General features: G+C 44.5%; 2 protein-coding genes across 2 annotated transcripts; one reads left to right on the forward strand and one right to left on the reverse strand.

Moving 5' to 3' along the window:
• Positions 1-1,085: 1,085 nt before the first annotated feature.
• On the forward strand, positions 1,086-11,097 carry SCO2 (synthesis of cytochrome C oxidase 2). Its single transcript, XM_073619258.1, has 2 exons — positions 1,086-1,200; positions 8,786-11,097. Exon 2 carries the CDS (start codon positions 8,787-8,789, stop codon positions 9,606-9,608), a length of 822 nt encoding a protein of 273 aa, XP_073475359.1. The 5' UTR covers positions 1,086-1,200; position 8,786; the 3' UTR covers positions 9,609-11,097.
• Positions 11,098-36,876: 25,779 nt separating this feature from the next.
• NCAPH2 (non-SMC condensin II complex subunit H2) lies at positions 36,877-110,482 on the reverse strand. The gene is made up of 21 exons (XM_073619259.1): positions 110,328-110,482; positions 107,531-107,647; positions 104,985-105,086; positions 97,768-97,823; positions 96,065-96,143; positions 94,549-94,620; positions 94,299-94,378; positions 93,540-93,694; positions 93,149-93,241; positions 91,265-91,365; positions 87,845-87,910; positions 85,097-85,166; positions 84,891-84,998; positions 75,120-75,173; positions 74,530-74,600; positions 70,119-70,221; positions 68,379-68,453; positions 57,192-57,247; positions 56,786-56,887; positions 43,297-43,446; positions 36,877-40,051 (listed from the first exon to the last, which is right to left on the reverse strand). The coding sequence occupies exons 2-21, from the start codon at positions 107,636-107,638 to the stop codon at positions 39,911-39,913; spliced, it is 1,842 nt and encodes a 613-aa protein (XP_073475360.1). The 5' UTR covers positions 107,639-107,647; positions 110,328-110,482; the 3' UTR covers positions 36,877-39,910.
• Positions 110,483-110,754: the final 272 nt, after the last annotated feature.

Genomic DNA, 110,754 nt, shown 5'->3' on the forward strand with positions numbered 1-110,754 from the left:
CAGCTATGCTTCCAATGATCAGACTTGTCCCGACACACCCCGCCCCCCCCCGCACAGCCTTTCATTGGGAAGCTCAGTGCACTGTTGCTTCTCCTATCCCAGCTCTTATGCAGCTGAGAACAGAGGAAGTGTGATCACTTATACATATTTATGTTTTTTTTTTTAATCCATACACAAATGTTTTACCTTTTATTGCTATTTTTACCTCTTGGAGTCGGCGCCTCGCGGCCCAAGTTGTTTAGGATGCTGGGAGGCGATCAGGGTTTATGATCACATGACCGCCGTGATTGGCCGTCACATGATCGGAAAGCTACCAATCACAAGTAGCGTTTGGTAGCTTTCCATTATCCGCCGATAACTGTGCCAGGAGCACGCAGGGTGCACACTCTCAGCACAGCTGGATTCATACTAATGCCCGCAAATATGCAGCCGCTCGACGTCAAGGCCCACCCACCGAGAGGACGCATATCTGCGCGCGGCCCGTGCCAAGGGGTTAAATGGAATTCGTTTTTTTTTACAAGGTGAGTATTTACAATCACGTTAACTATTTTGTTTTTTTCATTTTTTTTTTTTAACTATATAGAGATGTATAGAGCAGATTAAAAAAATACAACCAATAAAGAGGAAAAAGGGACAGAGAGATTTGATTTCAAAGTAGGACAGTTCTTTCATTTTATGGACAGGTGGCAGTTCTGTATAACTGGTCAACGTGATTGATTTCTTAAAACCATACACTGCCCCTTTAAAGCACAATCAACTACGCTCCTCCCCTCTTGCTTGTACGCTCAGGAATCGGCACATGCGCAGAAGGCACTGGGGAATGCAACTTCTCATGATGCATAATTCTTCTCTATTTACAAACATCGCGCGCTTCACCATTCTCAGTCCTCAGCTATCACCTCTACAGGGACAGCCAACCCTGACAATAACGAGCCGGAAGTGACCTCACTAGCCAAGCCTCGACAGCCAAACGTCCCCAAGAGGGCGAAACCTGTCCACTATGGACTCGAAGCGGAAGCCATTTTTATGTAGACATTCCTATTGCAGAATGATACTTTGATCTTCTAGAAAATGGCGACATTTCGTAGATTTAACTACACATTATCAGGACACTTTCATATGTATTTCCTTGTTACATAAACGCGATAATTCGCCTTTTAACCTTCTCAGGAAGACACAGAAGAGTGGAGGGGGCATCAGGTCTGTACATGGATGGGGACACGTGGTTGTTATTATGTCTATGGGGAATACAAGCACAGTCTAGTGTTCTGATCTGTTTTACTACAATGGAAATGATAGGCAGGAAAGTGACTGCACATGTACTTTATACGTTGTTGCGTTTTTTTTTCTTTTCTTTTAGGAGTATCATTTATTAAAGCTCAACCCCGGGCAAAAAAAAAAAAATTGTTCTCAAATTGCAAGGTTTAAGTGCTTGTTTTGTCCATGGGGAGGAAGGAAACCTTATACTCACCTGATCCCCCAGAAAAACGTGCTCCCCCACCACCCAGCAGTGGGCTGTTCCTGGTGTCCTCATGTCCAGAGTAGGTCTATGTGGCCTGCTCAGGGCTTGATGACATCAGGAACAGTCCACCACTAGAGTGTAGGGGTGCAGGAGCTGCATGGACCAGCCTTGTGCATGGTCCATATACTTACCAATCAGGTAAGTATATCTCCTTTCATCTTTCCCCTAGACAAAAATTAGCAAAGCCTTTTCTCTTGCCCCAGAGTTCAGTTTTACATTTAGGACTTAAAGTGGTTGTAAACCTCAGACGTGAAATATGAACAAAGTATATCCCTCTATAGTGTGTACTTGTCTCAATTAACTGCTTTGTTCCTCTGCTATCAGTGTGAATCACTTATGGCAATTTTTCCTGACACCAAGAGACAAATGGAGACAAATGGTGACAGGGAAGGGAGCTCCAGCAGATTGACAGCCTCAGATCTGTTTCTGTGAGGTAGGTGTGTGTGTGTGTGTGTGTGTGTGTGTGTGTGTGTGTGGGGGGGGGGGGGTCTTTTCCCTCCAATGAGCTCTCAGAACTCTCATCACTGAGCTCTGCAGAGGGTGACTTCATCTCTCCACCCCCTTTTTTCCTCAACTCTCACACAAGCTTTATAAATTCAGTAGTTTGAATGGATGAAGAGAAGACTGCAGATAGACAGGTACAACTTCTGTAGGGGGATTTGTTTCATCTCTGTGTATCATCCTTACTGGATATATTTTAGGGTTTACCACCATGTACACTAAAGGTACATTTTTTTTTTTTTTTTTTAATAACAAGCATATCATACTTAACTCCACTGTGCAGCTCGTTGTGCACAGAGTGGCCCCGAACCTGCTGTTCTGGGGTCCCTTGGCGACTCTCTCGGCTCCTCTCCGCATCAGATAACCCCCTGGGAGAAGCGCTCTTCCGGGGGGTTACCTTGTGGGCGCGCTCCCGAGTCCAGCATCCATAGACACCAAATGCAGGACTCTGCCCCGCCCCCCGCCGGCTGCGTCATTGGAATTGATTGACAACAGCGGGAGCCAATGGCTGCGCTGCTATCAATCTATCCAATCAACAGCCAAGAACCCCCTAGCAGAGAGACGGCGTGTGGGGGGGGGGGGGTGGCCTGGGGGCCAGTCACTGACAGGTGTTTTTTCACCTTAATGCATAGGATGCATTAGGAATGCCTGTGTAAACTTGAGATCTATGGACCTCAACTCGCATCAAAGTCGAACCAAAGTAGTACAGGGACTACTTTGAAGTCGCACAGATATGATTGGTACTCATTGGAAATTATGGGGTACGACTTGTCATGAAACCTTGCAGTCGTAGGACAAGTCACACAAGTGTGAAAGGGGCCCTAGTAAGTATAGGTGTTGCTACTGCAGTGTTCCTCACTGTCTTCTGGGTACTGAGCAGTTGCCTGTAGCTTACTCTTTTTTTTCAGCCAGCAGGCTGAATGAAACCCCCCCCCCAAAAAAAAAAAAAATGATTCCCCATCAAAGTTAATATAAATACCATCAGTGCAATCTTGAAATAATAAAAAAAGCAAAGTTTTTTGCTCACTTAAACACTGCGCAGATGATCCCACATTGAGGTGAGAATGAATTACATGCTCACCTCAATGTTTGACCTTGCATCCTGTGATTGAACTTCATCAGTAGGTCTACTGGATCTACTTTTGGAGCAACTGGAGGTTAATAGAACTAGGGGGCTATGACAGCCTCTCCAGAGTGCTCAACTTTGCCCACCCTTTCTGCCCAGCTTCTCTATTCATACAAGCTGTTACTACAGCTCCTGTGAATGAAACACAATATGAATGGAGGGGGTAGACTGATCAACCAGACCTCCATTCATAGATTGTGTTCCATTGAAGGAAGACGATTTCAGTGAAAGGACACAGAAGCACAAAAGACACTTGTAGTCAGTTTTCACTTGGAAAAGTAATACCCTAACTACCAAGACCTAAGGTGTGCCTTGGCCTTAGCTGGTCAGTACGCCTGAAAGAGGGTATACCCTAAATGTATGAATATGAAAAATGTATGATGTGTATGAGTAAAGGTTTGGGGGAAAAGGGTGGGTGGGAACCCTGAATGTGAGAGATGCAGGATCAGACAGAGGAGGAGGGATATATACCCCTGAGACTCCTCCTACAAATACAGGCTGGCCTCTGGCCAGCCTTCTTACCTGTAGTCAGAGTTTTCACTTGGAAAAGCGATACCCTAACTACCAAGGCCTGAGGGTGTGCCTTGGCCTTAGCTGGTCAGTACGCCTGAAAGAGGGAAAAAGACCTGAAAGTAGGTGTGATAAGAAAGCTTGATGAAGGGTAGATAACAATTCATCTAGTAGAGTAGCGCATGCCCGGATGGCTTCAGTATACGGATCTGGTATGTATCAGCTATAACAGAAGGAAAACCGATGTCCCATGAATTGATGATGAGAAGGGGCCCCCTGTTTGGAACCTACGAAACTGCCCAGAACCCAAATGAATGTCCCGTAAATTATTTGGATTAAGCCTAATTCCAGAGAAACTCAGACATAAGAATGAACTGCTTGTAGTGAGAGGATACCTGGGGTAAAGGGAGCAAGGGCTGACCCAAGGAGCCCCTACAAAATGATTGCAGAGAAGATCAACTCTTCAAAACGGACACCAGTTAAGTAGCTCTGTGAAATTCCCATGAACCCCTGGCCTGTCTGTCTATGCTTGATATGGGGAAGTTTGAGAGGGTGAGCCAAAAAATGAACGAACTGAAAGGAGTTTGCAGGGGTCTGAAGTGCTGGATACCTGATAGATATGTTTGATAGTGTCGGCGGAGGCCAACACGTTGTGGCAATATGCATCTTTAAACATGGAGAAACCATACCAGACACACAGAAAACTGGTCCCATATGATTTAAATCGGGTCGTGCTTCTGCTAGTAACCTGACAATCGAGTCGAAATCCTGAACAGGGGAAGGAGGGCCAGACTTCATCCTGAGGAATAAGTCTTATAGAATGCTTCAGCACACCCAAAGTGACTGTAAGCCCCCCTTTTGAACAGGCTGGGGATCGGGCAAAAGATGAATGGTCTGATGTACCTGACCAGTCCTCCCAGGCAACCTCGCAATCAAGAGATTAAAGCCGAGAGTGGTACCCAGAATTATGATGATATTTGGCCCGGACCTACCAGCTTTGTGGGCCGTCAAGGGGACGTTTGCTCAGCAAATACCCTGACAGAGACTGCAGATCGCTGCGTGGAAACCAGGGTCTCCACGCAACAGGTAATCAACTAAATTAATTAACCCCTGACCCCCTGCAGGTTCCCAAGATCCAATGGAGAGCTTAGCAAAGGTGTCAAAGCAAGGACTGCTATTGACCCAAGGGTAAGCCCAGAGGTGAAACGACATCTGCGCCCTTTATCTTGCCCTACCAACGGGCAGGAATGATGAAAGTAGCTTCAAGCATTGGTGATATCAGCTTGGATAGCCAATACCGCCCCCAACTGTAGAAAAGTGCTGAACCGTCAAATCCACATACTTCAATGAAAACATTTCCACAGGAAAGAGGGCAGCCAAAATATAACAAATGATACCGGACACTTGCCACTGGACACCCCCGGTGAGAAGATACACTGCCTCAGGAACGAAGATGAAGAACCGGACCAAGCACCCCTTGGAAATTACTGCCTCCAGTAACCTAATTGACAATGAAAGCATGACTGTCTGCACTTGGGCTTTCACACTGGAGTGACAGGAGAGGTGCTTTGCAGGCACTATTTTTAGCGCTTTAGCGTCTCAGTGTGAAAGTAGCCTAATACAGTGATCAGTGCTAAAAAATATGCACTATCACTGTACTAATGACACTGACTGGGAAGGAGTTAACATCAGAGGCGATCAAAGGGTTAATTGTGTTTAGCCAGTCATTCTATGTACTATGGGAAGTGCATTTGCTAGGTGAAGACATGGATCCTTTTCCTCGCTTTGCAGGAACACAGGTTCACTGCCTTCCCTACTGACAGAATGGCGATCTGCCTTGTTTACATAGGCAGAACGCCGTTCTCCCTCAGTACCGAAGGATTGGTGGGTGGGTGACATAGAGTCCACGGTACCAGGCGATCAGCTCCTGCTGTGTATAATTGCAACAGGAGTGGGCCACCGGCGGCGCACATGCATGCTCCAGACCCAGAAGTTTAAGTAGTAGGTACATGATCCTACGCAGCAGTGTCACTTTACCACCGTATATGTAAGTTATATGGTCGGCAAGTGGTTAAAACTTGGACTGTCCCCGTTGAATCATCCGAATTTCAATCCATCTGTACCCAGCCCTAGACTTTAAGCAAGAGAAGAAGGAGAACTTTAATGAGAACACCAGTAAAAAAAAAGCGCTCAGTGGAGTTAGTGTTACTAAACCCACAACAGTAAAATCAGTCTGTTTATGCAGTAAAGCATGATTGATATACTCACTGTGGAACCTCCGCATTGTGTAATCCTGTTTGATCCTGTCTTCTCTGATCCTCCCCTTCCACTGTCCTCAATCCATCTCCTGATAGAACAGAGCCTTGGGAGCACTCTGCATATGCTCAGTTTGGTGTGTATTGCTAGAGGGTTTTTTTTTTTTAAGGGAGAGTGCATGTGAGCAGCACAGGGCCAATCAGCACTGTCCAGACAGAGGGTCAGGGGTCCTGGATCCTGATAGGACAGCTCAGTGCAGAATGACTGCTAGTGAGAAAAGGTATTTAGCAGTTTATATTTACTAAAACGACTGCATTTCCATGTTCTGTGTACTGTGGGAGACCAGATATAGTGAATGCAGGGTCCTGGGTTTAGTAACACTTTAAGGCCAGTGAGTGTAACCAAGTGACAGAAAGAAAGGCCTGTGTTTTCTGGCTTTTGTCCATGGTCCCCCCCCCCTTATAGAGGTTTAAGAGAAACGCAAAAGCAGCTTGAAGCATCTCAGAAGAAGATCAACTGCACATCAAATGCCTGACAATACATTTTAAAGGATCTCAGACATGCTTCAAACTGATGTCAAAAGCATGCGTTTGCTCATTAATACAAACCCTAATATAGAGGAAGAATGGGCAGGAAAAAAGGAGGATCGGGTAAGTAAATCTTCCTTTCAGTGTTCTCTAGAACTAAAGAGAAGATTAACCCTTGCAGTGTGGGCTGCAGGGGAAAATGTTCACGTTTACCAGAGTCAGGCTTTAAAGAGGAAGTAAACTCTCCCACTCTGATGCTTTTCATTTAGTCCATTATATTTGGTAATTATCATAGTTACATAGTAGGTGAGGTTGAAAAAAGACACAAGTCCATCAATTCCAACCTGTGTGTGTGCTTTTATGTCATTCTTACATTGTATATCCCTGTATGTTGCGGTTGTTCAGGTGCTTATCTAATAGTTTCTTGAAACTATCGATGCTCCCCGCTGAGACCACCGCCTGTGGAAGGGAATTCCACATCCTTGCCGATCTTACAGTAAAGAACCCTCTACGTAGTTTAAGGTTAAACCTCTTTTCTTCTCATTTTAATGAGTGTCTACGTGTCTTGTTAAACTCCCTTCTGCGAAAAAGTTTTATCCCTACTGTGGGGTCACCAGTATGGTATTTGTATATTGAAATCATATCCCCTTTCAAGCGTTTCTTCTCCAGAGAGAATAAGTTCAGTGCTTGCAACCTTTCCTCATAACTAATATCCTCCAGACCCTTTATTAGCTTTGTTGCCCTTCTTTGTACTCGCTCCATTTCCAGTACATCCTTCCTGAGGACTGGTGCCCAGAACTGGACAGCATACTCCAGGTGCGGCCGGACCAGTCTTGAACTCAAACTGTATCAAACTATAGCCACTGTAATCCAGCTCAAATCGCACATTACTTACTTTTTAAAGAAACTTTAAATAATCTAGGTTCCAGGGGTAAAGCAGCGCCATCTTAGCTATTGTTTTCTGAGTCCACAGTAGAGTGTATTACCGCCCTTACATGGAGCACTTCCTGTACTGTTAACCAAGCCTCTGTCTCGATCCAACGTTTCTATGGCAACCCTGCTTCCCTGCTCATAGCCGACTTGTTTTATTTCACAGCATTAACTTGTGCCATTTATCTAGGGTTTGCCTATGTCAGCCTTAGCTTCAGCTGATAAGACTGCAGTATACAGTCTGATGCCCAGGTTTACACTCCATGTGATGTCACATGGGGTGTAGCAGGAAGCTCTGAATGATTCTGCAGTCTCGTGGGATTTCAGTGTTGTGCCGCAGGGAGTCCTGATAATAGACAGACAAGCACACAGAGCATGCCATGAATCAGGGGAAATATGAGCATGCGTGACGTCATTCTAAGGAACAAAATGGATTACAACAATACTAAGCAAGTAAGGAGATATCTACAGGCAGTGTTCATTAAGGTTTTTTTATGCTTATTTACATGGGATAAAGTTGTGGGGGAGAGTTTACAGCCACTTTAATGCCTTTAGTAGAGATCAAAATTTCAAGTCTTGAGCTACTAGCCAGGCCTTAAGGGTTACTCGCCACCAGTTGCCCCACCCAACCCCTACCCTGCCCCTAATTCCGCCTCTAAACACGCCCTCATAAATTATCTCATGAAATGACACTTAAATGTTTTATGCAAAATTAAGTTACAAAAATAAATATTAACAACTTTATCTGCACCCAACAGTGCAGCGTGACCTGTGCCCAACAGTGCAGCCTCACCTGTGCCCAACAATACCGCTTTACCTGTGCAGGAGAAGGGAGAGGAAGAGGATTGCCGGCCGGATCATCACAGAGCGGGGAACATCGCTGTAACAGCTTTCATTTGAATTGCCGAGTGTTCCCCTCGCTCGCTGTCACATACAGACCCTCCTCCTGGCCCAGGTACTTTGATAGACAGAACACCCGTCCAATGCCAGGATCTGCGACATATATCAAAGTACCTGGGCTATGAGGCAGGGCTGTATGTAATGGCGAGCGTGGAGAACACTGAGCAATTCAAATGAAAGCTGTTACAGTGATGATCCAGCCAGCTCTCTCTTCCCCTGGGCGATCGCTGGGAGAAGGGCTCCCATTCAACTCCGCCTGCCAGTGGTGCTTGCCCCCACCCCTCTCTGAGGCAACCCCACACTCTCCAGCAATAATTTTCCACTCACAAAATGCGGGTAGGCGAGTGGAGATTTTGAGGGCTGCCTTTAGTATTTAGAAATCAGCGGATCCATAAAATCTGGTAACACACCTCTTTGTGCTTTTTTTTTTTTTTTTTCCTGCAATCTGATTTAAAACACTAGTGTATTGGAGTTTTCCTAATTCTTTAATTTTTCTTTCTGTTTTTTTTTTAGGATGTTAAGCTGCATCCAGCGTTTCTGCAGATGGCCACCATGCCACTTCATAAAGCAAAGAAGCACAACCTTAGTCACATTTTTTTCTGAGGGAAAATATATAAAAGGTTCTGCTCCTGCAAGATCATTATTTACATCTCCTTGTTTACAGAAACCTCAGCAATCAGGATCTACAAAGGTTCCTCTTACCTTGCGCACAAGGTTGCTTATAAGCATTGCTATTGGCGGAGCTGCTGTGGGAGCATGGCGCTATTTGCAGTGGGAAAAAGAAGAGAGAAAGAAGCTGGATCGAATAAAGCAACTTCAAAACATAGCTGTTGGACAAGGAGACTTCAATCTTCTAGACCACAATGGGCGACCATGCTCCAAAAAAGACTTACGAGGGAGCTGGGTATTGATGTACTTTGGTTTTACACATTGTCCTGATATTTGTCCAGATGAACTGCAGAAACTGTGCTCTGTTGTGTCTCTGCTTGAAAAAGAGCCCACAGTGCCCCCGGTTTTGCCAGTTTTTGTAACTGTTGATCCAGAACGTGACAATGTGGAAGCACTGGCAAAGTATGTTAGTGAATTTCACCCACGACTCAAGGGATTGACTGGCAGCCCAGATCAAGTGAAAGCAACAGCACAGGCCTATCGCGTTTACTACAGCGCTGGACCTGCTGATGAGGATAATGACTACATTGTTGATCACACAATTATCATATATTTGCTAAACCCAGATGGATTGTTTACAGACTATTATACCCGTACTAAAAATGAACAGGAAATAGCAGAGAGTGTGAAAAAGCACATAAAGACCTACAAGTCAATATTCAGCTGAAACAAAATGTACCACTGTATATGACAAATCGGGGGGAGAATTACTAAAACTGGAGCACTCAGAATCTGGTCTAGCTGTGCATTGTAGCTAATCAGCTTCTAACGTCAGCTTGTTCAATTAACCTTTTAACAATAAAACTTGGAAGCTGATTGGTTTCTCTGCACAGCTGCACCAGATTTTGCACGCTCCACTTTTAGTAAATCTCCCCCATTGTGCTTCTGGCTATGTACAAATAAACAGAAGCACAAAAAAAAAAAAAATCTGAGAGAAATATGATGCCTGCCATTACTGATCTCCTTTTGAAAATGCTAGCTGCCTGGATTTTAGGATCAGGAGCTTGCACAGTATTGCTAGTCAAGTCAGTGTCATGCTGCGTACACACGAGCGGACTTTACGGCAGACTTGGTCCGGAGGACCGGAGTCCGTCGGATAATTAGATCGTGTGTGGGCTCCAGCGGACTTTTTTTTGCCAAAAGTTCGACAGACCTAGAAATGAAACCTATTTCAAATCTTTCCGACGGACTGGAGTCCGGTCGAAAAGTCCGCTCGTCTGTATGCTTGACCGAAGGACAAAAACCGCCGCAAGGGCAGCTATTGGCTACTGGCTATCAACTTCCTTGTTTTATTCCGATCGTACGTCATCACGTACGAATCCGTCGGACTTTGGTTGATCGTGTGTAGGCAAGTCCGTTCATTCAGAAAGTCCGTCGTAAAGTCCGCCAGACCCAGTCCGTCGAAAAGTCCGCCCGTGTGTACGCGGCATCAGACTACCAGTCTCTTAACATTTTCAGAAAGTGGTCAGCAGTAGCATCCCTTGTAATTCTCTCAGTAGGTGTTTCCTATAAAGCATACCTTTTACTCTTCCTACATTTTCTAAAGTATTCTTCTTCCTAGATATTAGGCAGCATCAGCTGTTAAATGGACATATTCATGTCTATTTCCCTTTTCAGCACAGTCATGATTGCTAAGCAGAGGGACACAGTTGAAGCTGAACTCCAGGCGATCTACACCATTAACATACACATATTGGACCTATTTTAACTGCCAAGCAATTTATATTTCTCTCTGTCTATTCTGAGATTTGCATTCCAGTTGATACAGCCAGACTGTCGCCCTTCCCTTTTTTCTTTAACTACTTCAGTTAAGCAACAAATGAAGGTCACCTCCCCGCCTGCGATTGGACAGTGAATGAACGGCAGCAGACTAGGGAGGTCATCTATATACCCTCTCCCCTTGTCAACAGATGTAAAACTCCTATTGCACTGTGAATGCTGCTGTACAAAAGGCTGATACCTGATCAAATCCAGGTATTTCCATCAGTTGTATTTAAAATAGTATTTGTCTATCTGCAGTTCAGTTTTAACTAAATGTACCACACGGAAGCTAATGTTACCTGGTGTCCAGGAGGGAGTTTACTTTAGCAGCATAACAGAGATGACAAGCTTGTTCTTTAAAAAACAGATGCCATTAAATTAAATCCTGTGAAAAATTTTGCATTATTTGATTTATATACATTATACATAAAAAGGTGCATTTAAATAGTCATTACAATTTTTGTAACCTGTGGTTAATTGTATTTATTTCTCTCCACACTGAGCTGATGTGTTCTGGCTCATTTATTAATTAGGAAAACCACATTGTGGAAAAGTCTGATCTTACTGTAATTTAGATTTAATGAGCCTTTACATTTCATGCACAAATTGTGTAGGTGCCAATTTACAGAAAAGAAAGCCTTTCACAAATGTGGAGAACTTTTATATTTCTATAGTAACCAGATGATTTGTTTCACTTACCTAGCCACTTCAGCTCTGGAAGGTTTACCCCTCCCCCTTAATGACTAGGCCATTTTTTTGCGATACATTACTGTATTGCTTTAACTGACAATTGTGCGATCGTGCGACACTATACCCAAATGAAAGTTATGTTCCTTATGTAAAAAAAATCAAATTCCTTCATAAATTTAGGCAAATATGTATTCTGCTACATATTTTTGGTAAAAAAAATCCCAATAAATGTATATTGATTGGTTTACGCAAAAGCTACAGCATCTACAAGCTATGGAATATTTTTATTTATTTATTGTTACCTTATCGCGGACTACGATATTGCGGCAGACAAATTGGACACCTAACTGACATTTTTTTGGGGACGGGTGACACTAAGGCTACTTTCACACTGAGGCGCTTTACAGGCGCTATAGCGCTAAAAATTGCACCTGCAAAGCGCCTCTCCTCTCACTCCAGTGTGAAAGCCCTCGGGCTGGCAGGACGCTCAAAAAAGTCCTGCAAGCAGCATTTTTGAGGTGCTGTAGGAGTGGTGTATACACCGCTCCTAAAGTGCCCCTGCCTATTGAAATCAATGCGGGGGCTTTTAGCCCCTTTTTGGCCATTAGGGGGGTTAAAAGCTAGCTAGCGGCCGACAAGCAATGCAAAAGCGACGCTAAAAATAGTGGCGCTTTACCACTGACGCCCGCCCCAGTATCAAAGTGCCCTAACACAATGATCAGTGCTCAAAATATGCACTTCCTGTACCAATGACACTGGCAGGAAAGGGGTTAATGGGCGATTGAAGGGTTAAATGTGTGCCTAGGGAGTGCTTACTAACTGTGGGGGAGGAAATTTTACTACTGGAAGACATGGATCGGTGTTTCTGCTTCAGAAAGGATCCATGTCTTCTGTACTCGCTGAATGACAATCTGCCTTGTCTACATAGGCAGACTGTCATTCTGTCAGAGTACCGAACGATCGTCGGGACCCACTGATCAGCTCCCGCTGTGTATCACAGCGGGAGTGAGCCCACCCAAAACCCGGAAGTGCAGAATTGCGTATACAGTATCTCGCAAAAGTGAGTACACCCCTCACATTTTTGTAAATATTTTATTCTATCTTTTCATGTGACAACACTGAAGAAATTATAATTTGCTACAAGTAGTGAGTGTACAGCTTGTATAACAGTGTAAATTTGTTCTCCCCTCAAAATAGCTCAACACACAGCCATTAATGTATAAACCGCTGGCAACAAAAGTGAGTACACCCCTAAGTGAAAATGTCCATATTGGGCTCAATTAGGCATTTTCCCTCAACGGTGTCATGTGACTCATTAGTGTTACAAGGTCTCAGGTGTGAATGGGGAGCAGGTGTGTTATCACTCTCACTCTCGCATTCTGGTCACTGGAGGTCCAACATGGCACCTCATGGCAAAGAACTCTGAGGATCTGAAAAAAAGAATTGTTGCTCTACATAAAGATGGCCTAGGCTATAAGAAGATTGCCAAGACCCTTAAACTGAGCTGCAGAAAGGTGGACAAAACCATACGGCGGTTTAACGTGACAGGTTCCACTCAGAACAGGCCTCGCCATGGTCGACCAAAGAAGTTGAGTGCACGTGCTCTGCATCATATCCAGAGGTTGTCTTTGGGAAATAGATGTATGAGTGCTGCCAGCATTGCTGCAGAGGTTGAAGGGGTGGGGGGGGGTTAGCCTGTCAGTGCTCAGATCATACGCTACACGCTGCACCAAATTGGTCTGCATGGCTGTTGTCCCGGAAGGAAGCCTCTTCTAAAGATGATGCACAAGAAAGCCCGCAAACAGTTTGCTGAAGACTATTGATATGGAGTACTGGAATCATGACCTGTGGTCTGATGAGACCAAGATAAACTTATTTGGTTCAGATGGTGTCAAGCGTGTGTGGCGGCAAAAAGGTGAGGATTACAAAGACAAGTGTCTTTCCTACAGTCAAGCATGGTGGTGGGAGTGTCATGGACTGGGGCTGCATGAGTGCTGCTGGCACTGGGGAGCTACAGTTCATTGAGGGAACCATGAATGCCAACATGTACTGTGACTTACTGAAGCAGAGCATAATCCCTTCCCTTCAGAAACTGGGCCGCAGGGCAGAATTCCAACATGATAACGACCCTAAACACACCTCCAAGACGACCACTGCCTTGCTAAATAAGCTGAGGGTAAAGGCGATGGACTGGTCAAGCATATCTCCAGACCTAAATCCTATTGAGCATCTGTGGGGCATCCTCAAAATGGAAGGTGGAGGAGCGCAAGGTCTCTAACATCCACCAGTTCTGTGATGTCATCATGGAGAAGTGGAAAAGGACTCCAGTGGCAACCTATGAAGCTCTGTTAAACTCCATGCCTAAGAGGGTTAAGGCAGTGCTGGAAAATAATGGTGGCCACACAAAATATTGACACTTTGGACGTTTTCATTAAGGGATGAAAAGATATAATAAAATATTTACAAAAATGTGAGGGGTGCACTCACATTTGTGAGATACACTCAGATATATGTGATTCTGCACAGAGTGGCCGCTCTGTAGCAGGAAATCTGCTATGGGGCGGTCATGAACTGGCTAGGGACAAAACCGTAAACTGATTGGTCTCTGTACTGGTTTTTCTTTTGTTTTTTTTTTACATAAAGAGCAGGCCGTTTTTGGAAAAACTGTTAGGTTTTCAAAGTTTTTAATAATGTGTCTTCATTACTCCTTTCCTGCCCAGGCCAATTTTCAGCTTTATTTCATCACCACTGGATTTTTTTTTTTTTTGCTATAAAAGTGATAAAATACCAAAAAAAAGTTTCTGTTATAAAATTTTCCAAATAAACAATCTTTCTTCAAAAATATAGGCCAAACATTTCTTTGGTAAAAAATAACCCAGATCAGTGTATATTATTTAGTATGTATGAAAGTTAGCGCCTACAAACTATGGTGTGTATATATACAGCAGGTAAAAAAGTATTAAACCATTCACCATTTTTCTAGGTAAATATATTTTTAAAGGTGCCATTGACATGAAATTTTCACCACGTCAGTAACAACCCATGCAATCTATACATACAAAGAAACCAAAACAAATAAGTTCAGAAATTAAGTTATGTGCAACAAAATGGAATGACACAGGGAAAAAGTATTGAACACATGAAGAAAGGGAGGTATAAAAAGGCATGGAAAGCCAAGACACCAGCTGAAATCTATGAGTAATTATAAAGCAACCCTGCCCCTTATCAGTACAAATTAATATCAGCTGGTTCAGCCTCAACTGACGGCCTATAAAAAGGGGTCTCATTACCAAGATGTCACACAAGAAACATCTCATGATGGGTAAAAGCAAAGAGCTCTCTCAAGATCTTTGCAACCTTATTGTTGCAAAGCATACGGATGGCATTGGTAGAGAAGGGTTTCTAAACTTCAGAATGTTACAGTGAGCACTGTTGGGGCCAGAATCCAGAAGAGGAAAGAACATCATTTCACAATAAACCGGCCACGACCAGGTGCCCCTCGCAAGATTTCTGACAGAGGAGTGAAAAGAATTATCATAAGAGTTGTCCAAGAGCCAAGGACCACTTGAGGTGAGCTTCAGAAAGACCTGGAATTAGGAGGTACAATTGTTTCAAAGAAAACAATAAATAATGCACTCAACCATCATGGCCTGTATGCACGCTCACCACGCAAGACTCCATTGCTGAAGAAAAAGCAAGTTGAAGCTCGTTTAAAGTTTGCTGCACAACATTTAGACAAGCCCATGAAATACTGGGATAATATAGTCTGGTCAGATTAGACTAAAATTGGTTGCCATAATACACACCGTGTTTGGAGGTCAAATGGCACTGCACATCACCCCAAAACCAACAGTGAAGTTTGGAGGTGGGAACATCATGGTGTTTTTCAGCATACAGTACTGGCAAACTTCATATCATTAAAGAATGGATGAATGGAAAAATGTACCAAGATATTCTTGATAAAAATCTGCTGCCATATACCAGGATGATGAAGATGAAACGAGGGTGGACATTTCAGCAAGACAATGATCCCGAACACACAGCCAAGGAAACTCCCAATTTGGTTTCAGAAACAGGAAAATAATGCTGCTAGAATGGCCCTGCCAATCACCTGACTTGGATCCAATAGAAAATCTATGGAAAGAACTAAATATCAGAGTTCATAAAAGAGGCCCACGGAACCTTCAAAATTTGAAGACTGTGTGGAAGAATGAGCCAAAATCACACCTGAGCAATGCATGCGACTAATTTCTCCATACAAGAGGCGTTTGAGCTGTCATTACCAACAAAGGAGTTTGTACGAAGTATTACATTTGTTAGCGTGTTCAATACTTTTTCCCTGTTTCATTGCATGTTATTACACATACAAATAACTTCATTTGTGAACTTATTTGTTTTGGTTTCTTGGGTATGGATTGCATGGGTTGTTACCGATGTGGTGAAAATTTCATGTCAATAGCACCTTTAGAAATGTATTTACCAACAAAAATGGTGACGTGTTCAATACCTATTTTACCCGCTGTATATCTGCCTTTACATGCACATCACCTTTAATGGCATCCCAGTCTTAGTCCATAGGGTTCAAACCCAGTCTTAGTCCATAGGGTTCAATATTGAGTTGGCCCACCCTTTGCAGCTTAAACTCTTCTGAGAAGGCTGTCCACAAGGTTTAGGAGCGTGTATATGGGAATGTTTGACCATTCTTCCAGAAGAGCATTTGTGAGGACAGTCACTGATGTTGAATGAGAAGGCCTGGCTCACAGTCTTCGCTCTAATTCATCCTAAAAGTGTTCTACTGGGTTGAGGTCAGGATTCTGTGTAGGCCAGCCAAGTTCCCCCACCCCAAACTCCCTCATCCATGTCTTTATGGACCTTTGTGCACTGAAGGGAACTCTTAAGGCGTCAGCATACCTAGACATTTTGGACAATTTTATGCTCCCAACTTGGTGAGAACAGTTTGGGGTTGGCCTCTTCCTGTTCCAAAATGACTGCGTACCAGTGCACAAAGCAAGGTCCATAAAGACATGGATGAGCAACTTTCTGAAGTTCAAACCGAGCATTAGAACAGGGAAGAAAGGAGATTTAAGCGACTTTGAAAGTGGCATGGTTGTTGGTGTCAGACAGGCTGGTCTGAGTATTTTAAAAACTGCTGATGTACTGGAATCACACACACACCCATCTCTAGGGTTCACAGAGAATGGTTTGAAAAAGAGAAAATATCCAGCGAGCAGCAGTTGTGTGGACAAAAATTCCTTGTTGATATTAGAGGAGAATGGACAGACTGGTTCGAGATGATAGAAAAGAAAGAATAACTGAAATAACCACTCGTTACAACCAAGGTATGCAGAATACCATCTCTGAACGCACAACACATCAAACCTTTAAGATGGGCTACAGCAGCAGAAGACCACAAGGGTTGTTACTCCTATCAGCTAAGAACAGGAAACGGAGGCTACTATTTGCACAGGCTCACCAAAATAGGACAATAGAAGATTGGAAAAACATTGCCTGGTCTGAAGAGTCTTGATTTTAGCTGCGACATTCAGATGGTAGGGTCAGAATTTGGCGTAAACAACGTAAAAGCATGGATCCATCCTGCCTTGTATCAACAGTTCATTTTGGTGGTGGTATGGTGTGGGGGATATTTTCTCTGCACACTTTGGGCCCCTTAGTACCAACTGAGCATCATTTAAACACCACAGCCTACCTGATTATTGTTGCTGACCATGTAAATCTCTTTATGACTACAGTGATGGCTACTTCCAGCAGGATAATGCACCATGTCACAAAATTCAAATCATCTCAAACTGGTTTCTTGAACGTGACAATGAGTTCTCTGTACTCCAATGGCCTCCACAGTCATCAGATCTCATTACAATAGAGCACCTTTGGGATGTAGTTGAACGGGAGATTTGCATCATGGATGTGCAGCTGAGAAATTTGCAGCAACTGCATGATGCTATCATGTCAATTTGAACCATTCTGAGGAATGTTTCCAACACCTTGTTGAATCTATGCCATGAAAAATTAAGGCAGTTCTGAAGGCAAAAGCGGGTCCAACTCTGTACTAGCAAGGTGTACCTAGTAAAGTTGCCCATATGTATATATATATATACACACACACGAGGGGTCTTTAAAGTTTCCGCACTTTTATATTTTTGTCCGACGGAAGCTTTTCATCTTATATTCCGATCGTGTGTGTGCCTCATCAGACTTTTTTTTTAGAAAATCCTGACAGACCTAGAAACAGAACACGTTCTAAATATTTCCGACAGAACCAATTCCTATCGGGAAAACCACTCGCCTGTATGCTGTTCCGATGGACCAAAAAGGACGCATGCTCTGAAGCAAGTAAGAGACGGAAGCTATTGGCTACTGGCTATTGAACTTCCTTTTTCTAGTCCCATTGTACATGTCGTACGTCACCGCGTTCTTGACGGTCGGACTTTGGTGTGATCGTGTGTATGCAAGACAGTTTCAGCAGGATTCCATCGGAAAAACCTTCAGAGTTTATACCGACGGAAAAAACGGTCATGTGTACGCGGCGTTAGGGAATGTGAGGTCAGGCACTGATCTGGACGAGAAGACCTGGCTCGCAGTCTCAGCTCTAATTCATCCCATGTTTTATCAGGTTGAGGTCAGGCCTCTGTGCAGGCCAGTCAAGTTCTTCCACCCCAAACTCACTCATCCATGTCTGTAAAGGTAGGCTTCCCAATACTTTTGGTAATATAGTGTATACACAGTTTATATCTGAAAATGTACCAGTCCTGATGTACTGACTACTTATCTAAATTTCTTGATGCCCTAAACTACCAGGACAGTACAAATATCCCCCAAATGACATTTTTGGAAAGTAGACAGTCCAAGATGTAGATAAAGGGCCCTCGCGCTACTCAGATATGTTCAGAATGATCCAATATTTAATATAAAGAGGATAACCACTATGAACTAAAAAATGAACAAAGTGCGTACCATGCAATAAAGTGCAATCAAATACAGTGAAAAGCCGTCTGCAGCAGGATCTAGCAGTGTTCACATTGCACTAATAAATACATAAAATCATATAATGATCCTGCGCTACTCTCACTTCCCCCCCCCATAAGTATGAGACTATATGAGGACATGGATTTAATACTAATTGGTACGGAGGACCCCCTGGTGGCAGATGTTGGGATAGCGTTGAAATAGCGGAACAGATCCTTTATACTATCTTATGCTGTTATTTCAAGATATTAAGGTGAGAGTTCTGTGAGCTCGTTTATGGGATTTATACCTTTCGCCTCTTTGCTGTGTGGTTTATCTAAACGCATTTTGAAGAAACTTCCCTTTTTTTTGGACATTTATTGAAAAATGCCTGATTAAGAGACAAGCATCACATTGAATTTAATGCCCCTGGATTGTTACACCAGTTCATGGACTAATCATCTATACATTATATAATTACCCCATCCACTGGGCAATATTTGCACACTGTTTGTTTACTCTATTTTTTGGGCACCTTTTGCACTTTATATATTGCTGTAGCGCGGGATCATTATATGATTTTATTTAGACAGTCCAAGATATTTAGTAAGAGGCATGGCATATTTTTTGAAGTTGCATTTTTTTTTGTCACATCATTTTTTGGAAAATTAAGAATTCAAATAACTTTTTTTTTCTTTTACATACTGTCACCAGTGTAGTACAGCATCGTCATATGACTGGTGTGGTGGTGATCGGGGACACTGGTGACAGTATGAAAACAAAAAAGTGTTCTTTTTTTTACATACTTTGACCAGAGCAGTGCAGTGAATGTACTACTCTAGGGAGGTGGTGAGGCTTTTTTCTTTTCTTTTTTAAACCGATTGGTTATAACTGTATACCACTTTTTAAAGGTCCACTTTAACTTCAGCCCTGGAAGGATTTACCCCCTTCCTGACAAGAGCACTTTTTGAGATACGGCACTGCGTTGCTTTTACTGACAATTGCGCGGTCGTGCGACTATGCACCCAAACAAAATCGACGTCCTTTTTTTTCCCCCACAAATGGTGCTTTCTTTTGGTGGTTTTTGATCACCTCTGCGTTTTTTTTTTCGCTATAAACCGCTTTATAAAAAAGCGATATTTTTTACTTTTTTGCTATAATAAATATCCCAGAATAAATATTAAAAAAAAACAAATTTCTTCCTCAGTTTAGGCCGATATCTATTCTACATATTTTTGGTAAAAGAAAAAAAAAAAAAAAAAATCGCAATAAGCGTATATTGATTGGTTTGCGCAAAAGTTATAGGATCTGCAAAATAGGGGATAGATTTATGGCATTTTTATTATTTTTTTTTTATTAGTAATGGCGGCAATCTGCGATTTTTATCGTGACTGGGACATTGCAGCGGACACTTTTGACACTATTTTGGGACAAGTGACATTTATACAGCGATCAGTGCTATAAAAATGCACTGATTACTGTGTAAATGACACTGGCAGGGAAGGGGTTAAACACTAGAGGGCGATCAAGGGCTTAAATGTGTTCTAACTGTAGGGGGGATGGGCTCACTAGAACATGACAGAGATCACTGCTCCCGATCACTGGGAGCAGTAGATCCCTGTCATGTTGCTGGGCAGAACAGGGAAATGCCTTGTTTACATCTCCCCGTTCTGCCTCTCTGTGTCACGACTGCGGACAACCGGTGGACATCGAGCCCACGGGCATGTTCACATGGCGGCGCACGCCCACTAGCCTGCGATTTAAAGGGGACATATAGGTACGCCCATTTGTGCAGCCATGCCATTGTGCCGACGTACATCATCGGCAAACGGTTAATTTCTTTATTTTTCTGATTTTAAAGAAACTGTTGCTAGACCACTCCTTTTGATTTCAACAACACTTTTTCCATATGATTATATGTGCATTTACCATATTTTATATTTACATGTAGGCATCACATTAGGCATGCAAAGGCCCTGAGGCAATTCCTGGGCCCCAATATCTTCGATGTGATGTCAGAAGCCCCAGCGGACGCAGAACTTTCCCTCAAGTGACACTCTACAGCAGGGATCTTCAAACTATGGGCCGCCGGCTGCTGCAGAACTACACATCCCATGATGCATTGTAAAACTCTGACATTCACAGACATGACTAAGCATGGTGGTAAGTGTAGTTCCTGGACAACCGGAGGGCCATAGTTTGGAGACCCCTGCTCTACAGTATACATAAGCAATTAATGTCTTGCAACCATTTAGCTAATTCCTTAAACTATCACTATTTTAAAAAGGAAAATATGCTGTCCCTGCAAAGCAAGTGGTCTGTCTTGCTAGCAAATGATTTAAACATATAAGCTCGCTGAAAGATTTTTTAACACTTCTGGAAGTCTCTCAAGCCGGTGACCTCCTAATGCACTGTGCCTCAAGCTGCACCCCCTGTGCCACCACAGGACACAGTTTTGACATAGAGGCCGGTGGAAGGAACGAGAGAATAAAGCAGGACGGTAGGTATTCTACACACTTGGAAGTGTGCTGGACACATAAGAACTTTTAGTAAGATTACAAGAGTTTAGTACTGCAGTACACATGAGTATTAAATAGGACATGATCTCATAAAGTAATAATTTGCTACACTATAAGGAAACTCTAGAAATGGTAATTGTGCCCAAGTATTACCTTGGAAAATGAAAAATGGCTTGAATTCCTCCTGAAAAAACTTTCTGGTATGTGAGGTTCCTTTGGCCTCACAGCTGTAAATGTGCAGTGTGAGATCATCTGAGAAGCCGCTGCCACTGACTGCTGGTTTAATGAGATTTGGCCACGCCCTGAATGTGCCTATGGATTTGATCTGTGCTTCCTTCTTCCCTGCTGCCACTTATTTCTCCATCAATAATTGGGGGCAGCTCTGATATAAGGAAGCGATGCTCAGTCTTCATAAAAATGACCTCCTTAATACAGAACAATATATAGAAAAGCCTCACGTTAATCTTTTTTTTTTTTTCATTCCCCCAGCCACACATTCAAGGTGGATGGGAGAATCACTTCTGCTGTGCTATTGTGTTCTGACAGGGGGGAGCCTTCTCCCCATCAGAACACTCTGATTATTATATAGGGTTTATATCAGTATTGCCAGCTATAGCCTTGCACCAAGAAAACAAAAGGCACTAAAAAGTGCCAATTCATGATCCAGTGAACATGTCACACTCCAGGCAGAAGGCACTGGAAAGGGCCAATTCAGGATCCAGTGAACATGTCACACTCCAGCCATTCTTCAACCCTCTGATGGGCATAATCCCAAGGGAGTTTTCAGGGTCAAGATTAAGCAAGTGGGTGTATCATAGCCCCAGACCAAAGATGATCTGTGGATAGTAAGGCCCCTTTCACACAGACATTGCAATCGAGTCCACCTGTCCGTTTCTCAGGTGGACCCGATTGGAACCTCCATTCTTCTCTATGGAGCGGCGGTGTAAATGTACATGTTTCCGTTTACAGCTGCCTACATCCAATCTACCAAAAAGAGATAGATGGGGATCAGTTCCCCTTCCATCCATCGGATGGCAGTTGGGTGTAAACAGATAGGCAGTCCTGTGAGAGTGGGCTGTGTCCACTTTGCAGAAGCAGAGCAGTCCCCTGCTGAGCAAGTGGATCACAGCCACAGTCCCACCATGTATGAAAGGGGCCTAAATCAGGTGGCTATGGAGGGCCAGAAACACAGTCCAGTGAACAAACTGGCAAGCATACATCTTCATCATAGCAGGATTAGGGTACAGCCACCAAGCTCTCTTGGCTCTGAAGATAAGAAGGAATCCCGATTGAAGAAAAAATAAATCCCGTTGACTGCTTGCCGACCTTGCCATAGCCAAAAAACAGCTACAGCACGGACCTCCCAGCATCAAATGCAGCAATGTCCATGACCGTCGGGGCTCCCAGACCTGGTGCGTCACCAATTGGGGAAAAGGTCCAATGACAGCGGCCCTTTACGTGATCACTCCGTTCAATGACGGAGTGATCACTTGTAAACAAACCAGAGCATGTCCGGTTCGGTTCCTCCCCTCTCCTCACGCTTAATGGTACAACGTGTGAGGAGAGGAGGGAGCCCATGCAGCAGCACTCTGGGCTGGATCTAAAGTGCCCACAGCGCTGATCTGTGCCCATCCCTGGCTCATCCATCCACAACCATGCTCCATCCCTTGCTCATCTGTGCCACATCAGTTATCGTCAGTACCTCACAAAAGTGTAATAGGTAGTTAAATTAGATTTGAAGTGTATGTCTCTAGAACACCTGATGGTGCTCCCTGCATGTTGAGCCTCTGTGTGTGGCCAGGCCCTGGAAGTCCCACACATGTGGTACTGCCATACTCAGGAGTAGTAGTAGAATGTATTTCAGGGTGTAATTTGTGGTATGCATACGCTGTGTGCGAGATATAACTTATGACAATTTTGTGAAAAAAAAATCTTAATTTTGCAAAGAATTGTGGGAAAAAATTACAACTTCAAAGAAACTCACCATGCCTCTTACTAAATACCTTGGACTATCTACTTTCTAAAAAGGTGTCATTTGGGGGGGTATTTGTACTGTCCTAGCTTGTTAGGGTCTCAAAAAATGAGATAGGCCATCAGTAAATTACGTGTGTTTAACCACTTGACGACCCCCTCACGCCGATTTACGTCGGCAAGGTGGCACGGACAGGCAAAATCACGTACATATATGTGATTTGCCTTCCGCGGGTGGGGGGTCCCGAGGCGGTCGTCTTTTGTCCAGCGGCGATCAGAGGTGAGGGGGAGGCCATCCGTTCGTGGCCTCCCCCTCGCGATCGCCGCCGGCCAATCAGATCACTTCCTTTGCTGCTGTATGCTAAACAGCAGCAAAGGAAATGATGTCATCTCTCCTCGGCTCGGTATTCCGTTGCAGCGCCGAGGAGAGAAGACTTCACTGTGAGTGCACCAACACTACACAACACAGTAGAACATGCCAGGCACACAAAACACCCCGATCCCCCCCCCCCCCCTGTCACAAACTGACACCAGCAGTTTTTTTTTCTGATTACTGCATTGGTGTCAGTTTGTGACAGTTACAGTGTTAGGACAGTTAGTATTAGCCCCCTGTAGGTCTAGGATACCCCCCTAACCCCCCCTAATAAAGTTTTAACCCCTTGATCACCCCCCATCACCAGTGTCGCTAAGCGATCATTTTTCTGATCGCTGTATTAGTGTCGCTGGTGACACTAGTTAGGGACCTAAATATTTAGGTTCGCCGTCAGCGTTTTATAGCAACAGGCAACAGCAACATACTACCTAATAAATGTTTTAACCCCTTGATGGCCCCCTAGTTAACCCTTTCACCACTGATCACCGTATAAGTGTTACGGGTGACGCTGGTTAGTTTGTTTATTTTTTTTAGTGTCAGGGCACCCGCCGTTTATTACCGAATAAAGGTTTAGCCCCCTGATCGCCCGGCGGTGATATGCGTCGCCCCAGGCAGCGTCAGATTAGCGCCAGTACCGCTAACACCCACGCACGCAGCATACGCCTCCCTTAGTGGTATAGTATCTGATCGGATCAATATCTGATCCGATCAGATCTATACTAGCGTCCCCAGCAGTTTAGGGTTCCCAAAAACACAGTGTTAGCGGGTACAGCCCAGATACCTGCTAGCACCTGCGTTTTGCCCCTCCGCCCGGCCCACCCAAGTGCAGTATCGATCGATCACTGTCACTTACAAAACACTAAACGCATAACTGCAGCGTTCGCAGAGTCAGGCCTGATCCCTGCGATCGCTAACATTTTTTTGGTAGCATTTTGGTGAACTGGCAAGCACCATCCCCAGGCAGCGTCAGGTTAGCGCCAGTAGCGCTAACACCCACGCACGCACCATACACCTCCCTTAGTGGTATAGTATCTGATCGGTTCAATATCTGATCCGATCAGATCTATACTGGCGTCCCCAGCAGTTTAGGGTTCCCAAAAACGCAGTGTTAGCAGGATCAGCCCAGATACCTGCTAGCACCTGCGTTTTGCCCCTCCGCCCGGCCCAGCCCACCCAAGTGCAGTATCGATCGATCACTGTCACTTACAAAACACTAAACGCATAACTGCAGTGTTCGCAGAGTCAGGCCTGATCCCTGCGATCGCTAAGTTTTTTTGGTAGCTTTTTATTGAACTGGCAAGCACCAGCGGCCTAGTACACCCCGGTCGTAGTCAAACCAGCACTGCAGTAACACTTGGTGACGTGGCGAGTCCCATAAGTGCAGTTCAAGCTGGTGAGGTGGCAAGCACAAGTAGTGTCCCGCTGCCACCAAAAAGACAAACACAGGCCCGTCGTGCCCTTCCTGCTGCATTCGCCAATCCTAATTGGGAACCCACCACTTCTGCAGCGCCCGTACTTCCCCCATTCACATCCCCAACCAAATGCAGTCGGCTGCATGAGAGGCATTTTCTTTATGTCCTCCCGCGTACCCCTACCCAACGAACCCCCCCAAAAAAGATGTCGTGTCTTCAGCAAGCGCGGATATAGGCGTGACACCCGCTATTATTGTCCCTCCTGTCCTGACAATCCTGGTCTTTGCATTGGTGAATGTTTTGAACGCTACCATTCATTAGTTGAGTATTAGCGTAGGGTACAGCATTGCACAGACTAGGCACACTTTCACAGGGTCTCCCAAGATGCCATCGCATTTTGAGAGACCCGAACCTGGAACCGGTTACCGTTATAAAAGTTAGTTACAAAAAAAGTGTAAAAAAAAAAAATATATAAAATAAAAAAAATAGTTGTCGTTTTATTGTTCTCTCTCTCTATTCTCTCTCTCTATTTTCTCTTTCTTTTGTTCTGCTCTTTTTTACTGTATTCTATTCTGCAATGTTTTATTGTTATTATGTTTTATCATGTTTGCTTTTCAGGTATGCAATTTTTTATACTTTACCGTTTACTGTGCTTTATTGTTAACCATTTTTTTGTCTTCAGGTACGCCATTCACAACTTTGAATGGTTATACCAGAATGATGCCTGCAGGTTTAGGTATCATCTTGGTATCATTCTTTTCAGCCAGCGGTCGGCTTTCATGTAAAAGCAATCCTAGCGGCTAATTAGCCTCTAGACTGCTTTTACAAGCCGTGGGAGGGAATGCCCCCCCCCCCCCGTCTTCCGTGTTTTTCTCTGGCTCTCCTGTCTCAACAGGGAACCTGAGAATGCAGCCGGTGATTCAGCCAGCTGACCATAGAGCTGATCAGAGACCAGAGTGGCTCCAAACATCTCTATGGCCTAAGAAACCTGAAGCTACGAGCATTTTATGACTTAGATTTCGCCAGATGTAAATAGCGCCATTGGGAAATTGGGGAAGCATTTTATCACACCGATCTTGGTGTCATCAGATGCTTTGAGGGCAGAGGAGAGATCTAGGGTCTAAAAGACCCCAATTTTTTCAAAAAAAGAGTACCTGTCACTACCTATTGCTATCATAGGGGATATTTACATTCCCCGAGATAACAATAAAAATGATTAAAAAAAAAAAAAAAAAAAAGCACCCCTGTCGCCCCCTGCTCTCGCGCTAAGGCGAACGCAAGCGGCGGTCTGTCGTCAAACGTAAACAGCAATTGCACCATGCATGTGAGGTATCGCCGCGAAGGTCAGATCGAGGGCAGTAATTTTTGCAGTAGACCTCCTCTGTAAATCTAAAGTGGTAACCTGTAAAGGCTTTTAAAGGCTTTTAAAAATGTATTTATTTTGTTGCCACTGCACGTTTGTGCGCAATTTTAAAGCATGTCATGTTTGGTATCCATGTACTCGGCCTAAGATCATCTTTTTTATTTCATCAAACATTTGGGCAATATAGTGTGTTTTAGTGCATTAAAATTTAAAAAAGTGTGTTTTTTCCCCAAAAAATGCGTTTGAAAAATCGCTGCGCAAATACTGTGTGAAAAAAAAAAAAATGAAACACCCACCATTTTAATCTGTAGGGCATTTGCTTTAAAAAAATATATAATGTTTGGGGTTCAAAGTAATTTTTTTGCAAAAAAAAATAACTTTTTCATGTAAACAAAAAGTGTCAGAAAGGGCTTTGTCTTCAAGTGGTTAGAAGAGTTGGTGATGTGTGACATAAGCTTCTAAATGTTGTGCATAAAATGCCAGGACAGTTCAACCCCCCCCCCCCCCCCCCCCAAATTACCCCATTTTGGAAAGTAGACACCCCAAGCTATTTGCTGAGAGGCATGTCGAGTCCATGGAATATTTTATATTGCGACACAAGTTGCGGGAAAGAGACACATTTTTTTTTTTTTTTTGCACAAAGTTGTCACTAAATGATATATTGCTCAAACATGCCATGGGAATATGTGAAATTACACCCCAAAATACATTCTGCTGCTTCTCCTGAGTACGGGGATACCACATGTGTGAGACTTTTTGGGAGCCTAGCCGCGTATGGGACCCCGAAAACCAAGCACCGCCTTCAGGCTTTCTAAGGGCATAAATTTTTGATTTCACTCTTCACTGCCTATCACAGTTTCGGAGGCCATGGAAAGCCCAGGTGGCACAAAACCCCCCCAAATGACCCCATTTTGGAAAGTAGACACCCCAAGCTATTTGCTGAGAGGTATAGTGAGTATTTTGCAGACCTCACTTTTTGTCACAAAGTTTTGAAAATTGAAAAAAGAAAAAAAAAAAAAGTTTTTTCTTGTCTTTCTTCATTTTCAAAAACAAATGAGAGCTGCAAAATACTCACCATGCCTCTCAGCAAATAGCTTGGGGTGTCTACTTTCCAAAATGGGGTCATTTGGGGGGGTTTTGTGCCACCTGGGCATTCCATGGCCTCCGAAACTGCGATAGGCAGTGAAGAGTGAAATCAAAAATTTACACCCTTAGAAATCCTGAAGGCGGTGCTTGGTTTTCGGGGCCCCGTACGCGGATAAGCTCCCAAAAAGTCCCACACATGTGGTATCCCCATACTCAGGAGAAGCAGCTGAATGTATTTTGGGGTGCAATTCCACATAGGCCCATGGCCTGTGTGAGCAATATATCATTTAGTGACAACTTTTTGTAAATATATTTTTTTTTTTGTCATTATTCAATCACTTGGGACAAAAAAAATATTCAATGGGTTCAACATGCCTCTCAGCAATTTCCTTGGGGTGTCTACTTTCCAAAATGGGGTCATTTGGGGGGGGTTTGTACTGCCCTGCCATTTTAGCACCTCAAGAAATGACATAGGCAGTCATAAACTAAAAGCTGTGTAAATTACAGAAAATGTACCCTAGTTTGTAGACGCTATAACTTTTGCGCAAACCAATATATGCTTATTGACATTTTTTTTACCAAAGACATGTGGCCGAATACATTTTGGCCTAAATGTATGACTAAAATTTAGTTTATTGGATTTTTTTTATAACAAAAAGTAGAAAATATTTTTTTTCAAAATTTTCGGTCTTTTTCCGTTTATAGCGCAAAAAATAAAAACTGCAGAGGTGATCAAATACCATCAAAAGAAAGCTCTATTTGTGGGAAGAAAAGGACGCAAATTTCGTTTGGGTACAGCATTGCATGACCGCACAATTAGCAGTTAAAGCGACGCAGTGCCAAATTGGAAAAAGACCTCTGGTCCTTAGGCAGCATAATGGTCCGAGGCTCAAGTGGTTAATTTTCAATGATTGGCACCATAGCTTGTAGACTATAACTTTCACAAAGACCAAATAATATGTACTTATTTGGGTTATTTTTTAGCAGTATAAATTTTGGCCAAAATTTATGAAAAAAAATTACTAATTTAAAAAATTTTATAAACAGGAATATCACATAAAATGGGTTTTATACCTGGCTAACAGCTTGCCACTGTTCAGATCTCTGGTAGGCAGCACTATAACATAATTTATTTTAGAATTCCTGCAAGCATGGCTGTTATTGTTCGTGATCTAAGCCATCCTCAAACATCTCCATTCAAAGGCGCTGTGTTCAGAGCCAATTCAAAACTCTGCACCATCACAATCGCTGGGATTGGTCATAGCAGAGACCAATCACAGATTTACACAGATGTGTTTTTGCATCTGAGTGCCTGACACAACACAACCCCAACAGAGGAAGGGAAAGGAAAAAAAAAACCTAATGTAAACACAGCAGATTATTATAATTCTTTCATTACCCCTTCTCTCGTACACATCTAAAACTTCTCCACCTGTATCTTGAGCCTTATCCTGCATCAGTAACCCCTTCATTACCCAGTACACTATATGAACCTGTATTTGGAATTAAACCCGCCTATCCTTCAGGCTACTTTCACACTGGGGCGGTGCTGGTGTTAGCGGTAAAGCGCCACTAGTTTTAGCGGCACTTTATCGCTGTTTTAGTGACGCTTTTAACCCCCTCTAGCGGCCAAAGAAAGGGTCAAAAGATTCCATGTTGCAGCACTGCCCATTCATTTCAATGGGCAGGGCATTTTGGGAGCGGTGTATACAAAGATGCTGATGCTGCTTGCAGGACTTTTTTTTTTCCATCCTGCAAGCGCACCGGCATGAGAGGCGCTTTTCAGGCGCTATTTTTAGCGCTAAAACACCTGAAAAGCGCCCCAGTGTGAAAGGGGTCTTACAGCCAAGGAAGCTGCTTCTGATTGCTTTGCAACTGGCATTGTGCTGGACATGTGATCAGTTAGGACACCAGCCATTTGGTGGTGTGACAGTGTGGTTAAAGAAGCAAGCAATTTTGATAGTTACATTCCTAAAACTCCGGGATTGCTAACTGTTTTTTTTAAACTGTTAAATGGATGTTTAGTTCTGCTTTATGATTTACTGCTGCTCAGGGGCTCTGGGCTTCAGCAAAATGGCAGCCTCCAGCAAGAAGAAACAGGAGCAATGCTGGAGGCAATTTACAACACACACTAATTTTGGTAGCATAATTATTGAGGTATGTATGTTCCTTGCGAGAGTCTATCTATTTTTGTTTATCAAGTTGTTATGGGTAAAGTTCAACTTTAACAGAAATGAAGGAAAACAGGTTTGTCTTCAATATTTCTTCCTATATATACACACACACCACCAAAATAAAGCAGTCACAAAAAAAATGTTTTTTGCGATGGGTTTGGAGACACCACCTACAGGAGCAGAACATCAAGTACATAAATAGGAAGAAAGGGAGGTCAGATCATTTTGGTCCTATAAAGAATGATGAAGGGAATATGGTTTTAAGATGGAGAAGGTATTGAATTTTTTCTTATCCTCAGTCTTCACAAGGGAATCGGGGGCTTCAGTAAACAAAACTGCAATGTTTATCTTCATGACATGTCACAGGAAGCACCCTGGTGAACAGAATTAGACTTAAAAAAAAAAAACTTAACATTAATAAGTCACCGAGACCAGATAGCTTGCACTCCAGGGTGCATAAGGAACTGTCAAGTAATTGACAGAGCATTGTTCCTAAATTTTACAAACAGTCTACTGATTGGAGAGAAGCCAATGTAGCACCAATATTTAAAAAAAGGGCTAAGTTACATACCTGGGAATTACAGACCAGTTAGCCTAACATCAATAGTATGCAAGCTCTTGAAGGGGATAAGGGACTATATACAAGATTTTAGTAATGACAACGGTATCATTAGCAGTAATCGGCATGGATTCATAAAGAATCGTTCTTGCCCAACCAATCTATTAACCTTCTATGAGGAGGTGAGCTGCCATCTAGAAAAAGGAAGGCCCGTAGACGTGGTGTATCTAGATTTTGCAAAAGCATTTGATACACTTCCCCATAAACGCTTACTGTATAAAGTAAGGTCTGCCAGCATAGAGTGAGTACATGGATTGAAAACTGGCTACTGAGAGGCGAGTTCAGAGGGTAGTGATAAATTGGGAAAACTCAGAATGGTCCAGGGTGGAAAGTGAGGTCCCCCAGGGTTCTGTCCTGGGACCAATCCTATTTAATTTATTTATAAACGACCTGGAGGATGGGATAAACAGCGCAATCTCTGTATTTTCAGACGATGCTTAGCAGGGCAATAACTTCTACGCAGGATGTGGAAACCTTCCAAGAAGATCTGAACAAATTAATGGGGTGGGCAACTACATGGCAAATGAGGTTTAATATAGAAAAATGTCAAATAAAGCATTTGGGTGGCAAAAATATGAATGCAATCTAATCACTAGGGGGAGAACCTCTGGGGGTCCTAGTAGATGACAGGCTCAGCAATGGCATGCAAGCAAAGCAGATTATTGGCATAATTCTCCCACTCTACAAGACTCTGGTCTGGCCGCACCTGGGAGTATGCGGTCTAGTTCTGGGCACCAGTCCTCAGGAAGTATGTGCTGGAACTGGAGAGTGTCCAGAGAAGGGCAACAAAACTAATAAAAGGGACTGGAGGATCTTAGTTATGAGGAAAGGTTACAAGCACTGAACTTTATCGCTTTGGAGAGGAGACGCTTGAGAGAAGATATGATATCAATGTACAAATACCATACTGGTGACCCCACAATAGGAATAAAACTTTTCAGAGAAAGGGAATTTAATAAGACACGCAGCCATTCACTAAAACTAGAAGAAAAGAGGTTTAACCTTAAACTGCGTAGAGGGTTCTTTACTGCAAGAGCGGTTAGGATGTGGAATTCTCTTCCACAGGCAGTGGGGGGTCAGCGGGGAGCATCAATAATTTCAAAAAACAATTAGACATGCACCTGAACGACCACAACATACATGGAGAAGAAAAAGACCGCTTAAGAGGTGGCCCTCTGGTGCTGGTCAAACCACCCCCCGTTGCAGCACAAGAATCAGTAAAAGCAGGACAATAACACTAAAAGTGGGTACTGTATCCTTCAATGTACAGCAAGTACAAAAATCTAAGTTTCTTTATTATTCATTAAAGGGCACAGCTTAATTCATCACAGATTAGACATCCCAAAGCAGTGACAGAAAGTCATAAAATAAGGGGGTAAGCCCAGAAATTTGTGATAGAGGAATATCTCAGAGTTTCAAAAGGGGCTGCTAAGACACAGGTCCCAAGGCGATCAGGGCCTACAGGAAATAACCACCCAAGTGACCCCCTGGAAAAAGGTATGAACCGGGGGTAAGGAGCTCAAGGTACTGAATTATAACCACAGACTGCGAGCCAGGCCCTCTCTCCAACATAAGTGCCTGATCTCACAAATTCGCTTCTGGAAGAATGGTCAAACATTACCATAGACACACTCCTAAACCTTGTGGACAGACTTCCCAGAAGAGTTGAAGCTGGTTGGGCCAACTCGATATTGAATCTTGCAGACTAAGATGCCATTAAAATTCATGTGTGTAAAGGCAGATATTCCAATACTTCTGGTAATGTAGTGCATTTATGCAATCCCTCACATCACAGGCCCTATCCACCTGCCGTTTTCACATCACACACAGTGGAGTCCTCTGGGGCCCCTTTTAAACACACACGCCCCCTTTTTACAGCCAGAAGAGACCATCTGGCCAAAGTGCAAGGTCACATCACACAGGTATTGAAGACCTTGAACCGGAGGATCCCCCAACTCCCCAAAACCTTGAATAGCAACTTAGCCCATTCAGACAGCTCTGGGGCATCAGAGCTGAAGCCAGAAAGACAAAATTCAAGCCCAAACTGCTTAAGTTGAAATACCATCTTTCAGTCACATAGGTCCCAAGAAAAGGGAGATCTCCCAGATAAGAAAAACATTGGCCTTATTAAGCCAATTTCCAACAAGAAGCTAGCCACCTGGAGCACCCCACAGGAAAATGCTTCAGTAACAGAAGGATCCAACTGTGCATGCCTTGCTCTGGGTCTAGATGCTTCCCATAAACCGCCCCTTGTAAAGCCGCAAATCAACCACATAACCACAATCTAAAAACAAAAAACGAACCCAGAAGCTGCAAGAAGTGTATTATAGCAGCCTGTATTGAGAAACAGTATACACACAATGGCAGTGCTGGGGGACTACCCAGATCTATGATACCTGACACCAAGAACTGCAGATGAGATAGATTATATATACACACATACACACCTCCCCCCCCCACCCACAAAAAAAAAAAAAAAAAAAAGAAAAAAGGGAAGGGAGAAAAAGTCACATTCCACACCTGAGACGCTAAAATAAAAACTGATACTTGTGCTGTAGCGTTTGGCAACCGCATGCTTTTACATTTTTCCTAGCATCCTGCTACTGTAGGTGGAAGCCTCAAACCCATTTATAATGGATTAAACTGTATCCTTCAATGATAAATGGTCCTCTCGATCACAAAAAAATAAAAAATTATTTTCATAGTGTTGCATCACCAAATAAATTGAGTGTCACAGCACTGGGAAATGGCCAGGTAATACAGATTGGTACTCCAGTGTTTAAAGTTTGTTTTGGCTGTACATGCTTAGAATCTCCCATCTCTTGAGGGAGGGAGGCAGACACAGCTGATGACCTGGTGAAGCCCGCAAAACCTTCTCCGACATGAGCATGTGAGGAAGGGATTTCCTCCCCCATCACACTCCCGGCTGTTCCAGCGTGTGCACAGGGGAAAGAACTTCGGAGCGCCGGTCAGCGTGTCTGAGAGCCCGCAGCAGTCCCTGCGACTATACATGGAAGGGCTGCAAACCCAGGAGCTGACCAGGCATTTGGCTTTCGTTTGTATTAAAGTCAGACTGAATAGAACACTGTAAAAGGGAGATATACCCGCTGCTCATTTATGGGCATCCCCCTTAAAGCCTGTTGGATTTAACAGAACACAGTGAAAAAGGGAGATATCCCGGCTGTTTACTTATTGGCATCCCTCTTAAAAGCCTAAAGCCTCTTAAAGCCTGTGGGCCTGAACAGACCATTGTGAAATAGGGAGATAGCCCTGCGGTGCATTTTCTGGCATGCCTTTTAAAGCCTCGTAGCCTCCCTGACGATATTCCCGAGTGTGGCTCGGGGTTAAATTTCAGTCCCATTAGTGGTAACCGCGAGCCACACTCAGGACTACATTGCAGGATCCTGGTGCGGCGTTACTTACCTTGTCCCCAGGATCCTGCGATGTCCCCCCGCTGTGTCTGTGGGCTCTGTCTCCTCCGAAGCCTCTCCGTGCCAGGCTCCGTTCCCTGCGAGCGTTGTGACGCACAGGGGCGGAGCCTGGCAACAAATTCAAAAAAATGTACAAACCATAACACATACAGTACTGTAATCTTACATATTACAGTACTGTAAGAAATCATTTCACATCCCTTTTGTCCCCAATGCTTTGGCCCATGCCCTGCATGCAGTTTTATATGATATATACTGTTCTTTCTGCCTGGAAACTGGAGATTGTCCATAGCAACCAAAAAGTGCCCCTTTATGTCAAAAGTGGCTTTAGACCAGCTAGAAAACAGCGATAATAAATTAGAACACTTGCAGAATTGAGCGATAGTGAATCGTGGGGAAATTTATTTTATTATTTTTTTTTAACTATTTATATATTATTATAAAATTTATGTTTTTGTGTTTCAAACTTCATCATACCCGGGATATCTACTAGACTCTTGTTTGGACAGATTTAAGTGTGTTATTGCTAAGAATTACAGGCCTACAATATAAAACGCCAAATTTCCATGCAAAATAATTGTACCGCTTTCAGCACCTAAAATCCAAAATAATCATACCGCCAGGGAGGTTAAAGCTGGAAGAACGACGCTGGTTTGACCTTAACCCTGACTGAAATACAGGGGTGCTCTGCAGAATTGTGTGTAACAGAATACCGAGGTAACAATGATGAAATACAAACAAAATGCTGACGCAAAGTTTAAACTGAGAGGCTGTACAGTTAAAGAGAAGGGATGGTGAGACCCGACCCCCCACCCCCAAAGAAAGATTCTCAGAATGATATTTCTTTTAAATCGACTGCAAGATTAACACACAGAGCCCCTGTAAAACGAGAAACACTGAGAGAAAGAAGGGACGGCAGATTAGCGCGTTTATTTTTACGGTATAATACAGAACCATTAGACTGAGAACATGGAATAACCAGGCGGGGAATCCCAGTTGGTAGATAAAGGTCACACAACAGTCAAATTAGCCATGCACCCCCAACGTCACTGGGCTTATTCATGCCCAGTAGTACTGAATGGAAATAACGGATACGCCAGAGAACTGTTACACCAGGATCTGTATTAAATTAAAGAAAACAGGATGAGAGGGAAACCCATAAGGGGGCAAGTGCAAACCCCCTAAAGTGAGTGCGAGCCCAGGCTCCATAAAGAAATACATGACACAGGATAGCGGGACAGATAGCCTGGGGAAACAGTCAGGGGCCAAGAGTAAGCTTTCTGAGGGAACACAAAAAAAATGGTCAGAGAAAACAACCTAAAGACTTAGATACAACAGACATATCAACAAACATAAGTGCTGATACAGAGGAAAATTTGGTAGTGGAACGGATTCAGGGGTACTGCTCTGGAAGGGAACGAGATAAGGAGAAGATGCGTGGTGGTCTCTGCTCACGGTGCTCCTGGAGATGGAAGGGAGACAGGAAGAGATGACCCGGAGCACGGTGCGCAGAGATGACTACCCTTAACATTATGACATACAACGTACGTGGCTTAAATACTCCTATAAAAAGATACAATATAATGAGAGATCAAACTCTATAAAGCAGATGCAGTCCTATTACAGGACACACATATATCACAGGACTCCAACCTGAAAATAATTGCAAAAGATTATCCAGTCTGGTACTATGAGGATTCCCCAACAAAAAGAGTTTAGTTATAGGATTTGCCAGAGGGGTAAGGTTCACCTTAGATGAAAGAATTACGGACCCAGAAGGGCGGTGTAAGTCACCAGGGTTCAATAGTATGTCAAGTGTACAGAGGACTGGGAACGTACAGAGGAAGGCTTTAAAAAAAGCTTCTGCAACAGAACCAGCTGATAGATGTATGGTGAATACAGAACGCGAAACGCCGGGAATATTCGTTCCACTGCTCTGTACACGGGACGTACTCAAGAATTGATTTTTTTTTCTGATTGATCACAGATCGCTCGAGACTGTTATTAATACGAACATTGAAATCGGCACGTTTTCAGATCATGCCCCTGTAATCATGAGCATTAAGATCCAGGAGAATTTAAATAGGCCACCTACCTGGAGACCAAATGAAGAGTTACTACAAGATAAAGAGGCGGAAGAAAGGATCAGGCAGGAATTAGAGCTTTATTTTAAAATGAATGATAGAAGAAATAACAGAAGCCACACTATAGGAAGCCCATAAGGCCTACGTCAGAGGTATAGTGATACAATCAAATTTGGAAGATTGTTGAATTTTAAAATAAATCCAGATAAATCAGAGATTTTAAATATCAATGTGCCATCATAGGAGGTATATAGCCATCAAGTTTCCATTTATCTGGAGAGAAAAAGAATCAACATTTTTAGGGGTTAAGATCACTACGTCCCTGGATACACTTTATCGTTCAAACTTCCTACCAATGCTGAACGAAATCAAATGTGACATGAGTAAAATAGCATAAAGACACGTGTCATGGCTGGGGAGAATTAATATATTTAAAATGAGCCTCCTACCGAAGATTATGTATAAATACCAGGATGCTGCCGATCCCCCTAACACAAGTATATTTTAAAATCACTGAATGCGATACTCCTTAGGTTCACCTGGAAAGGGAAATAGCCACGAATAAGTCTACAAGTATTAAACTAGAGACAGAAAACAGGGGGGCCTGGGGGTACCAGATTTAAAGAACTATCATAAAGTGGTTCTTCTTTCACGGGTTATAGATTGGGCACAAAATAACAAAGTTAAAAGATGGGTGGAATTGGAAAACACAATAAATAAGATAGCTTTGGAGAAAATTTGGGTTCCCGCACATTTAAGGAATATAGGGGAGAAAACACATAAGATGACACAAAAAGCATTAAAGATTTGGGATATGATACACAAAAAAGAAAAATAGGGATACAATTCCCCATGCATCCCACTTAAAAGACACTGATTATTTTCCACTGGGGAAAAGTAGTCTGTTTGGTAACTGGATTAAGAAGCAGAATGCACAATTAAAGGATGTAATGGTGAAGGGTAGGTTTTGCACATTTCAAGAGTTTAAACAAAAAAAAAAAACGACCTGATGGTAATAGATGAATGGCGGTATTTCCATCTGAAACATTTCTTTGAATTTCTCCCCCAACCAGTGCAGTCAGCAGACAACTTGCTACCAATGGAGAAACTCTGTATGGCCACAGCTAAAGGAAGGGGATATCTATAATATATAAAATTCTAATGGAAAGAGATGGGATGGGGAAACCGCCATACATCGGCAAATGGGAGGAAGAATTGGGGACACAGATGAATGAGATGGAGATGAGGAAAATGTTGAGACTGGTTTTCGCAATGTCACAGGACAGCAAAATGATATAAATGAGTTTTAAATGCTTAGCACAGTGGTACATAACCCCAGACAAGGCCCATAAGTATCAAAAGGAGACCCCGCAGTGTTGTTGGAGGGGGTGCGGAGGACTGAGAACCATGTCCCATATTTGGTGGACCTGTCCAAAAATTAGACTATACTGGAGAGAAATAATACAAATAATAAAAGACATAACAAAAGTGGTGGTACAAGAAGATCCATGGGAGTGTTTATTCCACCTGACGAAAATTCAAGTCAACCAATATAAGAGAACTTTGGTTCCCTCACTACTGAATGCAGCTAAAAGCCTAATCCCTAGGCATTGGCAGGACCCAGAGAGCCCTACTCTGAGGAGCTGGTGTAATAGCGTAGATAATATTTTTTACGTGGAGTATTTGAGATTTAATGGGGAGGAGGGATGGGCAGGATTTGAGGAAAAATGGAAGGAATGGCTCAAATTTAAGCACACAAGGTTTGCAGAAATAATGGGAGCTTGACCAGGAGTGAGAGCGGAAAGGGTAGAAATACAGTGGTAGATACTTATCTAGGACCCAGATCTAGAGCAGTGGGGAGGGGGGGTCTAGGGGTTATTGGTAACAAATATTCTAAGATGAGAATGAATTTTTTGATTAAATGTATGTTATCAATTTTTTTATATGATAAAGAAAATTTAAGATATTGAAAAAAATTAAAATAAAAGTTTGTTTTGACTGTGTCCCCATTTGAAAGAAGTTCCATCACTTCTAGTCCTGACAGGTTGTAAGGAAAATCTCAATAAAAGGGAAACAGACTATAATGCAAGTTTGACAGACTCTAAACAAGGAGGTAACCAATGCCTACAGTTGTTACATAACTGTAGGGAAATAATCACTGTCTTTTTCACTGCAAAATGTCTTGTGTAAAAGCTTTCATAAAAAGAATATATTGCAATCAATAGCACAATATTAAAATATTACAAGGATTAAATACAAAAAAAAGCTTGTGTGCCATCAGCTGTGTTGGCCCTTGATGATCCAGTATAGATTTTAAAAACACATTCTGGTAAATCAACAGAATATTTAACAGGACATGGCATGTGCAGTGTGCATGAATTGCAGTAGCAATTGTACATTATACTTAGGGAAAAAATGTGCAAAAATAGTAGTCAATTTATTATTTGAGGATTTAAAAAAATAAAATAAAAAAGCAAAGAAATACTGTGGAAAAAGAAAAACAAATCTGCAGCCACACAGCACTTTTTTTCTGAGATCAATGACCACTATGTGACAAATTGAAGGAGCACCTAAAGTGTACTTTTAGGGTGCACATACTGTACAGTGTCCTGTAGTGGAGATATGTGCACCAGACAAAATCAGTAAAAGTAGTCATGCGTGGCTCCATTTCTCTTGTTCAGCCCCACAGGCCGAACAGGAAAAATGAATTGCTTCCTCCGTCCACACTAAACATTGTGGATAGAGAAATCTCCACTGACAGCTAATACCCGAACAGTGACTGCATCTGTTTTTAAATAGATTTTTTTTTTTTTTTTTTTTTTTTTTTTTTTGAGTCAGGTGGTGCTTGCAGGGTAACCAAGGGCTTGAATTGCTGCTTTATCAGACACATTTTAAGACATCTATTGGCCAGCTTAAACACCTCTGATAAAAGCTATGAAAATCTAAATCAGAGAGTGCACTGTTTTAACCAGACAGACTTGCAAACATGCAGATATGGAGCATTCAGATGTTTGCATTACAAAATAAAAAAATATGCATTACAAATATGCATTTTTAAACTGATTTGGGCATGCAGAACTATTGATGTAAATAAGCCAATGCGTATTTACTTACAACATTCAGAAAAATGAATTTATGCGGACTATACCACTTAATAAAATGGCAGTTTTCATGTAAATGTATAATAAGGTGGCTTAAAGGCATATCCACTGTACAGGAGGTGCTAAGCAGGAATCAATGCTTGCATATGTGGTCAGCAAATATGGCTGCCCCTATGCAGATATTTAAAAAAATATATATATTAAAACAAAATATATTTTCAATTTTAAGGCAAACTATCAGAGAACATGGTCCTCTCAATCACAAAAAAAATAAACAAACCAAAAAAACACTTGACTTGCATGGTCAGAACTCTTTCATTGACCTCCATACCTAGATGAACAATTCCGCAACTGTGATCTTAAATAATTAAAATGGAATATTTCTAGGTAATCTTGTCCTAAATGCCATTCAAAATACTGTTAGTCCAGCAGTGCCAATCCCCTATGTCAGTGATGGCGAACCTTGGCACCCCAGATGTTTCGGAACTACATTTCCCATGGTGCTTATGCATTCTGCAGTGTAGTTGAGCGTCAAGGGAAATGTAGTTTCAAAACATCTGGGGTGCCAAGGTTTGCCATCACTGCCCTATGTCATTAGAATTTAGAGTGTGTTTTATCTTTCAAAAACGGCCACAGAGAAACCCTTAGAATTCAGAAAAATTCACAACCTACAACAAATGCACAAACAGTGTACAGATACATTTTATACATATAAAAATTCAGACTATACAAAAGTTTAAAATATATATATATGTACAGAATATTGATAGAATAAAACCATTAAAAAGGCACTATCCATGACACTACCTCCCCTTCATCCCACTTTGATCCTGTTTGCATTAGACTTTACGTAGCTGAAACACTACTTTCTGAGATCTTGGCTGCATGGGCCTACACAGTATAGTGTTACACTCTTCCCGCTTGTATATGTGCAGCCCAAACTCAACAGCCAATGGTTTTCCAAGATAAAGGTAGATGTAAGTGTGAGAACACAAAACTAGAAGATTTCAAAGCAAAGTAGCTTTAGACAGGTAGCACATTGAAGATCATGAAGCAGCAGCATTTCTTGTAAGCATAATCTATTGAAAACCTGATCACGACGGTAAAGAGTGGGCTGAGGTGGATAGTGCACTTATTCAAAGGAGATGTTTTCCGAATAAAGTAAAATTCCCAAAGCTTGCATTTTAGCAAGTCGAAGAGTTGTCCATTTTGCAACAGTTGTAGGCATGCATTTTGCTCTGTATACAAGCCCTCATGTCAACACCACTTAACAATCCAGTTGGCATTTATGTTTTTTTTTTTTTTTCCTGGCAGCCAAGTGATTAAAGGTATAACTGGACTTCATCTTGGTAAAATGTGTTCTATTGTCAAAAGGATGAACTTGTCACTGCTGAATTTGAAACACAGGGAAGAGACTGGTGGTCAATTCTGTGATATAGATGGAGCGGTGTACGTCTTGAATCTTTCATGAGCCTTTTGTTGACTTAGGAGTCGCAAGGCCATCGTATCTACACCTTCATAGAGCCCTGGCTTTTGAGACACCTCTACTGTGTAATCATTGGCCTGGTAGGGGGGGGAACAAAAAAAAGTAAAGGTTTTCACTTTTGCAATACCTGAGAGAAACAGAGATCCACAATATGACAAACATTCTACAAAATAAAAATGTCAACGATCAATACCACCGCAGAACAGAAACATCCATTTTGTGTGTGCCCCACTAGTTTGGGGGGGGGGGGGGGGAACGGCACATGCACACACTGGTTTGTTGCATTGTAAAATCCATTGGCAAAATACTGTATTCTCACAGCAGTTTGTACCTCTGTTACTTTACACATTTAAACAGACTTTTTCTCAGCTGGATTGAATAAAATATTTTACTTTATGGATAATCTGTCATTAGAGGGGAACAGTATTATTTTGGTTTGTAAATAGCAAATGTTAAACCAGCGCTAAACTGTGGATCGTGCAAGGATGTGAATGAAATCAGTTAGTTCAGTGGGAACTATAGCCAGTGCAGCTGGACAATCCCCATTAAGATTTGGATTACAGCAATACAAAACAAGGAATGACAGCGCTTAATGGGTTAAAATGAAAATAAGTCTCTCAGTAGCAGCAATGAAAAACTGACAAGTTTATTCACTGGTGTTCATAGGAAAACAAAAATCCACATGCCAGTGCACTGATCTGGATAATAGGCGGGATATTGAATGAATTAAAAGAGCTTACGGTATCGCTGGGGGTCCACAGATGGATAAGAACCTGGCGCCAATACCCCTGCTACACTGAGCCGGACAAAGGACCCACTCTCCGGCGTTCTCTGGCCAGCTTAGCATGCTGGTGACAAAAGAGGGGGAGGCTGCGGTCCGCGGGAAGGTGGAACGCTGTTCTCCACGAGTCAGCTCGCCGAGCCAGCTGGTGTGCCGACTGGGAATGAGGTGAAGTCGCGGTCCACGAACAGGTGTCAAGCCACTCTCCCCTGGCGATCTATGGACAGGTGTGTGGCTGCTCCTGGATTTCTGGTGCAAATGCCCTGATCCAGATCTGGAAGCAGGGAGGGGGGACCAGAGCCAGGTGAGGCTCGTACGAATGACGTGTGGCTGACCTACAGCGCCGGTCGAGGCTGTGATGTTCGAATGGACTCGGAAACCAGCGTGACTCGCAAGCTGCTTTGTTGTCGTGAGGGCGCATGCTTTTTTTCAAAAGTCGACCACAGCCTCCCCCTCCTTTGTCACCAGCACGCTAAGCAGCCCAGAGAACACCGGTGAGTGGGTCCTTTGGCGGGGTATTGGCGCCTCCCTTACTGCCAGGTTTTATCCATCTGTGGTCCCCCAGCAATACCATAAGATCTTTTAATTCATTCAATATCCCTCCTATTATCCAGATCACTGCACTGGCATGTGGATTTTTGTTTTCCTATTAACACCATTGAATAAACTTGTCAGTTTTTCATAGCTGCTACTGAGACTTATTTTCATTGCAACCCATTGAGCGCTGACATTCCTTGTTTTGTATCATTTTGGTTTGTGACGGTTGTGGTGCCTAGGCAAAATAGAAATGATTATTTTGCCAAATTAAATCATCAAAATCTCAAGAGGTCTACAAATCTAGAATGTGTTCAAACAATAACACATGTATAGTCACATGAAAGAAATTGCCAAAGCTGTTCACAGTTTTAGCCCAGGACCAGACTGGACTTTCCTCCTGGAGGGTGTCGCCTACTGGCTACTGCTACAGGGGCAGCAGGTTGTAAGTGTTCTCCAGCAACTTGAGTTCTATCTTTTCCAAACTCTGTTTCTGGTACTTCTGCTTCACTCGTGATCAGCAGCTTCTCCACATTCTTCCTCATTACAGGTTTTGTGTGCATCTTCTGTGTTTGGTTTGGTGGTATAATGTATCAAAGTAACAGCGCCACAGATGTGTGTACATAAAAAAAAAATTACTAATGGACAGCTGCTGCTCTAATTATTGCAAATATTAATAAATATAATGTAGTGGTGCAGTGAAATTTCGGCCGCTGAAAATTGTCGGTCAAAAACTGTTATTGGCATGCAGCCAAAAGAAAAATGCCAATAATGTAGCCGAAAAGGAGACTGGGTCTGCCTGGGTGCCGCCCATTGCGGGGGTGTCATCCTGGCGCGCCCCAGTTCTCCCCTCCCTCTTTCAGAGCTGCGATCTCCGTGTGTCACGGAGCTGAAATTGTCCAGGCGGCCGCAGTAACAATGTCCCGCCTCCTGTGATAGACGGCACACTGATCCAATGGCAGGACATTGAATCAGTGTGACGTGATCACAGGAGGTGGGACATTGTTACTGCGGCTGGGAAATTCAAATCCAGCTCAGTGACACAGCAGGAGATCGCCGCTCTGATCCGGGCACTGGTGAGCCTGCATCCGACAGGCCCAGGTAGGCTGCATCCAACAGGCACTGGCGAGGCTGCATTTGATGGACACTGGTGAGGCTGCATTGATCTCTTGTATCATGTCTGCAGTCTCTGACCATCTCCTGTATCGCGTCTGCTAGAGGTGCACCGAATGGAATTTTTGCGATTACTATTAGCAGTTTGTGTAAGTAAGAGAATGACGACATGATACAAGAGATGGTCAGAGAACTGAAGACATGATACAAGAGATGGTCATAGAACTGAAGACATGATACAAGAGAGATGGTTAGAGACTGAGGACATGATACAAGAGATGGTTAGAGACAGCAGACTGTATTTTTCTTGACCTTTCTTGCACTAAAGGTGCCAATAATGGCCAACAATAAATTCATATTAATTTAAACTGAGGATATTTTAGACTTGTGTGTCTCAAAGAAAACCTGTCACATTTGTTAAGCTCTCATATAACAGGAATCCTGAATGAAGAGACTTCATTGACAAATAAAAAAATAAAATAAAATAAATAAAAAAAAGGCAGCTGGCAAAACAGGCTAGACTTTTTGCTGTAGAAGACACTAGCAAAAGACCAAGGCATGCCAAGAGTAGGAGGAAGTATACAGGGCGGGCCACAATTTTATTTCCTTGTATACAAACCCCCCCCTATAGGCAGCACCCAACGTTCTAAGTATTCTTGTGTCTTTTGATGAAAATAAAGGTTTAAAATACACAGAGCGTTATGCAAAGCTCTTATGCACTTTAGATGCATATGTTTCTGATTTTTTGGCATCTATACATTTTCTACACCACTGTATATACCATTTTTGTTGTTTATTACTACATATTAGCATGCAAGCTTATAGAGAACACATGTGAAGTGCAAATTAAACAAACTCAAATTATTAGAGATTAAAAAGTATTAGGACACTCACCAGCTGCAAAGATGCAAGCATGTACCTGCACACCTCATAGGGCTCTCGATGTGCCATTAGACTTGCAAAAGTGCGCCATTCTCCTACTTGGTTGTATTGTGAAACTAGACGATCGCCATAATCATGAATATCAAAAGCGCCTCGTTCTTCCTATGTAGAGGGACAAAAGAAATGCTCAGAAAACCATTGTAATATGTGGCTTGTATAACCAACTCCTCAGCGTTTATGGCACAGAGGAGCCCTTAAAATAATTTTCAGGCTTCAAGGAATCCCTACTTAAAATGATTGCATATACATCTTACTGTAAAATTTGCGTGATCAGTAAGCTGTAATATTAGATAAAGACACCCAGAGCAAATTATTTAACCCTCAACCCTCAATTATTTTCTCTAATAACCATTAAATGGTTTGAAAAGACGTGCAAACTAGAGGTCGACCGATATGGGTTTTTCTCTGGCCGATGCCGATGCCGATATTTACAAATCGCGGTGGCCGATGGCCGATATGTGATGCCGATTTTTTTGGGCCGATATATTAGGCCGATTTTTTTTTTTTTTTACCTTCATCTCATAAAATCTAACAGTTAGACCCCTTTCACAATGGGGCGTTTTTCAGGCGCTTTTGGGCTAAAAATAGCACCTGTAAAGTGCCTGTCAAACGGCTCCCCTGCAGTCTCAGTGTGAAAGCCCGAGTGCTTTCACACTGAGGCGATGTGCTGGCAGGATATTAAAAAAAGTCCTGCAAGCAGCATCTTTGGAGCAGTGTATACCACCACTCCTGCCCATTGAAATGAATGCGCACCACTGTCGAATCGCCTGCAAAGCGTTTCGGCAGCAGCGCTTCAGGGGTGCATTTAACCCCTTCCTCGGCCGCTAGCTGGGTTATAAGCGACCTGCTAGCAGCCGAATAGCGCCGCTAAAATGACGGTAAAGAGCTGCTAAAACTAGCAGTCTTTTACCGTCAATGCATGCCCGCTCCAGTGTGAAAGCAACCTTCAGTGATACGGAAATTTTTTTACATTTAAACATTTATTAAACAAAACAAACCTCCAATCAGTTCACTTGTATGTAGAATTTAGATTAAAAAAATATAAAAAAAACCTCTCTTAAATATTAAATACACAAAAACAGGTAATCAAAACTTCTGGATGGAAAAAAAATGGGCTAACTTTACTGCTTAGTTTTTTTTTTAAAATTTATTAGTGTATTTTTTTTTTTTAATTACATTTGAAAGACCGCTGCGCAAATACCGTGTGACATAAAATATTGCAACAACCGCTATTTTATTCCCTAGGGTCTCTGCTAAAAAAAATATATATAATGTTTGGGGGTTCCAAGTGATTTTCTAGCAGAAAATACTGGATTTTTACTTGTAAGCAACAAATGTCAGAAAAGATTAAGGCCTCTTTCACACAGGGGATCCGTATGTCCGTTTTTCATCCTTCCGTTTTCGGATGAAAAACGGACATACATTCATCCCTATGGAGCGTCGGATGTCAGCGGTGACATGTCCGCTGACATCCGACCCCGCTCCGATCCGTAAAGTGTAACGGAGGAAAAACCTACTTTTCCCTCCGTTTTCGGATCGGATCGGATGACGACGGACACTACGGACCGTCATCATCCGATCCCCCCATAGGGGAGAGCGGCGCTCTGACAGGTCCGTCGCTGCACACTGTGCAGCGATGCACCTGTCATCTTCCTGCTCAGCGGGGATCGGCGGAGCTATCCCCGCTGAGCAAGCGGATATTCACGGGGCGGATCATCACTGATCCGCCCCGTGTGAAAGAGGCCTTAGTCTTTAAATGGTTAAACTGAGAACTTCTACACACGGAATTTAGTTCATTCAGAAGTGTAAACATTGTATCCTTCAGGTTCTTTTTATCAGATTTGGCAGGCTGCCCAGAGAGGGGGAGAAGTCGCTTCACACAGGCAACTAAACACTGACTTCTATTGCAAGTCGCGCTGAAGCTATATCGACTTTTTTATCAGCACAATCGGCCGATGCCGATTAAGTAAAAAACACCAAATATCGGCCGATATATCGGCTGGCCGATATATCGGTCGACCTCTAGTGCAAACCACGAAAGACAGTATTTTCACTTGTATAAAATCTTTCTTGGGATTTCATCATAGGATACTGCCTCACTTTTGTCAGCAATATCGGAGCAAAACAAGAAGGGAAGGGACCTGCGTCCTGTGATTTTCTCCAAGAAATTAACTTTACGGGTTAGAAAAAAAAAAAGTTTTCTTTAAAGGCATTGTACACTTTAAAATTTTTAGTTGTTTTAGTCTAGATCAGGGGTCTCAAAGTACCGGCCTGCGGACCGGTTCCAAATGGCCCACAGGCAGGGCCGATCCAGGCACCGCTGAGGAGGGGGGGGGGGGCCTGAAGTGCCTGTGATGTCAGGTAAAGTGGCGTCTCTTTGGGTGGGGGGAGACGACAATCGCCCGCCCCCCCAGTTTATTCCTTGCCCCCGCTTGTGTCACGTGTGGCCGCGCGCAGTGGCTGGGAGCTCTCTCCGTCTCCTCTCCCCTGCATGCTGCTGCTGCAGCCCAGCGCGTACAGCACAGGAGAGCAGAGAGAGAACAGAGCGGAAGGAGGATTGCCCGCACACCTAGGTACTGATGATCGACCTAGGAGGCTGTGCCCGGCCCCGGATCCTGCTGCCACCGCAGGGCGGAAGATTGTGGCACTCTCGGGGTGCCCTGCCACAAGGCCTGTAATGAAGCCAGGACCTGACAGGAGGAGAAGACTCGGGAGGCAGAAGATCAGGCCACCAGCTGACTGCCAGGAGAAGAGGCAAGTGAGCCATCACAGAGGCTAAGCAAAGTCTTTAGTTGTGTGACAGGGGTTTAAATTTGTGTAGAGGGGGTATTTGTGGAGTGTGTGCATGTGTGTGAGAGTGTAGGGGGGGGCATTTGTGGAGTGTGTGCGAGAATGTAGGGGGTAGTGCTGGGGGGGGCATTTGTGGAGTGTGTGCGAGAATGTAGGGGGTAGTGCTGGGGGGGGCATTTGTGGAGTGTGTGTGAGAGTGTAGGGGGTAGTGCTGGGGGGGGGGGGGGGGTGTTAAATGGTGCGGCCGCCGACACCAGTGCTGGGGGGGTTAATGGTGCGGCCGAGGACACCAGTGCTGGGGGGGGGGGGGGGGGGGGGGTTTAATGGTGCGGCCGAGGACACCAGTGCTTGGGGGGGGTGGGGTGGTTAATGGTGCGTCCGACGACACCAGTGCTGGGGGGGGGGGGGGGTTAATGGTGCGTCCGACGACACCAGTGCTGGGGGGGGGGGGGGTTAATGGTGCGTCCGACGACACCAGTGCTGGGGGGGGGGGGGGGGGGTTAATGGTGCGTCCGACGACACCAGTGCTGGGGGGGGGGGGGGGGGTTAATGGTGCGTCCGACGACACCAGTGCTGGGGGGGGGGGGGGGTTAATGGTGCGTCCGACGACACCAGTGCTGGGGGGGGGGGGTTAATGGTGCGTCCGACGACACCAGTGCTGCGGGGGGGGGGTTAATGGTGCGCCCGACGACACCAGTGCTGGGGGGGGGGTTAATGGTGCGCCCGACGACACCAGTGCTGGGAGGGGGGTTAATGGTGCGCCCGACGACACCAGTGCTGGGAGGGGGGTTAATGGTGCGCCCGACGACACCAGTGCTGGGAGGGGGGTTAATGGTGCGCCCGACGACACCAGTGCTGGGGGGGGGGGGGGTTAATGGTGCGCCCGACGACACCAGTGCTGGGGGGGGGGGGGTTAATGGTGCGCCCGACGACACCAGTGCTGGGGGGGGGGGGGGTTAATGGTGCGCCCGACGACACCAGTGCTGGGGGGGGGGGGGGTTTAATGGTGCGCCCGACGACACCAGTGCTGGGGGGGGGGGGGGTTAATGGTGCGCCCGACGACACCAGTGCTGGGGGGGGGGGGGTTTAATGGTGCGCCCGACGACACCAGTGCTGGGGGGGGGGTTAATGGTGCGCCCGACGACAACAGTGCTGGGGGGGGGGGTTAATGGTGCGCCCGACGACACCAGTGCTGGGGGGGGTTAATGGTGCGTCCGACGACACCAGTGCTGGGGGGGGGGGTTAATGGTGCGTCCGACGACACCAGTGCTGGGGGGGGGGGTTAATGGTGCGTCCGACGACACCAGTGCTGGGGGGGGGTTAATGGTGCGTCCGACGACACCAGTGCTGGGGGGGGGTTAATGGTGCGTCCGACGACACCAGTGCTGGGGGGGGGGGTTAATGGTGCGTCCGACGACACCAGTGCTTGGGGGGGGGGGGTTAATGGTGCGTCCGACGACACCAGTCCTGGGGGGGGGGTTAATGGTGCGTCCGACGACACCAGTGCTGGGGGGGGGTTAATGGTGCGTCCGACGACACCAGTGCTGGGGGGGGGGGGTTAATGGTGCGTCCGACACCAGTGCTAGGGGGGTTAATGGTGCGTCCGACGACACCAATGCTGGGGGGGGGGGGGTTAATGGTGCGTCCGACGACACCAGTGCTGGGGGGGGGGGGGGGTTAATGGTGCGTCCGACGACACCAGTGCTGGGGGGGGGGTTAATGGTGCGTCCGACGACACCAGTGCTGGGGGGGGGGAAATAATGGTGCGTCCGACGACACCAGTGCTGGGGGGGGGGGGGGTTAATGGTGCGTCCGACGACACCAGTGCTGGGGGGGGTTAATGGTGCGTCCGACGACACCAGTGCTGGGGGGGGGGGTTTAATGGTGCGGCCGAGGACACCAGTGCTGGGGGGGGGGGGGGTTAATGGTGCGTCCGACGACACCAGTGCTGGGGGGGGGGGGTTAATGGTGCGTCCGACGACACCAGTGCTGGGGGGGGGGGTTAATGGTGCGTCCGACGACACCAGTGCTGGGGGGGGGGGTTAATGGTGCGTCCGACGACACCAGTGCTGGGGGGGGGGTTAATGGTGCGTCCGACGACACCAGTGCTGGGGGGGGGGGTTTAATGGTGCGCCCGACGACACCAGTGCTGGGGGGGGGGTTAATGGTGCGCCCGACGACACCAGTGCTGGGGGGGGGGGGGTGCGCCTGACGACACCAGTGCTGGGGGGGGGGGGTTTAATGGTGCGCCCGACGACACCAGTGCTGGGGGGGGGGGGGGTTAATGGTGCGCCCGACGACACCAGTGCTGGGGGGGGGGGGGGGGGGGTTAATGGTGCGCCCGACGACACCAGTGCTGGGGGGGGGGGGTAATGGTGCGTCCGACGACACCAGTGCTGGGGGGGGTTAATGGTGCGTCCGACGACACCAGTGCTGGGGGGGGGTTAATGGTGCGTCCGACGACACCAGTGCTGGGGGGGGGTTAATGGTGCGTCCGACGACACCAGTGCTGGGGGGGGGGAAATAATGGTGCGTCCGACGACACCAGTGCTGGGGGGGGGGGGTTAATGGTGCGTCCGACGACACCAGTGCTGGGGGGGGGGGGGGGTTAATGGTGCGTCCGACGACACCAGTGCTGGGGGGGGGGGGTTAATGGTGCGTCCGACGACACCAGTGCTGGGGGGGGTTAATGGTGCGTCCGACGACACCAGTGCTGGGGGGGGGGGGGGGTTAATGGTGCCTCCGACGACACCAGTGCTGGGGGGGTTAATGGTGCGTCCGACGACACCAATGCTGGGGGGGGGGGGGGTTAATGGTGCGTCCGACGACACCAGTGCTGGGGGGGGGGGGTTAATGGTGCGTCCGACGACACCAGTGCTGGGGGGGGGTTAATGGTGCGTCCGACGACACCAGTGCTGGGGGGGGGGGGAAATAATGGTGCGTCCGACGACACCAGTGCTGGGGGGGGGGGGGGGTTAATGGTGCGTCCGACGACACCAGTGCTGGGGGGGGGTTAATGGTGCGTCCGACGACACCAGTGCTGGGGGGGGGGTTTAATGGTGCGTCCGACGACACCAGTGCTGGGGGGGGGGGGTTAATGGTGCGTCCGACGACACCAGTGCTGGGGGGGGGGTTAATGGTGCGTCCGACGACACCAGTGCTGGGGGGGGGGGGTTAATGGTGCGTCCGACGACACCAGTGCTGGGGGGGGGGGGTTAATGGTGCGTCCGACGACACCAGTGCTGGGGGGGGGGGGTTAATGGTGCGCCCGACGACACCAGTGCTGGGGGGGTTAATGGTGCGCCCGACGACACCAGTGCTGGGGGGGTTAATGGTGCGCCCGACGACACCAGTGCTGGGGGGGTTAATGGTGCGCCCGACGACACCAGTGCTGGGGGGGGTTAATGGTGCGCCCGACGACACCAGTGCTGGGGGGGGGGGGGGTTTAATGGTGCGCCCGACGACACCAGTGCTGGGGGGGGGGGGGGGTTAATGGTGCGCCCGACGACACCAGTGCTGGGGGGGGGGGGGGGGTTAATGGTGCGCCCGACGACACCAGTGCTGGGGGGGGGGGGGGTTAATGGTGCGCCCGACGACACCAGTGCTGGGGGGGGGTTAATGGTGCGCCCGACGACACCAGTGCTGGGGGGGGGGGGGGGTGCGCCTGACGACACCAGTGCTGGGGGGGTGTTAATGGTGCGCCCGACGACACCAGTGCTGGGGGGGGGGGGGGTTAATGGTGCGCCCGACGACACCAGTGCTGGGGGGGGGGGGGGGTTAATGGTGCGCCCGACGACACCAGTGCTGGGGGGGGGGGTTAATGGTGCGCCCGACGACACCAGTGCTGGGGGGGGGGGTTAATGGTGCGCCCGACGACACCAGTGCTGGGGGGGGGGGGGGGTTAATGGTGCGTCCGACGACACCAGTGCTGGGGGGGGGGGTTAATGGTGCGTCCGACGACACCAGTGCTGGGGGGGGGGGTTAATGGTGCGCCCGACGACACCAGTGCTGGGGGGGTTAATGGTGCGCCCGACGACACCAGTGCTGGGGGGGGGGGTTAATGGTGCGCCCGACGACACCAGTGCTGGGGGGGGGGGGGGGTTTAATGGTGCGCCCGACGACACCAGTGCTGGGGGGGGTTAATGGTGCGCCCGACGACACCAGTGCTGGGGGGGGGGGGTTAATGGTGCGCCCGACGACACCAGTGCTGGGGGGGGGGGTTAATGGTGCGCCCGACGACACCAGTGCTGGGGGGGGGGGGGGTAATGGTGCGCCCGACGACACCAGTGCTGGGGGGGGGGGTTAATGGTGCGCCCGACGACACCAGTGCTGGGGGGGGGGGGTTAATGGTGCGCCCGACGACACCAGTGCTGGGGGGGGGGTTAATGGTGCGTCCGACGACACCAGTGCTGGGGGGGGGTTAATGGTGCGTCCGACGACACCAGTGCTGGGGGGGTTAATGGTGCGTCCGACGACACCAGTGCTGGGGGGGGGTTAATGGTGCGTCTGACGACACCAGTGCTGGGGGGGGGTTAATGGTGCGTCCGACGACACCAGTGCTGGTGGGGGGGGGGTTAATGGTGCGTCCGACGACACCAGTGCTGGGGGGGGGTTAATGGTGCGTCCGACGACACCAGTGCTGGGGGGGGTTAATGGTGCGTCCGACGACACCAGTGCTGGGGGGGGTTAATGGTGCGTCCGACGACACCAGTGCTGGGGGGGGGGGGGGGGTTAATGGTGCGTCCGACGACACCAGTGCTGGGGGGGGGGGGGGGGGGGTTAATGGTGCGTCCGACGACACCAGTGCTGGGGGGGTTAATGGTGCGTCCGACGACACCAGTGCTGGGGGGGTTAATGGTGCGTCCGACGACACTAGTGCTGGGGGGGGGTTAATGGTGCGTCCGACGACACCAGTGCTGGGGGGTTAATAGTGCGTCTGCCGACACCAGTGCTGGGGGTTAATAGTGCGTCTGCCGACACCAGTGCTGGGGGTTAATAGTGCGTCTGCCGACACCAGTGCTGGGGGTTAATAGTGCGTCTGCCGACACCAGTGCTGGGGGTTAATAGTGTGTTCGCCGACACCAGTGCTGGGGGGGTTAATAGTGCGTCCGCCGACACCAGTGCTGGGGGTTAATAGTGCGTTCGCTGACACCAGTGCTGGGGGTTAATAGTGCGTCCGCTGACACCAGTGATGGGGGGGAAAAAAAAAAAAGTTTGCATGCAACCCCCATGGGATATGAAAACTTGTCCTGTGGCCCTCAGGTGATTTAATTTGGCCCTAGATATATTCCTTGTGCAATTTGTTTGCCATACCTTGTAATGTTGCGGCTGTAATTGTAGGGCTGTGGCTGATCGATTGCCTTATGTCCATGCATTAACACACCTACCTTGTCCTTTTATACTAAAGGAACAAGTGCATTCCCAGCCATTTCTTTGTGTTGCGTCAAAAATGTATGGAAAAAAAAAAAAAAAAAACACATCTTTCAGCACGGTAAGCTTTGTTAATTGCTTTCACTTGCACTATACTGGGACCACCAGGGATTGTGGGATATATAGTTTCTTCAAAGGAAGTGTTGGTTCTTAGATTACAGACAGAAGTCATATCATGCCATATGTATCGAATAAACCGAAAATTTCTACACAGGTATAGGACGACATGCTTTACTATAGACGGTCAATACAAACCAACGAATGACACTATGAAACTACATGATCAATGCACATCTTATGCAGGTGAAAAACTCAAGGTTCAGAGGTAGGAAGGTTTATAATGCCGTAAATTGTACAAGAGTGTTAATACCATTAAGATGTCTAAAAGCAATCCCATCATGAGCAGGAAACAACAAACAGGCCCACCCAGAACAGACCACTTAACAGGAAAAAGTGTAGAATAGCCGAGAAGGCCCTTACAGGACTGCCTGGAGGACCTTCCGCTCAAAGTCTGCGTATGACGAGGCCTGAACATCCACCTCGTATATTTTGGCAAAAGGTGTGCAGAAGAGTAGGCGACCGTTTCACAGATCTGAGAACTTAGCGGTCCAATACTGAAAATTCCATGAATCGGACAATTCTGGTAGTGTTAACCATCACCAGGAAAGGAGGGATCCTTCCCCCTCAGGTCAAACACATGAGTAATGATCTGCCGAAATCACCTAGCAATTGTGGATCGAGAGGCAGCCTATAACTTTCAGAACGTTTAGGTAACACAAACAGTGCATCAGACTAATGAATCGAAGCCGTGTCTAAGACAAACTTGCAAGGTCTCCACAACACAGGCAGTGGAGATCTCCTTAGGTGGCTTAGGAGCTAGACAAAAAAGGAAGGGAACACTATGTCCAGATGTAGATGAAACTCATTTCTTCCTAAGGTAGTCTTGGCATTTTAAGGCCTTAAAACCACCTTGTCCTTGTGAAAAGCAAGAAATGGTTCCTTACAGGATAAGGCCACACGTTCACACACCCTCATGATTTTGGTGATAGCTCCAAGTAAGGCAATCTTGCTCAAAAGGAGAGAAATATTCTGAATAGGTTCAAATGGTGGCCTCTGAAGGACCATCAGGTTGGGGTCCCACGGAGACAAAAGGGGAGTCTGCCAGTGGCATGAAATGAGCCACCCCTTGTACAAAGGCTCTGATCAAGGAATGGGAAAAGCTAGTGGTCTCTGAAAGAACATTGCTAAGGCAGAAACCTGACCTTTAAAAATCCTCAGGGACAAAGACTTGGCCAATCCTGATTGAAGAGGCTAGAACCCGTGTCAGCTATTATTTCCTAGGATTAAGCTTTCCTTTCTGCACAAAGCAAGTACACTTTCCACACACCATATAAGATGGGGGCTTTCTGGCCTTCAACAAGGTGAAAACAGCCCTGTCCCCTGCTAAGAGTCTGACTAGGTCTTAGTACCAAGCCCTCTTGGGTCAATTTGGAGCAATCAGAATCCTCCAAAAGCAGACAAAATAGAAGGGGGTTTGAGACGAGGGAACTATAATATTAGATTAAACCTACTCCACGGATTGAATTTACATCCACTCCCTGGGAAGGATCTAGCCGTTGGTGGCTTAGGAAGTCTGCTTGCCAATTTTCCACACTTGGAATGTGCACAGTGGACAGGGTGTGAAGGTGATGCCGCACAAAATTCAGAATTAAAGGATATTCAATTAAAAAAAAAATTTTTTGTTGCAGGAGCCTGGAAAGCATTGTACCAGCAATCAGATCGCTGATCCCAGGCAGGACTCCTGTACACTGTCAGTGTATGGACTTAACCGTATGGGTGAGATACTCGCTGATAGGAAGACTCAATGAACTACCATGGCGCTGCACAGCACCTTGGTAGTTTATTGAGAACCACAAGCCAACAGCCGCTAAAGATGCCGGGGCTTGTAGTTCATTTAGACACACAGGGCTGGGTGTGAATGAAGCGGCTGTGTGGGCGGAGCCCCGCAGAACCACATTGCTTTTAAATAGTGGCAGCTAGTACGGTGAACTTCTCCCAAAACTATTGCCATGGGGGGGGGGGGGGGGGGGGGGGGGTGAGTCCCCAGAGTAGGGAGGCCCACCTAGGCAACCAAGACGTTGATTGGAATCTGAATTTCCCCCAACAACTGTGTCCCCTGAAGGGATAGTGAATCCAGGACTCTACCCTAGCCTGACAGGATGGTGTCCATCATCATTACCTTTCAGGTATAAAGTATTTCCCCAACACCAGCACCAGGCTGAAAAGCCTCCAGCCCAAGGTTGGCTCAGGGTGACCCATGGACAGAGTTAGTTTGTCCCATGTTGTCAGAATGTTACGTTGCAAACAGTCTAAAACTGAGCGTACAGGACTGCCATCAAACCCAGAACCCCCTCATGCAAAATCGAACAAAGGCATGCTACAGGGAAGGTAACTCCAACACCTTAGACTTGAGGGTGTGAAGCTTTTCCTGCGTAAGGAACACATGTGCCAGGGTGGTAAATAGGACCAGATCCATATACTGCAGGTGGTGTGATGGTTCCAGGATTGACATTTGGAGATTGAAGACCCAAAGTTCACCAACACTTGCAGTGACTGTAGCACACTAGCCTTAAGGCTCGCCACTGATTCCCACAGCAGCAAATTGTTCAAATACAGCAGAATGGGGATGCCCCAGACTTGAAGAAGCACTAACACCAGGACTAGGACCTTTATAAATACTCATGGTGCCGTGGCCAGTCCAAGGGCAGAGTCACAAACTGGAAATGCTGCTGTACCACTACAAAATGAAAATAGTGCTGATGAGCTGGAAAAATGGGGAAATGGAGGTAGGCATTCTTTATGTCCACCGAGGCAAAAAAAGTCCCCCTGATGGAGAGAGGCATACTTTTTTTCATAGATAATTTGCAGAAACTTGTTTGAGCACTTTATGCCCAGAATGGCAAATACAACTCAAGCAGCACAGTGTCAAACACACACACAGTTGAAAAATCTCTACTATTAATTATGAACCCCACATCCAGTAAAAAAAAAAAAATGTATACAGTGAAAAATTATATACATGAAAATCTCTTTAAACAGTGTCCATAAATCATCCTATATTTCTCAACCCTTTGAAAATGTGCCAAACGTCAACACCATGTGTGTCCACTACCTGGGTATAAATAGCCACTCACCAGAACTGTGTGGACATACTACCATTTCTGGTCTCATGTGCTCTGAAGCTCAGCAGCTGGAAGCAGTTGTTGGAAAATATAGTGCATTAAAAATATAGTGGATAAAAATCAATGATATATAAAAAAAAAAAAAAAAAAAATCGGATTTTTGATTTAACAACTTCAGCCTTGGAAGGATTATTTATCCCTTTACTGGCCAGGCCATTTTTTGCGATACGGCACTGTGTCGCTTTAATGCTTTAATTGATAATTGTGCGGGCATGCGACGTTGTACCCAAACAATTGATTTTCTCCTCCCCCCCACAAATAGAGCTTTAGAGAGTAAAAAAACAAAAAAAACCACAAAATCGAATTTCTTAATCAGTTTAGGCAAATATGTATTCTGCTACTATTTTCGGTAAACAAAATGCCAATAAGCATATTTAGATTAGTTTGCGCTAACGTTATAGCATCTACAAAATAGGGGATTTAGGGACTTCATTTTTATTACTGGTAATAGCGGCGATCAGCAATTTTAAGCGGGACTGCGGCGGACAAATCTGATCCTAAGTGAGACTTTTTGGGGACCAGTGACACCAATACAGTGATCAGTGCTAAATAAATGTGATCAATGTATGAATGACATTGGCAGGAAAGGAGTTAACACTAGGGGGCGATCAAGGGGTTAAGGCTCGGTTCACACAGGGACGACTTGTCAGGCGACCTAGTCGCCTGACAAGTCGCCTCCCGTTCTGTGCTATGGAACCGTTCTAAGGGGAGCGACGCAAGTCGCTCCGACTTAGAAAAAGGTTCCTGTACGACTTCGGGGGCGACTTGCATAGACTTCTATACAGAAGTCGTTTTGCAAGTCGCCCGGGCAGTCGTGTGCAGGTTGCCTCGGTGAGGCGACCTGCAAGTCGTGCCGCCTCTGGTGTGAACCGAGGCTAACTGTGTTCCCTGGGTGTGTCTGTGTGGGGGATGGGCTCACTGGGACAACGCAGAGATCGCGGTTATTACTAAGAACAGCCGATCTCAGAGTTGTACCCTCTCAGTAACGCAGCCGTGGGTGGCCGCGCTCCCCCCGGCTCCTCATGCATGGACCGACGTACAGGTGCATCGGTTTGTGCTGCCGAGCCGCCTTGTGGCAGTATATCTGCAGAAGGAAAGTGCTTAAATCTGATTTTTGATTTGTATCAAAAGTATTTTTAATAAAATGCTTTTGGAGTAAAAATCTAAATTATTAACGTATCTTAAATTGAAAACTATCTTTAGTTTATTCAGCATGAAATGGAGCTTAGTTATGTAGCATGAGGCTGTATATTCTGCAATATTTACATTTTTGGTAAACTCATTCACTGAATCCAAGCTCTGCATTCACACTATTTCACAGTAACCATAACATAAAACAAAATTCAGGAATATTTCTTTATCCCTTTGTTTTGCAAATCTATGTACACTACAAACTGTATGATTGAATCGGTTCCGATATCACTGTTTTACTAACCGGACAGCTTATTATTATTATTGTTTGCAAATATAAAGATTCTACCTACCAGCAAGAATAAGTCCTTACATTTAAAGAGAACCTGTCATTTCAAGATCCATCATGGCAGCGCCTGTTAGCGGGCATCCACTCACCTGCTGCCGCCACATCCCTCACCTTGTTGTGTCACTGCCCCATCACCAGCCCTTCCATTAAAGTGAATAGGGCTGTCGGTGAGTCAACAGCGGGTCAGAGGAGCCACTGCGGGACAGAGATGACAGTTGCTCTTTAAAAATTAGAATTTTTAAAATCGAGTCGATTAAAATCAAGCTTTTTTACTTGGATATTTAAATGGTGAAATTTGTAAAGTAATTTTTTTTTTTACGTAGTGGGCTCTCCGTTGATTGACAGGTTTCTCCTGTCAGATAGTAAATCAATCTGCATATTAATCAACATATTATTAGCCCAAAGATCAGATGCCAATTTCAATATAGATTATCCTAACAGAAAACAAAAATGTCCCCTGGGTAGGAAACAGTCAGTGGCTGTTCTTTTTATATCTTACCTGTTCTTGCAGCTGTGGCCCCATTTTATCCTCCCATTCTCGCACACGTAAGGAAAGTACTGTCTCTTGTGCATACTTCTGAGAATTAGCAATGTACAGCTCCTAAAAAAATATAAACAAAAATACATTCCCTAAATGTAAAGAATGATGCTAACTGTGGTTTGTAATATAAGCATCTACAAATATCATCTAGAATATTAAAAATGGTTTCCATTTTCTACACATTTATTTCCCCAATAAGAAAGCTGAGCATATAAAAAAAAAAAAAAAAAAAGGATAATTATTTAGCCTGGAAAAAAAAAACGAATTACACAACAACATTATGCCAAATCTGGTTGGATAATATAAAAGCGCTGCTTAACTTCACCAGTGTTAAAAAAAAAAAAAAAAAAATTATGACACCTACCACATTCTTTCTCACCAATTCCTCATACGATATCTGGCCATCAAAGTCAATAGGTTCTATAGGGGGACACGAATAAGAGTAGACAGAAATCAGTAAAATAAAAAAAAAAATTTAAACTTGCACCAGAACTACAATACAGCCAACAAATGTTACCAAAGGTCCCCTGTCCCTGACCACTTCCTAGTTATTAGTATATTTTAAACGAAAATCTGTCAAATCTACATTGATAAACATGGCAGACCTTAGCCAAACTGGCTCAGGTAGCGACCCAAGACTACAGGTGCGGGGGTCGCACACAGACAAGAAACTGTTACATACTTGGCCTAATCACAGGCTGCCTCATTCACAATAGTCTAAATGTGTTTATATTTTGCTTGATAATTGATACACATATTGGAGTGTACACATTTTTTTTTATATCTGAAGACTAGTGTTAAAGTGATTGTAAAGTCACACTTTAAAAAAAAAACAAAAAAAAAAAAAAAAAAACACAAAAACAAAAAAAAAAACAAAAACAAAAAAAAACACACAAACAAAAAAAAACACACAAACATGTTATATTTACCTCCTCTGCAGTTGGTTTTGCAAAGAGCAGCCTGGATCCTCAGGACCCTCCCTCCTAGTGTCCCCATAAACCAGCAGCTTGCTATTGGGGCACCCGAGCCGAGTCAGAGCTCAGTGTGTCCATTCAGACACGGAGCCCCGACATGGGCCCCGCCCCCTCTCTCCCCTGATTAGCTAACTGACTTTGGCGCCGCGGTTGTGCCACAGCCAATCAGGAGGAGAGTCCCGGACGGCCGAGGGAATTGTAAACATCGCTGGATAGAGATGGGGCTCAGGGTAAGTATTAGGGGGTACTGGGGGGCCTGCAACACACAAAGTTTTTTTTATCTTAATGCATAGAATGCATTAAGATAAAAAAAAGTCTGCCTTTACAACTCCTTTAAGTCCATCCCAAAGCCATCTTATAACAGATAATTTACAAGCATGTGTGTCGATGAAATGAACATCCTACAGATCACCAGACATGGCACAACTAAACTGATAGTCAGGGGCAGCAATCACTCTGAAACAAAGTCCAGCTTACTGTTCAATAAACGTTAATGGTAAATACAAACATGTTTTGTGTGTGCACCTGATAAAATAGTAATTCATGATCTTGCAGTTAGCATTACAAAACTGAAAAATTATTCAGCTAAGGTGCACGCTGGTTGTCTAATGCTTGTAAATTACAATAATGCAGAATATTTTGCCGACCCCCGATCTAAAAAATGCTGCAACTATGCTTAAAGTCAAGGAAAAAGGTCAAACCATTTACCTTGATGCTGAACAGTAGTCATAAATGCTCTAATTTAAAGCGGATGTAAACCTCTGAGAAAAAAAAACAAACAAAAAAAAACACTAAGACAACAGCATAATGTGCTAGTATGCATGGCATGCTAGCACATTATGAAATACTTACCTTGGAACAAAGCCCTTCCATTAGCGCCAGCTCTCCGGCTGACATCTTCCCTCAGTGTTTCTTCTGGGTTCGCAGGCACTGGCACTGCGAGTAGCCAAAGCCACAATGACATCACTCCCACACAGGAGCCGCCTTTTTCGGCACAGGCTCTGAGGGTCCGTCCTTCAGAGCACATGCGCCGATGTAATCAACTACATGCACTTTGAATGTCTCCTAAACTGTGCAATAAGGCTTACCTGTAGGTACAAGTGGTATAACAGAGTTTAAAACCACTTTAGGTATATTCTTTAATAGCCGCAAAGGAAAGACATTCATTTCCTGTGCATCAAATGCCTTTGCAAAACCAAATATTGCCTTTTAAAAGTAGCATTACCATCCCTTTAATGAAAGCAAAGCTGTAGGAGAGCGAGCAACAGACAGCAAGCAAACAAAGAGCCCTTCTATGCCATCAGGAGACAGCTGTACCACCTAAAACCACCAGTGAGGGTTTGGCTCAGAATATTTGATAGCGTCATCACCCCAATTCTTCTTTATAGCAGTGAAGTTTGGGGTCCTGTCATCTACCCAGACCAATCCAATTGGGATCCCAGCCCAACAGAAATATTCCATCTGGAATTAAGCAAGCACCTCCTTCAAGTCCATCGGAACACCTCCAACAGTGCTTGCCGGTCTGAGTTGGGCAGATTTCCCTTACTTCTTGCAGTACAGAAGAGGGCGCTATCATACTGGGACCACCTACAAAACAGCAGTCCCAACTCATACCACCACAAAGCCTTACTGAACAGTAAGGACCAGTCCAAGCCGTGTGGCCTGCAACAAATCATCAACACCTTGTCTATCCCAAACTCTCAACAATGCGGCCTGAAAAATCTCAATAAAAAACATAATCAATGACTCCAAAGAAAAACCATGTTGGAGAATAGAGAAATGAGCTAACAAACTCCAGAAAACTGTTTACCAGTTATTGCAGAGAGACTACAAACTGGCCCTGTACCTGGAGGTGCTACAAGACCCCAAAGACAGACAGACCCTGAGCCTGTACAGACTGAGCGCCCACAGCCTGGAAATTGAATCAGGAAGGCACAGGCAGACCTACAAGCCCAGGGAGAGTAGACTGTGCCAGCAATGTGACCAGGGGGTCCTGGAGGATGAGGACCACTTCCTGCTACATTGCCCAAAGTACTCATCAGTGAGGGACACACACTTCCGGAGACTCTCCACTCTCATCCCAGACTTCAATTCTATAGAAGAGAAGAGGAAACGCCAATTTCTTTTTTTTTTTTTTTTTTTCTCAATCATTTTTTTTATTGCACATATGCCAATAAAATTATAACAATGCAAGGCAAAAGCCAGGTCGACCCACACAGGGGCTATGTCTGGCAAGAAAGGAGGAGCATAGTTTCAATCATTCACATTATATTGTACAGCAAAACATGGTATAAAGTGTGTGGTTTATGTAATCCTATTCTCGTGTTCCCGCCCTTCCTCCATACAAAATCATATCTCTATTGCTAGTTCATTCCTCCATTTCCCTTCACTTTATTCCAACCCTCCCCTCCACCCCACCCCACCCCACCTCCCCTCCGTCACAGCAAACCTTTCATATTACCTTTGATGGTTCTTGCACCACCTGTACAACTACCGCAGGTTTCCCTCCTATCCAATGTTCTTATTTATCTGATTTTGTTGTCATTAATTTTACAAGCCAACTTCCTATTCCTCCTTCTTCTCCCCCCCCTGTGTACTTACTCTCACTTTCCTTCCCCTCGGGTATCTCAGTCTCGTTCTTCCTCTCTACGTCACCCCCCCCTGATCACTACATCTGAAGCCTTTCTACTATCAATTGATGTGGGGCCAGGTCCGCATCCCCCAGCCATGAGTGCCATATCTTGTTAAATTTACTCCGATCGCTTCTACGGGCGTACGCCAGTCGTTCTCTAGGGAGAAACGAGTTAACGTAGGCAATCCATTGCTTAACTGTAGGGGCAGTTGGAGCCATCCAGTACTTTGCAATAAGTTTCCTGGCGAGATACATCAGTTTAGATAACATGAAGTACTTTCCTCCCGGGTACATCTTTCCACTTATAGCTCCAAGCAGGTATACGGTCGGATTGAGGGGGATGTGGACCCGCGCCACCCTGGAAATATGTTGGGAAACCTCATCCCAGTACCTATGCAGCTTTGGGCACCTCCAAATTAAATGAATAAAGTCCCCTCTGTGTACCTTACACTTGGGGCACAGTGGGGAGTCTCCTCGACCCCATTTATAAAGCTGTACTGATGTCCTATAGGCCCTATGAAGAATGAATAATTGTGACAGTCTTTGGGTTGCGGAGAGTGACACCACTGGAATAGCCTCGAGCGCCATTTCCCATTGTTCATCATCTATTTCTCCTATGTCCTCTACCCATTTATTTCGGCACTTTAACAGTGTATGAACCTGGGTTGACTTCAGCAACTCCTTATATATTTTGGATATTAACCCTTTCCTTGTATCTGCCAAAAAGATCTCATTCAAAAGTGAAGCTGCCGGTGTTGTCTGGGAGTGCGTTATTTGTTGTGCCTGTATCGCATGGCGCAATTGGAGGTACTGGAAAAAGCCCCTCGGGTTCAAGTGGAATTCCCTACATAATTGTTCATATGTCTTCAACACCTCTCCCTCATATAGTTGTGGGAAGAACTGAATCCCCTTTTCTTGCCATTGTGTGAACCCCTGTAATCCCTGGATCTCAGAGTATCTACTATTGTGCCAGATCGGCGTAAATGAAAGCACGCCTGTTATCTTTAAGATTTTCCGAACCTCACCCCATACTTTTTTAAAGAGCGTACTTATTGGGTCTACCCCCTTCATACTTGGCAAGTCCATTTCCAGGTGAGAGGCCGCTTCTAGTGTGGGTTCCATCATGGTCACCAATTGGTATGTAGGGTCCTCATTGCCCTTTCGACCCCATCCTGCCATTTGTTGAAATTGTGATGCCAAGAAATATAGCCTAGAATTGGGTATTGCAAGCCCTCCTCTATCCTTTTCGTATTGCAATGTTTCTAGGCTAATTCTAGGTGTCTTTTTTTTCCATATCAATTCCCTCATTAGTGTGTCAATTTGCTTAAACCATTTTTTTGGTATCCATGTCGGAGAGTTGTGGAAAACGTATAATTGTTGGGGTGCCCATACCATTTTTATTAAGTTTGCTCGTCCTATAACTGATAGGGGGAGCCTACACCAGCTGTTGCTTTTTTGTTTCTGCCTAGAGAGCAGTGGTTCCAGGTTCAGCCGGAGGTACTCGGCCGGGTTTGGGGACACCATCACTCCCAGGTACTTAAAACTGTCAACTATTGTTATTTGTTCCGTTCCCACTGGTAGTCGGTCCCTCTGCTGGTCTATGGGCATTAGCGTTGATTTTGACCAGTTAATGACAAAGCCTGAGAAGGTGCCATATTCTCTCACTATCTCCATTACTGCCCGCAAGGATGAGGTCATGTCGCCCAGATATATAAGTGCATCATCTGCATATAAAGATATTTTTTCTTCTCTCTGATGTCTACGGAACCCCACCACCTCCATTGAATTCCGGATCTTTATAGCTAGAGGCTCTATTGCCAGGGCAAACAGCAATGGAGACAATGGGCAACCCTGTCTCGTCCCCCTATGCAATTCAAATGGAGGCGAAAGGTCACCATTAATACGTATTCTGGCTCTAGGTTTAAAATAGAGTATCTCTACCCAAGCTACAAACCTACTTCCCAACCCGAATCTTTTCAGTGTTTCCATGAGGTAGGGCCACTCCACACTGTCGAACGCTTTTGAGGCGTCGAGAGATAGAATGGCCCTACTCCCCGGATTGTCCACTGGCATCTGAAGGTTCATGTAGAGCCTCCTTATATTATCTGATGTAGATCGGGTAGGTATAAAGCCAGACTGATCACGATGGACCAACCTGCTAATCACTCGAGATAGCCTATTGGCCAGGACACTTGCGAACAGTTTAACATCCGCGTTTAATAGCGAGATTGGACGATATGAGTCTAATAGAAGATTATCTTTCCCAGGCTTTAAAATTACTGTTATTATTGCCTCACGCATACTATCCGGTAGATAACCCAGTTCCTCAGCCTCCCTTATAGCCTGCAGTAGTGATGGTAAGAGGTCCTCTCTATAGTGGGAGTATACCTCTGCCGGAATCCCGTCTGGGCCTGGTGATTTATGGCGACCTGTCCCCTCCAGTGCTTCTCTTAATTCCACTAATGTGATTGGGCAGTTCAACAGTTCCCTGTCCGCCTCCGACAATTGCGGGAGCGGACAGGACTGCAAAAACTGCATCAGCTCAAGCGGGTTGTATCTAGTTTTGCTAGAATACAAGTCCCCGTAGAACTGCTGGAAGCTGCTCAAGATGTCTGAACTACGGGTCTGCCTCTCCCCGGATTTAGCCCTCACAGCCAGGATAGTAGTGGGATCTCTTTGCTCTCTGGCTATAAGGGCTAGAAGGCGGCCAGTATTTTCCCCCTCTTCAAAATAACTCTGTTGTTGAAAGTATCTTCTCTTCTCTGCTGCTGATAACCAAACCGAGCTATATATCGCTTGTACCTCTCTCCAGGATTCTTGATTAGATTTTGATGGGTCTCTTATCAAAGCCTGTTCCCTTTCTATCAGTTCTTCCCGTACCTTGTTTTCCCATTCCCTGGAGCGTGTTTTAATTCCCGCAATTTCTTTAATAAGACATCCCCTCAAGAATGCCTTAAGTGTATCCCATATTACCATGGCGCTAGCAGACCCCCTATTAAATTGCAGGAACTCCCGTAGCGCCTCTCTTATATTATCTATTTGGGGAAACAGAGACAACCAGTAGGGGTTCACCTTCCATAATTGTCGCCCCAGCTTTCCAGTGGTGCCTAACCGCACCCAGAATGGGGAGTGGTCAGATAATAGGCGTGGCTCATACGCTGAGTCCTCCACTAACTGCAGGAGTGCCTCATTTCCTAAACCCAGGTCGATACGGGAGAGGACCTCATGTGTTGCAGAATAACATGAATAACATCTGTCCTCTTTGTGTCTCTCTCTCCATACATCCCGGAGTCCTATTTCCATAAGCAGGGCTGCAAAAGCAGTCCTGCCAGTTGTCTGTTTCATAGTTCTAGATGTCAGAGACATTCTATCCTGGGAGTTGTCTAAGATATTATTGTAGTCACCCAATGCTAGTACCGGGACTTCCGGGTATGAGGCTATGAATTGTGATAGACACCCGAGTGAAGCTGGTGAGAATGGTGGTGGAATGTATATTGATGCTATTATGCACGTTAAACCGTTAATTTTACATAGCAAGAAGACAAATTTTCCCTCCCTGTCCACCCTCTGTTCCATGCACTCAAAGGAGACACCCGAGGAGATCACTATACTGACTCCTCTTGAATGTGAAGTGTGCATGGAGTGGAACTGAGTCGGGTATCTCCTTGAGCGCAGCAGGTGGACAGAGTTGGAACACAAGTGTGTTTCCTGTAAACAGATTATCTGAGGTTTCATTATATCAAAATATCTGAACATTGCCCTTCTCTTGTCGCTATCCCCCAGCCCTCTCACATTCCATGTCATCAAGAGTAGGTCTTTCCTTTTCCCAATTTCTTTACTCATATAGGGGATCATACCGATTCAAATAACTATATAGCGAGAGACAACAACGTGAGCAGGGAATAGGAATACAATTGTCCCTCAGAATTTTACCTGCCCCTTGGGTCCCCTCAGTGAGTAATACATAACAGTCAGCATTCCTCCTAATCCCCTTACCATCCTTGGTGGAGCGTAGGAGGGATTTGTATATGGTTTTATGTTTGTAGTGTTTTTCATTAATTATTTGGGTTGTGACTTTACCACCCACCCCTCCCCATCCTCCCCCACCCCCCACCCCGCTCCACCCCCCCTCCCAGCTCTTTCCCTCCTGACTCCCCCACCCCCTCTCCCACCCACCTCCCTCCTTCCCTCCCCGCCCAGCTGGGCCTACCCTAGGGGCTATGTTCCGAACCTCCCACTTACTCTCATTCCCCATACTACACTGGCATATCTTGCCAGTGCCACACATTTACGATACCCCTTTAACCCAGGGTTCCCTATCCCACCCCCTCCCCCCCTTCCCTGACCATGTTGGTGTTATTCAAGTGTTCTAAATAATTATACTTGTAGAAAAAAAATCGTTTATCGTGGCAGCTCAAAGTATTCTAAAAAGTGAATATCCAACTAGTGCTAAATTATAATCCTATTCCTTCAACCTTATTAGTGCTATTCATGTGTTTTTAATTTTTTGTGTTTGGATAAAAAATAATCTGTCATGTCAATCCAGTGAATTAAGTAAGTGTATACTAACCTTTACTACTTTATAGTCTATCCCTATACTTCTTTCTCAACTTCTACCTGCATCACATCGCCTACTTAATTCTTTAGTGTATTACTCATTATATCACCCTACCCTCTTCTCTCCCCCCTCCCTAATACCACATAAGGACGGAAAGAAAAAAAAAAAAAAAAAAAAAAAAGGAAAAAAAAAGGAAAAAAAAAGAAAAAAAAAAAGTCCGTAATCTAATCAGTCTCTAATCTCTCCTCTCCTTCATTCCGTGTTGTTCTCTCTACATTCTCCAGCCAGTCTTCCACTTTACGGGGAGAATCAAAGAAGAATGTCCCATTCCTGGTGGTTATTCTCATGCGGGCGGGGTACAGTAGTGCATAATCCATCTTTTTTTGCTGAAGCACACGTTTAATTGGCATGTATGCCGCCCTGAGCTTTTGCAGGTCTGGGGAGAAGTCTTGATATAGTGAAATTCGCGCTCCCCTATACAAGACTTCTCTCATTTCTCTCGCTTTCCGAAGCAAAGACACCTTATCTCTAAAGTTGAACATTTTCATAATTATAGGTCTTGGGTACTCCTTGCCCTGCCGAGATTTGGAGGGGATTCGATGGGCGCGTTCGATGCCAAAAAAAGGAGAAAAGGATGGAGCCCCAAATGTCTCCTTGATCCATCCCTCCAAAAATTCAATAGGGTCAGGTCCCTCGCTCCGTTCCGGCATGCCTATTACTCTTATGTTGTTTCTTCGATTTCTATTTTCTAGTTCATCTATTTTGGCGGATTGATTTTCTATGCGTTTCTTCATGTCAGTCATATCTTGTCTGAGCGGGGATAGTATATCTTCCACCAAGCTTAATCTTTCCTCTAGGGCTGTTGTTCTTCCCTCCGTTTCTTTCAATCTACTACCCAGCGCTATCAGTTCTTCTCTTATACTTTTTAGCTGAGCACTCAAACCAAAAATTGATTCCTTACATGCAGTAATCGCATACATGAGGTCCCTCATTGTTGGCTCTTCCGCTCCTCCACTTTGGCCACTCTCCATCCCGGGCTCAGTTGTATTGGGTAGCCTTTTAGGATCTGTGTCACCGCTTATAGGGGGAAGTTTTCCTATTCCGTGACTTATTGAGGGCACTGCAAGTGGGCTTGTTGCGGCCAATATTGGCCCGCTGCTTTGGCTGTGACTTTTCCTACTCGCCTGGGTACTCACTTGGGTTAGCTGTTGGGATTTTACTGGTGATAGGGATGTCCTGGAAAAACGCTCTAATTTTGTTGCTGCCGCTACTGCAGCTGCTGCTGCGACTTTCGCTTGGTTTGTCTGGTTTCTAGCCGAGCGTGTAACCTGACCTCCTGCTTGGTGCGGCTGATTTTGTAACTGGTGCTGGTTTAATTTTTCCTCTGCTGCCCGCTTCCCAGCCATGCTATTATGCCATGAGGGGGGAGGAGAGAAAAGAAAAAAAAAAAAAAAAAAAAGGGAGGAGGGGGGGGGGGCAGGAAAGGGGAAAAAAAAAAGGAGGAAAAAAAAAAAAATTCTTTTCCTTTTAGCAAATTGAGATATAAAATTGTTACAGTCCCGGACTACTAGTTTTGCATAGAAAAAAAGAAAAAAGAGGTATCACAAAGATAGTCCTCCATATAACTCTGCCAGCGTCAGGTCAGTGGCTCTTGGGACAATAAACAAGTACTTGTGCAACGCCTTTTCACTTGCAGCTGATGTTTATGATAAGCAGCTTACATCACACAGTTCCACTGGTTCTTTTATTGTTTTGAGATACAAAAAGGTGAAACCTCATACGCCAGTACCCCCGTCCGTCTCCCACTTCGGACTGGGGTTGCTAATTTCCTCTATGTAAGATATTACTTCAATAGGCTCAAAAAGTAATAAGGCAGCATGTTTCTAGTTAACCCAGGTTTCACATTACAGACTCAATTAGGTTTCTTCAGGAACCAATCAATCAAAGGCCAACTCACAGGCCAGCTCTTTAACCAGGAACCAGAAAAAAAAAAAAGTCATCCGCCACAAACATATTATATAAAAAGAAAAGTAGGAAAGTTTTCACCTATGTCTGGGGTCTTCTTAGCAGCTTCCCAGCGTTGCGATGTTAATTCTGATAGCTTACTTTGTTCATTGCCCCGCTGCTGCTACTGTGTTCGACCAGATTTGGTTGCTGCTGGTAACCCAGGGGGGGGGCCTCTCACGCCACCCCTATAGCTCCATCTTCCTGGCTCTCCACCGCCACACTCACTGACGCCGCCACTGCTGGTGCTGCTATAGCCGCCACCGGAGCGTCCCTTTACCCGGCCACCGGCACGCCACAGGGGTCTCTCACACCCCACCTCAGCTCCGTCCACCGCGTCTGCGCCAGGGAGCGATCTGCTCAGTGGTGCTGTAGTTGGCCGGACACCGCTGCTTACACTGCCGCTTGTACTGCTGCACACACCGGTAGTCTCCTCAGCCCGTGGTTTAGCTGGTCAGAGCGGAGGGAGAGGAGATCTCGCACACCCTCTCACTCCCACATCCGGTCCGGAAACGCCAATTTCTACTAGGAGAAGAGGAGCCAACGGTAAAAGTTGCTGCCCAATATGTGACAGCGCGTCACCGACTGAGAGGGACATGAAAAAACCGAGGACTTAAAAATCCTCTACATGGACTTATGCTCATTCCCCACCTTTGGCAGTGCTAACATGTATGTGGTCCTGCCAATAAAGCGTATTTGAATTGAATTGAGCGACCGAGGGAGAGAGAGCATGTGACAGAGAGAGCGCTATTTAGCACTTTAGTGCTACTTAAACTGGTAATTGTGCAGTCATGCAATGCTGTGCCCAAACAAAATTTATATCACTTTTTTCACACAAATAGAGCTGTCTGTTTGCATATATGAACTCCAATGTTTGTTGTGTGATATAAAACAAAAAAAAAAAAAATTTTTTTTAGTTTCTGCTATAAAACATCCAATCAAAACATCAGTACATTTTATTTTTATTGCTATCACAAGGGGTTAACAAAATTCCCCATGTGATGGCATTGGCCATGTGACAGGTATTCTTTATGGAGACATTGGGGGTCTAATAGACCCCAATATCTCTGCTGCCTTCCAAAGCATGTAACCAAGAGATATGCGCCAATAACACTGTGAAAGTTATCACTGCTGGACCACTTTCACTTTACAGCAAGGAGCTGGCTGAGAAAATCAAGGACAAGCTGATGGTTGCTATTGCAGCAATTAGGTTGTGTTACACTCTTCGGATGTACTACGTACATCCAAAGATCTGAACTAGCTAAGTCTTTTTGGAGTGTATATAAAAGTGTGAAACCCTGTTTCAAACATTTCCAAGTAACAACATGAATGTGACCACCTCAACCTTTCAAGGGACCACAACATCCCACTTCTTAGCATTACCAATATTTTCACACGCTGGCATGTCTCTTAAGATAGCTGGAAACGCTTGCCCCAAGTCTTCATGGTCTGAAAGGTCTACATAAAAAAAAAAAAAAAAAAAAAACACAAGAGCAACAAATAAGGTTGAGTAAAGGTAAAAAAAATAAAATAAAATAAATAAAAATCGCACAAAATGGACGAACTGCAAGGGAACAGTCAGATCAATTGCAGAATCAATGTCACAAAGGTTGGGGGGGGGGGGGAGAGACACAGCCCCATCCAATTTACGTGAGTGCATGTGTACAATTTTCATTATCTAACAATTCCCATAGCCCTGTATATTCTGCTTTTTGAGGCAGACATCTGAAAGTTTGTGGATTGTGTCAGTAGTTTGTTTTCTATTATTTCTATTTTTTTCCCACAGTGCTTTGGGTGGGAGGCTGCAGACAGTGTCAGTAGGGCAGTGGACAGTGTCAGTAGTTTATTTTATCATTTATATATTTTTTACAATTTAAATTTCTTGTTAGTGTTTGTTTTCATTTGTTTCACAATTCTTTTTTGTGCGCAGGAGGTTAGGGTAGTAAATCGCATAAGTGGATGGTGTGAGACGAGAAGTGGATGGTGTGGCTAGTCTTTTATTTGTATATTATAATTTTTTTTTTACCATTTACTATAACGGACAATTGCGCGGTCGTGCGACGTTGTACCCAAACAAAATGGACGTCCCTTTTTTCCCCACAAATAGGGCTTTCTTTTGGTGGTATTTGATTACCTGTCTTTTTTTTCCAACAATGGTTTCTTTTTTTGAGGGGGGAGTGGGCAGTGTCTTTTTTTTTTAAATCACATTTTTTTTAACCACTTCAGCCCTGGAAGGATTAACCCCCTTAATGACCAGGCCCTTTTTTGCAATACAGCACTGAGTTACTTTAACTGGCAATTGAGCGATTGAGCTTTCTTTTGGTGCTAATTAATCACCTCAGCGGTTATTTTTTGTGTTATTAACAAAAAAAAAAAACAAAAAAAAAAACCCGCCAATTTTGAAAAAAAATAAAATTTAAATTTACTTTCTGCTATAATACATATCCCCTGAAAAATATATTAAAAAAAAAAAAATGTCTTCATCAGTTTAGGCCAATAGGTATTCTTCTACATATTTTTGGTAAAAAGAAATCCCAATAAGCGTATATTGATTGGTTTGTGCAAATATTATAGCCTCTACAAAATAGGGGATAGATTTATGGCACTTTTATTTATTTTTTTACAAGTAATGGCAGCGATCAGTGATTTTTAGCGGGACTGTGACATTGTGGTGGACACATCAGACACCTAACTGACATTTTTGACACTTTGAAAATGCAACACACACCCATGGTACATTTTTGAAGCGGTTTTCGAGCCACGTGATCTATGAAAAACACACCATAAGCACAGTAAAATGGTGGTAATATCACGGCAAAATTGTGTGCGTTTTTGGTGCCATTATTGGTACCTCTTTCTCTTACCAGCAAAATGCAGATAACACCATTTGCGAAATTTTGGTGCATCTCTAACGTATAGTAAAGTGCAGACATTGAATATATGTCAGGGTGTTGAATGTCAGATGCTTATTTGCATATCAGCTCTCAGAACCAAAAATAATGTATTATTTTAAAATCATCCTACTTTATCACCTTATTTATTCAAAGTTAAGGATAGGTCAATTTTAAGACCAGTATTATTGTTTATTTCATGCAAATATAGAGAATCAGAGTTTAAGCAAACCTGCGCAATCCTCATCATCAAGATAATCGTCACGTGGTTCCTCCATGTGATTAGCTGGTTCTTCCTCAGCGAGCAAGTCTGCTACCTTGGTAACTAGTGGTCCCTAACAAGAAAAGTACAGGTGGAAAAAAAATTTGTAATTGTTACCAAGGATTACATTTGTGGAGGAATGCATAAGTGTTAGAAGGGCATAGAGTTTTGTATTCATCTACATACAGTCTGCTGATGTCCCAAAATTTACAATAATGAGTTCTGTTTACATAGGTCAGTCATGGGATATTTATCTTCAACAATCAAACATTACAATGATTAATAAATGCGGACTTAAAATATGATTTTTTTTTTTTTTTTTTTGCAAAAAACACCACACACACGTTCTTCGAGTTCATAAGGGGATCAACACCTAGAAGGTATATGGCATGACTATAGGATGTAGTGTTCCTTTTGAACGACAATCACTTGGATTGTGGAGCATGCACAAGAATTAGAGCAGCACATTTTGTATTACTTTTAGGGGAGATAGATATATATAGATATAGAGAGAGAGCGCGCAAGCTGCCTTTTCTGATCTGTTCTTTAATGCAAAGTGTGGTAGTGTTTGGTTTTTAGCCTGCTAGACTTGCCAACCAAAGAAGAGGCTCAAACATCAACTTAGACCCCTTTCACACTCGGGGACTTTTCAGGCGTTTTAGAGCTAAAAATAGCACCTGTAAAGTGCCTCCTAAACCACTCCAGTGTAAAAGCCAGAGTGCTTTCACACTGGGGTGGTGCGTTTGCAGGACGGGAAAAAAGTCCAGCAGCATCTTTGGGACGGTGCGGGAGAGGTGTATACACTTCTCCCAAACCGCACCTGCACATTGAAATGCCGCAACACAGGCGCTATTAACCCTTTCTTTGGCGGGAAAAAAAAGCAGCGCTGCTTTACCACTAACATCTGCACCGCCCCAGTGTGAAAGTGGTCTTAAAGGTTGTAAAAGTATGAACCAAAGACTAAGTAGCACCCTTATAAATGTGAGCTACTGAAGCTTGATGTCAAAAAGCCTAGACACCAGGAGATCTACATCTGGGATTCCCCAACTTCTGCAGAGTTCCTTGAACATTTCTGGATGAGGAGCCCATCCCCCCCAAAGACAGTCAACGACTGAGAAAATCCACCTGCCAATTTTTAATGCCGGGAATGGCGATAGACAGGACGGGCACATGAAGTTCCACCCAAGTCAGATAGAGATCTGAATCCTCTTGAGCAGCCCAAATTCTGGTGCCACTCTGACGATTTATGTATGCCACCGCTGTGGTGTTGTCCAACTAAACCCTTACAGGGAGCTCCTCCAGCTGCACTGAGCAACACAGCAGGACAAGACAAATGATCAATTCCAAGCTGTTAATGGGCAACAACCTCTCCTGAGGGGATCAGAGATTGTCCAGAACCCCACCTGAAACCACCAGGCTGGCTTCCCTCGACAGGACCCTGTAGGACAGTATGAGGAACGATTTGCAGAACTGGGATGGGGCCTTGGAGACCAAGGCTTATATAGTTGGAGAAAGAAATGCTTCTTGAAATTAGAAGGGGTGGCTGGCTTTTGTACCTCTGGCTTTGACTTAAATTTAAGCAGCAACAAGGTACTCATGCCCACAGTTACTATTTGGGAGTAGTCATTAGAGAAGGACCAAAACAAACATTTCCCTTAAAAGGGCAAAACACTCCACCCGCTTCTTACAAGACAACTCTGCTGACCAAGTCTTTCAAATCCTGTAAAGCATGTGTACTGACAGAGCCCCCCCAGACACAAGAGATACTGAATAGAATCCCTCAAAGCATCCATTGATAAAATAAAGAACAAGGCACAAGGAAAATTTCCCAGGTATCTGTCTGACTTGGCTTGGTAATCTAAAAGGAGATTGTATAGTATATGGCCACCTTTATACATCTAAAATTACTAGTTGCACTTTCAGTGCCATTAATTGTTAACGGCACACCAAACACAGAAGTAAACACATTTTGCTGTGTGATAAAAACGAGTGGCAAATGCTGCAAACACACAGTAAAAAACACGCAACTCACAAAACGCCAAAATTTCCCATGAGCCACATGTAGTGCAGCCCAGTAAAATCAATGGGGTGCCCTATGCGTGTCACAGGAAAAACAAGCCAAAAAAGTGCACTCCCACTATGCTAGATGTGAAAGGGGCCTGAATGTGAAATTTGTGCGTTTACACAAGAACAATGAGGCTCCATTCACATCTGTGCGTTTCCTTGCATTTCAGAAATGCACTGCACCAAAAATAACAGTAAAAAAAACACACCAAGCTCCACTTTAAAAAAGTTCTGAAGCTTCTTTGGGGCAATTGTTGTGTGTAGGGCAGCCCATTCAGGTGGATGACCTGCCCTATGCGCGATGAGTGAAAATACTCCAAAAAGGTGGGGGTGGGGGGAAATAATGATGTCCGTGTATTTAGTAGAGAACGGTGATCACTGATTGATTGCATTTCATTTAAAAAACGTGGACCTGATAATGGGTGGGTAGGAGGGTAGAAGATACAGGGTGTGTGCTAATGAGGTCAGCTGGTCAACTTCATCCTGTGTCATGACCTAAAGTCTGTCCGGGAAGGCAGAAAAAATAGAGAAGTGTTTTGAAACAGCCATGAAGAAAGTGAAGTAAGCGTGTGCAGAAAAAAATGGAAAGCGGTTTTATTTATTGCAAAAGTAGTACATAAATGCTATATTGGTACATAAAAATAAATAAAAAGGATAGTCCACTGGAATAGGAAAACTGCATTTCTTAGTGAATTTACTGTTCATGAGGCACTGTTGAGCAAAAAGGTTTTAGTAGAAAGAACACCTTTTCAGAGTGAGCCCAGTCCGTATAAAACACATCCTGAAAAGAGGAAGACTGGGGATGCTGTGGTGGGTGCCATGATCTCAATGATCTTAGGGGCCAAAAGACTCAAGAAGCGGTAAGTGTAAAGTAATTGTCAACCCTCATCTTGTACCATTCAGTTTAAAATAAAAAGGCAAAACATTTTTATATAGATGTATAAAAATAAAAACACCTTTTTTTACAAGCCAGTTACCTGCCCTCTGTTCTCAGCTGCATAAGAGCTGGGGGGGAAACGGAAAAGCAGCAGCACACTGATATTCCCAGTAAATAGCTGGGGGGGGGGTTAATAGGAAAGCAGAGGGACTAGCAGGAATGCTAGGAATTTCACACAAAGGAAGCAATACAAAGAGAACAGGATACTTTCTCAAACAAGTACATGGTACAGCAGGCTCAAATCCGGAATGTAAAATGTTGGGGTAACAAACGCTTTAAGTTGGTTAGAACCACCTCTGAAAAAAATAAATAAATAATCCCACAAAAACCTTTTGGGCCGAAGATAAAACGTGGCCCTGAGATTGCTCAAGAACAGATTCCTCAGAGGAGGAATTTCTTATGTCCACCTCTACCTCTGGTGGTTCTTCAGTAGTCTCCTCCTCTGTTAATAAGGAGGCGGATGGGAAGAAGAATATTTTCACTTGTAACCAAGATGATACAGTCTGGAAAGAATTACAGAAAACTGGTGCTGTAACAACAAAACATAACTGAGGCCTCAACATACCAAGCCATGAGGGGTTGACCAACCTGGTTGAAATTTGAAGCGTTTTATAAAGCCAGATCCTGATCCTTATTTATTGCCCCAGTCCTGATCATGATCACTCCAAACAGTAACAGCCAGGTACTGCATTATTCCCTCTGTCGGTAAATATGTATGGCTCTAAAGTGCTCTTGCAAGCGCTTGGGAAATCAGAATGCACCTGCCTAGGAATAGCTTAAAGTGGATGTAAACACACACATATACCCAGTGAAGTGAAAAGCCTCAGATGATACACGATGAAACAAATCTCCCGACACAAGTTTTACATGTATATCTGCTGTCTTCAGCTTTATATACCGTTTAGAAAATTCAGATGGTGTTAAGAGATTTTCTCTTCCTGTTCAACAATGCTGTGAAGTATGGGCATACAGCCAAGACAGCTGATTGGAGGAAAGGCACATACCCCCTCTCCTCATTAGGTAAAGACTCCTGGAAGGAATTAGTTTGCAAGTTTATAAAGGAGTGGGATCTCGAGGCCCCAAAATGAAAAGCCTAGAAAGGTTTTGAAGTAAGAAGTGCTAGGTAAGGGGTGAGGTAAACCAATCTAGTAGGACAAAAAGATAAAGACAGGCTAGGTGCTTCCCCAAGGGATATGGGCTATTATGTTAGCAGGGGTACACTTTCAGTATTCATATCCAGTGGTCTGGGATTTTCCCATGTAGGGGAACGTCTGCTGTTTTTACTGCAAAAGACTCTTAGCTCAGTGGGTAAAAGCTTAATAGCTGTAGCATAGAACATTAGAAGAACAGTTGTGCATTACTGATGTGAAACACCATTACCATTCTTTTTTGAAGCTGTTTCTGAAGTGTTAGTCTTTCCTTGACATGCTTCCAGTACAACACATCCATATCTGCAAAGAGCAAAAAAATAAAAAATTCAAAAAAGAAGGAGGACTTAAGAAAATTCAAAACCGAAAATTACAAATTAAGCCCCAAAATAGTAATTCTGCCAACAAAAACAAGTTATTACAGAAAAACTCCTTTTCCAGGAATCCTTCAGGAAGGTAAGCTCATGTGACCGTCCTGGAGGATGACTTGGGAAAACAAGAGTTATTACCCAACAACTCCTTTTCCCGGAAGTCCTCCAGGATAGTCAAATTAGCTTATCGTCCTGGAGGATGATTTAGCAAACACTTGTTTTTAGGCTGTGCAAGAGGTTTACACCTCATGATTAAAGTTAGACATTACATTCATTGCAGGTAACTAAAGTCTTAGTTATTCTAACTCACAATAGTAGGGGCACATAGAAATTGCAAAACTCTTCAATAAAAATTGCAACACCTCCTTTATGTATGGCTTATTTTCAAAGAAACTAAATTTATAATGAACAGTCAAGATAAACATTCAGTATTTTCACTGCAAAAACATACCTGGAAATGTTGGACCTTTCTTTCTGTGTTTCACAGCTTCTGCCCCATCCCAATCTGTAAAAAAAATAAATTTGCAAATTAAAGGACTCAAAATCAAGCTAAAGGAGGACAGGCAAGGCAAAAACAATATTCGAAACAGTTTATACAGGTAAAAATTAGCGAGGTCATCAGCCTGGCCGTGCAGCAGGTCTGTTTAAATCTCAGGAACTGATCAAAAGAAATGCAAATCTTTAATAGGCAATACAGTTCACACATCTGTAATGTGTATTTTACCACTTGCCTGGAGTTCAACTTTAAAAACATGTCCATTGCAAATCACATTAGGAAAGAGGTGTAAATTGCAGTTCTGCTAAAAAACCTTAGACTTACCTTAGCCTTTCAGGAAAGCACCTGGAAAGAGCGTAGCTCCACCCATGTTCCCAGGAAACACTGCAGCCTTTTAAATCCCTCCTCTTCCACCATGCCTTCAGTTATTGAGTAGCCTGCGACATGCTGGAAAACAGAGCACAGAACAAAACAACCATAACAAAACCACCAAGCCATATAAACAGGGAGGGTAGTAGCTGTCCTGAAAGGCTCTTAGAAATACCGTCACCGGTAAGTCTAAGGTTTTCCAAAATCGCCTTTCAGGACAGCACCTGGAGAGGATAGCCAAGAAACTTACTCTAGGCTGGGACCACTGCCTGTAGTACCTTCCTACCGAAGGCCTGATCTGCAGCCGACAGTAGATCCAGCTTGTAGTGCTGGAGGAAAGTAGAAAATATGCAGCCTTGCATATTTGTTCAGGCGAAACACTGGCCCTTTCAACCCAGGAAACCGCCGTCGATCTTGTAGAGTGGGCAGCAATACCCGAAGGAGGTTCTTTTGCCCGAGCCATGTAGGCCTCTTTAATTGCCCATTTAAGCCACCTTCCCAAAGTACTTTTGGAGCCTTTTCTCCTTTGCGGGATCCCGAGAAAATTATGAAGAGTGCGTTTGATTTTCTAAATCCCTTGGTTATGGCTAGGTATTGTAACAGGCATCTAGTGTATGAAAGGCCTCTCTTCTCCTGGGTTAGCTGAAGAAAAGGTGGGGAAGTACCATTTCCTGAGTACGATGAAAAGATTTAGCAATTTTGGGAAGAAAGGCCAGATCTGTTCTGAGAATCACCCGATCCGGAAAAATAACTAAGAAGGGTTCCTTGACTGATAAGGCCTGAATCTCGCTTATTCGTTGGCCCAAAGTAATAGCCACCCAAAAAAATTGTCCTTAGAAATAAAATTATTCAGGGACACTTCTTCTAGGGGTTCAAAAGGAGCTTTCGTGAACCCCCTGTAACACAAGAGACTAATCCCATTTGGGAAAAATTTTAAAGGGCCACCGGGCTTTTTCGTGCCAAGGCCCTGAAAAACTTAGTAATCAAATGTTCTTGCAATAAAGTCCTTTCCAAAAAAAAACTGAAAGAGCAGCCACTTGGGTTTTTAGGGTGCTGGCTGCCAACCCCTTCTCCATTCCTTAATGGAGGAAATCCAAAACCGAAACTGTATTTTTAACCTGGAGTCCCTTGGAAGAAAGAAGGGTGGCAACAAGCTTCTCTGACAGACTTTTGGCCCTTAGGAGATCCTCCTCGGAAACTAAGCAATCAATTTTAGCTGATCCGTCTCTGGATAGTTCAGTGACCCCTGCGTTAACAAATCCTTTCTGGGTGGTAGTTTCCAGGGGGGCTTTGTGGCTAAATTCAGCAGTGTCAGAAACCACTGCCTTTTTGGCCAAAAGGGGGGGGGGGGGGGGCCCTCCACGGCCTCCTCTCTGAATTTCCCGAGAACCAGAGGGATTCTTCGGAGGGGGGATTGGGAGCGTAACACAAGGGGTAGTCCCATGGTTCGGCGAAGGCATCTAGCCCCTTTGGCCTGATCTGCTCTGTGAAGCGAAAAGAATATAGGAAAAAAGGAAGTCACCAAAAAACTGTATCCTGCACAACTTGATCTTGGATGCCGAATCGCCTGGCCACCTCTTTAGCCAGATGGGGCGTCTGGCTGAGTTGACCAACACGGAGGATCTTGCAAACATCTGATTCTGCCGAGGCATCAGCCATGTACTTTACAGCCTTTAGGAGAACTGAAAAGGACTCTAGGAAATCTTTTCTAGATATCCCGGACTCCACGTGTCCTTTTAGCTGCTCCAACCAGCATTCCAAATTTCTGGCACCCATAGCGGGCTTGAGGTTGGACGAGGTGGAATCCCACGCTTTGAGGAAAGAATCCCCCCTCTTGTCCATTGCTTCTTTTAATATGCCCATATCCTTGAAAGCCAAATCCGTGCAACGAGAAACTTGCAAAAAAGGCGCATCCACCATAAGCTTTTTGATCCACACCTCGGTCTCGTTCTCTTCGAAAGGGAATCTTCTCTTAAAGTGATTGTAAACCTTTGTTTTTAAATAACAAACATATCATACTTACCTCTACTGTGCAGCTCGTTTTGCACAGTGTGGCCCCGATTGTCCTCTTCTGGGGTCCCCCGGCGGCTCCTCCGCGCATTAGATAACCCCCTAGGACAGTGGTTCTCAACCTTCTAGTGCTGTGACCCCTTGATAAAATTTCCAAAGTTGTCGGGACCCCTAACAGTAAAATTATTTTCATAGCGTGGGTTGTCAGCACACAAGGCAAGGCAAGTAATTTGCGCCCCTAACCCGCAGACATTTAGCGCTCCCTGAGTCCTTTTATTGGCAACTATAATCACAGGTAGTGTTACTCACTGTGTCTCTGGCTTCACTGTGTCTCCGACTTGGTGGTGTCTCGTAGCAGTGACACCTATGCCAAAATCAGGAGATAGGGTCTCCTCCAGCCCCTCCCACTTCACATTCCTCACCAGTCAGCTGACCTCTAGTCTCTGCCCCCCAGCCATACCATGAACTGAATGGGCACCTGCGAAGAGGCTGAGTGGGTGGCCGCAGGCTCCAGTAACAGCGCAGGTTGGGGGACACAGGCTCCAGGGATAGCCCTGCTGTGGGTCGGCCGCAAAAAGGCTGGGAGAGCGGTGTGGGCTTCAGGAACAGCCCAGGATTCGGTGACCCCTGACAAATCGTCATTCGACCCCCGAGGGGGTCCCGACCCCCAGGTTGAGAACCACTGCCCTAGGAGAAGCGCTCTCCCAGGGGATTACCTTGCAGGCGTGCTCCCGAGTCCAGCATTTGCTGCCCATAGACACGAATGCCGACTTGGCCCCGCCCCCACATCATTGGATTTGATTGACAGCAGCAGGAGCCAATGGCTGCCCTATCAATCTATCCAACCAAGAGCCAGGACCCCGTGGAGAGAGGGAGTGCGCGTCTCTGCCAAGGAAAAGATGGGGCTCAGGTAAGTAAAACATGGGGGCTGCTCACTGCATGGTGTTTTTTCACCTTATTGCATAGGATGCATTAAGGTGAAAAAACACAAGGTTTTACAACCCCTTTAAAGAGTAACCGAAGGGGTTTTCTGCCCAAGTTAGAATATGGTTCACCTCTCTCTGTGCTGAGAGACTTTTGGTGCCCCCTTGATGACGGATATAGGCCACAGCTGTGGCATTGTCGGATTGAATCCTGACAGGACAATCCCATAACCTGAAAGGCCAGGCCTTTAGAGCCAGGCGTACTGCCGAATCTCTAGAATATTGATGGGCAAGATTCTTTCGGTTTTTGACCACTGTCCCTGGACAGTTGTCTTTTCTAATACTGCTCCCCAGCCTGAGAGGCTGGCATGCGTCCTTACCACTTTCCAGATGACTGGTCTGAAGGATTTTCCTTTCAGCAGATTCTGGGTTAATAACCACCAAGTGAGGCTTTGGGCCACTCTTGGGGACAGCCGCGTATAAGTCTAAAGCTTGAATTGTTTTGTACCAAGCAGACAGGATACTGTTTTGCAAGTCTTGAATGGAACTGGGCATAGGGAACTGCTTTGAATGAAGCTAACATGGTTCCTAGCAACCTCATGCAGAGGCAAATGGAGGGATTGCCATTTGACCTGACCCTCCGCACCAGCTCTCCTATGGAGTTGATTTTTGCTTGAGGCAAGAACACCCTTTCCTGGGCTGTATCTATGACTTAAGTACTCCAGCCTTCTTAGTGGTATTAAGGAAGATTTCTTTAGGTTGAGAATCCAACCCAAACCTTTCAGATAGTTGTAGTGTGTACGCTTTGTTCTAAACGAGTCACTGATTGATCTATAAGTAACAGATCGTCTAGGTACGCTATGATTGTTATGCCCTGTGCCCTTAACCTGGCTAGAGGTGGGGCCAGCACTTTGGTGAACACCCAAGGTGCTGTGGCTAGCCCTAAGGGCAGAGCTACAAATTGAAAATGCTGCTGTTTTAACTCGAACCGCAGAAACTTTTAAAGAGCAGGAAATATAGGGACATGCAGATATTCATCCCTGATGTCGATTGATGCCAATTCCTAAAAGGATAGAAACTACCGACCCGACTGTCTCCATGCAAAAGGAGTGGATCTTCAGGAATTGATTTAGCTTTCTTAGATCTTGAACGGGTCTGACATCTCCATTTGGGTTGGTATCATAAAAAAGTTTGAATAAAATCCCAGACCTTGCTCTTTTGTGGGTATCTGTATGATCACCCCTTGAGATATTAATCGCTCTAGTGCCTGAAACAGATTGTTTTTTCTCTGGATCTTTGGGAATGCTTGACCTCAGGAAGCGAGACGGTGGAAAGTCCCAAAATTCCAGCTTGTACCCCAGCGTTACCGTGGAAATGACCCATCTGTCCTGAATTTCCTTTTTTTCAGACTTCTGAAAATTGCAGAAGTCTTCCCCCCACCTTGGTGAGGGGGGTGCCTCTTCATGATGAGGCTTTGGGATTCTGTTTTGCAGATTTCCTACCCCAGGGCTTCTTTTGAGCCTAGGTCTGAACCGAGTCTTTCCTCTAGTGTCTGACGGCAAAGGTCGTCGCCACTGCCTAGAGGCGGAAGCCCCCGGGCGCAGGGGGAAAGAGTCCGTTTAAATACAGGGCTTTTATATTTTCTTCTGAATGGTAAAAAAATACTTTTCCCAGCAGAAGTTGTCTTGATATATTTATCCAAGTCTTCTCCAAATAGTAGCTCCCCACGAAAGGGGAACCCAGTTAGGTTTTTACATGGTGTTTCAGCTGACCAATTTTTCAACCACAGGATTCTGCGCATATGTACAAGCATAAGCGTGAGGTGGGATGCCTGGTGAATAGTCTTTAATGGCATCTATGGCAAAACATAATGCCTTAGGTAGTTCAGCCAAATCCCAAGCTTGTTGTGTAGGAATCTCTCTAAGGGCCTGTTTAACCTGCTATGGAAAAAGCAGATTTTAGCAGGGATTCCAACTACTTATCTGTTGGATCTTTAAGCATCTGTGCATTGTCTACAGGACAAGTTATTATTCACATTGGAAATCGCAGCGTCAATTGCTGGTACTTTCCATCTTTTGGAGAATTTCTCCTCCAGAGGATAGAGAATTGAAAACCTCTTTAGGAGGGAGAAAATGTTTACCCCATTCTGAAAATATAAGCTGTTCAAGTAATGCACGTGCAGGAAACACATGCAAAGGATGGGAAGGTTTTAAAGAACCTAAGGAAGAGGCCAAGATTTCATGAGACTGTTAGAGGCAGCAAGAACGTGGAACGAACCATCTCTGTAAGAGTTTGTATCAGCAATCCTTCAGATTGAGAAGCTGAAAAAAGGTTCATCTATCGGTTTTTCTTCAGCAGAAGAATCATCGTTTTTTCTCTTCTTGATCGATTGAGGGTAAAACCCCATCGTGTGCCCACTGTTCCCCTTGCAAAGCTCAAGCAGGGGAGGGGGACCTAGTACGCTTCCTAGCCATTTGAATGGAGGATGCGATTAAAGCCGCTAATCTTTGCTCCAGACCCTGAAGGGAGGAGGAAAGGGCATCTTTAGTCACGTATACAGATGCTGAGATGTGTGAAGCAGCTGCACCATCAATTTGCTCCAATGGCTCACCCCGAGTTGCCATAATTGGTAATTAAGGCAAGGATGACAGCGTGGAAATACAGCTGGAAATCCCAATGCCTGGGGGTGAAACCTTTACACTCTTGGCTTTTGTGGTGTCTTTTTTGGCAGGCATAGTCCTAAGTACAAAAAACAGAGGCTCTATACACATTGCACTAAATCGCTGAAAATAGTCATGACTTTTTAAAGTTGCTATAAAATTCAGCCTAGTGATGGAAAAAGTGTCCTTTCTGTATCAGGAATGCCAGTTTTGCAATTCTTACGTGTCCCACAGCTCGTGTGTCCCTGTGTGCAGGCAGCTTGTTTACTCATCAGAGGAGAGACTGACACAGCTGTATAATTATCTGTTATTAGCCTGCCATGCGTCCTCGTGGAGGTTTCACAGCACCTGCGATAGGCCGTGCCCCCTCCGAAAAAAATTCTGTCCACCTTTTTATTTAAAAATGTTTGCGGCACCTGAGTGTGGCCTTTTTCGGGTCCCGGACCCAACACAAGGGGTGGGGGAGGGGCAGCAGAGCCTCCTGCAGTGAGACACAGATGTGTGAAAATACAGCCACAGTAACAGACTGTAGTGGTAAAACAGCGGGACCTTCTACATCCCACACCGGGGGGGGGGTTATGTAAGGGGGGTGCAGCGCTGCTGTCCCCCTAACCCTCTGATCCCATCAGGGGGGGAAAAAAAAAAAATAGACTTTTTTTGCAGATTTTTTTACCTTGCAAAATCTCCTTTCCACATGCTGAGCAGCCAGACACGGAACTGAGCAAACAGTGAGACAACAGAGTAAGGTATGTGCGTAGACTCCCCTCTAGTGGAGATTTTAAGGCATGACAACATCTTTTCCTTAAATGAAAGAAATGCATAGATGTTTTTAATATCCAAGTTTTCTTCCCTTACCTTGTCCTCTGTTGTGGAAATTTTTATATTAATGTATTGTCATAAGAGTCTCCCAGTGAATAGACGAGAAAATCCGGACAGCCGCACACCAGGAGGATATTATCCAAAAAAGTTTTTATTGTAAAATCAGGATCATACCATGTACAAGACGCCGTGGACAAAAAGTACAGGCAATCAGCTAACGCGTTTCGCATTTATGCCAAGTGCTTACTCATCGAGGTTGTATTTTGTTGTGTTAAATCCTTATATGGTCATATCCTTGTTTGGTCATATCCTGTGAAGGAAGCGATTGGCTGTTGGGGCCAGGGCTTCCTGTTTGTGATTGCTTTTGTTGTCTTTAAATAAAAGAGGCAGACTGAGGGCTGTGACAGTCAGTCTTGCTGGGATGAGAATGTAAGGAGTTGATGTCTGTTTTGTAAGGAAGGGGCACACACCAGAGGAGGGCTACACCAGAGGATGGCATACGATCAGAAGGTGAGATGCATTTATATCATTAGGTGCAATTGTTATTATTATTAGAAACAGGAGATTGGGCGGTGTGCTCTGTGTGCAGCCAAATCTCCATGACACCTCACTGCAGGATTTTGCTGAACAAAAAATCCAACTTTCACCCATCACGGCGGGTTAGTTTAGCAAACCTTCAAGGACTGGGTCCGTAAATACGGGGTCCAACTGCCTTGGGCCTTGTATAAGCACCCCATCAGGAAGCTTGAGGTAATGTAACAAAACCTAAGCCCTGGGTTCCTGGGGTCCAGCCCTACAAAGAGAGGTATTACAGGCAAAACCTAGTGCTTCGGATACGAGGTCCCAGGTACCATCCACTTTAGGCCTCAGTGGCACTTCAGGATGGATCTGGCTTCTTTTTATGGAGGAATTTAAATACAGCATGGATCCCTTCTGGAGCTCCTCAGAGCACTTCTTCACTCGTGACCAACACCTTAGACACTAGCGAAAAAACTGATGTGCTCCTGGAAGGAGGAGGGGTTATATAGGTAAACTTCCTTTGATTGGGTTTACCAGTGTCAACACCCGAAGTTGGCCTATAACCCATTAATTACTTAAGGCTCTGTGTCCCATGATGTACGATAAAGAAGTATTTGCCCCCTTCCTGATTTTGTATTCTTTTGCATATTTGTCACACAAAAATGATTCAGAGCAAACAAATTTTATTACACAAAGATAACCTTGATGGAGTTTTTAAATGCTGATTTAATTTATTAAGGGGAAAAAGCTGTCCAAACCTGCTTGGCCCTGTGTGAAAAAGTAAATGCCCCCTAAACATAATAACTGGTTGCGCCACCCTTGACGGCAACAACTGCAATCAAGCGTTTGCGATAACTGGCAATGAGTCTTTCGCATCGCTGTGGAGGAATTTTGGTGCACTCTTTGCAGAATTTTTTAAATTCAGCCACATTGGAGGGTTTTCCAGTATAAACAGCCTGTTTAAGGTCATGCCACAGCATCTGAATAGGATTTAAGTCCAGACTTTGACTAGGCCGCTCCATAACCTTCATTTTTTGTTTTGTTTTTAAGAGCCATTTAGAGGTGGACTTGCTGGTGTGTTTGGGATCATTGTCCTGCTGCAAGTTCGGTTGAGACTGAGATCGGGAACTGATGGCCGGACATTGTTCTTCAGGATTTTCTGGTAGAGTGCAGAATTCATGGTTCCATCAGTTATGGCACGTTGTCCAGGTCATGAAGCTGCAGAGCAGCTCCAGACCATCACACTACCACTTACTTGTGCGACTGTTGGTATGATGTTCTTTTTATGAAATACTGTGTTAGTTTTTCGCCAGATGCAACGGGACGCACACCTTCCAAAAAGTTCAACTTTTGTCTCATTAGTGTACAGAATATTTGCAGAAAAGTCTTAGGGATAAATCAAGATGTTTTGTGGCCAATGTGTGATGAGCATTTGTGTTTTTTGGTCAGCAGTGGCTTTGGCCTTGGAACTCTCGCATAGATGCAATTTTTGCCCAGTCTCTTTCTTACTGTTGAATCAAACACTGACCGAGGCAAGTGAGGCCTGCAGTGCTTTAGATGTTGTTCTGGATTCTTTTATGTCCTCCTGGATTAAACGTTGTCAGGCTCTTGGAGTAATTTTGGTTGGCCACCCACTTCTGGGAAGGCTCACTGTTTCACGTTTTCTCTATTTGCAGATAATGGATTGGCTTGAGTCCCAAAGCCTTAGCAATGGCTTTGTAACCCTTTCCAGACTGCTACATCTCAATTAATTTGTTTCTCATCTTTAATTTCTTTAGATAACAGCATGATGTGTTGCTTTTTGAGATCTTTTAGTGTGCTTCACTTACTTTTTCACATAGAGCCAGGCAGGTTTGGACATCTTTTTGCCCTTAATAAATTAAATCATTTAAAAACTGCATTTTAGATGTTCGAGGTTCTTGGAGTAATATTCAAACTAGTTTGATGATCTGAATCATTTATGTGTGACAAATATGCAAAAGAATACAAAAAAAAATAAAATAAATAAATAATAATAATCAGGAAGGGGACAAATACTTTTTCAAAGCAGTGGGTGTAAATATATATTATATTATATATATATATACATATACACACACTTTTAGTTTCTGTTATAATTTTGCAAATAAGTATTTTTTCTTCTTTGTTGATGTGTGCTGATGAGGCTGCACTGATGGTAATTGATAGGGGGCACTGATGGGATGCTGACGACTAATAAATCAGTGACCAGATTGTTTTTGTAAATATGACAGCGCATGATTAAAGTAATGCTGACAATACGAAAGTTTGTTTACATGTGTCCAGTTGTGATTGGCCACAGCTAATCACTTGGTATGGGGCGGCTGTGATTGGCCCTTTTCCCGCGATCACAGAGCGCGCCCCAGGTGTCTGAGGTGGTTAAGCATACACTCACAAAAAATACTCACAAGTAGAGGAAAACCACTTTAGGAAATCCTGCAGTTTACATGGAAGTTTTCTCTTCCTTTTATTTGACGACACATCGACGACCCCTCGAGGAAGTGTATAGTGTTTTCCTGACATTAAAAAAAAAAAAAATGAATTTAAAAAAACAAAAAAACAAAAAAAAAAAACCCACACACAACACACCTGATAAGAAATTGGAACACCTTACCTTTTTTAAAAGGTTTATCCTCACTGGGCTTAAAGGGGTCCAGACTCCGCCATGCGTCTAAATGGTTATCCTTAGCAATAGGAAGACAAAATATACTTCTTACAAATAGGATTCATACCTAAAGAGTAAAGATGGGCTCTGGCGTATTCGCACACTCCACGTGCAGAGCCCGCCAGGAAGTCGGCACGGCGCTGCGCTAATCACAAGCAATTAGACGTTTTCCCAATGTGCGGCTGCAGAGATCGGGAAATATCTCACTGCCTGTGATTAGCGCAGCGCAGACTTCCTTGCGGGCTCTGCGAACACGCCCGAGCCCATGCTTACTAAAGAGTAATCCATTTGTGTTGAGAAAAAAAACATTCCTCGCTGGGCGATCAGTGTACATTGCAAGGATTTTAACAAATTGTTTCAGATTCCTACCCGATTGTGCTCTTAACCACTTAAGGACCAGGCTTAGAATCCCCAAATAAAATATAGATTTTTTTTTTCAGACACCCTAGATAATAAAATGGCGGTTGTTGCAATACTTTGTCACACCGTATTTGCGTAGTGGTCTTACAAACGCAATTTTTGGAAAAAAGTAATTTTTTTTTAATTAAAAAAAAATAAGAAAACCGTAAAGCAGCTTGCTATGGGGGCACCCGAGCTGCAACTCCATGTGTCCATTCAGACACAGAGCTGTGGCCCGGCCTGCCTCCTTTCTATTCTCTTTGACTGATTGACAGCAGCGGGAGCCAGTGGCGCTGCGCTGCTGTCTCAGCCAATGAGGAGGGGAGTCCCTGACGGCCGAGACATTCCTGCAACATCGCTGGAGCTAGAGGGACCTCAGGGAAGTATTAGAGGGGCTGCTGCAAACAGAAGGCTTTTTATCTTAATGCATAGAACGCATTACGATAAAAAAACCTTCTGCCTTTACAACAACTTTAAGCTGCCCATAGATGGATCAAAATTTGGCTGGTTCGCAGGGACTTACCGAATTTAAATTAATTTACGAGCACTGTAGTTTTACAGAAGTCAATCTACCAATCAACTTCGGTACAACCACCCTGTTGGAGTTTAAGCTCAATCATTGCTGATTGGTGTATTCAGACAGCGGGAAGCCTCCCCACTGTCAGAACATACAGCCTAGTGGATTCCCCCATCCACCTCAAAATGTGTGGATGGGGGAATCTGGTCAGGGTTTTTTTTTTGTTCAACCTGCTGGTTAAACGAAAAACAAACTCGTCTATGGGCAGCTGAACACTACCCTCTCCTCCGATTAATCACTTCAACACAGAGCACTTTTACCCCCTTCCTTCCAAGACCAATTTTCTGCTTTTAGTGCTCTCACACTTTGAATGACAATTACTAACTTATGCTACACTGTACCCAAACAAAATTGCTATCATTCTTTTCACACAAATAGAGCTTAAAGGTTAAAGTTTTTTCACCTTAATGCATTCTATGCATTAAGGTGTAAAAACATCCGACAATACCACCACCCCCGTTTTACTTACCTGACCCCTCGAAAGTCCCGCGCTCGCCCCCGACATCCTCTTTACTGCTCAGCCTGGCCGTTGATTGGTTACAGTGGATGGATTGAAAGCAGCGCAGCCATTGGCTCGCGCTGCTGTCAATCACATCCAATGACGCGGTGGCGGGGATGAGTGATACAGTGAACGGCTATGGCCGCCAGCTGTATCACAGGAGCGCGTCCGCAAGCACTGAACACCATGCGAGGGAGCTCGCATGAAGGTGTTAAGTCCTTGCGGGGGGAGCCGAGACAGCCGCCGAGGGACCCCAGAAGACCAGGTTCAGAGCCACTCTGTGCAAAACGAGCTACACAGTGGAGGCAAGTATAACATGTTTTTTTTTTTTTTTTTTTTTTTTTTTTTTTTTAATAACAAAGTTATCTTTAGTGATCCTTTAAACACCACTGGGTTTTTTAATTTTTTTGCGATAAGCGAAAATTTTCGAAGAAAAAAAAAAAAAAAAAAAAAAAACACCTTTTTTTTTTTTTAAGTTTCTATTATAAAATTTTGCAAATAAGTAATTTTTGTTCAAAAGATTTGGCCCTCAAATTATACTGATATATATATATCTTTGGTAAAAATACCCCAAATTAGCATATATTATTTACAGAAAGGTACTCTGATGGGCTACAGACAGGTATTCTTTATTGCTGGGGCAATCAGGGCACAGCACTGTAAGAGGTTAACCGTTAAATCACTGTTCCCACGATCTCCTCCTCACGCTGGACCGATTTGTGAGGAGGAAAACCTGGTAACAGCGAGTTACTACGGTTTACATTTGTGGCCAGCTGTGATTGGACACAGCCGGTCACCTGGTATACAGCCAATTTTAATGGCTCTAAACACTGATTGGGGGACGGGCTGTGTCTGAGCAACACACATCATCCTCGATCGCGGCGTGCCCCTGGGGGCACACACAAGCAGCTTGACTGGAAGGACGTCATATGACGTCCACCCGGAAATTCAAGAGGTTCCCTGGCTGGCGTCATCCTGCCATAGGCCAGGCGGGAACCAGTTAACAATGCCGCTGTCCAAAGGTGTCTGTTCCTATATCCAGAGAGCGTAGGCAGCCTGGGACAGGAAGTGTGTTAGTGGACACATCACCAGGTAAAAAAGGGGGAAAAAAAAAAGTCTAAAAACTAAAACTACTGCACCCACAACATTTGAGGATTGTTAAGCTGCAATATATTACATTTGTGGTTTTGGGTTTAATACCAGTTTAAGATAGGTACTTTACCTTTATAATGGGTATTTCCTTGACTTCTCTTGGCCGAAGAATATAGCCTCTCTCTTCTGTTTGAATCTTCAATGTAAAAATCATAGAAAAATAGTTTTATCAATTAATGCAAATTTCACACAGAAAGTCATGGAGCGAAAAAGATTATATAATCATGCTGGGTCAGCACTAGTTAAGAAGCAGTTTTCTGAACTACCCCACTGCTTGATCTGATATTTCTCTGAAAGTTTTCCTGGGAGTGTATAGGTGTCCATCAATGTTACAAGTTCTTGTATTCTCCTGTTCCTGCCATTTTATGAATGGAAATAGTTACTGCCATGGAACTCTATGGCGCTGGCAGGTTGCATTCCATTCATAAAATAGAAAGAGCAAAGTACAGAACACACAGGCCAGAAACAATGAGCCAACTGTACTGCTGTGCTTCAGGCATTTGGAGAGCCATAGAAAGGACAGCATTTTACCTATACTAAAAAAAAAAAAAAAAAAAAAAAAAAAAAAAAAAAAAAAAAACTTACCTCCATCTGCACTTTCCAGTCATAATTTTCAACAACCAGTCTGAGCATTCGTTCATCTCAGATAAAGACTCAGGCTTAACAAAACTTAACTCTTGCAATATAAAAAGATACTTATAGCATTCAACTAAATTTCACTAACTATGCACTTTATTTTAAAGTAAAGCTCCACCCAAAAAGGGAAGCTGCGCGTGTTCACCCCCCCCCCCCCCACCCCGAATCCACTATCACATTTGAACTTTTGGGGGGAAGTGGAGTGGATACCTGTCAAAACCAGGTACCCACTCCCACTTCCGGGTAAGATCGACGCACAATGATCGTGGTGATCTACAAAATTTCTGGCTACTCCTCCTCTTCCTGCTGCCTTCTGGGAGAGACACAGGTCGCAGAAGACCGTGGGGGACCATTCAGAAATCGCAGCGCAGTAGGAAACAGGCTGTGAAGCTGCAAGGCTTCACTTCCTGTTTCCCTTAGTGAAGATGCCGGCGCCTGCACCCACAGCCGATGGGCGAATCCGGGGTGCCGACATCGCGGGATATCTGGACAGGTAAGTGTCCTTATATTAAGTGTCAGCAGCTACAGGATTTTTTTTTTTTTGATAGGCTGGAACTCCTCTTTAAAACAAACAAATAACCTTTGAATGACAAAAGTCAGCATTAAAGCAAACCTGTAAAAAAATGCCTGGTAAATTCCCAGGGGAACTAGTACACATAGAACTTTGTCCCATTCAAATCTGTGCATTGTCTGACCACACTGCTTACAAGCAAATACCTAAAGCAGAACTTCACCCTAAAGAGGATGTTCTGTTTTACGCCCTCCTCCCCATCCCCTTACTCAGTTTTGTCACTCTTTTTGGGGAGAGCACGTACCTGGTTTTTACAGGTACCCGCTCCCACTTGCTGTCAGATTGCGACGGCACATCCACCAGATGTCCTCCTCCTAACCTCAGGGGAGAGAGACTGCATCTGTTGGCTTGTGTTATGACTGAAGGCGTGTCATCTGATAAAAACACTGGTCCAGACCATCATAAGCCACCAGCTACTACACTAGTTTCTTCCCCTGTGAGCAGTTTGTGGGCTAGCCTGAGTTCAATTGTTCAAGAGAGACTAGTGTAGTACCAGCTTGTATTCTGTGCTTGCTTCTCTGCAGCACGCTTTCACTGACAATAACTTAAGCTGCCGGCTACTGTATTCTCTCTCCCCTGAATGTTTTGGTGGCTGCATCTGGGCTCAGCCTTTTCTGTCAGTTCCTTTACAATTAAATCTTTTCTGTACAAGGAAGTCGTGAGAGGAGGCAAAGGACTGCAAGATTGGAGGGCTACAGAATAAATAGGAGGAGATGGCATCACTGCTGGCTGCTGAATCCCCAGCTAGTGACGTACTGCAATGCTGATCATTTATTGTGCATTATGCAAAATGGTACTTATTACAGGACATCAGTAAAATATAGGCATGTAGAAAGCAAGTAAAAATCCTTCCTGGAACGCCGTGACCAGCGTGTGTTCCACCGCAACTGGAAATTACATCTATTACGCAATAAATGATGAGTGCTGCAGTACTTTAGCTGGAAATCCATGATTTCTGGCGAATAGAGACACAGAAGGGGTGGGTGTCACATCACAGAGTGAAGTTTGGAGCACTATGATGAAGATTTGGGCACAAGAGCACTTTATTTGGGACAATACCAGCAATATATGTATATTTACACTGATGGACTTTTTGTTATCACTTTATTTGGCTTACTGAGTTGCAAGTGCTGTATTTATGTTGTATTAATAGGTGGAACTACAGCCTGTACTGACGGAAATAAAAAAAATTTTTTTTGATAACCACTGCACAGATTTAAATGGGACCATGCTTTGTGAAATGGGAAAGTGCTTTGTGATAATAAAAGAAAAAAGCTCCCAACCGTTCTTTAGTTACGCGTTCCTATATAATTCTGTAGTTAAATATTTCAGGATTGTTTTACAGTCCCTTTCCCTGTGACTAAATGCTGTAAGTTACAATTTTACTAAAATAAGTTCTGAAGTGCCAAAAATTTTCAGGAATTAAAGCGGAGTTCAGCACCCCCACCCCCCAGCAAAAAATGAAGTCAGCAGCTACAGTATGCGTAGCTGCTGACTTTTAATATTAGGGCACTTACCTGTCCTGGAATCCAGTGATGTCGGCACCCCAGCTGATAGTTCCATCGGCTCTCGGGTGTCGCCGCCGCCATTCATGGTAAGGGAAACCGGCAGTGAAGCCGAAAGGTTCCCTACTGCATATAAGCGAAGCGCACTGCGCTTTCTGAATGACCCGGTGGCAGGGGAAGGAGTCAACGAACTTCCGAGTGATCTCGGAAGTGGGGACGGGTATCCGTTCCCCCTCCCCCTGAAAGGTGCCAAATGTGCGGAGGAGGCAGTTAAGCTGAGCTTCCACTTTTGGGTGGAACTTTGCTTTAAGAAGAGACGGCCCTCGATAGACATAATGGGGACCCCTGAAGATTTGTTCCTTTCAAATTGTCCCACTGCTTAGAGTTTGACATGCCTGGCTTAAGCTAAACTCTCACTTCAACAACACATGAAGCCTTCTGCGGTTTATACACTTCCTGGTAGCAGAGTTGCACTCCTAGTAGCTCTCTATCAGAAGTGCTCATCATAGTCAAGTGGGGAGCAATGTTTGTTGCATAAAGAAAGACACTGTAAGGAAGCAGTCTTTATTTTGTTTTAGATAATAAGTGCCAATATGCAATACAAACAGAAAAGGTAACAAGGTTTTCCCACAAATGCCCTTTTAAAATGAAAACAGCTGAATCCTCAGTGGTTAGCCAAATCAGAGAAAACAATTACATATTAATACTATTGTTTCCTACAGAACAAGAATGAACAGTTACTTTAAACACAAAACTTAAAAGGAACTTTTAAAGATACCTGTTGTCGTTCAATGTGTTCTGCAGGTTCCATGTTTTCATCTTCTACTTCATGGTGATCATTTAGTGGGACAAAGACATCATCCCCATTATTCGGTGGGGCTAAAAGAAACACACGTTTTACTAGTTTATACCTATATTTCTTTTAAAAACAGTAAGGCATCTCACAAAAAAACATACATACTTCCTATAGATTAGAGCAGCCAAGTTGCTAATTTGTAAAAGCCAACACAAAAAGCAAACTAAGTTTTACTAGCACCCAAGTACACAGAGCCATACAAACACAGCAGTGAAACCCTTTATCTCTGAAAGTGAAGACAAAACAGGAGAGGAGAGGAAAAAAAAAAAAAAAAATGGGACTTTAATGCTTGTGTCACTTTAATTTATTTTTTATTTATTTTTTTTTAAAAGAGAGGTATGGACTGACTGTCCCCTGCAGGCTTTCAGTGAGAACTGAACTCTGCTTTATCCCCCAGTGCGCTGGGCTGTGGAGGGGGCAGGAGGTGCTGGCTCAGGCTCTCGGTGGATCGATGAGAGGCTGCGCCAGTTGCTGGTCCAGGCATCCAAGTGGATCCCAATCATACGGTCAAGATCTTTTCAGAGCATAGACCAGCTCTGTTTTGTCAGCTGACAGTGGGCTTTAGAACTAAGTGCACAGCTATGGCCTACAGGAGATGTATAGCCAAATTAGCTTTGGCTATACTTTTTCTTTAAAGAGGACTTTCACTACCCCTGTTTCTATTTAATTAACCCCCTTACTCGCCTACCAAACTAATCCAGTGTTGTTTTGCCAAGATCCACCAACACAGTCCAGGCCCTGCACTACCATCTTGGTCCTCCTAAGTCATCAGAATCTGCCTGTTTTTTGGGTTCTTGCATCTGGCCTCCGATGAAGCAGAGAAGGCGCACCCACACTGTCCACTGCGATTTCCTGCTCCTGCAACCTCCAGGGTGATGTGGTATCCCATGAGGCTACAGAAGCAGAACAAATTATTCTTGCTTGGCGTGCAGGTGAGTGCAGGGAGATTAACTTGTTTAGGAGAACTTAGGCCCACTTTAAAATGCCAAGACCAAATTTAGAGGTGCAAGTATATTTCGGTTAACAATAACTATGTTTGGGCTCGTTTGCACTGTGCGGTGCCCTCTGAAGAGCAATCTGCCTTGGTTCAGTCACATGTTTTTACCCCCTCCCCAATTTAATGTTTAAACAAAGCTTTGTTGGATAGGAAGTGTGAGAACTAGGGACACAGTCCTGAATGTAAAGTTTTCTGCCGCAAGGTTAAATAAATAATGTTCTTAAAGTGGTTGTAAACCCTAGAAATACAAAAAACAAACACCTGCAAGACAAAGGCATAATGAGCTAGTATGCATAGCATGCCAGCTCATTATGAATTACTTGCCTGAGACCGAAGCCCCCGCCCCGGCGGCCGACATCGCTCCCGGAGTTACTGCCGGGTATCGCAGACTCAGGCGCTGTGACTGGCCGGAGCCATGATGACATCACTCCCACGCGGGAGCCGCCGGTAACAGCACGGTCTAACTCTAACTGAAGCAACGACACGTACGTGCCATCGCTTCAGTGCCGAAGACGTCGGCACATGCAAATACAGGGGATATCTCCTAAACCATGCAGGTTTAAGGAGATATCCAGTGTAGCTACAGGTAAGCCTAATTATAAGCTTACATGTAGCAAAAAGTGGTGGTAAACGGTTTACAACCACTTTAAGGCAAGGAGCATTTTACATTTGGACTTACAAAAGGTTTATCATGGTCACAAAGGGGTTAAACAGGAATTCTTTTATCAAAGTAGCCTATCAAACTGGCAAATCATTTTCAAAGTGATCATATTAGTTAGCGTACTACTGCAAAAGAAATCTGCTCTTACCATCAGCATCAGAGAAGTTCAACACTGCCACTGGATCACCACAACCTTCCTCCATGTTATCATTCCTTTCTTCCTGTTCTGCATTCATCAAACCTAATGATAATGATAATGAACAAAGATTGCATAGCATTAGGGTTTAAGAAAATTCTTGGGATTTTGTGAGCCATGCTCTAAATGCAAGTGTTGTGCTGATATTTTCACTTCAAAACATGTAGCATTCCATTGAAGGGTTTAAATTAGGGCCACTCGTAGAGGCATATTTGTAGATTGTTAAAAATTATATTATTAGGTAGGTTTCCATACAGTATTTCACTTGTGGCTTTGGGATGTAAATTGCTGTGCGTGAAACTGCATCTTTAAAACTTTATATTGACAAATTTAAAATCCAAACCTGGACAATTGTTGTCATCCTCTGTCCTTTGTGTATTCTGCTTAAACTGCATTGGTGACATTATTGCCAGCTCTAACACAAAAGCTCCACAAGTGTGAGTGGTACAGGTGTTCATACGGAAATCTTTCCTGCTGGCCAAAGTTTCTCCCTTTCGGCTGGAATAGAAAAGGTAAATAGGCTGAACAGCTAAGCAACATATGTTGGCCATTAATGCCCCAGACCAACAGCTGGGAATGCATATGTGAGCAGTTTTATCTGCCAAAAGGTTTGTACTTCTGTTCAGCCAAGCATATAATTCACAAACAACCGCCATGCTGCACAGCCAGAAAGATTAACTACTTCAATCCATGGTTTGGCTTTACAACTTTCTATGTCACCTCTCCTTCTTCAGACTGCTCAATGAATCAGCATAAACACTGCTGAATCACTGCCCAATAAGCAAGCAGGTGACACAGGAGGATGTACAGCCAAGAAAAAAAAATGCCCAGGTGTACAGTATGGCAGATATGTTTGAAGAGAATTACAAAGTCCATAAAAAGAAAACTGCAGAGATTTCTAATAAGTATTTATCAGTCTTTACAATTCTGCTTTATTCCCCTGAAAAACTTGTGCACACAGTGAATTACATCTAGACAAAAAGATGTCCAGGTAAATAGTTGCAGGAGAAGAAAATATATACTATTTTACAAAAGCTTATCCTACATAGGGAATGGGGGAGTGGACCCACGCTTCCAAGAGAACGCAAACTGTAATGCTCACCTGCACAGAGGGTTAGTTTTCTTTTCCACCTCTTCAGGAGGAACTAGAGCCATAGGTGTTAGAGGAACGATATTCACAGGCTATTAGAAAAAAAAAAAAAAAAAAAAAAAAAAACACAGGATTGAAACTGTGTATATACACACACACACAAATCTAGGATTTGCCAAACATGAATTTATGTGGCTTAGGATCTAGAGAGAAATGAATGTGTGTAGGATGCATTGTATAAAATGGAATCTGAATAGCTTACATTTGAATTTTGATCCTTCTTCATGTTCACATTTGTTTTCTTAGGATCTCCAAAATCATCCAAGACCAGAAACTAGAACAGTCCAAAGTCCAAAATGTTAATTTAGAGGACAATAACAATATTGCAACATAACAGTCTGTAGTAAAAATTACAGAACAATGCACATATTTAGTTACTAAATATTTAAACACTGAAATGTCCAGTAAAAAAATAAAAATTATGATACCATCGATTTGTCAGATGTTCTTTTATTAACAAGGGGCCACAAAAATGTAGCATACATTTACCATATCCAAAATGTCAATTTCAACGCCTTCTCCTGAATTGTACAATGTTTACATTAGAGATCTGCAGCATAAACAAAGGATTTTCTTTTCTCATATAAAAAGACATGACTTAGGGCCCTTTCACACTAAAGCGGGGGCGTCGGCGGCGGTAAAGCGCCGCTATTATAAGCGGCGCTTTACCGTCGGTATTTGGCCTCTAGCGGAGCGGTTTTACCCCCCGTTAGCAGCCGAGAAAGGGTTAAAAACCACCGCAGAGGCGCTTTGCTGGCGGTATAGCCTCGCTGTCCCATTGATTTCAATGGGCAGGAGCGGTATACACACCGCTCCTTCACTGCTCCGAAGATGCTGCTGGCAGGACTTTTTCTCCCGTCCTGCTAGCGCACCGGTCCAGTGTGAAAGCCCTCGGGGCTTTCACACTGGAGGCAAAGCAGCAGCACTTTCGGGTCGGTTTGCAGGCGCTATTATTAGCGCAATAGCGCCTGCAAACTGCCTCAGTGTGAAAGGCCCTTAGGCTTCATGCACACGAGACGCCGGTGCAAACTCTGCTGAACACGTTTTTAAAAGCTGAAACCGGCGTTTAGAAACACCCCTTTTGCCGCATTTGCATGCCACGTTCAGCCGCGTTTGCGTCTAGAAGCGTCTGCAGAGCAGAGAATGACATTTTGCGACCCAACTTTGGGGCCCCGTATCTCAGGGCCACTTGGTGCTAGGAACCCCAAATTTGGATATGTTGTAGTGCTAGTTCCACTGTGTTTGCATACCAAATTTTCTGTTATGGGGCCCCAAAGTCGGGTCGCAAAATGTCATTCTCTGCTGCAGTTTACCATCATATTTCTGTGTTTTCTGGTCCAAAAAATAGGGTTCCTTTAAAAACACAAACACAAACGCGGTACTGGCGTTTAGCGTCTGAAACATGGAAAACGTTTGCGTCTGAAACCATTTTTTTTGCTTCTGGAAAAACGAGGTTAAACACAACTGCCTAAAGATGCCAAAAAAACGAGACTGTGTACATGGACACATAGGATAACATTGAACGAGTTCAGGGGCAGTTGAAAAAAGTGTCCAACGGCCTCTGAACGCGCGTTTAACAGCGTCTCGCGTGCATGAGGCCTAAACCTTTGTCACAAGGCATTGCTCAGCATGCTAGCAAATGTCTTCAAGCAATCCCCTGCTCAGGATCAGAGTGCCACGAAAATACACATCCCATAAATAAACACATACTTCCTCACCTCTTCTTCACGGTCGTCAACAAAATGTGCATCTTTGTCTACTCCATCTGCTCCTACAGAAGCCGGCTGTTGGTCCCGCCTGTATAAATAAAGATTTATCATGATCACCCAAGACAAAGAGGTCTAACAAAAAAATAAAATACTTCGTTTATTGAAAAAAGCTGGAGCGCATTACATAATGTGGCCCTAATTAGTGTATAATGCATGGCTGGACAATTCATGGTCACTGCTGACCATGGAAATAGGTGGCCCCGTTTTCATCTAATGCCAGTTAGAAAGGATTCCTTTGTAGTGCTGCGGCACTCAACTTTAGTCAGCTTGACAATCTCCTGCTAGTGCAATATGAGGCACAGTGCAGGCTGGCACAGGCCCCACGAGACCTAAGGATTGGAGGCAGACTGAACCCAGCCTGGGCCTAGATGAAGGTTGAAGCCTTGCCACTCCTCTTCTATCCCAGTCAGTAAGCAGACTGCGCCCCAGGTTACAGTTCCAAAGCTCTGCCCACACTGCTGATGAACTACCTGTACGGGCAGAGAAGAAGAGGGGATACCAGAGAAGCATCTGAGGTAGAAGGGTTTTTTCACCTTCCAGAGTGAGGAGATATTGGGAAAAGCAAAAAAACAAGAGCCACTGCATCAACAGAGACCGCTGGAAGCAGCACACAGGTAAGGATGCAGCTAGGACAGTCCATGTGAGCCTGGAGATGACTGCTTGAGGCCAGGTCTGTATGAGGCAAGTGTGAGGCACGTCATTCTCAATGCACACACAGGGGCAGTGCTTACTGGCACAATTTCTGCAAGCTCATTCTTATGCGTGTCAGATATTTCTGTTGTTACAGCTGCACGCTTAAAAACATTCTTCTGGTGTTGCACATTGAAGGAGACTTTATACAACTATATTGCCAGCCTGGCCTTACTGGGGTAAAAAAAATTACAAAAATGGCTTTGACAGCAAAAGGGTTGATACACACAAACATTGTTACTTTTACTTCTTGTATTTTGTTTCAATGTTTTAGCTTCTGCTTTTTTATGTAGCATTGTGCAACTTGTTTTCTATAATTTCTCTCTACGTTTCTTCTTGTGCTTTAATTTTTTTGCTTGGGGATAATTTTCAGTTTTGGAGGCGATGCACGAAAGACAAAACTGATAAAGTCAATGAGACAGATGCCAACAGCAAGCATTGCATTTCATATATATATATATATATATATATATATATATATATATATATATATATATATATATATATATATATATATATATATATGTTAAAGTGGTATTAAAGGTTCGTGTTTTTTTTTTTAAATAACAAACATGTCATACTTCCCTGCTCCGAACCTCTTCTTCTCAAATCCCCTGCCAGCGCTCCTAGTTACTCTTTAATATCATGAAACTTTCACGAGGAGGATGAAAACACTTGAAGGCTAGTGATTGCAGCTTCCAGAACTAGGAAGGTCACATCTCAGCACTGGGGTTCAAGAGCTATAAGAAGCCCCACGGGACTCAGCCCAGTATAAAACTAGGGTGGACTAAAGCTGGTCATACACTAGTAGATTTTCATATGAAAATTCTCATCAGTATATTTGACGACTTGACAAATGTCATTGGAAAGCAATGCAATTCCATTTGAAATGAACTCTAACATCTGCTCTACAAAAACACAAATCTACTAGACAAAAAAAAAAAAAAAAAAAGTATACATACTTTTTATTTGATATGAAATCCAAAGCTTGATATACCAAAGAATAAAGGTATTCCACCTGTGTATAGAAAATAAATAGATCTAATGATTTCACACAAACCTGAGCATAAATGGACTAAAAAAAAAAAAAAAAAAATCAGCAGTCAAAAATGTCATTAGTATCCATCAGCACTTACTATAGCCATTTATTCAAAATTAGTACAAGAGGCAAAAACAGAGGTTTTCCAAGGAGGGCCCCTACAACTTCTTGCATGCTACTACATGGCTAGAAAGTTCTTACATGCCATGTTGAAATGTAAAGACTGTATAGATACTGGAACGCATGGTGGCTGAATTACTAAAGGAGTTGAGAATGAATAAATAAATGAATGACTTGGATAGCGCTACCTATGCGAACTGAATCGCCTCCGGGTGGTTTTTGCTGCTGGTGTCCATCTGCGGTACAGCGTGATTCTTTACCCCATGGGGTCCCGACGTGCTTACAAACACATACAACATACACATATTTGGCCAATTTTTTTGGCAGGATCTAATTGACCTACCAGCATGTCTTTTGGAGTGTGGGAGGAAACCGGATCACCCGGAGGAAACCCACGCAAGCACAGGGAGAACATGCAAACTCCAGGCAGATGGTGTCGTGATCAGGATTTGAACCAGCGGCCCTATTGCTGCTAGGTGAAAGTGCTAACCACTACACCACTGTGCTGCCCGGTCATGTGCACAGAAAATTAACAGAAATTTGCCTTTTCACATTATAAGAAAACAAAGTAAATCTTCAGTGAATTTATTGGAGTGAAGATTTTTTAACTCCTTTAGTAACTTGCTGATGAAGCCCAGGACAAATTTCAAAAGCATGTAAGAGACTACAGCTGGTATTGAAACTTTTAGATTTAATGTCATAGCTGCATGCTCTCCAGCTCCTTAAAACAGAATTCCAGGAATTAATTTTTTTTAAAAACATTTTTTGTCCATCCAGCACTCCATTCAGTATACAGAAGGCAAGTCGTTCAAGCAGCACCCGAAGACACCAGCACTGACTTTACTCAGCACAGACTACTATGGTCAATGACAAACCAGAAATGACTGCAGATAATTTCTCCCTAGACACAAAGGAACTAGAGAATTGTGCCCCTGAAACAGGAAATATCAAAGAAAGTTTTTTCAAAACTAAAAAGGTGACCCTTAGGGGAGCCACTACAAGGCAAACTATGCAGGGGGGGATTTTGGGAGCCCACCCTATCATCCTTTCCCCCCCACCTCTCTGCCTGTGCACTATAAAAATGGGGCAGCCACCCAAGTGAGGGGTGCGTCTGCCAAGGCCAGACACCTATGTTGTATATTTAGGAAAACCTTATGCTAAATATAGGCAAGACTGTTGCAGTTTTACTACTCCTTGAATATGATGCAATATACAGTATCTCACAAAATTGAGTACACCCCTCACATTTGTAAATATTTTATTATATTTTTCCATGTGAAAACACAGAATAAATTACACTTTGCTACAATGTAAAGTAGTGAGTGTACAGCTTGTATAACAGTGTATATTTGCTGTCCCCTCAAAATAACAATACATTAGGGCTGCTGAAATTAATCGCAGCATCGATGCATCGCGATTCGGGTGTCCCCGATGCGGCATCGATGCATGCGACCCGAAAAATCGATGTCTGGCCCCGCCCCCTCCCGGGAGAGCGCTCCATGCATAAAGCTGTTTTTAGTGTGTGTATAATCCGGTCATGTGATTCTCAGCCGCGCCTCCCTCCTCTCAGTCTCTCCTGGTGTCAGCTCCGCCCACTGACTGGAGCTATCAGGTCGGAAGAGAGGCGGGCGGGGCTGACATCAGGAGAGACGTGAGAGGAGGGAGGCGCGGCCGAGAGTCACATGACCGGAATATACACACACTAAAAACAGCTTTATGCACGGAGTGCTCTCCCGGGAGAATTCACTGCAGATCCTGAGATGTGACAACCGGCAGAACACCGGCCCCACTGCTCATTACAGGCTGCCAGAGCAGCATGTAAGTAGGGAGGGGGGGGGGAGGGCGCTGTGTCTGACCATCTCCTGTGCCATGTCCCCAGTGTCTGACCATCTCCTGTGCCATGTCCCCAGTGTCTGACCATCTCCTGTGCCATGTCCCCAGTGTCTGACCATCTCCTGTGCCATGTCCCCAGTGTCTGACCATCTCCTGTGCCATGTCCCCAGTGTCTGACCATCTCCTGTGCCATGTCCCCAGTGTCTGACCATCTCCTGTGCCATGTCCGCAGTCTGTGACCATCTCCTGTAGCATGTCCGCAGTCTGTGACCATCTCCTGTAGCATGTCCGCAGTCTGTGACCATCTCCTGTAGCATGTCCGCAGTCTGTGACCATCTCCTGTAGCATGTCCGCAGTCTGTGACCATCTCCTGTAGCATGTCCGCAGTCTGTGACCATCTCCTGTAGCATGTCCGCAGTCTGTGACCATCTCCTGTAGCATGTCCGCAGTCTGTGACCATCTCCTGTAGCATGTCCGCAGTCTGTGACCATCTCCTGTAGCATGTCCGCAGTCTGTGACCATCTCCTGTAGCATGTCCGCAGTCTGTGACCATCTCCTGTAGCATGTCCGCAGTCTGTGACCATCTCCTGTAGCATGTCCGCAGTCTGTGACCATCTCCTGTAGCATGTCCGCAGTCTGTGACCATCTCCTGTAGCATGTCCGCAGTCTGTGACCATCTCCTGTAGCATGTCCGCAGTCTGTGACCATCTCCTGTAGCATGTCCGCAGTCTGTGACCATCTCCTGTAGCATGTCCGCAGTCTGTGACCATCTCCTGTAGCATGTCCGCAGTCTGTGACCATCTCCTGTAGCATGTCCGCAGTCTGTGACCATCTCCTGTAGCATGTCCGCAGTCTGTGACCATCTCCTGTAGCATGTCCGCAGTCTCTGATCATCTCCTGTAGCATGTCCGCAGTCTCTGATCATCTCCTGTAGCATGTCTGTCTGCAGTCTCTGATCATCTCCTGTAGCATGTCTGTCTGCAGTCTCTGATCATCTCCTGTAGCATGTCTGTCTGCAGTCTCTGATCATCTCCTGTAGCATGTCTGTCTGCAGTCTCTGATCATCTCCTGTAGCATGTCTGTCTGCAGTCTCTGATCATCTCCTGTAGCATGTCTGTCTGCAGTCTCTGATCATCTCCTGTAGCATGTCTGTCTGCAGTCTCTGATCATCTCCTGTAGCATTGTCCGCAGTCTCTGATCATCTCCTGTAGCATTGTCCGCAGTCTCTGATCATCTCCTGTAGCATTGTCCGCAGTCTCTGATCATCTCCTGTAGCATGTCCGCAGTCTCTGATCATCTCCTTTAGTATTTAGGAAGAGAGCCTGGAGCTCCTCTGCTGTCTTTTTTTCTTAAGAACAGATAGAATAAAAAAAATGGAGTTCTCCTGACTACTTTAATTTTTTTTGATGAAAACCATGAGCACCTGTGGACTTGCGCTGTAATCGTGATGCATCGCGGAATCGAATCGAATCGAATCGTTGACTTGATAATCGTAATCGAATCGAATCGTGAGGCCAGTGAAGATGCGCACCCCTACAATACATCACCATTAATGTCTAAACCGCTGGCAACAAAAGTGAGTACACCCCTAAGTGAAAATGTCCAAATTGGGCCCAATTAGCCATTCTCCCTCCTGATGTCATGTGACTCGTTAGTGTTACAAGGTCTCTGGTGTGTAAAATTTGGTGTCATCACTCTCATACTGGTCACTGGAAATTCAACATAGCACCTCATGGAAAAGAACTCTGAGGATCTGAAAAACATAATTGTTGCTCTACATAAAGATGGCCTCGCCATGGTCGACTAAAGAAATTGAGTGCATGTGCTCAGCATCATATCCAGAGGTTGTCTTTGGGAAATAGATGTATGAGTGCTGCCAGCATTGCTGCAGAGGTTGAAGGGGTGGGGGGGTCAGCCTGTCAGTGCTCAGACCATACGCCGCACACTGCATCAAATTGGTCTGAATGGCAGTCGTTCCAGAAAGAATCCTCTTCTAAAGATGATGCACAAGAAAGCCCGCAAACAGTTTCCTGAAGACAAGCAGACTAAGGACATGGATTACTGGAATCATGCCCTGTGGTCTGATGAGACCAAGATAAACTTATTTGGTTCAGATGGTGTTAAAGAGGAGTTCCACCCAGGGGGGCCGTCAAAAAAAAAAAAAAAAAAAAAATTAAAAGTCTGCAGCTACAAATACTGCAGCTGCTGACTTTTAATTGGACACTTACCTGTCCCTGGGTCCAGCGATGCGGGGAATCGAAGCCCCGATCGTCCCCCCCTCCGCTCGTCGGCGCCGGGCTGTGGCTTCACAGCCTGGCACCCACTGCGCATGCGCGAGCGGCGCCACGCGCCGTGATTGGCCGTTCAATCACCTGGGACCTGTAATGGGTCCCAGATGATTGACAGGAGGGAGGGAGCAGAGCGGAGCCCTTCCTGTGCCTGGGGGGAAGTGATGTCATCAGCCCAGGCAAAGGAACAGGCAGACTACGAGGGACCACCTAGCAACAGGCATTTAGAGGTAAGTGGAAAAAAAAAAAAAAAATAATATCCAAATGTTTTTTTGTTTTTTTTTTTTAGAATTTTTACAGGTATTTTTGTTTTTTGGGTGGAACCCCACTTTAAGCGTGTGTGGTGGCAACCAGGTGAGGAGTACAAAGACAAGTGTGTCTTGTCTACAGTCAAGCATGATGGTGGGAGTGTCATGGTCTGGGGCTGCATGAGTGCTGCCGGCACTGGAGAGCTACAGTTCATTGAGGGAACTATGAATGCCAACATGTACTGTGACATACTGAAGCAGAGCATGATCCTCTGCGCCTTCAGAGACTGGGCCGCAGGGCAATATTTCAACATAACGACCCCAAAACACACCTCCAAAACGACCACTGCCTTGCTAAAGAAGCTGAGAATAAAAGGTGATGGACTGGTCAAGCATGTCTTCAGACCTAAACCCTATTCAGCATCTGTGGGGCATCCTCCGTTCCGTTCAGCATGCCCCCGTCCGTTCCGCTGTCCCCCTCTCCTCCTCTCCGTTCCGCTGTCCCCCTCTGCTGTCCCTCTCTGCTGTCCCCTCCATTCTGCTGTCCTCCTCCTTCCTTTGTGAATGGACAGAGTCAGCTGACTGTCTATTCACATAACTGAAACATTGTAACCTCCTGTGATTACGATGTGTCAGTTTATGAATGGAGAGAAGCCGCTGTCTTCTCTCCATTCATTCTTAGTGCAGCTGAGGCGGCAGAGAAAGGGACTGGGGAATCTCTATCCTCGGTCTCTTTCTGTCTCAAGGGGGAGATATCAGAGGTATGTTAAGACCCCTGATATCTCACCAAAGCCCCCCAACAGGGCTGATAAAAAAACAAAAAAAAAAAAAAAAAAAAACACAAACACATATTGCAATAAAGAATAAAAAAAAATATTATTGTAAAAAAATTAAAAAATTGTAAACAAAAAAAAAACTGTCACGTGACAATAGGAAAAAAAAAAAAAAAAAAAAAAAAAAAAAATAATATCGGTATCGGCGAGTACTTAAAAAAAAAAAAGTATCGGTACTTGTACTCGGTCCTAAAAAAGTGGTATCGGGACAACCCTATATATCTATCTATCTATCTCTCTTTCACCTTAATGCATAGAATGCATTAAGGAGAAAACCCTTTAGACCAGGGGTCTCAAATTGGCGGCCCTCCAGCTGTTGCAAAACTACAAGTCCCATGAGGCATTGCAAGGCTGACAATTACAAGCATGACTCCCTCAGGCAAAGGCATGATGGAACTTGCAGTTCCGCAACAGCTGGAGGGCCACCAGTTTGAGATCCCTGCTTTAGACTTTACAACTCCTTGAAGCCTTCAGTAGTCACAGCCTCTTTCCTACTGTGTATGCGCACGTCGTGCTGCACTTTCTGAATGGTCCCGTCTTCTGGGACACACACACACACACACAAGGAGGGGCCGGACATGACGCAGATCACTGTGTGGCGACCTTACCAGGAAGTGGGAATGGGTACCTGGCAAAACCAGGTACCTGCTCATCCCCAAAAATTGCAAAATGTGGCAGTGGAGGGAGGTGGAATGGAGAGAATGCGAATAAGCAAAGCATCCCTTTCTGGTGCAACTCTGCTTTATGGAACTGCCACAAAAGGTTCTACATAAGAGGTACTCGCCACACTCTAGGCCAGTGGTTCTCAACTCCTGTCCTCAGGACCCACTAACAGGCCAGATTTTAAGTATTACCTTGGAGAGATGCAGACTAGAATACTGCAATCACTGAGCAGCAAATATCACCTGTTATGCATTTCAGTTATATTGCAAATCTGGCCTGTTAGTGGGTCCTGAGGACAGGAGTAGGGCTGTAGACCCAATCTTCCCTCCTCATGATGGCGCACCACAAAGGGTACCCAGGGACCTGACTCCCCCTCAGAGGATCCCTGCCGTTGAACTGTATAGAACCCTGCCAGCAAGGTCACCATATTTCAGGTATCCATCCCTACTCTTGCTATGCGAGGTCCAGTTACCATCCTTCTTGGCCCCAGGGCCAAAAGGCGACAAATTCAGATTAAGCCCTTTCCTCTCCCAGTAGGGGTATGCAGAACAGGCAATGGCATCAGGAGACTAACAGCTAAACATAATAGTATGTGTAGCTGAAGGTAAGGACTAGGTTGTCACCCACGGTTTCAGCTACAGACAACTACTGGCAGGAAAACACAGGCATCTTCTAAATCCTGCATGCAGTATTAGTTGTTCTTCAAAGTACCACACTAACCATAAAATCCAAGGTGATGTGTTCGGGAAGGAGCGACTGGAATTCTCATGGTCGCTGTGTAGTCTGCCTTTCTATGTTCTTAGGATGTTCGTCAGTTTGTAGCCAATCAGCTTAGAGGAGTACAAATGTGTTGACTTCACAGCAAAAGATACCATGATTGATTTGGTTTCTGTCTATGAAATACATAATCCCAGATTTCAAAGTTAGTGGGGTACTTTATAGGAAAACCAAACCAGGCCGCTTGTGGCTGGAATGACCACTTGTTCACTTCAGTTAAAACAACAGGATTAGTTGTGTATATTTAGAAACATATATACATATAGGAACTGCTTTATTGAATTAGAAATTGCAATTATACAATGTAGGCATTTGTTAAGGAAAATTTGTTTTTACTCATTTATGAAAAAACATTTTTCATTAGGAATTGACACTTGCCTTTTTACTGTAGATACATGCTGATCCTTGAATCAGGAGAGCAGCTTCTGCAAAGTTCATTGTGGTTTTACCTCCATCAAATGAGATGCATATATGATCTAACTATATAAAACAGAAAAAAAAAAAAAAAAAAAAAAAAATGTACATTTAGATGTGGTCTTAAAAAAAAAACACACAGGTACTAAAGACAGACAATCTAGAGTATGCAACAACCTATTGATCAGTTTTACATCTCTTAAAGCCGCACAGCACTATTTTCGATTATATATCATTATACAGATATGGAACAAGAGCCTTCCATGTGTTATGATATCTTCTTACAGCATGGATTCTAACTTCTATCAGTCTCATAAAGTCCTTTTAGAGGGACTTTGCATTCCAGCCTTCTCCCCCCCCAGGATATACCCAACCCATGTTTTATCTTGCACAGTGTCATTAAATATTTCTTCTACCTTATGTTGTCTACGGTCCAATTATATGAAAAAATTAGTTTTCTAACTTATCTTTGTTTCGCTTTGTTCACCCTCTGAATTCTAACGCGCTACATATCCCACAGTACCTTGCTGCTTGCAATCGGTGATTCCTGTACTGAAGGTGCTACTTAAAACTGCTACTCCTAGCACCTCTGTAGTTCAGAAGGCAAGCTCTGTGAATTCTGTGACATATCAGTGCATACTCACAGGGCATAGTGAGGTTGATTTACTAAAACTGGAGTGTGCAAAATCTGGTGCAACTCTGCATAGAAACCAATCAGCCTCCAGGTTTTTTTGTGAAAGCTTTATTGAACAAGCTGAAGTTAGAAGCCGATTGAAGAGTGCACAATCTGGTGCAGCTGTGCATGGTAGCCAGTTTAAGGCCAGGTTCACATATGTGCGTCTGCGGTTCACAGCACGGGATCCGGTCTGAATTCGCACTTGAACCGAACTCAAACACGCATAGGACCCTTCTGCGATCCAGACCGCGACCGCCCAGGACCTGTGTGAACTAGCTCCATTGAGAGACGGTCACTCTCACCCATCATGCGAATTGGATGGGGGGGGGGGGGGGGGGGATTTGCATATATGTGAACCCAGCCTTAGTAAATCAACCCCATAGCGCTTGATCGTTAATTACATAAAAACGGTTTTGTACTGTGCAGACTAGAACTAGAATATATGTCACAAAATTCAAGGAAGTAAATGTGTGGGGAATCTTCACAAGGTAAGTTTACAAACTTCAAGATTTCCCAGATTAATAGGAATAGGCTAAAGAATTGAAATACAATGAAGAAATTAATATATGTTTTTTTTCCCATTTTGATCATAGACTAACTTAAAAAAGTTATTAAAGGGCAGATAAATGCATGGAGATGTCTGCAGTTTAGTGTCACCATCTTACAATATCAAATTGCTGAATATTAATACTACAGGCATACCCCACTTTTAGGTACACAATGGGATCAGAGTATGTAAAACGAAAATGTACTTAAAGTGAAGCAATACCTTTTTCACTTCTCAGTGCATGTAAATACACTAGTTCTATGGGAAATCTTGGTCAGCTTGACATGGCACTACTCCCAGTTTAACATTGACATCTATGGGAAATCTTGGGTCAAACTGTCATGGCTCTGCTCCCAAACCATAAGTGACAGGGACACCAAACTTGGGAACCACGGACTATGACATGGTAGATTACTAGGCAAGCTGGCCAACCCCAAAATCGGATATGTTGTAGTCCAGGGTCTCCTCTCGGTGCTCCCCAAGGTCGGTGTCTCTGTCACTTATGGTTTGGGAGCAGTGCCATGTCAAGCTGACCAAGATTTCTCATAGACGCCAATGTGGCCATACTTGCAAGGCACTTTACGTTCACTCGCGGCTATGTCGGTACTCGCGAGTATACGTAACGTGAGAGTACATAAAGCGGGGTATGCATTATGCATGTTTCTATTAGGAAACATGGCTGACAGCTGCCATTTCTGTCTAGCATTCTGTTGACTCTCTGCAAGTTACAGATAAATGTAGCAAAAAAAAAAAAAAAAAAAAAAAAAGAAGATACTGGAGTATGGGTTTAAAAGCACATCTCCAGGGCTTCACTCAAATGTTCGTTATGTCTAGGTGGTTACTTAAGGATTGGTGAATTATCACTTACCTGTCTCCCCATTCCAGAGGACTCCTCCACTGCTTAAAGCTTCAGTTTTTGAGCACAGCCTGACTGTGATCACGTACAATACAGAGACATTAACCCTGTTTCGTATGTTGAAGAGACTGGAGTGTAACCACAGCCAGTCTTGGCTTAAAGAAGCAGCTTATGAGGACTAGTTGCAGCACTAAGTGACCCTGCTGGAGCAAGGCATAAGGTAAACATTTTTCCTTATCTCTCTACCTCTAGATATTACAAGCACTGCTCCACTGCAAAGGTGAATTATTTTTATATTATTGGAGATGGGCTTTAACATTTTGTAGGTTGGAAATTTATCAATAAGTCAGTCAATCATGTAACTAGGTACAATTTTTAAAGGATTAAAAATGACAGACGCCACCATTTTTGAGCATTTACTAACAACCTACCTCTTCCAAGTACTCCCCCAATTGAGCAGCTACATCCACCTCCCAGTTTTTGGTCATATCCCTGATTGGTTGCAGCAGGTGAGTGAACCTTGTTTCCGCATCTTCCATTGTTTATAACTATAAAGGAAACATAAAAGATAACTATTCATGAATCACAAATACAAATATCACAATTATATGACTCAAATTCTTCCAGCAACATACTCTACACCTTTGTATAAAAAACATGATGACCAAAAATTCCACTGTAAAACCAAACAGGAAGTAAAGCTACATTGCTTTTGATAGAAAGAAAGCAGCGCTCGACCGAAATCAGGTTTTTTAACCTAATACAGGGAATGCAAAAAAAAAAAAAAAAAAAAAAAAAAAAAAAAAAAAAAAACACAACCCTTTAGTCATCTATGGTATCGAACTACAGGCCCATTTCACTTCTAAATGTGAATTGCGAAAGTGCTCGCAAACCGACTACTTCCTCTACTCCCCAAAGTGGTCTCTTTGGACCAAGTGGGATTCATCCCCGGACGTAAGGCCAGAGAACACACTGAAAGCAATCAACATGCATCCCTGGCTGTCCTCATCCTCCAAACCTGACTTCTTCCCATCTCACGATGCTGAGAAGGCGTTCGACAGAGTGGCATGGGACTATACGACAGAAGCTCTAAAAGCGTTGGGTTTCCGTTATCACATGCTACATATCATCCTTGCTCTGTACTCCAAGCCAACAGCAAGAATTTGAGTCAATGGTCACCTGTCGGACTCCTCCATTTCGAATGGCACACACCAAGGTTGCCCCTCATCCCCCCTTGTGTTCATACTTACCCTAAAATAAGTAAATACTTATTTCATAGTATCTACTTGTGCCGATTATCTAGTGTTTGCCTATGTCAGTCTTATCAGTTTCAGTTGATAAGACTGCAGTAATGCTGTGGTTTGTGCTCCTGGTTCTTCCCGGGTCCCCCGTGTGCTCCTCGTTCTGTCAGGGTCCCTCTCCGGTCCCCCCCTGTCCTGGATCTATCAGGATGGACAGCAGAGGAAGGAGCCAATAAATCTGTCATTTACCAGCTCCTTCCTTTTCTGAATGCACTCTGTCCACTCATAACTGAGCATCGTAAACTGTGATTACGATGCTTCAGTTTATGAATGGAGAGAAGCCTGTCTCCTGTCCATTCATTTTCAGTGCACCTAAGGCTGCAGAGAAAGGGACTGGGGAATTTGTGTCCTCAGTCCCTTTCCCTTTATCAAAGGGGAGATGTCAGGGGTCTGTTTAGAACCTTGATATCTCACCAAAGCCCCCAACAGGGCTGATAAAAAAAAGGGAAGAATATTTAAAGGTTAAATTGTAAAAATAACACCATCCACTCCCCCTCTCCAAAAAAAGAAAGCATTGTAAAAAAAAAAAAAAAAATAAAAACTACTGACAGCCCACACCTTATCAGTGCCTCCTATCAGTTTTGAACATTAGTGCCACTGTCACACGACATTTAAAAAAAAAAAAAAAAAAAAAAAAGTGTATCGGTATCAGCGAGTACTTTTTTTTTCATCACATAGGGGACAAAAAGTCCCCTATGACAATTTTTAGGCGACAGATTCTCTTTATTGAGATATGCAGGGTCTAAAAGACCTTGCATGGCTCCCCTGTACTCCACTGAATGTTCTGCAATCCGATCTGCATAGCGAGTCGGGGACACCGAGAGCTTAACCCAGAAGTGAAGTCAGAGACGTAGCTTTCCAGGACACATGAAGGAGGAGAAAGCGGATGTCTGCTCTACTCCTTCCCCTCTACACGCCATGGAGATCCAGGGCCCAATAATGGGCAAGCAGAGTACGGTAAGCATGGCAGGACGGCACCGGGGTGTGTGAGCGATCAGACAGCAGCAGAGCAATTGTGTGCGATACCCCCTGCTGTGAGGTCCATACGGACCTGGCAGCGAAAGTGTTAAAGGAGCAGGATCCATTATTTTGTTTTTATGTGGGTTAACAAACGTTTTAAATTGACTTGATTTAAATCAAATCCACCCTGCTTCCATGCATCTAAAAATGCAGCGTTTTTGGGCGCGTGAAGGCACAGCACCATGTTGCTTTGTGTGGTTGCCCTGCAGGTACGTTTTGGAAAAGAGTTTGGGGTCTTTTTCCCTACAGTTACAGCAGCCCATTCAAATAAACAAGCTGCTGTGCCCAGGAAAATGCCCGGGCACGCAGGACCCACAATAATATGAAGCTAGACGTAGGGCTCATTCACAGCAGACCTGCCCAGTGCACAGACAAGGCGATCTGCCACACGTCCGCTTAGTATACTTTACAGGCGTGCGCTGAAGGGACATGCAAACGCACACAGGACGCATTCACGTGCGCCCGCTGATAACATCGAGCCCCTCAGGCATTCTGGGAGCAAACGTTTCTCTGTGCGCATTTCCAAAAACAAGCTTCGCACTTGTGGCGTTATTATTTCTTAATACCCCCAAAGTGACGAGCAAACATGTCTTGTTATGCCCCAAAACGCACGTTACAAAAACATGCAGGCGCTACTGTGGCGTGTTTGTTGTGCATTCAACCGAATGATCGGCCTCATCACTCAGCAAAAAAAAAAAAACAGACGCTTCCCATGGAGGGGCCTCTTTATATAAGGTGAGTGTTATACTCGGTGCTGAACTCATTGTGGGAACAATAAAAATCCGTACAGCTCAGTGACCCTCCTAATATCTCCCCACACCACCAATGGAACGATAATCAACCGACATTCTCATCCGATCTCCTCCACACACCGCCCGACCAGCCCATCCATCCCTCCCCTGCTCACCTTTGTCACACGCCGGTCCGGCTTACATATGATTTTCCAGAAATAAAACCCGTTCCTCGTTTCCGGATCACAGCAATCTCCAATACGCCATTTTGTTTTTCCCGCCTAGTTCACGGCTTTCTCACGCTTCGAATTCCACCAATCAGATGTCGGGAGCTGGGTGTGGTAAGATGGCTGAGAGATGGGTGTAGCAAGATGGCGTCCCGTACGCTGTACAGAAGTGAGCTGACGGGATTCCTCCTTGGTTTCTATTGCGCCCTCTAGTGATTAGTTGTGGAACAAGGGAGCTCTCAGCCTGCAGCCTCCGTCCTGTCTCATATAGACGAACTGAATAGGAAATCAAGCTAATTCGCATACCTCCCAACTGTCCCTGATTTGGAGCAATGTCCCTCTGTCCCTCATTCCTCCTCATTTTGGTCTGATCCAT

Source organism: Aquarana catesbeiana, linkage group LG03 (genome assembly GCF_042186555.1).
Source record: "Aquarana catesbeiana isolate 2022-GZ linkage group LG03, ASM4218655v1, whole genome shotgun sequence".
Classification (NCBI taxonomy): Eukaryota; Metazoa; Chordata; class Amphibia; order Anura; family Ranidae; genus Aquarana; species Aquarana catesbeiana.

Bases quoted from the DNA above. Each gene is read 5' to 3' on its own strand.
- SCO2 (XM_073619258.1), top strand. From the start codon at position 8,787: ATGTTAAGCTGCATCCAGCGTTTCTGCAGATGGCCACCATGCCACTTC.
- NCAPH2 (XM_073619259.1), bottom strand. From the start codon at position 107,638: ATGGAAGATGCGGAAACAAGGTTCACTCACCTGCTGCAACCAATCAGG. The intron at 93,242-93,539 runs GTTTGGATTTTA...CATTATCATTAG, and splicing joins GGATGACAACAATTGTCCAG to GTTTGATGAATGCAGAACAG. The intron at 70,222-74,529 runs GTAATGGTGTTT...TTTTCTTGTTAG, and splicing joins AACAGCTTCAAAAAAGAATG to GGACCACTAGTTACCAAGGT.